Source organism: Phyllobates terribilis, unplaced genomic scaffold (assembly GCF_046119375.1).
Source record: "Phyllobates terribilis strain yellow unplaced genomic scaffold, ASM4611937v1 Scaffold_1__5_contigs__length_1240528914, whole genome shotgun sequence".
In the NCBI taxonomy this organism is placed as follows: domain Eukaryota; kingdom Metazoa; phylum Chordata; class Amphibia; order Anura; family Dendrobatidae; genus Phyllobates; species Phyllobates terribilis.
The window spans coordinates 998,090,142-998,234,320 of record NW_027362761.1 but is presented as its reverse complement, the minus strand read 5'-3'; the positions used below and the strand labels follow the sequence as shown (position 1 = coordinate 998,234,320).

General features: G+C 45.9%; 1 protein-coding gene across 1 annotated transcript; it reads left to right on the top strand.

Moving 5' to 3' along the window:
• The first annotated feature begins 43,840 nt into the window (after positions 1 to 43,840).
• LOC141162921 (uncharacterized) lies at positions 43,841 to 132,403 on the top strand. The gene is made up of 5 exons (XM_073649111.1): positions 43,841 to 43,948; positions 44,065 to 44,279; positions 44,681 to 44,875; positions 132,067 to 132,210; positions 132,312 to 132,403. The coding sequence occupies exons 2-5, from the start codon at positions 44,084 to 44,086 to the stop codon at positions 132,401 to 132,403; spliced, it is 627 nt and encodes a 208-aa protein (XP_073505212.1). The 5' UTR covers positions 43,841 to 43,948; positions 44,065 to 44,083.
• Positions 132,404 to 144,179: the final 11,776 nt, after the last annotated feature.

Genomic DNA, 144,179 nt, shown 5'->3' with positions numbered 1-144,179 from the left:
TAAATCCTAATTTATATCATAAAGAAACTCATCATATTATTCCTATATCACTTTATATCTCATTATAAATTGTAACTACATATAAAGCTACTACTAGAGAAATCATCACAGACGTACGGGAATAGAGAACATCTGTATTGTAAATAATTCTCACCTCCCCCAGATCGTTATCTGAGATAAGAGAGATTTTTTAAAATTCATCCTTTGTTATCCTCTATCCCCTGAAAAAGACTTTATTTATTTCATTAAAGGTGACAGTATAATTAATTGTCTCTCCATCATTCCTAGAATTATCGTAAATACATAGGGAAACCATCCATCTTACGTCATGTCTTATCTCAGTTCTCAATCTCATTTAACCCAACAAAATATGGCAAGTATAATATGCATCCCATTTGTTCCCATGCAGATATTTCAGGAGTTCATCGCATCTGGGATGTCTAAAGAGAGAAATAGGATGCATATATTACTCATTATCCTGGTCACATAATACCACTAACATCATATTCTCGATTCAGGCCATTTGGATATAAAGTTCCCAAAGTATATATCCAGAAGGCTTCTCTACGTAAAAGGATTTTTTTGATACTACCTCCTCTTCTAGGTGTATCTATTTGTTCTAAAACCTGATATTTCAATTGGGCTATTGAATGCCCTTTTTCCTTAAAATGTAATGGATCTAACTAACGATCTCGTTGGTCGCTGGGACGCTGTCACACAGCAGCTATTTCAACGATCCACACTCAACGATCCACACTTTGAGGGACTGTACTGTGTCAGAAAGGCGTGCATAAAATTACCTTTCCGCGCCCACTCATCTCCGATTGGTGGACGCTACTGCGTTCTGATTGGCGGCCGGGTTTTAAAAAAAGGCGACGCTGGGGCAATTCCATTCCTTTGTTCCTATCTGCGCTCTGCTTTCGGATCGTAGCAGTGTTCTCCGGGCAAGTTTCGTCCATCTGGGATTTGTTGAAGCCTTGTCAGCGTCCTGATTTTTGGATCCTAGTTGCGTTATACTGCTGTGATTCCATTCATTTGTGGATTTTCTTCAGCTGTGACTGAACATTGACTTTTGGGTTCTTCAGGCACTGTATTGCTTTGTTTACACGGTAAGTTATTTTAGTGGATTTTTGTCACACCCAACAAGTATACATTTGCTTATACATTTTTAGTCAGCAAATGGTGTGGAGTACTTTTTACTGTGTTTTAAAATGTTTCATGTATGCTCACTGTATTGCTATCCTTTTCAGATGGCTTTCAAAAGTGAAGAGTTTGTGAGGGAAATGATTGACCTCTACCGCTCCCTGCCGTGCCTTTGGCAAATAAAATCTTCAGACTACTGCAATAGAGAGAAAAAGAGGGAGGCCTACCAGCAATTGATTTCCCTCTTTAAAAGGCATGGCCCCAACGAGAAGGTGGATGAAGAGCTGGTGAAGAGAAAGATCCAGGGTCTACGCACCGTATATAAGAAAGAACTCAACCGGGTGGAGAAAACAAAGAAGTCAGGTATCGGCACAGATGAGGTTTATGTGCCGACATTATGGTATTATGACTTGCTTGCCTTCACCCGTGACCAGGAGCTACCTCGGCGAATGGCGTGTACGATGCGGCCGACCCCGGAAGAAGACCCCGACATCCGGACTGACTCCCCTGTTGAAGATGTAAGTACCTTCTTTGCTTCCCTGTAAATAGCATTTATACTTTCAATGTACATGCCATAGTTTAGCCGCCCCTCATATTTGTTTTTTAGTGCACGTGTACCCATGCTGGTCATAACATACCTGCTGGATGTTGTAACCAAATCTTAACTTTAATTTTGTGTTCCCACAGCACCATCGGCAAGATGACGACATCTCAGCTACGGAACGTGGTATGGAGGAGGCGAGTGTGCTGTCAAGGAATGAGGAACCTATGGCATCGGTGAATGAAGACCCTATGGCCTCTACAAGTGAAGACCTTGTGCCTCGGCGACAAAGAAAATCAAGGAAAAGAAAGGCCAGCTTGCCGCCATCGCCAGATCTAGTATCTCTGGCGAACAAGATTCTACTTCTGCAGACCCAGGCCAAGCGGGACAGCTTTGCAACATATGCTGGCGAGAGACTACAGAGGCTGGATGACCGACAGAGGGCGCACGCAGAAAGGGTCATGTTTGAGACTTTAAATAAAGCGGCAGCCGGTGAACTTAATGAAACGTCTACTGTACATACTCTGATTGACCCTGGCCATTTTCAACAACATTCTTGGACCCATATGCCGGACCCACTTCGCAGCACACCAGTGCAGAGGATCCGGCATCCACAAAGCCTTGGCCCCCCCCACAGTATCCCATGTGTTCTGATTCTTTTGTTTCCCCCAGGCACGGATACACAAATACAGGTAATCGATATGAAGAACTGTAGTGATGTTTCATTTCAATTTTTTTTATCATTTTGTAAATATTGTTAATTTAATACTTATTTAAATTGTTAAAATTGTTCACATTTTTGTTTGTTTATAAAAAAAAAGGTTTATTGTCCTCTTTTTTAACTTTACCCCTGCCCTCCGATCTCCCCCTGATTGAAATAAAAATGTTTTTTTGTTGCCTTATTTTCTGCTTTACCTCTTCCCGAGGGTGGGACCCCTCACCCCTGCCCTCCGATCCCTTCCCAATCTCTGTTCCCTCCCCTCCATTCTCTACCCTCTATTCCCATCCCTGCTCTCCTCTGGTGATCACCTCCTCCCCTTCTCCTCTTCCGGCTCCAGGCTTTATCACCTGTCTTCTGTCTTCTCCCTGTGTCCTCTGGTCTTCTTCACAGCTGGTCTTCTTCCCCTCCTCTTCCTACTTCCCTTCTTTTAGTCTTTGGGGTCATAGTCATGGTGCACGGTATGGCAATGATCTGCCATACCATGCACCATGAGTCTGACTCAGATTATAGGTTGTATATACTAGATTCTTGATAGGGCGTTGATCCAGGGAACTAGTCTGATTGTCGAATGTGGAGTCAGGAAGGAATTTTTTTCCCCAAAACGGAGCATGGTTTTTTTTTGCCTTCCTCTGGATCAACATGTTAGGTCTTCCTTATAGTTTTCATACTATGTTCCTATTCTTTCCTCTTCTCTCTTCTTCTTGAATTAGCTGGCATCTGTGAAAGCCGACTTCAGACGGCTTTCCTGCCTCCACACAACTTCAGCTGATAACATCAATAAGTAGGCGGCAATGAAAGCCGACTTCAGACAGCTTTCCTGCCCCTACACTACTTCAGCTGATAACATCAATTAGTAGACGGCTATTAAAGCCGACTTCAGACGGCTTTCCTGCCCCCACACAACTTCAGCTGATAACATCAATAAGTAGGCGGCAATGAAAGCCGACTTCAGACGGCTTTCCTGCCCCTACACTACTTCAGCTGATAACATCAATTAGTAGACGGCTATTAAAGCCGACTTCAGACGGCTTTCCTGCCCCCACACAACTTCAGCTGATAACATCAATAAGTAGGCGGCAATGAAAGCCGACTTCAGACGGCTTTCCTGCCCCTACACTACTTCAGCTGATAACAGCAATTAGTAGACGGCTATTAAAGCCGACTTCAGACGGCTTTCCTGCCCCCACACAACTTCAGCTGATAACATCAATAAGTAGGCTGCAATGAAAGCCGACTTCAGACAGCTTTCCTGCCCCCACACAACTTCAGCTGATAACATCAATTAGCAGGCGGCTATTAAACCCGACTTCAGACGGCTTTCCTGCCCCCACACAACTTCAGCTGATAACATCAATAAGTAGGCGGCAATGAAAGCTGACTTCAGACGGCTTTCCTGCCCCTACACAACTTCAGCTGATAACATCAATAAGCAGGAGGGTGTGAAAGCCGACTTTGGAGTGGGCTTTACTGCCCCTGCACTGCTTGTTAGGCAGTATCACACAGGATAGGATTAGATACACAACCCGTCAGGCAGTATCACACAGGATAAGATTAGATACACAACTCGTCAGGCAGTATCACACAGGATAGGATTAGATACACAACTCTTTAGGCAGTATCACACAGGATAGGATTAGATACACAACTCTTTAGGCAGTATCACACAGGATAGGATTAGATACACAACTCTTTAGGCAGTATCACACAGGATAGGATTAGATACACAACTCTTTAGGAAGTATCACACAGGATAGGATTAGAAACACAATTCTTTAGGCAGTATCACACAGGATAGGATTAGATACACAACCCGTCAGGCAGTATCACACAGGATAGGATTAGATACACAACTCTTTAGGCAGTATCACACAGGATAGGATTAGATACACAACTCTTTAGGCAGTATCACACAGGATAGGATTAGATACACAACCCGTCAGGCAGTATCACACAGGATAGGATTAGATACACAACTCTTTAGGCAGTATCACACAGGATAGGAGTAGATACACAACTCTTTAGGCAGTATCACACAGGATAGGATTAGATACACAACTCTTCAGGCAGTATCACACAGGATAGGATTAGATGTAACAAAGTGTAGACAATAGTGGATATAAACTTTAACTTTTTTTTATAAAAATATAAAAAATATAACCAACCAAATAATATCAACTACATAACAAAAAAGAATTTATTGGCTGCCGTGACGGTCATGGGCTGCCACAAATCTTGCCAGCATCACTCCGTGCTGGTGGATCTCTTCACTCAGTCTCCATTGTGACGCCAGGAGATCTTGCAGTGTTGGGATTTCTACGGAGGTAATAGTTAAACTTAAGTCCAATAATTCTGTACATTCATCAAATTAAGGCTATGTGCCCACGATGCACCACAACCGGGTACCATCCACACATTAGAATGCGCTAATTACGCAAGTACAGATGCAGTATTGCGGAATTGGCGCATTATAATGCAAGTCAATGGCGGCGCAAAAAAACCCCCTTCTGCAAAATAATTGGTAGTGCTGCGTTTTTTTCCGCAATGATAATGTGCAGCGGAAATTTCCACAGCACATGCGGATTATCATTAGGGAACATGGCAGACCTTCTACCATGCGCTTTTAATGCGTTTCCACAGCAGCACAAAATCTGCAGAAACGCCTTAAAAAACGCATCGTGGGCACACAGTCTATCAGGTACATGTTTGGTATTTAACACTTACGGTTTTCGGGTTGCTCGGATGATGACGAGCTTAAGGACCACCCGGATCCCCTGGCACCACCGGCTAGAGAAAGACACAACACTTAATAGTACATGACAGCCCTATACTTTCCAAGTTGTATGGACTGTATTTTATGTGAAAGCATTACCGAAAGATGAAGCTGCACCTATATCACGGAGTGATGCTGGCGAGCTGGTAGAGGAATGCTGCTGGGGCTCCAGGGCTGGAGGTGACTCCCTTGGGGGCTCTGGGGCTGCAAGTGCTGGAAAACAAATAACATTAGATACCTAAGGTAATTGCAGTTGTAACTAATGTGGTGCCATATATTGTGCTAACATATTTTAAAACCACTCACCACGACGGGGCAGGGTCCGTGACCGGATGCTGACGATTCGGTCGGCAGACCTATATTTCAGGTCCGCCAGCTTTTTCCGGATTTGTGTAGCAGAGCGCTGCACCCCAAATCTCTGGACCAGGCCCCGACCGATCCTCTGCAGCACCGCCCGCTTATGGAGCACTGGATGCTCAGAGTGCACATGGCACTCATAATCAAGTGCATCCAGTTGCTCCACAAGGTAGCACACCTCAGTGTCACCCCAAGGAGATGCCCTGACCCTGGATGCCATAATGCTCTTAATAAGCTAGGCCGCAACTACGTCGTTAGACCCGCCCACGACGCATGAACGTCGGTAACCACGCCCACGACACATCAACGTCGCCAATAAACCCGGCGGTTTATTAGAGAACGCTACTGTGACTTGAATTATTAGCGTGTCGGACTAGAGACGCTGTATTGATAATGTGACATCTGTAGAACGCAGCAGTGTCTCTAGTGTGACGGTCACACAGGAATACTGGTGTTTAGGTGGTTTTATGTAGAAATATGTATCTATATTTTTATATAGGTATGCATACTTCTGTGTCTGTGAGTATGTGTGTGTATATCTGGTTATCTGTATATAAGTGTGGATATGGGTGTAGATTTTTATGTATCTGAATATGTATGTGTATATGGATGTGTATGTATACATACGAGTACAACAGTGGCGTACCGCCATTGGTGGCAGGCCACATAACTGCTATGGGGCCCGTGGCCGTAGGGGGCCCGTGAGCCAGCGGACCCCATAGCAGTCTCCCCCATTCTGTACCCCACGCTCCTCTGTTTGATTGCCGCCCACTGCCACTGTGTTCAGACATGGCCAACGCCTTTAATTGTGCTTGAGTCGGCCCTGCTGCGGCATTACTACAAGGCACAGCCGCACAACACACTACACGCAGCCATAACTGAGTACAGTGCCGGTGGGTGGCGGTTAATCAAACAGCGGCAACGCTGCTACGATGCACCACGCTGTGTCAGACAGTGGAGCTGCCAGCTGCTGTCGTGATGAGAGAGACGCGCTGCAGAGACTGAAGCAGCGGGGAATAAGGAGTGGTAAGTATGTATTTATATATTTTTGTAAATCAGTCAGTACTGATAATACTGGAGGACTGGGGCTGCCTTTTACCCTATGGGGGGCTGCATTATACTGTGTGCTCTCCCATCCTGGTATACAGGGCTGCGGAGTCGGTAAGCCAAACCGACTCCTCAATTTCCATGACTCCGACTCCACCTCCCTCATACATGGCTCATGTGATACATTAGGGTCATTACACTGTGCATGTGGAGGCTAAAAAGGAGGAATTCACCATCGGGGTATCATACTGTGTTAAGGGGGACACTTTTGTTGGCATCACATTTTTATGGGGCTATGAAAGAGGAATCTAGGAGTTCAGAAAGGAAGAAAGGCTGGAAGGTTGTGGGATCTGCTCTTCTGTGTCCCCAACAATTATTTCCTTTTTTTTTTTTTTTTGTGGGGGGGTCCCCAATTATAACTTATGCTATGAGCTCCCATGATTCCTATGTTCACCCCTGAAGTAGTACACGTATGTGTATACGGGCCCTTACTATTGAAACAATGATAAACAAATCTTTTGCAAAGTTAAACACAGTTTATTACACAAATCAATACAAAACTGAAAGTAGTGTATAATTGTCAGTAGTTGCCCACTATAAGTTCTGATGTTGCCAAGTAACAGCACCAGGACCGTTAAAATACTGGCAGTAGTTGTCGCGGCTGGTCTTCGCATCCTGGGTGTTTCTGCCATATCCCACTGGTTGAAGGCCTGCAATTGCAGGATCGTTTGAACGCCATTCACCGAGCTCCACTTCCCCATTGGCTAGGTCCACAGAGTCCACGAAGCCAGGCGGACAGTACGTAATTGCATCACGTCGACGAAGAAAGTTGTGAAGCGTGCAACAGGCCAAAACAACAGAGTCTATTGATGTAAGCTTCATGTTAATTGGCGTGTGAAAAACTCTGAAGCGGTTGGCCATGATACCGAAGGCATTTTCAACAACACGACGTGCCCTTGACAAACGATAATTGAAAATTCTTCTTTCCTGGGTAAGACTTTTTTGGGGGAACAGTTTAATAAGATTGGGATGAAGTGGGAAGGCTTCATCGCCGACAAAAACAAAATTAAGGTTACCTGTAGTCACTGAGTTGGGAGGCAAGTGTAGGTCACAGTTGTCCAATCGCTCTCCAAAAAGTGTATGCTCTAAAACACCACCATCAGAAACCCTGCCGTTCATGCCAACATCTACATTTATAAATTCGTAATTGGCATTAACAAGGGCCATCATGATGATGCTGAAATAGCCCTTATAATTATAAAAATAGGATCCGCTATTTGGTGGCTGAGTGATTCGGACATGTTTCCCGTCCAAAGCCCCACCACAGTTAGGCAACTGCCACAGCTGCTCAAAATCAGAGGCAATCTTTTTCCATTCCTCCTCCGTGTTGGGAAACTGTATGTAACTACGTAGACTGTGGCAAATTGCATTACATGTCTCCGGGATTAGAACACTGAGCATGGGCCTTGAAATGGCTGCAGAAAAATGCAAGTCTTGGAGTGAGCGTCCGGTGGCCAGGAATCTCAGTGTGACTGCCAATCTTTCATCTGCCGGAATGGCAGCACGCATCGCTGTATCCTTCCGTTGAATACGTGGCGTAACTCGTTCCAGTAACTCTTTAAAAGATTCCTCTGACATCCTCAGATAGTTGCGGAAATCATGAGGATTCTTCTCCTGAAGCTCTCTTACAAGTTGCATGTGGGACAATTCAGACCTCTTCTGCAGCCACTCTCTGGTCCACATGCGACGCTTTCGTTTGGAACGCCTCTGTAGCTCTCGTGCCTCATCTTGACGCCGAGCTTCCTCAACCAGCAATGCAGCAACCACAATAGCACACTGCCCATCGTCCATGATGTGCAAACTGCAAACATAACATGAAAAGATGAGAACACTTTCAACAAAACAATTAACACAAGTATTGAAACTGTATATAAAAAATATCATGGAAAACCATATTCCATTCTGTTAGTGAGCATGACAGAAAACGTGCTGTGTGGGTGCGTGTGCACGAGACCCCTAAAATATCTGCCCATGCAAAAGCATACATATATATATACAGATAGAAGCCAAGCCCTCCCTCCCTGAAAAGCAAAGATAACAGATAATTAGTAAATGTGTGATAAAAGAATAAAAAATGGAAACGCATTTGAGACCTCAAACAATACCCACCTCACTAAAGATGCCTGATATGTTCAAAGCGGAGTCACAGCTGGAGAACGCTGCAATGATCCGCAAAAATCAGCACTAGTTAATGAATGGATATTAACAGCCCGGAGAACTCTGGTAGGATCTGCAATCAAGCACGAGGTCAGAAACAAAGGACGGAATCGCTATTCTGTTGCCTTCTTTATGCGCGTCCGGAAATGAGAACGCCGTAGCGACCACCAATCGGGGACGAGGGGCGCGGAATAGTCCAATTTATGCACGCCTACATGTCTCAGTTCTGAATCGCTGGACGAGGTCGTTGGCTAGGTGTCAAATACAGCGATGCACACTGCCCAGCGGGAGTGCAACGACCCAGGAATGGTCCAGGGAGCTTTGTAACGATCAACGATCTCGCAGCAGGGGCCTGATCGTTGCTACCTGTCAAACGTAGCGAGATCGCTAGCGATGTCTCTATTGCGTCACAAAACCCGTGACGTATCAACGATCTCGCTAGCGATCTCGTTATGTGTGACAGGGCCTTAAGACGATAGAGATAAAGCCCGCTGACAAAGGGGGATCAATTGTAATAATGGATAGAGAGAGATATATTGGGGAGATAATGAGACAATTATCAGATTCTACAACTTATCAACCATTAAAAGGGAACCCATTGAAGGATATACAAAGGAAAATCGAAATAATGGTAGATAGATATAAATTAAGGGGTAATATTGATTCAAAGTTGGCTGATTTTTTGATTAAAGATGATCCTATCACCCCAGTATTTTATATATTACCGAAAGTGCATAAAACTTTAATTGATCCTCCGGGCAGACCAATTGTGGCGTCCACAGAGTCAGTATTATCCCCTCTGTCTATAACATTGGAACACATCTTGACCCCTCTAGTGAAGAAAAATAAATCTTTTTTATTAGATACAGGAGATTTTTTAGAAAAAATTAAAACCATTCATAATATATCTTTAGATGCCATCATCACTACAATAGATGTGACAAGTTTATATACATCAATAGAACATGAAAAAGGATTAAACGCAGTGAGGTGGCTTCTTGAGATAAATGAATTTCCAGGGATTCAAAGAGTTATGGTGATGGAGTTACTAGAGGTGGTTTTGTATGAGAACTATTTTCTGTTCCAGGATGTATATTATAAACAGAAGAGGGGATCGGCAATGGGTGCGAATGTGGCCCCCCCATACGCAAATGCATATATGTCATTCTTTGAGGAGCATTATGTCTATGTACATCCTCTATTCAAAACGCATGGAAGAGCCTGGTTTAGGTTCATAGATGACATTTTTTGCGCATGGGAGGGGCCACAAGAAACCCTAATGACATTCTATGATGATTTGAATGGTGTATGGAGTGAATTAAAATTTACCATTTCACATAACACTGAGAGGATAAATTTTCTGGATACTATGGTGATTAGGAATGAGAAAGGGGACTTTGAGACAGATTTATATAAAAAAGATACGGACAGGAATAGTATCTTACATTTTAGGAGTGCACACCCACATTCTGTTAAAAAGGCTATCCCCAAATCACTGTTTCAGCGGGTGACTAGGATTGTTAGCAACCCTTCTACTCGTTCAAGAAGAATTAAGGAAATGTGTGAAAATTTTAGATTGAGAGATTATCCCCAACGTATTCTAGATGGGGCATTAAGAGAGGTAGTTACTGATAAGAGAACACACAGAAGGGATGAATCACGTATATGCTTTGTGAGGGAATATCATCCGGTCAATTTAAAAGTAGATCAGATTATAAAGAAACATTGGTATATTCTAGGACAGGCATATCCGAGTGTGATGGAATTTAATGCACCTCCCCTCATCTGTAACAAAAGATTGCCCAATGTGAAGGATAAACTAGTACGGGCTGATGTTGGGAGTGATGCAATAATTCCTAGACAGACTTTTCTTTCAACAAAAAATAAAGGAACGTATCCCTGTTTAAATTGTGCTCAATGTAGTAATGTAATTAAGGGGGAATATTTTAGTCATCCTAGGACAGGTAAAAGATTTGGTATTAAGGGCTTCTATACTTGCAAATCTACAAATGTGGTCTACCAGATAAAATGTCCGTGCGGTTTTTCATATATTGGAGAAACCATGCAGCCAGTGGGAACACGGGTCAATAAACAAAAATCTACTATCAGGTGTGGTGATACTTCGCTTCCCCTTCCATTACATTTTAAGGAAAAAGGGCATTCAATAGCCCAATTGAAATATCAGGTTTTAGAACAAATAGATACACCTAGAAGAGGAGGTAGTATCAAAAAAATCCTTTTACGTAGAGAAGCCTTCTGGATATATACTTTGGGAACTTTATATCCAAATGGCCTGAATCGAGAATATGATGTTAGTGGTATTATGTGACCAGGATAATGAGTAATATATGCATCCTATTTCTCTCTTTAGACATCCCAGATGCGATGAACTCCTGAAATATCTGCATGGGAACAAATGGGATGCATATTATACTTGCCATATTTTGTTGGGTTAAATGAGATTGAGAACTGAGATAAGACATGACGTAAGATGGATGGTTTCCCTATGTATTTACGATAATTCTAGGAATGATGGAGATACAATTAATTATACTGTCACCTTTAATGAAATAAATAAAGTTTTTTTCAGGGGATAGAGGATAACAAAGGATGAATTTTAAAAAATCTCTCTTATCTCAGATAACGATCTGGGGGAGGTGAGAATTATTTACAATACAGATGTTCTCTATTCCCGTACGTCTGTGATGATTTCTCTAGTAGTAGCTTTATATGTAGTTACAATGTATAATGAGATATAAAGTGATATAGGAATAATATGATGAGTTTCTTTATGATATAAATTAGGATTTATGGGAATATGGCAGTATATTGATCTCTTTATAAGGTATTTACTAATATGATTACAAGGGAGAAGAAAATAAAGGATAGATTTAGTCACTTGATGCAGGCTGTTCATGGGGTATCAGTTGTATATATTAATGTAACAAGCAGTATTGTTCTAATAAATATTCAGAAAAAAATCTTAAAATATGAAAGAATTTTTTCCAAAAAATTATATAATGCTGGATATGTTTAACAAAAAGAACATTGAGAAATTTAGATTAGAACATTTATGATATATTTATGAAATGGAATCCATATCTCAGGATTTATATTCTTATATTTGGTTGGAGACTATTTAGATATATGTATTTATTTGTCATTGATATATTGGATTCTATGGGAAATATCAAAAAATCTTAAAATATTAAAGGAATTTTTTCTGGAACAATTATGAAATGTTACATATATCTGGCCAAAAGAATATGGAGGAATATGGATATTGAAATGTGGTACATTCATGCAATAAATTTTACAATCTACGATTTATATGTTCTTACATGTAGTTGGGGATTATTTAAATATATGAATTCACTTGTTCTTTTTTATTGTGGAATTTAAGTGTATTATTGCTTAATTTTTGTATGTTGTTGTAAAGTTTTGTTCTATATTTTTTGTCTTGCTGGTCTACTCTTTTTTTTTTATTTATTTTTTTTTATTTTTATGTTAATGAGAATTATGTCATTTCCGTGCATCTGTATATAAATGTCTTAACTAGAGATGAGCGTTGTTCTACTCGAACTGTTCGCCAATCTCAAATTCGAGCTGTTTTGGGCGGTGTTCGAGCCGGTCGGTGAACACGAACAATTTGAGAAAAATTCGGCTGTTCGAGGTTATGTTCGATAACTGTTCGTGCACCAAAATCATAACTGGATTTTTTCTCAGTAATGATGAAAATTAATGTTAATACGCAGTTTGAGTGTACAGCGGGGCGGGGGGAGGGGCAGGGGATGGATCTCTGCAGGAACAATGAAGATCTCCATTTTTTTTTCTCTTTCCCGCATTTGCAGTGGGGAGGTGCAATCTGTCAGCCTATCAGCAGCGCACACACGGAGCGAAGTGCTTTTTTTCACACAAGCAAGGGCATGTGTGATTGGCAGTGTATGTCACATGTCCTTGCCCTATAAGACCAAGCCATTTTCCCCGTCGCCACCATTTTCTCACTGCTGCAGCTGCGTGTTAGACGGCACCGCTGTTGCTGTGTGCGCTATACCTTGTTAATTTCAAGCCAATTTTCGCACAAATATACAGATAGCTTGGGAGTAGGGAATAGTTGTGATTGCAGTCCTTTTAAGGACTAGGTTACAGCATTTCCTACGACTTTTATCAGGCAGGTCTGTGCTCTTAAATAGATAGATTGTGGGAGTAAAGACTAATTGTAATTGGAGTCCTTTTCAGGACTAGGTTACATCAGTTCCTATCAGTTTTTGCCAGGCAGGTCTGTGCCAGTGCTGTGCAAGTTTTTTTCACAGCATTTGGCTGAATCTAGCAAAGCTAATCCTTTTTGGCCTATTGCAGAGTGTGTTAGTCAGTGGAGTAGCCTATCTGTGTTGCAAGATATACCACCTGTGTATAGAATACCAATTTTTTTACTGCACCTAGTGAAGTAAAATCTTTTGGGCATAGCATCATTCTATTAGTCCATCTATACTGACCTCCATCAGGTTGCAAACTGAATATAATTTTTTTCTGCATCTACCTCTGAAAAAATATTTGGGCTTCTAGCAGTGTGTGGGACTTGGTCTATTAGTCCATCTATACTGACCTCCATCAGGTTGCAAATTAAAAATAATTTTTTTCTTCATTTAGCTCTGAAAAAATATTTGGGCTTCTAGCAGTGTGTGGGACTTGTTCTATTAGTCCTTCTATACTGACCTCCAGCAGGTTGCAAATTGAATATAATTTTTTTCTGCATCTAGCTCTGAAAAAATATTTGGGCTTCTAGCGGTGTGTGGGACTTGGTCTATTAGTCCATCTATACTGACCTCCATCAGGTTGCAAATTAAAAATAATTTTTTTCTGCATCTAGCTCTGAAAAAATATTTGGGCTTCTAGCAGTGTGTGGGACTTGGTCTATTAGTCCATCTATACTGACCTCCATCAGGTTGCAAATTAAAAATAATTTTTTTCTTCATTTATCTCTGAAAAAATATTTGGGCTTCTAGCAGCGTGTGGGACTTGTTCTATTAGTCCATCTATACTGACCTCCATCAGGTTGCAAATTAAAAATAATTTTTTTCTGCATCTAGCTCTGAAAAAATATTTGGGCTTCTAGCAGTGTGTGGGACTTGGTCTATTAGTCCATCTATACTGACCTCCATCAGGTTGCAAATTAAAAATAATTTTTTTCTGCATCTAGCTCTGAAAAAATATTTGGGCTTCTAGCAGTGTGTGGGACTTGGTCTATTAGTCCATCTATACTGACCTCCATCAGGTTGCAAATTGAATAAAAAAAATTTCTGCATCTAGCTCTGAAAAAATATTTGGGCTTCTAGCGGTGTGTGGGACTTGGTCTATTAGTCCATCTATACTGACCTCCATCAGGTTGCAAATTAAAAATAATTTTTTTCTGCATCTAGCTCTGAAAAAATATTTGGGCTTCTAGCAGTGTGTGGGACTTGGTCTATTAGTCCATCTATACTGACCTCCATCAGGTTGCAAATTAAAAATATTTTTTTTCTTCATTTAGCTCTGAAAAAATATTTGGGCTTCTAGCAGTGTGTGGGACTTGTTCTATTAGTCCTTCTATACTGACGTCCAGCAGGTTGCAAATTGAATATAATTTTTTTCTGCATCTAGCTCTGAAAAAATATTTGGGCTTCTAGCGGTGTGTGGGACTTGGTCTATTAGTCCATCTATACTTACCTCCATCAGGTTGCAAATTAAAAATAATTTTTTTCTGCATCTAGCTCTGAAAAAATATTTGGGCTTCTAGCGGTGTGTGGGACTTGGTCTATTAGTCCATCTATACTGACCTCCATCAGGTTGCAAATTAAAAATAATTTTTTTCTGCATCTAACCCAGCCAATAGTTTTGGCCTAATACCACAGTTTGGCCACTCAGCTCTGCTCGGTTACCATCCATTGTTTTTTTGTGCAAACAACTCCAGAGTTGTGAATTAGTTAACCACCAAAATGAGTGGAAAAAGGCCTGCTGCTGGTGGAAAGGGGAATAGGCGTGTTGGGAAGGGGAAAAAAGGTTGTGCAGAAGAAAGACCATCTTCCAGCCAAACTAAAATGTCTACTTCTTTTAGCGGACAATGTGATAAGATCCCTTTCTTACGGCCACGCCAATCGCTACAAATTCCAGATGAGGCACAAAAACAGCAGGTGCTTCAACGGATATCAAGTGCTCCTTTAAGTGGGCTCTCCTCCACATCAACTTCAACATCACAAATACTCCAGTCCTCAAAGGTGTCACCCAAATCGCACTTGCTTCCTCACAGCTCCCAAATCTCCAGCTGCCCGTCTGAGTATGAGGTAGAACAGATGGTTGAGTCTGCAGAGCTGTTTACTCATACTATAGCCTGGGAATCAGAGGTCGACTCCAGCGCTTCTGTGAATCCAGACGAGGAAATGATCTGCACTGATGCCCAGAATCTTTATGAGTCGGATCCAGGACCAGACGCAGAAGGTTCTGACCATAATGTAGACCCTCATTCCCAAACTGTATCTCCTGTTGGTGGAGACAATGAGGAAGACGATGATAAGACTCAAATACCTGATTGGAGCGACAACTTTAGTTTTTTGTCAGGGCAGGAACAGGTTGGCTCTGAGGACGACGGGTGTGATAACGCACAGTGTGATGATGATGAGGTCGGAGATCCCACTTACTGTCAACCCACAGTCAGCCAAGAGATGAGGTCAGCAGAGGAGGTGGAGGAAGATGCTAGTGACGACGAGGTCAGGTTGCGCCTTCCTGGACAGAGACGTAGTACTGGAAGCACGTCAACAACTGCATCCTCAAACACAACTCTGCCTCTCACCACAAGTCGTGGTGGCTCTTCAGGTCGCATGGGTGCTAAGCCTTGCATAGCCTGGGCATTTTTTCAGATCGATAAAGATGACCCAACTCGTGTTATCTGTAACATTTGTCAGCAAAAGCTAAGTAGAGGCCAAAAAATACATAGTTTGAGTACTTCATGCATGAACCGGCACATGGACATGAAGCATAAGTTGCAGTGGGAAGCTCAGTGTGCTACAATGCGGTCTAGCCGGCCGGGCCAACCACCGTCTGCCATATCTTGTGCATCCGCGGCCTCTTCATCCTCTGTGACTGGGGGGACAGCAGTCACACCTGTTTTGGGGCGCAGACCTGCCACCTCTTTACCCGCAACAGCCAGCGTGATTGGCAGGTCATCATTTTCTTTGGAGGTGGTAACACCAGCTGGTCTTGAGCGCTGTCCGACATCGATAGCACCACCTTTGGATGAAGGCAACCTAACATGTCCGCCTGCATCTTCCTCACAGACCGGCAGTTTGCCGGGGACACCCTTATCAACCCCGTCTAAGCACAATAGCCAGCCCTCGGTCCCTCAGATGTGGACAAGTAAAAGACCATTTCCTCCTAGCCATGAGAAAGCTAAGAGGTTGAATTTCACCATCTGCAAGCTCTTGGCTACAGAAATGCTGCCTTTCCGCCTGGTGGACACAGAGGATTTTCGAGACCTTATGTCCGTCGCAGTGCCCCAGTACCAGATGCCCAGTCGGCACTACTTCTCAAAGAAAGGTGTGCCTGCGCTCCACCAGCATGTCGCACACAACATCACCGCTTCTTTGAGAAACTCTGTGTGTGACAGGGTGCATTTCACCACAGACACTTGGACGAGTAGGCATGGACAGGGGCGTTACATGTCGCTGACTGGGCACTGGGTAACTATGGTGACAGCAGGACAAGGGGCTGCTGTCCAAGTCTTGCCGTCCCCACGAGTTGTGCGTCAATCCTCTTTATGTCATTTTTCCTCCACTGCTTCTGCCTCCTCAACCTCCTCTCGGTCTTCCACCTGCACCCAAAGCCTGTCTGGTCATGCCACAAGCTTTCTAACTGCGCAGAAGGAATCCTGCACACCTCCTTACTATGCTGGCAGTAGGGCTCAACGTCATCAGGCGGTTTTTACATTGAAATGTCTGGGAAATGTGAGTCACACAGCTGAGGAGTTGTGGTCAGCTCTGGAGAACCAATTTCATGAATGGTTGTCTCCACTGGACCTGAAACCAGGGAAGGCCGTGTGCAACAATGCTGCAAACCTGGGTGCGGCCCTTCGCCGGGGCAATGTCACACACGTGCCTTGTATGGCTCACGTGTTGAACCTGGTTGTCCAGCAATTTTTAGCCCACTATCCCAGACTAGATGGCCTTCTGCAGAGGGCACGGTCGCTGTGTGCTCACTTCCGCCGTTCGCATCCCGCAGCTCAGCGACTTACATCTCTACAGAAGTCGTTGGGCCTGCCACTTCACCGGCTAAAATGCGATGTGCCTACCCGGTGGAATTCAACTCTGCACATGTTGCAGCGACTGTGGCAGCACCGACAAGCCCTGGTGCAATACGTTCTGACGTATAGCCTGGGCCAACGAGATTCAGAGGTGGGGCAAATCACGCTGGAGGAGTGGTCTCAGATCAGGGACCTATGCACCCTTCTGCACAGTTTTGAAATGGCGACGAAGATGTTTAGTGCTGACGATGCCATTATCAGCATGACTATTCCGGTGATTTACATGCTGGAGCACATGTTAAACAGAATTCGGAGTCAGGTGGTGGCACAAGAGGAGGTGGAGGAAGTAGAGGAGGAGGAGTTGTATGCGGAAGGGCTAACATCTGCAAGGTCCAGACGGTCGGCAGCACCAGGGCGGCAGGCATGTGAGGGTGGGGGAGATGATTTTACCAGGGCGCATGGTAGCAGCCAAACTAGTGAGGAAGGTGCAGGAGCCCAGGAAGAAGTGGAGGACGAACTGATGGAAGACTCATCAGATGAGGGAGACCTTGATCACATTTCTGTTGTGCGAGGTTGGGGGGAGAGGACAGAGGAAGGAAGCATGATTGTTACCTCGCCACCAACACAACAGGGACTTGGTGCTCCTGGATGCGCAACACACATGAGTGCCTTCTTGCTGCACTACCTGCAACATGACCCTCGAATTGTGAGAATTAGAAATAATCCTGACTACTGGGTTGCCACACTGTTAGATCCCCGGTACAAAAGTAAATTTGCAGAAATTATTCCTGCCATAGAAAGGGATGCACGCATGCAGGAGTATCAGCAGAGACTGTTGCAGAATCTTACATGTGCTTTTCCACAAAATACCAGTGGTGCACGTAGTGAATCTCACAGTTCCAACTTGCCAACCGTGGTCTGTATGGAATTGTTCAATAAAGGGCCCAAAATTAAGATAACATAGATGGGAGAGGTCTCTATTAATAGGAATTCCTAAGTATTTGATACCCTGTGAGGGCCAGGCAAAGGGAAAGTTGGACTGGATGGAATCCTATATGGATTTAGGGAGGGAGACATCGAGGGCCTCAGACTTCGCTGCATTGATTTTAAAATTTTACCATGTAACAAAGTGATCTATTTCAGCCATAACAGCAGGGATGGATATATGTGATTGAGTGATATATACTAGGACATCATCAGCAAATAGAGAGCACTTGTACTCGGTGCCTCCCACCTCAATCCACCTAATATTGGGGTTATGGCGAATTGATGAGAGCAGGTGCTCCGTCACTAGGATGTATAAGAGAGGGGACAGAGGACATCCCTGCCTTGTCCCATTGGTGATTGTGAAAGGTGATGAAAATGTTCTGACGCACCCCCTGGGCCTTGGGACACCCGGAGCCGGACCCTTTTTGGTGGATGCTGGTGGTTGTAGTCTTCGTGGCGGCGATCCGGTTCGGTGGCTCAGGGCGGTCAAACCAGTGGCGGAACTATTTATGTGGTTTTGATGTTTAAATGTCCGACTACGCCACCCGTGGATTGCGGTCAGAGTGAACCGCCGCTACAGGGCAGACCGCTAAGGCTGGTGTTGTGGGTGCAGCAGAGCGTAGCATAACTCCCCACGGGAGGAGTATAGCCTCAGGGCAGTGTATGCGGAGGATGGGGGTGATGGTGCAGGGCAGCAGCAGTAACGACACGGAGTCAGTGATGCAGTTCAGGGCCTTTACTCACAGTTCTTATTATCCAGACCACGTCTGCAGGTAACGGCTGCCCACGTCGTACTGTGCTCACCAGGTGAGGGGCTCAGACAACTCCCAGATAACTTTGGAGCGCTTCACAGGACCCCCTTTGTGTGTCCTTTGTCTGGCCTTTCTTACCAACACTTCTGTCCGGCTGCCTCGGGCCTCCTCTTGGTAAACTTGGCGCCAGTTTCCCTGACCCTATGTGGTGCCTTCCTAGCGGGTGGAGCAAGGGGCTGCGCCACATAAAATGTCAGAGCCTCCGGTTTCTAGCTGAGGGTCGTTTCCTGCCTCCACTAGTTCGGGGACCGGTCTCCCCCTTTGGCCTGACCCCTCCACGCAGGTGGATTCGGGCGTGCGGTGGCGACTCGCCCGTCCGCACCCCTGGGATCCCTTCATTCCTCGTTCCTGGAGCCTTCTCCGCTCCTCTTCCTTCCTTCTCCCTCTTGCAGGCCTGGGCCTCTGTTACTAGGCCCGCCTCCGGAGCAGAGCTCATGCAGAGCCCCTGCTCCCTGCCACTTCTGCTCAGACTTCTCTGCACTGAACTAAGATGGTGCCCACCTTTTATACTCCCTTCTCAATGCACCCAGGAACTGCTTCCTCCCTGCTCCTGCACTGCAGGGTTCCCCTTCCTCAGTGTTCCCTCCCCCCACTCCAGCCAGGGACAGGGACTGTCGTGCCCATCTCAGGGGCATATTGGTCGCCCTGCCCCACGGCAATGTGGTGTAATGCATGCAGGTGTCGGGTCCTGATCCACACTCCATCCTTATCTGAGAGTGAGATATCACACCTCTGGGTGAGGTGCAATACGTCTGTAGCAACCGAGCCCTCGGTGCTACAGTTCCATTTATCTTCAGCCTAGGTGACGTATTGTGATACAGGGCCGTGATTTTGGCTATAAAAGGGTCCCCTAGACCCCTACCCCAAGCTTTTTAAGAGAATCATATATGGCGTGCCAGGAGACTCTATGGAATGCTTTCTCAGCATCCAACGAGAGTATCTACTTACAAATTTTTAACTGCATCTAGCCCAGGAAATACTTTGTGCCTAGTAGCAGTGTCTGCTAGTCAGCGGATTATCCCGGCTGTTAAGCAAGCTACACCACCTGTAGTTTGGACACTTAATTTTTTCAAAGGAAATGCTTCGGGACCACGGGATACTTAGTGAAGAGCATCAGGAGGCACCCCAAGGCATAGGGGCTGGGACTGGCACTAGGATGCCTTGCGGTGGACAGCCGAGCTCGATCCTTATAAAAGCTTTTTAACTGCAGCAGCTTTAGTGGACGCTACTGGAGCTGGAATTACGCGGCTGCTGGCATGAGACTTGCCCTCCAATAGATCCTTGTAAATGGATTTAAAGTGTATTCATTCAAATTAGAGGGACAATTTAAATTAAAAAGCTTAGAGCTGCCTCCACCACAGGGGGGCTCTCTCGACCCACCAGCGGACAGGCACCAGTATTGGGAGAGGGGGGCTGGCCGTCAGGGTTCACCGCGGCTCTGACACAAACCCGGCGACACGGAGGTGGCACGGGCAGGAGCGGACTGGCCGTCTCGGCTTCTCACTTTTTGGATTTTAGAAGGGCATGACATGCCTATATCTGTGTCTCCCCCTCCTTTTACTCCTCCACCTCTTTTCTTTTCGCATGACTATATGTACTTGTCACTTTTCCATGTGTTAGTTGTGTCTTCTGAGCAGTTTGTCAGCTTTTGGACACCTTTGAAGGTGTTTTCTATGTGTTTCTATGTGTTTTTGTTTGCCTGCCATTGGTTTTAACGGTGTTCGAAGGTGTTCGACGAACAGTTCGACGAACAGTTCGGCGAACACACGGGTGTTCGACGAACCGAACCGAACTCGAACACTACGGGGGTGGCTCAACACTAGTCTTAACTGAATGTATTTAACCACAATTGAAAAAAGCCTTGGACAGGCTGAAACGTTTTGTATGAGTTGTGGAATAAATCAACTGATTATCAACACGTGAGTGCCGGTATTTTCTTTTCCTACACACTCGGTCCATAAACGGTCCCCAGCCGCCCCTATTTTTCCTTGGAAGTTCCCCCCACACTTTTCTTAGCCCGTCCTGCTTTAGGGCAGCATTGGATGAGCCCAACAGAGAACCAGACTCTTTCGGTGGGCCCTGGCTTCTCCATCAGGGGAGTTGAGAGTGCCAAGGTGAGGAGCATGATGATGATGATAGAAGTTAGCATCTGCTTTGTTTTCTTGGAATGCAAGCGTAAGTGTGCAACCTGCCACCCACCCACCCACCCCCAGGCTGCAATACCATACTGCTAGCTTGCGGGCACTGGTAAGCACGACTGGCATGCAGGCAGGGGGTACTGACAAGCACGGCTGGAGTGCCGACAGGGAGGCACTAGCAGGTTGGAGCACAAACTGGATAAGGTCCAGTACAGACTGGGACTCAGAAACAGAACAGCAGATGCGGTAGACAAGCAGAGCAGAGCGAGGCCGCCGGAGCTGTGAACAAGAGCAGAGCACGGCGAGGCCGCTGGAGCGGTGAGCAAGAGCAGAGCAGGGCGAGACCGCCGGAGCGGTGAGCAAGAGCAGAGCAGGGCGAGAACGCCAGAGCGGTGAGCAAAGCAGGGCAGAGCGAGACCGCTTGGAGTGGTTAGCGAAAGCAGAGCAGAGCGAGGCCGTCTGGAGCAGTGAGCAAAGGCAGGGCAGAGCGAGGACACCTGGAGCGGTGAGCAAAGGCAGAGCAGAGCGAGACCGCCTTGAGCAGTGTGCAAAGGCAGAGCAGAGCGAGACCGCCTGGAGCGGTGAGCAATGGCAGAGCAGAGCAAGACTGCCTGGAGCGGTGAGCAAAGGCAAGGCAGAGCAAGACTGCCTTGAGCGGTGAGCAAAGGCAGAGCAGAGTGAGACCGCCTGGAGCGGTGAACAAGGCAGGGCAGAGCGAGACCGCCTGAAGCGGTGAGCAAAGGCAGAGCAGAGTGAGACCGCCAGGAGCGGTGAGCAAAGGCAGAGCGGAGCGAGATCTCCTGGAGCGATGAGCAAGGCAGAGCGGGCAGAAACCGCCGGACGGGTGAGCAAAGGCAGAGTAGAGGGGACAGGGCTCTGTTCACACAGAACAGACTGGAAGGGAAAGGCAGAACCAGATACACACAAGATACTTGCAATGAAGTAGCGAGTGGACTCTAAACTCACAAACGGAAGTACAGCGGCAACGAGTAGGAGTTAGGTGCAGGTTCAGACTCTGCAGAAAAAGGGAAGGTACGGACATAGAGAAAGACAGGTAACAGGCTAGGAGAGTGTTCAGACAGGAACTGAGTGTTCAGAGAGGAACTGACACTGCAGCGAGATACAGGAGCGAGTCTGGGTATGCAGCCCCAAGAAAAGGCGGAACGAACAGGCTAGGAGCATGATCAGACTGGCCTGGAAAAACAGCCTCCAGGAAGGCGGACAGACAGGCAAGAAAACACAGATAACAGATCTAGGTTTGCGGCCCCTAGAAAGCGGGACGAACAGGCTAGGAGCGTGTTCAGACTGGCCTGGAAATACAGCCTCCAGGAAGGCGGACAGACAGGCAAGAAAACAAAGATAACAGATCTAGGTATGCGGCCCCTAGGAGACGGAACAAACAGGCAAGGGTACATTTCAGACAGGAACTGGTACTGAAAGAGATACAGGAGCCAGTCTGGGAATACAGTCCCCAGAGTGGCGGAAACAGACCAGAGCTGGTTTAAATATCCAATAACTGACAGCAATAGGCTGAGGACGCATTAGGGGTGTGCCCACAGCAGCTACAAGAAACAGGAAGTGACCGGGCCACCACCGTAAGCAGCCAGAACAGAGGCAAGCAGACAGCATGGAAAGAAGCCAGGCTAGCAGACTGGACTGATGATCAAGTTTGCGGTCTTGCATAGTGGGAGATGGTGCCCTATGCAAGAACGCCGCCTGGTATCTTACAGACTCCCGTTAAAACAAAGCTTCAGGTGATGAATGATGGATGAGGTGGTGGCAAAGGAGAAAGAGCAGGAGGAACAGGGATCATTCACATCAATATCAGGCCAGTCAACCACACATGTCTTGTAGGATATGTTTCTGTACCAAAAGGAGCGGTTCAGCTACACAGTTATAGGGCATGCAGTGAGTGCAATGCCTACCAAAAATTTTGAGGCACTCCAATGCCCCTTGGAAGTGACATGGAGGTCAGAGGGCCTTACCTAAACTGTTTTTTCCATTTATAGCAACTGGATCTCCTGTGCACTGTTGGCCTAAGCAGTGAATGGAAGGCTTTCCAAAAATTTTGAGAAACTGCAATGTCCCTTGAAATAGACGTGGATTACAGCATACTAAAAACTTTCTAGCCATTATTGGGGAGTGAGTCTCCCTTTGTGTTTGCCTATGCATTGAAAAGCAAAAGCTGACTAAAATTAGGAGGAAATGCAATGCCCGTTGGAAGAATGGTGAAGGTCGCAGTGGAATAAAAAGACAATATCAATGCCCCTTGAAAAAGTGGTTGAGGTCGTAGTAGCTTAACAAGACAGTTTTAATGCCCCTGGGAAGAGACATGGAGGTCGCAGTAGCTTAACAAGATGGTATTAATGCCCCTTGGAAAAGTGGTGGAGGTCGCAGTAGCTTAACAAGACGGTTTTAATGCCCCTTGGAAGAGACGTGGAGGTCGCAGTGGAATAAAAAGACGATATCAATGGCCCTTGGAAAAGAGGTGGAGGTCGCAGTAGCTTAACAAGATGGTTTTAATGACACATGGAAAAAGTGGTGAAAGTCGCAGTAGCTTTACAAGACGGTTTTAATGCCCCTTGGACGAATGGTGGAGGTCGCAGTGGAATAAAAAGAAAATATCAATGCCCCTTGGAAGAATGGTGGAGGTCGCAGTAGCTTAACAAGATGGTTTTAATGCCCCTTGGAAGAGACATGGAGTAAAAAATAAAAAGACAACATCAATGCCCCTGGGAAAAGTGGTGGAGGTCGCAGTAGCTTAATAAGATGGTTTTACTGACAATTGGCAGAGACGTGGAGGTCGCAGTAGATTAACAAGACTGTTTTAATGCCCCTTGGAAAAGTGGTGGAGGTCGCAGTAGCTTTACAATACGGTTTTAATACCCCTTGGAAGAATGGTGGAGGTCGCAGTGGAATAAAAAGACAATATCGATGCCCCTTGGAAAAGTGGTGGAGGTCGCAGTAGCTTAACAAGATGGTATTATTGCCCCTTGGAAAAGTGGTGGAGGTCGCAGTAGCTTAACAAGATGGTTTTAATGCTCCTTGGAAGAGACGTGGAGGTCGCAGTGGAATAAAAAGACGATATCAATGCCCCTTGGAAAAGTGGTGGAGGTCGCAGTAGCTTAACAAGATGGTTTTAATGACACATGGAAAAAGTGGTGAAGGTCGCAGTAGCTTTACAAGACGGTTTTAATGCCCCTTGGACGAATGGTGGAGGTCGCAGTGGAATAAAAAGAAAATATCAATGCCCCTTGGAAGAATGGTGGAGGTCGCAGTAGCTTAACAAGATGGTTTTAATGCCCCTTGGAAGAGACATGGAGTAAAAAATAAAAAGACAACATCAATGCCCCTGGGAAAAGTGGTGGAGGTCGCAGTAGCTTAATAAGATGGTTTTACTGACACTTGGCAGAGACGTGGAGGTCGCAGTAGATTAACAAGACTGTTTTAATGCCCCTTGGAAAAGTGGTGGAGGTCGCAGTAGCTTTACAATACGGTTTTAATACCCCTTGGAAGAATGGTGGAGGTCGCAGTGGAATAAAAAGACAATATCGATGCCCCTTGGAAAAGTGGTGGAGGTCGCAGTAGCTTAACAAGATGGTATTATTGCCCCTTGGAAAAGTGGTGGAGGTCGCAGTAGCTTAACAAGATGGTTTTAATGCTCCTTGGAAGAGACGTGGAGGTCGCAGTGGAATAAAAAGACGATATCAATGCCCCTTGGAAAAGTGGTGGAGGTCGCAGTAGCTTAACAAGATGGTTTTAATGACACATGGAAAAAGGGTGAAGGTCGCAATAGCTTTACAAGACGGTTTTAATGCCCCTTGGACGAATGGTGGAGGTCGCAGTGGAATAAAAAGAAAATATCAATGCCCCTTGGAAGAATGGTGGAGGTCGCAGTAGCTTAACAAGATGGTTTTAATGCCCCTTGGAAGAGACATGGAGTAAAAAATAAAAAGACAACATCAATGCCCCTGGGAAAAGTGGTGGAGGTCGCAGTAGCTTAATAAGATGGTTTTACTGACACTTGGCAGAGACGTGGAGGTCGCAGTAGATTAACAAGACTGTTTTAATGCCCCTTGGAAAAGTGGTGGAGGTCGCAGTAGCTTTACAATACGGTTTTAATACTCCTTGGAAGAATGGTGGAGGTCGCAGTGGAATAAAAAGACAATATCGATGCCCCTTGGAAAAGTGGTGGAGGTCGCAGTAGCTTAACAAGATGGTATTATTGCCCCTTGGAAAAGTGGTGGAGGTCGCAGTAGCTTAACAAGATGGTTTTAATGCTCCTTGGAAGAGACGTGGAGGTCGCAGTGGAATAAAAAGACGATATCAATGCCCCTTGGAAAAGTGGTGGAGGTCGCAGTAGCTTAACAAGATGGTTTTAATGCCCCATGGAAAAAGTGGTGAAGGTCGCAGTAGCTTTACAAGATGGTTTTAATGCCCCCTGGACGAATGGTGGAGGTCGCAGTGGAATAAAAAGAAAATATCAATGCCCCTTGTAAGAATGGTGGAAGTCGCAGTAGCTTAACAAGATGGTTTTAATGCCCCTTGGAAGAGACATGGAGTAAAAAATAAAAAGACAACATCAATGCCCCTGGTAAAAGTGGTGGAGGTCGCAGTAGCTTAATAAGATGGTTTTACTGACACTTGGCAGAGACGTGGAGGTCGCAGTAGATTAACAAGACTGTTTTAATGCCCCTTGGAAAAGTGGTGGAGGTCGCAGTAGCTTTACAATACGGTTTTAATACCCCTTGGAAGAATGGTGGAGGTCGCAGTGGAATAAAAAGACAATATCGATGCCCCTTGGAAAAGTGGTGGAGGTCGCAGTAGCTTAACAAGATGGTATTATTGCCCCTTGGAAAAGTGGTAGAGGTCGCAGTAGCTTAACAAGATGGTTTTAATGCTCCTTGGAAGAGACGTGGAGGTCGCAGTGGAATAAAAAGACGATATCAATGCCCCTTGGAAAAGTGGTGGAGGTCGCAGTAGCTTAACAAGATGGTTTTAATGCCCCATGGAAAAAGTGGTGAAGGTCGCAGTAGCTTTACAAGATGGTTTTAATGCCCCCTGGACGAATGGTGGAGGTCGCAGTGTAATAAAAAGAAAATATCAATGCCCCTTGGAAGAATGGTGGAGGTCGCAGTAGCTTAACAAGATGGTTTTAATGCCCCTTGGAAGAGACATGGAGTAAAAAATAAAAAGACAACATCAATGCCCCTGGGAAAAGTGGTGGAGGTCGCAGTAGCTTAATAAGATGGTTTTACTGACCCTTGGCAGAGACGTGGAGGTCGCAGTAGATTAACAAGACTGTTTTAATGCCCCTTGGAAAAGTGGTGGAGGTCGCAGTAGCTTTACAAGACGGTTTTAATACCCCTTGGAAGAATGGTGGAGGTCGCAGTGGAATAAAAAGACAATATCGATGCCCCTTGGAAAAGTGGTGGAGGTCGCAGTAGCTTAACAAGACGGTTTTAATGCCCCTTGGAAGAGACGTGGAGGTCGCAGTGGAATAAAAAGACAATATTAATGCCCCTTGGAAAAGTGGTGAGGTCGCAGTAGCTTAACAAGACGGTTTTAATGCCTCTTGGAAAAGTGGTGGAGGTCGCAGTGGCTTAACAAGATGGTTTTAATGCCCCTTGGAAGAATGGTGGAGGTCGCACTGGAATAAAAAGACAATATCAATTCCCTTTGGATAAGTGGTGGAGGTCGCAGTAGCTTAACAAGAATGGTTTTAATGCCCCTTGGAAGGGACGTGGAGGTCGCAGTAGCTTAAATAGACAGTTTCAATGCCGCATGGAAGAGACGTGGAGGTCGCAGTGGAATAAAAAGACAATATCAATGCCCCTGGGAAAAGTGATGGGGGTCGCTGTAGCTTAACAAGACGGTTTTATTGCCCCCGGGAAAAGTGGTGGAGGTCGCAGTAGATTAACAAGACGGTTTTAATGACCCTTGGAAAAATGGTGGAGGTCGCAGTGGAATAAAAAGACAATATCAATGCCCCTGGGAAAAGTGGTGGAGGTCGCCGCAGCTTAATAAGACGGTTTTAAGGCCACTGGGAAAAGTGGTGGAGGTTGCAGTGGAATAAAAAGACAATATCAATGCCCCTGGGAAAAGTGGTGGAGGTCACAGTAGCTTAACAAGATGGTTTTAATGCCCCTTGGAAGAATGGTGCAAGTCACAGTGGAATAAAAAGACAATGTCAATGCCCCTTGGAAAAATGGTGGAGGTCGCAGTAGCTTAACAACACAGTTTTAATTCCCCTTGGGAAAGTGGTGGAGGTCGCAGTAGCTTAACAACATGGTTTTAATGCCCCTTTGAAGAATGTTGGATATCGCAGTGGAATAAAAAAGACAATATCAATGCCATTTGGAAAAATGGTGGAGGTCGCAGTAGCTTAACAAGACAGTTTTAATGCCCCTTGGAAGAGACGTGGAGGTCGCAGTAGCTGAACAAGACGGTTTTAATGCCCCTCGGAAGAGACGTAGAGGTCGCAGTGGCTTAACAAGATGGTTATAATGCTACTTGGAAGCGACGTGGAGGGCGCAGTGGAATAAAAATACAATATCAATGCCCCTTGGAAAAGTGGTGGAGATCGCAGTAGCATAACAAGATGGTTTTAATGACCTGGGAAAAGTGGTGGAGGTAGCAGTAGCTTAACAAGACAGTTTTAATGCCAGTTGGAAGAATGGTGGAGGTTGCAGTGGAATAAAATGCATCAATGCCCCTGGGAAAAGTGGTGGAGGTCGCAGTAGCTTAACAAGACGGTTTTACTGCCCCTTGGCAGAGACGTGGAGGTCGCAGTAGTTTAACAAGACGGTTTTAATGCCCCTTGGATGAAACGTGTAGGTCACAGTAGCTTAACAAGATGGTATTAATGCCCCTTGGAAGAGACATGGAGGTCGGAGTGGAATAAAAACACAATATTAATGCCCCTTGGAAAAGTGGTGAGGTCGCAGTAGCTTAACAAGATGGTTTTAATGCCCCTTGGAAAAGTGATGGAGGTCTCAGTGGCTTAACAAGATGGTTTTAATGCCCCTTGGAAGAATGGTGGAGGTCGCAGTGGGATAAAAAGACAATATCAATGCTCCTTGGAAAAGTGGTGGAGGTCGCAGTAGCTTAACAAGTCGGTTTTAATGCCCCTTGGAAGGGACGTGGAGGTCGCAGTAGCTTAACAAGACGGTTTCAATGCCCCTTGGAAGAGACGTAGCGGTCGCAGTGGAATAAAAAGACAATATCAATGCCCCTGTGAAAAGTGGTGGAGGTCACAGTAGCTTAACATGACGATTTTAATGCCCCTTGGAAGAGTGGTGGAGATCGCAGTAGCTTAACAACACGGTTTTAATACCCCTTGGATGAATGGTCGAGGTTGCAGTGGAATAAAAAGACAATATCAATGCCCCTTGGAAGAGTGGTGGAGGTCGCAGTAGCTTAACAAGACTGTTTTAATGGCCCTTGGAAGAGACGTGGAGGTCGCAGAAGCTGAACAAGACGGTTTTAATGCCCCTTGGAAGAGACGTGGAGGTCGCAATTGTTTCACAAGATGGTTTTATTGCTCCTTGGAAGCGACGTGGAGGGCGCAGTGGAATAAAAAGACAATATTAATGCCCCTTGGAAAAGTGGTGAGGTCGCAGTAGCTTAACAAGACGGTTTTAATGCCCCTTGGAAAAGTAGCGGAGGTCGCAGTGGCTTAACAATATGGTTTTAATGGCCCTTGGAAGAATGGTGGAGGTCACAGTGGAATAAAAAGACAATATCAATGCTCCTTGGAAAAGCGGTGGAGGTCGCAGCAGCTTAACAAGATGGTTTTAATGCCCCTTGGAAGAGACATGGAGGTCGCAGTAGCTTAACAAGATGGTTTCAATGCCCCTTGGAAGAGACGTGGAGGTCGCAGTGGAATAAAAAGACATTATCAATGCCCCTGGGAAAAGTGGCGGAGGTAGCAGTAGCTTAGAAAGATGGTTTTAATGCCCCTGGGAAAAGTGGTTGAGGTCGCAGTAGCGTAACAAGACGGTTTTCATGCCCCTTGGAAGAATGGTTGATGTCGCAGTGTCATAAAAAGACATTATTAATACCCCTGGGAAAAGTGGTGGAGGTCGCAGTGGAATAAAAAGACAATATCAATGCCCCTTGAAAAAGTGGTGGAGGTTGCAGTAGCTTAACAAGACGGTTTTAATGCCCCTTGGAAGAATGGTGGAGGTCGCAGTGGAATAAAAAGACAATATCAATGCCCCTTGGAAAAGTGGTGGAGGTCGCAGTAGCTTAACGAGTCAATTTTAATTCCCCTTGGAAAAGTGGTGGAGGTCTCAGTAGCTTAACAAAACGGTTTTAATGCCCCTTGGAAGAATGTTCGAGGTTGCAGTGAAATAAAAAGACAACATAAATGTCCCTTGAAAAAGTGGTGGAGGTCGCAGTAGCTCAACAAGACGGTTTTAATGCCCCTTGGAAGGGACGTGGAGGTCGCAGTAGCTTAACAAGACAGTTTCAATGCCCCTTGGAAGAAACGAGGCGGTCGCAGTGGAATAAAAATATAATATCAATGCCCCTGGGAAAAGTGGTGGAGGTCACAGTAGCTTAACAAGACGGTTTTAAAGCCCCTTGGAAGAATGGTGGAGGTCGCAGTGGAATAAAAAGACAATATCAATGCCCGTTGAAAAAGAGGTGGAGGTCGCAGTAGCTTAACAAGATGGTTTTAATGCCCCTTGGAAGAGACAGGGAGGTCGCAGTATCTTAACAAGACGGTTTCAATGCCCCTTGGAAGAGACATGGAGGTCGGAGTGGAATAAAAAGACAATATCAATGCCCCTGGGAAAAGTGGTGGAGGTCGCAGTAGCGTAACAAGATGATTTTAACGCCCCATGGAAGAATGGTGGATGTCGCAGTGTCATAAAAAGACATTATCAATGCCCATGGGAAAAGTGGTGGAAGTCGCAGTGGAATAAAAAGACAATATCAATGCCGCTTGAAAAAGTGGTGGAGGTCGCAGTAGCTTAACAAGACGGTTTTAATGCCCCTTGGAAGAATGGTGGAGGTCGCAGTGGAATAAAAAGACAATATCAATGCCCCTTGGAAAAGTGGTGGAGGTCGCAGTAGCTTAACAAGATGGTTTTAATGCCCCTTGAAAGAGACGTGGAGGTCGCAGTGGAATTAAAAGACAATATTAATGCCACTTGGAAAAGTGGTGAGGTCGCAGTAGCTTAACAAGACGGTTTTAATGCCTCTTGGAAAAGTGGTGGAGGTCGCAGTGGCTTAACAAGATGGTTTTAATGCCCCTTGGAAGAATGGTGGAGGTCGCAGTGGAATAAAAAGACAATATCAATTCCCCTTGGATAAGTGGTGGAGGTCACAGTAGCTTAACAAGATGGTTTTAATGCCCCTTGGAAGGGACGTGGAGGTTGCAGTAGCTTAAATAGACGGTTTCAATGCCGCTTGGAAGAGACGTGGAGGACGCAGTGGAATAAAAAGACAATATCAATGCCCCTGGGAAAAGTGGTGGGGGTCGCTGTAGCTTAACAAGACGGTTTTATTGCCCCCGGGAAAAGTGGTGGAGGTCGCAGTAGATTAACAAGACGGTTTTAATGACCCTTGGAAGAATGGTGGAGGTCGCAGTGGAATAAAAAGACAATATCAATGCCCCTGGGAAAAGTGGTGGAGGTCGCCGTAGCTTAACAAGACGGTTTTAAGGCCACTGGGAAAAGTGGTGGAGGTTGCAGTCGAATAAAAAGACAATATCAATGCCCCTGGGAAAAGTGGTGGAGGTCACAGTAGCTTAACAAGACGGTTTTAATGCCCCTTGGAAGAATGGTGCAGGTCACAGTGGAATAAAAAGACAATGTCAATGACCCTTGGAAAAGTGGTGGAGGTCGCAGTAGCTTAACAACACAGTTTTAATTCCCCTTGGGAAAGTGGTAGAGGTCGCAGTAGCTTAACAACACGGTTTTAATGCCCCTTTGAAGAATGTTGGATATCGCAGTGGAATAAAAAAGACAATATCAATGCCATTTGGAAAATTGGTGGAGGTCGCAGTAGCTTAACAAGACAGTTTTAATGCCCCTTGGAAGAGACGTGGAGGTCGCAGTAGCTGAACAAGACGGTTTTAATGCCCCTCGGAAGAGACGTAGAGGTCGCAGTGGCTTAACAAGATGGTTATAATGCTACTTGGAAGCGACGTGGAGGGCGCAGTGGAATAAAAATACAATATCAATGCCCCTTGGAAAAGTGGTGGAGATCGCAGTAGCATAACAAGATGGTTTTAATGACCTGGGAAAAGTGGTGGAGGTAGCAGTAGCTTAACAAGACAGTTTTAATGCCAGTTGGAAGAATGGTGGAGGTTGCAGTGGAATAAAATGCATCAATGCCCCTGGGAAAAGTGGTGGAGGTCGCAGTAGCTTAACAAGACGGTTTTACTGCCCCTTGGCAGAGACGTGGAGGTCGCAGTAGTTTAACAAGACGGTTTTAATGCCCCTTGGATGAAACATGTAGGTCACAGTAGCTTAACAAGATGGTATTAATGCCCCTTGGAAGAGACATGGAGGTTGGAGTGGAATAAAAAGACAATATTAATGCCCCTTGGAAAAGTGGTGAGGTCGCAGTAGCTTAACAAGATGGTTTTAATGCCCCTTGGAAAAGTGATGGAGGTCTCAGTGGCTTAACAAGATGGTTTTAATGCCCCTTGGAAGAATGGTGGAGGTCGCATTGGAATAAAAAGACAATATCAATGCTCCTTGGAAAAGTGGTGGAGGTCGCAGTAGCTTAACAAGACGGTTTTAATGCCCCTTGGAAGGGACGTGGAGGTCGCAGTAGCTTAACAAGACGGTTTCAATGCCCCTTGGAAGAGACGTAGCGGTCGCAGTGGAATAAAAAGACAATATCAATGCCCCTGTGAAAAGTGGTGGAGGTCACAGTAGCTTAACATGACGGTTTTAATGCCCCTTGGAAGAGTGGTGGAGATCGCAGTAGCTTAACAACACGGTTTTAATACCCCTTGGATGAATGGTCGAGGTTGCAGTGGAATAAAAAGACAATATCAATGCCCCTTGGAAGAGTGGTGGAGGTCGCAGTAGCTTAACAAGACTGTTTTAATGGCCCTTAGAAGAGACGTGGAGGTCGCAGAAGCTGAACAAGACGGTTTTAATGCCCCTTGGAAGAGACGTGGAGGTCGCAATTGCTTCACAAGATGGTTTTATTGCTCCTTGGAAGCGACGTGGAGGGCGCAGTGGAATAAAAAGACAATATTAATGCCCCTTGGAAAAGTGGTGAGGTCGCAGTAGCTTAACAAGACGGTTTTAATGCCCCTTGGAAAAGTAGCGGAGGTCGCAGTGGCTTAACAATATGGTTTTAATGGCCCTTGGAAGAATGGTGGAGGTCACAGTGGAATAAAAAGACAATATCAATGCTCCTTGGAAAAGCGGTGGAGGTCGCAGCAGCTTAACAAGATGGTTTTAATGCCCCTTGGAAGAGACATGGAGGTCGCAGTAGCTTAACAAGATGGTTTCAATGCCCCTTGGAAGAGACGTGGAGGTCGCAGTGGAATAAAAAGACATTATCAATGCCCCTGGGAAAAGTGGCGGAGGTAGCAGTAGCTTAGAAAGATGGTTTTAATGCCCCTGGGAAAAGTGGTTGAGGTCGCAGTAGCGTAACAAGACGGTTTTCATGCCCCTTGGAAGAATGGTTGATGTTGCAGTGTCATAAAAAGACATTATTAATACCCCTGGGAAAAGTGGTGGAGGTCGCAGTGGAATAAAAAGACAATATCAATGCCCCTTGAAAAAGTGGTGGAGGTTGCAGTAGCTTAACAAGACGGTTTTAATGCCCCTTGGAAGAATGGTGGAGGTCGCAGTGGAATAAAAAGACAATATCAATGCCCCTTGGAAAAGTGGTGGAGGTCGCAGTAGCTTAACGAGTCAATTTTAATTCCCCTTGGAAAAGTGGTGGAGGTCTCAGTAGCTTAACAAAACGGTTTTAATGCCCCTTGGAAGAATGTTCGAGGTTGCAGTGAAATAAAAAGACAACATAAATGTCCCTTGAAAAAGTGGTGGAGGTCGCAGTAGCTCAACAAGACGGTTTTAATGCCCCTTGGAAGGGACGTGGAGGTCGCAGTAGCTTAACAAGACAGTTTCAATGCCCCTTGGAAGAAACGAGGCGGTCGCAGTGGAATAAAAATATAATATCAATGCCCCTGGGAAAAGTGGTGGAGGTCACAGTAGCTTAACAAGACGGTTTTAAAGCCCCTTGGAAGAATGGTGGAGGTCGCAGTGGAATAAAAAGACAATATCAATGCCCCTTGAAAAAGAGGTGGAGGTCGCAGTAGCTTAACAAGATGGTTTTAATGCCCCTTGGAAGAGACAGGGAGGTCGCAGTATCTTAACAAGATGGTTTCAATGCCCCTTGGAAGAGACATGGAGGTCGGAGTGGAATAAAAAGACAATATCAATGCCCCTGGGAAAAGTGGTGGAGGTCGCAGTAGCGTAACAAGATGATTTTAACGCCCCATGGAAGAATGGTGGATGTCGCAGTGTCATAAAAAGACATTATCAATGCCCATGGGAAAAGTGGTGGAAGTCGCAGTGGAATAAAAAGACAATATCAATGCCGCTTGAAAAAGTGGTGGAGGTCGCAGTAGCTTAACAAGACGGTTTTAATGCCCCTTGGAAGAATGGTGGAGGTCGCAGTGGAATAAAAAGACAATATCAATGCCCCTTGGAAAAGTGGTGGAGGTCGCAGTAGCTTAACAAGACGGTTTTAATGCCCCTTGAAAGAGACGTGGAGGTCGCAGTGGAATTAAAAGACAATATTAATGCCACTTGGAAAAGTGGTGAGGTCGCAGTAGCTTAACAAGACGGTTTTAATGCCTCTTGGAAAAGTGGTGGAGGTCGCAGTGGCTTAACAAGATGGTTTTAATGCCCCTTGGAAGAATGGTGGAGGTCGCAGTGGAATAAAAAGACAATATCAATTCCCCTTGGATAAGTGGTGGAGGTCACAGTAGCTTAACAAGATGGTTTTAATGCCCCTTGGAAGGGACGTGGAGGTTGCAGTAGCTTAAATAGACGGTTTCAATGCCGCTTGGAAGAGACGTGGAGGACGCAGTGGAATAAAAAGACAATATCAATGCCCCTGGGAAAAGTGGTGGGGGTCGCTGTAGCTTAACAAGACGGTTTTATTGCCCCCGGGAAAAGTGGTGGAGGTCGCAGTAGATTAACAAGACGGTTTTAATGACCCTTGGAAGAATGGTGGAGGTCGCAGTGGAATAAAAAGACAATATCAATGCCCCTGGGAAAAGTGGTGGAGGTCGCCGTAGCTTAACAAGACGGTTTTAAGGCCACTGGGAAAAGTGGTGGAGGTTGCAGTCAAATAAAAAGACAATATCAATGCCCCTGGGAAAAGTGGTGGAGGTCACAGTAGCTTAACAAGACGGTTTTAATGCCCCTTGGAAGAATGGTGCAGGTCACAGTGGAATAAAAAGACAATGTCAATGACCCTTGGAAAAGTGGTGGAGGTCGCAGTAGCTTAACAACACAGTTTTAATTCCCCTTGGGAAAGTGGTAGAGGTCGCAGTAGCTTAACAACACGGTTTTAATGCCCCTTTGAAGAATGTTGGATATCGCAGTGGAATAAAAAAGACAATATCAATGCCATTTGGAAAATTGGTGGAGGTCGCAGTAGCTTAACAAGACAGTTTTAATGCCCCTTGGAAGAGACGTGGAGGTCGCAGTAGCTGAACAAGACGGTTTTAATGCCCCTCGGAAGAGACGTAGAGGTCGCAGTGGCTTAACAAGATGGTTATAATGCTACTTGGAAGCGACGTGGAGGGCGCAGTGGAATAAAAATACAATATCAATGCCCCTTGGAAAAGTGGTGGAGATCGCAGTAGCATAACAAGATGGTTTTAATGACCTGTGAAAAGTGGTGGAGGTAGCAGTAGCTTAACAAGACAGTTTTAATGCCAGTTGGAAGAATGGTGGAGGTTGCAGTGGAATAAAATGCATCAATGCCCCTGGGAAAAGTGGTGGAGGTCGCAGTAGCTTAACAAGACGGTTTTACTGCCCCTTGGCAGAGACGTGGAGGTCGCAGTAGTTTAACAAGACGGTTTTAATGCCCCTTGGATGAAACATGTAGGTCACAGTAGCTTAACAAGATGGTATTAATGCCCCTTGGAAGAGACATGGAGGTCGGAGTGGAATAAAAAGACAATATTAATGCCCCTTGGAAAAGTGGTGAGGTCGCAGTAGCTTAACAAGATGGTTTTAATGCCCCTTGGAAAAGTGATGGAGGTCTCAGTGGCTTAACAAGATGGTTTTAATGCCCCTTGGAAGAATGGTGGAGGTCGCATTGGAATAAAAACACAATATCAATGCTCCTTGGAAAAGTGGTGGAGGTCGCAGTAGCTTAACAAGACGGTTTTAATGCCCCTTGGAAGGGACGTGGAGGTCGCAGTAGCTTAACAAGACGGTTTCAATGCCCCTTGGAAGAGACGTAGCGGTCGCAGTGGAATAAAAAGACAATATCAATGCCCCTGTGAAAAGTGGTGGAGGTCACAGTAGCTTAACATGACGGTTTTAATGCCCCTTGGAAGAGTGGTGGAGATCGCAGTAGCTTAACAACACGGTTTTAATACCCCTTGGATGAATGGTCGAGGTTGCAGTGGAATAAAAAGACAATATCAATGCCCCTTGGAAGAGTGGTGGAGGTCGCAGTAGCTTAACAAGACTGTTTTAATGGCCATTGTAAGAGACGTGGAGGTCGCAGAACCTGAACAAGATGGTTTTATTGCCCCTTGGAAGAGACGTGGAGGTCTCAATTGCTTCACAAGATGGTTTTATTGCTCCTTGGAAGCGACGTGGAGGGCGCAGTGGAATAAAAAGACAATATTAATGCCCTTGGAAAAGTGGTGAGGTCGCAGTAGCTTAACAAGACGGTTTTAATGCCCCTTGGAAAAGTGGCGGAGGTCGCAGTGGCTTAACAATATGGTTTTAATGGCCCTTGGAAGAATGGTGGAGGTCACAGTGGAATAAAAAGACAATATCAATGCTCCTTGGAAAAGTGGTGGAGGTCGCAGCAGCTTAACAAGATGGTTTTAATGCCCCTTGGAAGAGACATGGAGGTCGCAGTAGCTTAACAAGATGGTTTCAATGCCCCTTGGAAGAGACGTGGAGGTCGCAGTGGAATAAAAAGACATTATCAATGCCCCTGGGAAAAGTGGTGGAGGTCGCAGTAGCTTAGAAAGATGGTTTTAATGCCCCTGGGAAAAGTGGTGGAGGTCGCAGTAGCGTAACAAGACAGTTTTAATGCCCCTTGGAAAAATGGTTGATGTCGCAGTGTCATAAAAAGACATTATTAATGCCCCTGGGAAAAGTGGTGGAGGTCGCAGTGGAATAATAAGACAATATCAATGCCCCTTGAAAAAGTGGTGGAGGTTGCAGTAGCTTAACAAGACGGTTTTAATGTCCCTTGGAAGAATGGTGGAGGTCGCAGTGGAATAAAAAGACAATATCAATGCCCCTTGGAAAAGTGGTGGAGGTCGCAGTAGCTTAAAGAGTCAATTTTAATTCCCCTTGGAAAAGTGGTGGAGGTCGCAGTAGCTTAACAAAACGGTTTTAATGCCCCTTGGAAGAATGTTCGAGGTTGCAGTGGAATAAAAAGACAACATAAATGCCCCTTGAAAAAGTGGTGAAGGTCGCAGTAGCTCAACAAGACGGTTTTAATGCCCCTTGGAAGGGATGTGGAGGTCGCAGTAGCTTAACAAGACGGTTTCAATGCCCCTTGGAAGAAACGAGGCGGTCGCAGTGGAATAAAAATACAATATCAATGCCCCTGGGAAAAGTGGTGGAGGTCACAGTAGCTTAACAAGACGGTTTTAAAGCCCCTTGGAAGAATGGTGGAGGTCGCAGTGGAATAAAAAGACAATATCAATGCCCCTTGAAAAAGAGGTGGAGGTCGCAGTAGCTTAACAAGATGGTTTTAATGCCCCTTGGAAGAGACAGGGAGGTCGCAGTATCTTAACAAGACGGTTTCAATGCCCCTTGGAAGAGACATGGAGGTCGCAGTGGAATAAAAAGACAATATCAATGCCCCTGGGAAAAGTAGTGGAGATCGCAGTAGCGTAACAAGATGATTTTAACGCCCCATGGAAGAATGGTGAATGTCGCAGTGTCATAAAAAGACATTATCAATGCCCATGGGAAAAGTGGTGGAGGTCGCAGTGGAATAAAAAGACAATATCAATGCCGCTTGAAAAAGTGGTGGAGGTCGCAGTAGCTTAACAAGACGGTTTTAATGCCCCTTGGAAGAATGGTGGAGGTCGCAGTGGAATAAAAAGACAATATCAATGCCCCTTGGAAAAGTGGTGGAGGTCGCAGTAGCTTAACAAGACGGTTTTAATGCCCCTTGGAAGAGACGTGGAGGTCACAGTGGAATTAAAAGACAATATTAATGCCCCTTGGAAAAGTGGTGAGGTCGCAGTAGCTTAACAAGACGGTTTTAATGCCTCTTGGAAAAGTGGTGGAGGTCGCAGTGGCTTAACAAGATGGTTTTAATGCCCCTTGAAAGAATGGTGGAGGTCGCAGTGGAATAAAAAGACAATATCAATTCCCCTTGGATAAGTGGTGGAGGTCGCAGTAGCTTAACAAGATGGTTTTAATGCCCCTTGGAAGGGACGTGGAGGTTGCAGTAGCTTAAATAGACGGTTTCAATGCCGCTTGGAAGAGACGTGGAGGACGCAGTGGAATAAAAAGACAATATCCATGCCCCTGGGAAAAGTGGTGGGGGTCGCTGTAGCTTAACAAGACGGTTTTATTGCCCCCGGGAAAAGTGGTGGAGGTCGCAGTAGATTAAAAAGACGGTTTTAATGACCCTTGGAAGAATGGTGGAGGTCGCAGTGGAATAAAAAGACAATATCAATGCCCCTGGAAAAAGTGGTGGAGGTCGCCGTAGCTTAACAAGACGGTATTAAGGCCACTGGGAAAAGTGGTGGAGGTTGCAGTGGAATAAAAAGACAATATCAATGCCCCTGGGAAAAGTGGTGGAGGTCACAGTAGCTTAACAAGATGGTTTTAATGCCCCTTGGAAGAATGGTGCAGGTCACAGTGGAATAAAAAGACAAAGTCAATGTCCCTTGGAAAAGTGGTGGAGGTCGCAGTAGCTTAACAACACAGTTTTAATTCCCCTTGGGAAAGTGGTGGAGGTCGCAGTAGCTTAACAACACGGTTTTAATGCCCCTTTGAAGAATGTTGGATATCGCAGTGGAATAAAAAAGACAATATCAATGCCATTTGGAAAAGTGGTGGAGGTCGCAGTAGCTTAACAAGACAGTTTTAATGCCCCTTGGAAGAGAGGTGGAGGTCGCAGTAGCTGAACAAGACGGTTTTAATGCCCCTCGGAAGAGACGTAGAGGTCGCAGTGGCTTAACAAGATGGTTATAATGCTACTTGGAAGCGACGTGGAGGGCGCAGTGGAATAAAAATACAATATCAATGCCCCTTGGAAAAGTGGTGGAGATCGCAGTAGCATAACAAGATGGTTTTAATGACCTGGGAAAAGTGGTGGAGGTAGCAGTAGCTTAACAAGACAGTTTTAATGCCAGTTGGAAGAATGGTGGAGGTTGCAGTGGAATAAAATGCATCAATGCCCCTGGGAAAAGTGGTGGAGGTCGCAGTAGCTTAACAAGACGGTTTTACTGCCCCTTGGCAGAGACGTGGAGGTCGCAGTAGTTTAACAAGACGGTTTTAATGCCCCTTGGATGAAACGTGTAGGTCACAGTAGCTTAACAAGATGGTATTAATGCCCCTTGGAAGAGACGTGGAGGTCGGAGTGGAATAAAAAGACAATATTAATGCCCCTTGGAAAAGTGGTGAGGTCGCAGTAGCTTAACAAGATGGTTTTAATGCCCCTTGGAAAAGTGATGGAGGTCTCAGTGGCTTAACAAGATGGTTTTAATGCCCCTTGGAAGAATGGTGGAGGTCGCAGTGAAATAAAAAGACAATATCAATGCTCCTTGGAAAAGTGGTGGAGGTCGCAGTAGCTTAACAAGACGGTTTTAATGCCCCTTGGAAGGGACGTGGAGGTCGCAGTAGCTTAGCAAGACGGTTTCAATGCCCCTTGGAAGAGACGTGGCGGTCGCAGTGGAATAAAAAGACAATATCAATGCCCCTGTGAAAAGTGGTGGAGGTCACAGTAGCTTAACATGACGGTTTTAATGCCCCTTGGAAGAGTGGTGGAGATCGCAGTAGCTTAACAACACGGTTTTAATACCCCATGGATGAATGGTCGAGGTTGCAGTGGAATAAAAAGACAATATCAATGCCCCTTGGAAGAGTGGTGGAGGTCGCAGTAGCTTAACAAGACTGTTTTAATGGCCCTTGGAAGAGACGTGGAGGTCGCAGAAGCTGAACAAGATGGTTTTAATGCCCTTTGGAAGAGACGTGGAGGTCGCAATTGCTTCACAAGATGGTTTTATTGCTCCTTGGAAGCGACGTGGAGGGCGCAGTGGAATAAAAAGACAATATTAATGCCCCTTGGAAAAGTGGTGAGGTCGCAGTAACTTAACAAGACGGTTTTAATGCCCCTTGGAAAAGTAGCGGAGGTCGCAGTGGCTTAACAATATGGTTTAATGGCCCTTGGAAGAATGGTGGAGGTCACAGTGGAATAAAAAGACAATATCAATGCTCCTTGGAAAAGTGGTGGAGGTCGCAGCAGCTTAAAAAGATGGTTTTAATGCCCCTTGGAAGGGACGTGGAGGTTGCAGTAGCTTAAATAGACGGTTTCAATGCCGCTTGGAAGAGACGTGGAGGACGCAGTGGAATAAAAAGACAATATCCATGCCCCTGGGAAAAGTGGTGGAGGTCGCTGTAGCTTAACAAGACGGTTTTATTGCCCCCGGGAAAAGTGGTGGAGGTCGCAGTAGATTAAAAAGATGGTTTTAATGACCCTTGGAAGAATGGTGGAGGTCGCAGTGGAATAAAAAGACAATATCAATGCCCCTGGAAAAAGTGGTGGAGGTCGCCGTAGCTTAACAAGACGGTATTAAGGCCACTGGGAAAAGTGGTGGAGATTGCAGTGGAATAAAAAGACAATATCAATGCCCCTGGGAAAAGTGGTGGAGGTCACAGTAGCTTAACAAGATGGTTTTAATGCCCCTTGGAAGAATGGTGCAGGTCACAGTGGAATAAAAAGACAAAGTCAATGCCCCTTGGAAAAGTGGTGGAGGTCGCAGTAGCTTAACAACACAGTTTTAATTCCCCTTGGGAAAGTGGTGGAGGTCGCAGTAGCTTAACAACACGGTTTTAATGACCCTTTGAAGAATGTTGGATATCGCAGTGGAATAAAAAAGACAATATCAATGCCATTTGGAAAAGTGGTGGAGGTCGCAGTAGCTTAACAAGACAGTTTTAATGCCCCTTGGAAGAGAGGTGGAGGTCGCAGTAGCTGAACAAGACGGTTTTAATGCCCCTCGGAAGAGACGTAGAGGTCGCAGTGGCTTAACAAGATGGTTATAATGCTACTTGGAAGCGACGTGGAGGGCGCAGTGGAATAAAAATACAATATCAATGCCCCTTGGAAAAGTGGTGGAGATCGCAGTACCATAACAAGATGGTTTTAATGACCTGGGAAAAGTGGTGGAGGTAGCAGTAGCTTAACAAGACAGTTTTAATGCCAGTTGGAAGAATGGTGGAGGTTGCAGTGGAATAAAATGCATCAATGCCCCTGGGAAAAGTGGTGGAGGTCGCAGTAGCTTAACAAGACGGTTTTACTGCCCCTTGGCAGAGACGTGGAGGTCGCAGTAGTTTAACAAGACGGTTTTAATGCCCCTTGGATGAAACGTGTAGGTCACAGTAGCTTAACAAGATGGTATTAATGCCCCTTGGAAGAGACGTGGAGGTCGGAGTGGAATAAAAAGACAATATTAATGCCCCTTGGAAAAGTGGTGAGGTCGCAGTAGCTTAACAAGATGGTTTTAATGCCCCTTGGAAAAGTGATGGAGGTCTCAGTGGCTTAACAAGATGGTTTTAATGCCCCTTGGAAGAATGGTGGAGGTCGCAGTGAAATAAAAAGACAATATCAATGCTCCTTGGAAAAGTGGTGGAGGTCGCAGTAGCTTAACAAGACGGTTTTAATGCCCCTTGGAAGGGACGTGGAGGTCGCAGTAGCTTAACAAGACGGTTTCAATGCCCCTTGGAAGAGACGTGGCGGTCGAAGTGGAATAAAAAGACATTATCAATGCCCCTGTGAAAAGTGGTGGAGGTCACAGTAGCTTAACATGACGGTTTTAATGCCCCTTGGAAGAGTGGTGGAGATCGCAGTAGCTTAACAACACGGTTTTAATACCCCATGGATGAATGGTCGAGGTTGCAGTGGAATAAAAAGACAATATCAATGCCCCTTGGAAGAGTGGTGGAGGTCGCAGTAGCTTAACAAGACTCTTTTAATGGCCCTTGGAAGAGACGTGGAGGTCGCAGAAGCTGAACAAGACGGTTTTAATGCCCCTTGGAAAAGACGTGGAGGTCGCAATTGCTTCACAAGATGGTTTTATTGCTCCTTGGAAGCGACGTGGAGGGCGCAGTGGAATAAAAAGACAATATTAATGCCCCTTGGAAAAGTGGTGAGGTCGCAGTAACTTAACAAGACGGTTTTAATGCCCCTTGGAAAAGTGGCGGAGGTCGCAGTGGCTTAACAATATGGTTTTAATGGCCCTTGGAAGAATGGTGGAGGTCACAGTGGAATAAAAAGACAATATCAATGCTCCTTGGAAAAGTGGTGGAGGTCGCAGCAGCTTAAAAAGATGGTTTTAATGCCCCTTGGAAAAGACATGGAGGTCGCAGTAGCTTAACAAGATGGTTTCAATGCCCCTTGGAAGAGACGTGGAGGTCGCAGTGGAATAAAAAGACATTATCAATGCCCCTGGGAAAAGTGGTGGAGGTCGCAGTAGCTTAGAAAGATGGTTTTAATGCCCCTGGGAAAAGTGGTGGAGGTCGCAGTAGCGTAACAAGACGGTTTTAATGCCCCTTGGAAAAATGGTTGATGTCGCAGTGTCATAAAAAGACATTATTAATGCCCCTGGGAAAAGTGGTGGAGGTCGCAGTGGAATAAAAAGACAATATCAATGCCCCTTAAAAAAGTGGTGGAGGTTGCAGTAGCTTAACAAGACGGTTTTAATGTCCCTTGGAAGAATGGTGGAGGTCGCAGTGGAATAAAAAGACAATATCAATGCCCCTTGGAAAAGTGGTGGAGGTCGCAGTAGCTTAACGAGTCAATTTTAATTCCCCTTGGAAAAGTGGTGGAGGTCGCAGTAGCTTAACAAAACGGTTTTAATGCCCCTTGGAAGAATGTTCGAGGTTGCAGTGGAATAAAAAGACAACATAAATGCCCCTTGAAAAAGTGGTGAAGGTCGCAGTAGCTCAACAAGACGGTTTTAATGCCCCTTGGAAGGGATGTGGAGGTCGCAGTAGCTTAACAAGACGGTTTCAATGCCCCTTGGAAGAAACGAGGCGGTCGCAGTGGAATAAAAATACAATATCAATGCCCCTGGGAAAAGTGGTGGAGGTCACAGTAGCTTAACAAGACGGTTTTAAAGCCCCTTGGAAGAATGGTGGAGGTCGCAGTGGAATAAAAAGACAATATTAATGCCCCTTGAAAAAGAGGTTGAGGTCGCAGTAGCTTAACAAGATGGTTTTAATGCCCCTTGGAAGAGACAGGGAGGTCGCAGTATCTTAACAAGACGGTTTCAATGCCCCTTGGAAGAGACATGGAGGTCGCAGTGGAATAAAAAGACAATATCAATGCCCCTGGGAAAAGTGGTGGAGATCGCAGTAGCGTAACAAGATGATTTTAACGCCCAATTGAAGAATAGTGGATGTCGCAGTGTCATAAAAAGACATTATCAATGCCCATGGGAAAAGTGGTGGAGGTCGCAGTGGAATAAAAAAACAATATCAATGCCGCTTGAAAAAGTGGTGGAGGTCACAGTAGCTTAACAAGACGGTTTTAATGCCCCTTGGAAGAATGGTGTAGGTCGCAGTGGAATAAAAAGACAATATCAATGCCCCTTGGAAAAGTGGTGGAGGTTGCAGTAGCTTAACAAGACGGTTTTAATTCCCCTTGGAAAAGTGGTGGAGGTCGCAGTAGCTTAACAACACGGTTTTAATGCCCCTTGAAAGAATGGTCGAGGTTGCAGTGGAATAAAAAGACAATATCAATGCCCCTTGCAAAAATGGTGGAGGTCGCAGTAGCTTAACAAGACTGTTTTAATGCCCCTTGGAAGAGACGTGGAGGTCGCAGTAGCTGAACAAGACGGTTTTAATGCCCCTTGGAAGAGACTTTGAGGTCGCAGTTGCTTAACGAGATGGTTTTAATGCTCCTTGGAAGTGACGTGGAGGGCGCAGTGGAATAAAAAGACAATATCAATGCCCCTTTAACACTAGAACTACTGATGGAGTCATTATGACTCCTTTCGTTTTTTATTTCTCTTCTGTGACTACATTTTTCAGAATTCCGGCTTGAAACTCGGTGACTTTTCCTCAAATATGATGTGAAAAAAGATTTTGTGAGAATAAATAATTTTGGTGAAAAATTTGCGCGTTTTTTTCAAAATTTACCAAGAACTACTGAAGGGAGTCATTTTGACTCCCTACTATATTTTGAGGTCCTTTTGTCACTAAATGTTGCTATAAAGTTTTGTGCATAATTTTTTCACTCTGTCTTATTTACCCTGATGTTCATATAGATGTAGTTCAATTTACATGTCAACTTTTCACATTTTCCTTGTGTTTTACCTGCTTGTATTACTGTGTAATGCTGAACAAAATAGCTTGTTTACTCTAGGCTCTTATCTTATGCTAATGAAGGGTGGTGTTTTTCTAAGGTCCTAGCAGGAGACAATATTCTGGATAGTAACTTTACTTTCAGTTCAGCTGAAGAGACAAAGAGAACAGACGCAGACATACGAGCTCTGAAGACTCATACAGGTATGAATTGTTATGAAATAGTTTAGCTGTCTGTCAACTGATTCAGCCCACCTACTTTTGAAGGTGGCAGAACAGTTATTATTTCTTTTAGTTTTCATTTCATTTCTATTTTTCAGCAGGGAACTATATAGAATTATGGAATTTGTGAGGAATATGGAGAGAAGACGTTTGATAAAGCCTCAGGATATTCTGGCTACTTTGCAATCCATACCGGAGGATGAATCGGAATCCGAATTGCAGGAACATGTATTTGATTCTGACAGTGATGAAGATTTCATTCCTCAGAACATATCAAGTGAATCTGAAGACTCAGAAGGAACAAATCCAGAAGGTAAGTAGTTATGTGTATTTATATGTTCTTCCACACACTGAGTTAGGGCCTGTGCACACTAGCAGAATTCTGGCTGAATAGCCATCTGGATATTCTTGCCGCAATACAGGCCGTACCTGCCCGCTCATGCCTGAAGCTCCGCTCCGAACCCCGGGCTGGAGCCGCTGTCAGGGACAGAGCAGCGCTTGCTTACGCGCGAGCACGGCTCCATCCCAGACAGCGGCTCCAGCCCGGGGTTCGGAGAGGAGCTTCAGGTATGAAACTCCGCTCTGTACCTGAGCGGGCAGGTACGGGCCGGATTGTGGTGAGAATATCCGGTCGGATATTCCGCCGCTAATCCAGCCAGTGTGCACGGACCCTTACAAAACAAAAATTCTAAATATTCATCAACTTTTTTACAGATATTCCAAGCACATCAACTGGGGATCGGGCTCATGCAGTTATGTTGCCTCGTGACCATCCTCCTGGTCGTGGACAGAAAAAATCAGCAAAACGTCCCAGAAATGAAAGAACAACAGATAACGATGGCGGCGAAGGTAATGCAACAACAAACACCAGAGAAGGCGAATCTGAAGGAATACTAGTTTCAGCGGATGGTATTCAATGGAAACCTGTTGAAATTGGAGAACACTTGCCTGGTAGGCGTGACAGCCAAAATATTCTTCGAGAAGCACCTGGCCCTACAGGATACGCCAGAAGAAATATCATTATCGATAGTCCTTTGAGCGCATGGCGTTTATTTTTTGATTCATATATATTGACACATATAAAGAACTGTACGCTTGCAGAAGCATGCAGGAACAATAATTTACAGTTTACTCTATCTGATGAGGAGCTAGATGCATTCATTGCGATATTCTATGCTCGTGGAATATCTGGCACGAACCGTCACTCGATTAGCAGTATTTGGTGTAATGACTGGGGAATACCGTTTTGCAAAGCGACAATGTCTAGGGACCGCTTTGTTGAAATTATGAGGTTTCTCAGATTTGATGAGAAATCTACTCGATCGGAGAGACTGCAAACGGACAAGTTTGCTCTATTTTCTACTGTGTGGGACAGGTTTATTGAAAATTGTATTGCGTGTTACAAACCTGGCCCATACATAATGGTGGATAAGCAACTTTTCCCAAGCAAAACTAGGTGTCCATTCACGCAGTACATGCCTTCCAAACCAGATAAATATGGCCACAAATATTGGCTAGCTGTTGATAAGAGGAGCAAATATCTGGCAAATGGCTTCCCTTATCTAGGCAAAGATGACACACGCCGTGCTGAGGACCGTTTAGCTGACCATGTGGTAATGAAGTTATTGGACCCGTTTTTGAAAAAAGGTCGCAATGTTACAACCGATAATTATTTTACTTCAGTAAAATTAGCTAAACAGCTAAAAAGCAAAGGAACAACCATCGTGGGAACACTGAACAAGATAAGGCGAGAAGTGCCTAAAGAAATAAAATCCATGAAAGAGGAATTGTACAACACTAAAGTGTTTAGAAATGAAGACAATTTTACACTTACAGTATATCAAGGAAAGCCCAACAAAAATGTTGTCATTTTGAGTTCCGTCCATCCAGATGTTGTTGTTGCGTCTGATTCCGCTAAAAAAACTCCAGAAACGGTAAAGTTTTACAATGAAACAAAATATGGAGTAGATGTAGTGGATCAGATGGCACGAAAATATACCACACGAACATGCACAAGGAGATGGCCTGTTCATGCATTTGAAAATGCCTTAGACTTTGCGGGTATAAATGCATGGATAATATTCAAGGAGATTACCCACCAAAAAATGTCACGCAAGGCATTTTTGCAAACGCTTGTGAGAGAGTTGAGTGGTCCTTATGTCACAGATAGGGAAAAGGGTTCCACGTCCCAAGTTTCTAAATGCTCAGAAGTGATGGTTCAAACAAAATTTTGCCAGATCAAAGAAAAGTGCAAGAAAAATAGATCTGTCGGAAATTGTAAGACTTGTGGTAAGTCTTTGTGTGGGCAATGTACTGCCATAAATCAAAGGCAATGCCTAAAATGCGAAACACCAAATGTTTAGAAGGTGAATTCTGCGCCATATTTTCATTTTTATGCTCCTCCACCTACATTTTCTCTGCTTTTTGTTCTTCAGTTGTTGTTTATATGTGTGCACTTGAATAAAAAAAAATGTTTGAAAAACGTCTATTATAATTATTGTTATTTTCTGTAGAAAAATAAGAAAAGCAGAAAAAAAACAATCAAAAGCATTACTGTTGGATCTCACAATAATAATACATTACAAAAAATATAATTATTAATAAATAACCACAAATGAAACTCTAAAAATAAACGAAAACAAGCAAGGAGTCAAAATGACTCCTTTCAGTAGTTCTAGGCGGGGTCACGAGTCCAGTAGTCCTAGTGTTAAAAAGTGGTGGGGATCGCAGTAGCATAACATGACGGTTTTAATGCCCCTTTGAAAAGTGGTGGAGGTCTCAGTAGCTTAACAAGACGGTTTCAATGCCCCTTGGAAGAATGGTGGAGGTCGCAATGGAATAAAAAGACAACATCAATGCCCCTTGGAAAAGTGGTGGAGGTAGCAGTAGCATAACAAGACGGTTTTACTGCCCCTTGGCAGAGACGTGGAGGTCGCAGTGGCTTAACAAGACGGTTTTAATGCCCCTTGGAAAAGTGGTGGAGGTCGCAGTAGCTTTGCAAGATGGTTTTAATACCCCTTGGAAGAATGGTGGAGGTCGCAGTGGAATAAAAAGATAATATCAATGCCCCTTGTAAAAGTGGTGGAGGTCGCAGTAGCTTAACAAGACGGTTTTAAAGCCCCTTGGAAGAATGGTGGAGGTCACAGTGGAATAAAAAGACAATATCAATGCTCCTTGGAAAAGTGGTGGAGGTCGCAGCAGCTTAACAAAATGGTTTTAATGCCCCTTGGAAGAGACATGGAGGTCGCAGTAGCTTAACAAGACGGTTTCAATGCCCCTTGGAAGAGACGTGGAGGTCGAAGTGGAAGAAAAAGACAATATCAATGCCCCTGGGAAAAGTAGTGGAGGTCGCAGTAGCTTAACAAGATGGTTTTAATGCCCCTGGGAAAAGTGGTGGAGGTCGCAGTAGCGTAACAAGACGGTTTTAATGCCCCTTGGAAGAATGGTTGATGTCGCAGTGTCATAAAAAGACATTATTAATGCCCCTGGGAAAAGTGGTGGAGGTCGCAGTGGAATAAAAAGACAATATCAATGCCCCTTGAAAAAGTGGTGGAGGTTGCAGTAGCTTAACAGACGGTTGTAATGCCCCTTGGAAGAATGGTGGAAGTCGCAGTGGAATAAAAAGACAATATCAATGCCCCTTGGAAAAGTGGTGGAGGTCGCAGTAGCTTAACAAGACAATTTTAATTCCCCTTGGAAAAGTGGTGGAGGTCGCAGTAGCTTAACAAAACGGTTTTAATGCCCCTTGGAAGAATGGTCGAGGTTGAGGTGGAATAAAAAGACAACATAAATGCCCCTTGAAAAAGTGGTGGAGGTCGCAGTAGCTCAACAAGACGGTTTTAATGCCCCTTGGAAGGGACGTGGAGGTCACAGTAGCTTAGCAAGACGGTTTCAATGCCCCTTGGAAGAAACGAGGCGGTCGCAGTGGAATAAAAAGACAATATCAATGCCCCTGGGAAAAGTGGTGGAGGTCACAGTAGCTTAACAAGACGGTTTTAAAGCCCCTTGGAAGAATGGTGGAGGTCGCAGTGGAATAAAAAGACAAAATCAATGCCCCTTGAAAAAGAGGTGGAGGTCGCAGTAGCATAACAAGATGGTATTAATGCCCCTTGGAAGAGACAGGGAGGTCGCAGTGGAATAAAAAGACAATATCAATGCCCCTGGGAAAAGTGGTGGAGGTCGCAGTAGCGTAACAAGATGATTTTAATGCCCCATGGAAGAATGGTGGATGTCGCAGTGTCATAAAAAGACATTATCAATGCCCATGGGAAAAGTGGTGGAGGTCGCAGTGGAATAAAAAGACAATATCAATGCCGCTTGAAAAAGTGGTGAAGGTCGCAGTAGCTTAACAAGACGGTTTTAATGCCCCTTGGAAGAATGGTGGAGGTCGCAGTGGAATAAGAAGACAATATCAATGCCCCTTGGAAAAGTGGTGGAGTTCGCAGTAGCTTAACAAGACGGTATTAATTCCCCTTGGAAAAGTGGTGGAGGTCGCAGTAGCTTAACAACACGGTTGTAATGCCCCTTGAAAGAATGGTCGAGGTTGCAGTGGAATAAAAAGACAATATCAATGCCCCTTGGAAAAATGGTGGAGGTCGCAGTAGCTTAACAAGACTGTTTTAATGCCCTTTGGAAGAGACGTGGAGGTCGCAGTAGCTGAACAAGACGGTTTTAATGCCCCTTGAAAGAGACTTTGAGGTCGCAGTTGCTTAACGAGATGGTTTTAATGCTCCTTGGAAGTGACGTGGAGGGCGAAGTGGAATAAAAAGACAATATCAATGCCCCTTTAAAAAGTGGTGGAGATCGCAGTAGCATAACATGACGGTTTTAATGCCCCTTTGAAAAGTGGTGGAGGTCTCAGTAGCTTAACAAGACGGTTTCAATGCCCCTTGGAAGAATGGTGGAGGTCGCAGTGGAATAAAAAGACAACATCAATGCCCCTTGGAAAAGTGGTGGAGGTAGCAGTAGCTTAACAAGACGGTTTTACTGCCCCTTGGCAGAGACGTGGAGGTCGCAGTAGCTTAACAAGACGGTTTTAATGCCCCTTGGAAAAGTGGTGGAGGTCGCAGTAGCTTTGCAAGATGGTTTTAATACCCCTTGGAAGAATGGTGGAGGTTACAGTGGAATAAAAAGATAATATCAATGCCCCTTGTAAAAGTGGTGGAGGTCGCAGTAGCTTAACAAGACGGTTTTAAAGCCCCTTGGAAGAATGGTGGAGGTCACAGTGGAATAAAAAGACAATATCAATGCTCCTTAGAAAAGTGGTTGAGGTCGCAGCAGCTTAACAAGATGGTTTTAATGCCCCTTGGAAGAGACATGGAGGTCGCAGTAGCTTAACAAGACGGTTTCAATGCCCCTTGGAAGAGACGTGGAGGTCGCAGTGGAATAAAAAGACAATATCAATGCCCCTGGGAAAAGTGGTGGAGGTCGCAGTAGCTTAACAAGATGGTTTTAATGCCCCTGGGAAAAATGGTGGAGGTCGCAGTAGCGTAACAAGACGGTTTTAATGCCCCTTGGAAGAATGGTTGATGTCGCAGTGTCATAAAAAGACATTATTAATGCCCCTGGGAAAAGTGGTGGAGGTCTCAGTGGAATAAAAAGACAATATCAATGCCCCTTGAAAAAGTGGTGGAGGTTGCAGTAGCTTAACAAGACGGTTTCAATGCCCCTTGGAAGAATGGTGGAGGTCGCAGTGGAATAAAAAGACAATATCAATGCCCGATGGAAAAGTGGTGGAGGTCGCAGTAGCTTAACAAGACAATTTTAATTCCCCTTGGAAAAGTGGTGGAGGTCGCAGTAGCTTAACAAAACTGTTCTAATGCCCCTTGGAAGAATGGTCGAGGTTGCAGTGGAATAAAAAGACAACATAAATGCCCCTTGAAAAAGTGGTGGAGGTCGCAGTATCTCAACAAGACGGTTTTAATGCCCCTTGGAAGGGACGTGGAAGTCGCAGTAGCTTAACAAGACGGTTTCAATGCCCCTTGGAAGAAACGAGGCGGTCGCAGTGGAATAAAAAGACAATATCAATGCCCCTGGGAAAAGTGGTGGAGGTCACAGTAACTTAACATGACGGTTTTAAAGCCCCTTGGAAGAATGGTGGAGGTCGCAGTGGAATAAAAAGACAATATCAATGCCCCTTGAAAAAGAGGTGGAGGTCGCAGTAGCTTAACAAGATGGTTTTAATGCCCCTTGGAAGAAATAGGGAGGTCGCAGTAGCTTAACAAGACGGTTTCAATGCCCCTTTGAAGAGACATGGAGGTCGCAGTGGAATAAAAAGACAATATCAATTCCCCTGGAAAAAGTGGTGGAGGTCGCAGTAGCGTAACATGATGATTTTAATGCCCCGTGGAAGAATGGTGGATGTCGCAGTGTCATAAAAAGACATAATCAATGCCCATGGGAAAAGTGGTGGAGGTCGCAGTGGAATAAAAAGACAATATCAATGCCGCTTGAAAAAGTGGTGGAGGTCGCAGTAGCTTAACAAAACGGTTTTAAGGTCCCTTGGAAGAATGGTGGAGGTTGCAGTGGAATAAAAAGACAATATCAATGCCCCTTGGAAAAGTGGTGGAGGTCGCAGTAGCTTAACAAGACGGTTTTTATTCCACTTGGAGAAGTGGTGGAGGTCGCAGTAGCTTAACAACACGGTTTTAATGCCCCTTGAAAGAATGGTCGAGGTTGCAGTGGAATAAAAAGACAATATCAATGCCCCTTGCAAAAATGGTGGAGGTCGCAGTAGCTTAACAAGACTGTTTTAATGCCCCTTGGAAGAGACGTAGAGGTCGCAGTAGCTGAACAAGACGGTTTTAATGCCCCTTGGAAGAGACGTTTAGGTCGCAGTTGCTTAACGAGATGGTTTTAATGCTCCTTGGAAGTGACGTGGAGGGCGCAGTGGAATAAAAAGACAATATCAATGCCCATTTAAAAAGTGGTGGAGATCGCAGTAGCATAACATGACGGTTTTAATGCCCCTTCGAAAAGTGGTGGAGGTCTCAGTAGCTTAACTAGACGGTTTCAATGCCCCTTGGAAGAATGGTGGAGGTCGCAGTGGAATAAAAAGACAACATCAATGCCCCGTGGAAAAGTGGTGGAGGTAGCAGTAGCTTAACAAGACGGTTTTACTGCCCCTTGGCAGAGACATGGAGGTCGCAGTAGCTTAACAAGATGGTTTTAATGCCCCTTGGAAAAGTGGTGGAGGTCGCAGTAGCTTTGCAAGATGGTTTTAATACCCCTTGGAAGAATGGTGGAGGTCGCAGTGGAATAAAAAGATAATATCAATGCCCCTTGTAAAAGTGGTGGAGGTCGCAGTAGCTTAACAAGACGGTTTTAATGCCCCTTGGAAGAGACGTGGAGGTCGCAGTGGACTAAAAAGACAATATTAATGCCCCTTGGAAAAGTGGTGAGGTCGCAGTAGCTTAACAAGACGGTGTTAATGCCCCTTCGAAAAGTGGTGGAGGTCGCAGTGGCTTAACAAGACTGTTTAATGCCCCTTGGAAGAATGGTGGAGGTCGCAGTGGAATAAAAAGAGAATATCAGTGCCCCTTGGAAAAGTGGTGGAGGTTGTATTATCTTAACAAGATTGTTTTAATGCCCCTTGGAAGGGACATGGAGGTCGCAGTTGCTTAGCAAGACGGTTTCAATGCCCCTTGGAAAAGATGTGGCGGTCGCAGTGGAATAAAAAGACAATATCAATGCCCCTGGGAAAAGTGGTGGAGGTCACAGTAGCTTAACAAGACGGTTTTAATGCCCCTTGGAAGAATGGTGGAGGTCACAGTGGAATAAAAAGACAATATCAATGCCCCTTGAAAAAGTGGTGGAGGTCGCAGTAGCTTAACAAGGCAGTTTTAATGCCCCTTGGAAGAGACATGGAGGTCGCAGTAGCTTAACAAGATGGTTTTAATGCCCCATTGAAGAGACGTGGAGGTCGCAGTGGAATAAAAAGACATTATCAGTGCCCCTGGGAAAAGTGGTGGAGGTTGCAGTAGCTTAACAAGACGGTTTTAATGCCCCTGGGAATAGTGGTGGAAGTCGCAGTAGCGTAACAATATAGTTTTAATGCCCCTTGGAAAAATGGTGGATGTCGCATTGGAATAAAGAGACAATATCAATGCCCCTGGGAAAAGTGGTGGAGGTCGCTGTAGCTTAACAAGATGGTTTTAATGCCCCTGGGAAAAGTGGTGGAGGTCGCAGTGGAATAAAAAGACAATATAAATGCCCCTTGAAAAAGTGGTGGAGGTCGCAGTAGCTTAACAAGACGGTTTTAATGCTCCTTGGAAGAATGATGGAGGTCGCAGTGGAATAAAATGACAATATCAATGCCCCTTGGAAAAGTGGTGGAGGTCGCAGTAGCTTAACAAGATGGTTTTAATGCCCTTGGATGGGACGTGGAGGTCGCAGTAGCTTAACAAGATGGTTTCAATGCCCCTTGGAAGAAACGTGGCGGTCGCAGTGGAATAAAAAGCCAATATCAATGCCCATGGGAAAAGTAACATACATAGTAACATAGTAACATAGTTTGTAAAGCCGAATAAAGACTTGCGTCCATCAAGTTCGACCTGTTAGTTCTGTAATTGCTAAAGTTGATCCAGAGGAGGGCAAAAACCCCAAATGATTTAGCCAATCTTCACCTGAGGAAAAATTCCCTCCCGACTCTGAAACCAGCAGTCAGAATAAATCCCTGTATCAACCTACTATTTTATTTTGTTTTTCAGTATATGCTGAAATCTGCCTGGTATCTAGAAATGCATCCAGTCCCCGCTTGAACTGGTGTAGTGAATCCGACAATACCGTCTCCTCACTCAGTGAATTCCATATTCTCACTGCTCTTACCGTAAAGAACCCCTTCCTATGCTGGTGCTGAAACCTTTTCTCTTCCAGTCTTAGTGAATGCCCTCTTGTTACCGTAATATCCCTCCTTTTGAACAAATCCCGGGCAAGATCTCTATACTGTCCCCTAACATATTTGTACACATTTATTATGTCCCCCCTCAACCTTCTCTTTTCCAGGCTGAATAGTCCTAGTTTTGCCAACCTCTCTGGGCATTGCAGTCCCTCCATTCCCTTTATTAATTTTGTTGCCCTCCTTTGTACCTTTTCAAGCTCATTTATATCCTTTCTATATATTGGGGCCCATAACTGAGCACAGTATTCCAAGTGTGGTCTGACCAGTGCTTTGTACAGTGGAAGAACAATGTTCTCATCCTTTGCAGCTATACCTCTTCTGATACATCCCATTACCCTGTTTGCCCTTACAGCAGCGGCCTGACTTTGGGCACTCCAATTTAGTTTGCTATCAATCAAGATGCCCAAGTCCTTCTCCATCTCTGAATTCCCCAATGATTTCCCATTCAGTGAGTACTGGTGACTTCCATTCTTCCTTCCCATATGTATGACCTTACATTTCTCCTCATTAAACCTCATTTGCCATTTAATGCTCCAACTACCCAGCTTATCCAAATCCCTCTGTAGGTCTGCACTGTCCTCTTTTGTATTAATTGTTTTACATAACTTTGTGTCATCTGCAAATATTGACATTTTACTATTTATCCCGTTGACTATGTCGTTAATAAAGATATTAAATAACATTGGGCCTAGTACAGATCCCTGTGGTATCCCACTAGTGACGCTTACCCAATCTGAGTATATTCCATTTATAACCACCCTCTGCCTTCTATCCTTTAGCCAGTTAGCTACCCACTTGCAGACATTTTCCCCCAGCCCCATCATTCTCATTTTGTATACCAACCTATTATGTGGCACGATATCGAACGCTTTTGAGAAGTCGAGATACACGACATCCACTGGTTCCCCCTGATTTACTCGAGAGCTAACCTCCTCGTAGAAGTCAATCAGGTTTGTTTGGCAGGAGCGATTCCTCATGAATCCATGTTGGTTCGGGATTAAAAGATTATTAGCATCAAGATGCTCCGTAATTGCCTCTTTAATGAAGCTTTCAAAAATTTTGCCCACAACGGACGTCAGACTCACCGGCCGATAGTTTCCGGCGTCACTTTTCGCTCCCTTTTTGAATATTGGCACTACATTCGCCTGTCGCCAATCAAGTGACACAGACCCAGTCTCAACAGAGTCCTTAAATATAAGATATAACGGTCTGTCTATCACATTACTTAGTTCCCTTAGTACCCGTGGGTGTATGCCATCAGGTCCTGGTGATTTGTTTATTTTAATGTTACTGAGGCGTTTCTGTACCCCAGCTTGGGTTAGATTTGTCATACTTAGTGGAGGATTAAGCTTGTCACTTCTCATTTCTCCTGTTATTTCGATTTCCTTTGTGAAAGTTGTCGAAAAAAAATTATTTAATAGATTAGCTTTATCCTCATCTTTCTCTATGATTTTGCCTTCCTCACTTTTTATCGGTCCAATATTATCCAATTTAATCCTTTTACTATTTATATACGTAAAGAACAGTTTGGGATTTGATCTACTTTCCCTAGCAATACGTCTCTCTGTTTCCTCCTTCGCTATTTTTATTTGTTTTTTACAGGTTCTCGTTTTTTCCTTGTAACACTTTAGTGCCTCCTTACTGTTTTCCTGTTTTAATCTCTTGAATGCCTCTTTTTTGCTATTTAACGCCCCTTTTACGTTCTTGTTCAACCATATTGGTTTCCTCTTATTTCTGGCCCTTTTATTCCCATACGGTATATACCTCTCGCACTGAGTATTCAGAATTCTTTTGAAGGTTTCCCATTTACTATTCGTATTCCATTGATTAAGTACTTTGTCCCAGTCAATAAGTTGAAGGTTTTCTATCAGCTGATCAAACTTCGCCCTCCTAAAGTTTAATGTTTTTATTGTTACCTTATTGATAACCCTACTGAAGGGCATTTTGAAGTCGATAATATTATGATCGCTATTACCTAGGTGCCCCCCTATCTGTACCTCAGTTATTCTATCAGGCCTATTAGTCAATATTAAGTCCAACATGGCCTTCCCTCTCATTGGTTCCTGCACTAGTTGGGAGAGATAATTATCCTTAATATTTGTCAAGAACCTTTTTCCTTTCTGAGATCTACAGGTTTCTGTTTCCCAGTCAATATCCGGGTAGTTGAAATCCCCCATTACAATCACTTCATTATGTTTTGCTACTTTGTCTATTTGTCCTAATAGCAGATTCTCATTCTCCTCTGTTATATTTGGTGGCTTATAGCAGACCCCCAGTAATATTTTATTATTATTTTTTGGTGGAGGTCACAGGAGCTTAACAAGACGGTTTTAATGCCCCTGGGAAAAGTGGTGGAGGTCGCACTAGCGTAACAAGACAGTTTTAATGCCCCTTGGAAGAATGGTTGATGTCGCAGGGTCATAAAAAGACATTATTAAAGACCCTGGGAAAAGTGGTGGAGGTCGCAGTGGAATAAAAAGACAATATCAATGCCCCTTGAAAAACTGGTGGAGGTTGCAGTAGCTTAACAAGACGGTTTTAATGCCCCTTGGAAGAATGGTGGAGGTCGCAGTGGAATAAAAAGACAATATCAATGCCCCTTGAAAAAGTGGTGGAGGTCGCAGTAGCTTAACAAGACGGTTTTAATGCCCCTTGGAAGAGACTTGGAGGTCGCAGTAGCTTAACAAGATGGTTTCAATGCCCCTTGGAAGAGACGTGGAGGTTGCAGTGGAATAGAAAGACAATAACAATGCCCCTGGGAAAAGTGGTGGAGGTCGCAGTAGCTTAACAAGATGGTTTTAATGCCCCTGGGAAAAGTGGTGGAGGTCGCAGTAGCGTAACAAGACAGTTTAAATGCCCCTTGGAAGAATGGTTGATGTCGCAGTGTCATAAAAAGGCATTATTAATGCCCCTGGGAAAAGTGGTGGAGGTCCCAGTGGAATAAAAAGACAATATCAATGCCCCTTGAAAAAGTGGTGGAGGTCGCAGTAGCTTAACAACACAGTTTTAATTCCCCTTGGGAAAGTGGTGGAGGTCGCAGTAGCTTATCAACACGGTTTTAATGCCCCTTTGAAGAATGTTGGAGGTCGCAGTGGAATAAAAAAGACAATATCAATGCCCCTTGGAAAAGTGGTGGAGGTCCAAGTAGCTTAACAAGACAGTTTTAATGCCCCTTGGAAGAGACGTGGAGGTCGCAGTAGCTGAACAAGACGGTTTTAGTGCCCCTTGGAAGAGACGTAGAGGTCGCAGTGGCTTAATAAGATGGTTTTAATGCTACTTGGAAGCAACGTGGAGGGCGCAGTGGAATAAAAAGACAATATCAATGCCCCTTGGAAAAGTGGTGGAGATCGCAGTAGCATAACAAACTGGTTTAAATGCCCTGGGAAAAGTGGTGGAGGTAGCAGTAGCTTAACAAGACAGTTTTAATGCCCTTTGGAGGAATGGTGGAGGTTGCAGTGGAATAAAAAGCATCAATGCCCCTGGGAAAAGTGGTGGAGGTCGCAGTAGCTTAACAAGACGGTTTTACTGCCCCTTGGCAGAGACGTGGAGGTCGCAGTAGCTTAACAAGATGGTTTTAATGCCCCTTGGAAGAGACGTGGATGTCACAGTGGAATAAAAAGACAATATTAATGCCCCTTGGAAAAGTGGTGAGGTCGCAGTAGCTTAACAAGATGGTTTTAATGCCACTTGGAAAAGTGGTGGAGGTCGCAGTGGCTTAACAAGATGGTTTTAATGCCCCTTGGAAGAATGGTGGAGGTCGCAGTGGAATAAAAAGACAATATCAATGCTCCTTGGAAGAGTGGTGGAGGTCGCAGTAGCTTATCAAGACGGTTTCAATGCCCCTTGGAAGAGACGTGGTGGTCGCAGTGGAATAAAAAGACAATATCAATGCCCCTGTGAAAAGTGGTGGAGGTCACAGTAGCTTAACAAGACGGTTTTAATGGCCCTTGGAAGAGTGGTGGAGATCGCAGTAGCTTAACAACATGGTTTTAATACCCCTTGGAAGAATGGACGAGGTTGCAGTGGAATAAAAAGACAATATCAATGCCCCTTGGAAAAGTGGTGGAGGTCGCAGTAGCTTAACAAGACTGTTTTAATGCCCCTTGAAAGAGACGTGGAGGTCGCAGAAGCTGAACAAGACGGTTTTATTGCCCCTTAGAAAAGTGGTGGAGGTCGCAGTGGCTTAACAAGATGGTTTTAATGCCCCTTGGAAGAATGGTGGAGGTCACAGTGGAATAAAAAGACAATATCAATGCTCCTTGGAAAAGTGGTGGAGGTCGCAGTAGCTTAACAAGATGGTTTTAATGCCCCTTGGAAGAGACATAGAGGTCGCAGTAGCTTAACAAGACGGTTTCAATGCCCCTTGGAAGAGACGTGGAGGTCGCAGTGGAATAAAAACACAATATCAATGCCCCTGGGAAAAGTGGTGGAGGACGCAGTAGCTTAACAAGACGGTTTTAATGCCCCTGGGAAAAGTGGTGGAGGTCGCAGTAGCGTAACAAGACGGTTTTAATGCCCCTTGGAAGAATGGTGGATGTCGCAGTGTCATAAAAAGACATTATCAATGCCCCTGGGAATAGTGGTGGAGGTCGCAGTGGAATAAAAAGACAATATCAATGCCGCTTGAAAAAGTGGTGGAGTTCGCAGTAGCTTAACAAGACGGATTTAATGCCCTTTGGAAGAATGGTGGAGGTCGCAGTGGAATAAAAAGACAATATCATTGCCCCTTGGAAAAGTGGTGGAGGTCGCAGTAGCTTAACAAGACGATTTTAATTCCCCTTGGAAAAGTGGTGGAGGTCGCAGTAGCTTAACAAAACTGTTTTAATGCCCCTTGGAAGAATGGTCGAGGTTGCAGTGGAATAAAAAGACAATATAAATGCCCCTTGAAAAAGTGGTGGAGATTGCAGTAGCTTAACAAGATGGTTTTAATGCCCTTTGGAAGAGACATGGAGGTCGCAGTAGCTTAACAAGACGGTTTCAATGCCCCTTGGAAGAGACATGGAGGTCGCAGTGGAATAAAAAGACAATATCAATGCCCCTGGGAAAAGTGGTGGAGGTCGCAGTAGCTTAACAAGACAGTTTTAATGCCCCTGGGAAAAGTGGTGGAGGTCGCAGTAGCATAACAAGATGATTTTAATGCCCCTTGGAAGAATGGTGGATGTCGCAGTGTCATAAAAAGACATTATCAATGCCCATGGGAAAAGTGGTGGAGGTCGCAGTGGAATAAAAAGACAATATCAATGCCGCTTGAAAAAGTGGTGGAAGTCGCTGTAGCTTAACAAGACGGTTTTAATGCCCCTTGGAAGAATGGTGGAGGTCGCAGTGGAATAAAGAGACAATATCAATGCCCCTTGGAAAAGTGGTGGAGGTCGCAGTAGCTTAACAAGACGGTTTTAATTCCCCTTGGAAAAGTGGTGGAGGTCGCAGTAGCTTACCAAAACGGTTTTAAAGCCCCTTGGAAGAATGGTCGAGGTTGCAGTGGAATAAAAAGACAATATCAATGCCCCTTGGAAAAATGGTGGAGGTCGCAGTAGCTTAACAAGACTGTTTTAATGCCCCTTGGAAGAGACGTGGAGGTCGCAGTAGCTGAACAAGATGGTTTTCATGCCACTTGGAAGAGACGTGGAGGTCGCAGTTGCTTAACAAGATGGTTTTAATGCTCCTTGGAAGTGACGTGGAGGGCGCAGTGGTATACAAAGACAATATCAATGCCCCTTTAAAAAGTGGTGGAGATCGCAATAGCATAACAAGATGGTTTTAATGCCCCTTTGAAAAGTGGTGGAGGTCTCAGTAGCTTAACAAGACGGTTTCAATGCCCCTTGGAAGAATGGTGGAGGTCGCAGTGGAATAAAAAGACAACATCAATGCCCCTTGGAAAAGTGGTGGAGGTAGCAGTAGCTTAACAAGACGGTTTTACTGCCCCTTGGCAGAGATGTGGAGGTCGCAGTAGCTTAACAAGACGGTTTAATGCCTCTTGGAAAACTAGTGGAGGTCGCAGTAGCTTTACAAGATGGTTTTAATACCCCTTGGAAGAATGGTGGAGGTCGCAGTGGAATAAAAAGATAATATCAATAACCCTTGTAAAAGTGGTGGAGGTCGCAGTAGCTTAACAAGACGGTTTTAATGCCCCTTGTAAGAGACGTGGAGGTCGGAGTGGAATAAAAAGACAATATTAATGCCCCTTGGAAAACTGGTGAGGTAGCAGTAGCTTAACAAGACGGTGTTAATGCCCCTTCGAAAAGTGGTGGAGGTCGCAGTGGCTTAACAAGACTATTTAATGCCCCTTGGAAGAATGGTGGAGGTCGCAGTTGCTTAGCAAGACGGTTACAATGCCCCATGGAAAAGATGTGGCGGTCGCAGTGGAATAAAAAGACAATATCAATGCCCCTGGGAAAAGTGGTGGAGGTCACAGTAGCTTAACAAGACGGTTTTAATGCCCCTTGGAAGAATGGTGGAGGTCGCAGTGGAATAAAAAGACAATATCAATGCCCCTTGAAAAAGTGGTGGAGGTCACAGTAGCTTAACAAGGTGGTTTTAATGCCCCTTGGAAGAGACATGGAGGTCGCAGTAGCTTAACAAGATGGTTTTAATGCCCCGTTGAAGAGACATGGAGGTCGCAGTGGAATAAAAAGACATTATCAATGCCCCTGGGAAAAGTGGTGGAGGTTGCAGTAGCTTAACAAGACGGTTTTAATGCCCCTGGGAATAGTGGTGGAGGTCGCGGTAGCGTAACAATATAGTTTTAATGCCCCTTGGAAAAATGGTGGATGTCGCAGTGGAATAAAGAGACAATATCAATGCCCCTGGAAAAAGTGGTGGAGGTCGCAGTAGCTTAACAGGACGGTTTTTATGTCCCTTGGAAGAGACATGGAGGTCGCAGTAGCTTAACAAGATGGTTTCAATGCCCCTTGGAAGAGACGTGGAGGTTGCAGTGGAATAAAAAGACAATATCAATGCCCCTGGGAAAAGTGGTGGAGGTCGCAGTAGCTTAACAAGACTGTTTTAATGCCCCTGGGAAAAGTGGTGGAGGTCGCAGTAGCGTAACAAGATGGTTTTAATGCCCCTTGGAAGAATGGTTGATGTCGCAGTGTCATAAAAAGACATTATTAATGCCCCTGGGAAAAGTGGTGTAGATCGCAGTGGAATAAAAAGACAATATCAATGCCCCTTGAAAAAGTGGTGGAGGTTGCAGTTGCTTAACAAGACGGTTTTAATGCCCCTTGGAAGAATGGTGGAGGTTGCAGTGGAATAAAAAGACAATATCAATGCCCCTTGGAAAAGTGGTGGAGGTCGCAGTAGCTTAACCAGACGGTTTTAATTCCCCATGGAAAAGTGGTGGAGGTCGCAGTAGCTTAACAACACGGTTTTAATGCCCCTTGGAAGAATGGTCGAGGTTGCAGTGGAATAAAAAGACAATATCAATGCCCCTTGGAAAAGAGGTGGAGGTCGCAGTAGCTTAACAAGACTGTTTTAATGCCCCTTGGAAGAGACGTGGAGTTCGCAGTAGCTGAACAAGATTTTTTTAATGCCCCTTGGAAGAATGGTGGAGGTCGCAGTGGAATAAAAAAACAACATCAATGCCCCTTGGAAAAGTGGTGGAGGTAGCAGTAGCTTAACAAGACGGTTTTACTGCCCCTTTGCTGAGACGTGGAGGTCGAGTAGCTTACCAAGACTGTTTTAATGCCCCTTGGAAAAGTGGTGGAGGTCGCAGTAGCTTTACAAGACGGTTTTAATACCCCTTGGAAGAATGGTAGAGGTCGCAGTGGAATAAAAAGATAATATCAATGCCCCTTGTAAAAGTGGTGGAGGTCGCAGTAGCTTAACAAGACGGTTTTAATGCCCCTTGGAAGAGATGTGGAGGTCGCAGTGGAATTAAAAGACAATATTAATGCCCCTTGGAAAAGTGATGAGGTCGCAGTAGCTTAACAAGACGGTGTTAATGCCCCTTCGAAAAGTGGTGGAGGTCGCAGTGGCTTAACAAGACTGTTTAATGCCCCTTGGAAGAATGGTGGAGGTCGCAGTGGAATAAAAAGACAATATCAATGCCCCTTGGAAAAGTGGTGGAGGTCGCAGTAGCTTAACAAGATGGTTGTAATGCCCCTTGGAAGGGATGTGGAGGTCGCATTTGCTTAGCAAGACGGTTTTAATGCCCCTTGGAAGAATGGTGGAGGTCACAGTGGAATAAAAAGACAATATCAATGCCCCTTGAAAAAGTGGTGGAGGTCGCAGTAGCTTAACAAGGCGGTTTTAATGCCCCTTGGAAGAGACACGGAGGACGCAATAGCTTAACAAGATGGTTTTAATGCCCCTTTGAAGAGACGTGGAGGTCGCAGTGGAATAAAAAGGCAATATCAATGCCCCTGGGAAAAGTGGTGGAGGTTGCAGTAGCTTAACAAGACGGTTTTAATGCCCCTGGGAAAAGTGGTGGAGGTCGCAGTAGCGTAACAAGACGGTTTTAATGCCCCTTGGAAGAATGGTGGATGTCGCAGTGGAATAAAGAGACAATATCAATGCCCCTGGGAAAAGTGGTGGAGGTCGCTGTAGCTTAACAAGATGGTTTTAATGCCCCTGGGAAAAGTGGTGGAGGTCGCAGTGGAATAAAAAGTCAATATAAATGCTCCTTGAAAAAGTGGTGGAGGTCGCAGTAGCTTAACAAGAAGGTTTTAATGCTCCTTGGAAGAATGGTGGAGGTCGCAGTGGAATAAAAAGACAATATCAATGCCCTTTGGAAAAGTGGTAGAGGTCATAGTAGCTTAACAAGACGGTTTTCATTCCCCTGGGAAAAGTGGTGGAGGTCGCAGTAGCTTAACAAGATGGTTTTAATGCCCATGGGAAAAGTGGTGGAGGTCGCAGTAGCTAAACAAGAAGGTTTTAATGCCCCTGGGAAAAGTGGTGGAGGTCGCAGTAGCTTAACAAGACGTTTTTAATGCCCTTTGGAAGAGACGTTGAGGTCGCAGTAGCTGAACAAGACGGTTTTAATGCCCCTTGAAAGAGACGTGGATGTCTCAGTGGCTTAACAAGACCGTTTTAATGCTCCTTGGAAGAGACGTGGAGGGCGCAGTGGAATAGAAAGACAATATCAATGCCCCTGGGAAAAGTGGTGGAGGTCGCAGTAGCTTAATAAGACGGTTTTAATGCCCCTGGGAAAAGTGGTGGAGGTCGCAGTAGCTAAACAAGACGGTTTTAATGCCCCTGGGAAAAGTGGTGGAGGTCGCAGTAGCTTAACAAGACATTTTTAATGCCCTTTGGAAGAGACGTGGAGGTCGCAGTAACTGAAAAAGACGGTTTTAATGCCCCTTGGAAGAGACTTGGAGGTCTCAGTGGCTTAACAAGACGGTTTTAATGCCCCTTGGAAGAGACGTGGAGGTCGCAGTGGAATTCAAAGACAATATCAATACCCCTGGGAAAAGTGGTGGAGGTCGCAGTCGCTTAACAAGACGGTTTTAATGCCCCTGGGATAAGTGGTGGTGGTCGCAGTAGCTTAACAAGACGGTTTTAATGCCCCTTGGAAGAGACTTGGGTTCGTTGTGGAATAAAAAGACAATATCAATGCCCCTGGGAAAAGTGTTGGAGGTCGTAGTAGCTTAACAAGACAGTTTTAATGCCACTGGGAAAAATGGTGGCGGTAGCAGTAGCTTAACAAGACGGTTTTAATTCCCCTGGGAAAAGTGGTGGAGGTCTCAGATGCTTAACTAGACAGTTTTAATGCCCCTTGGAAGAGATTTGGGTTCAAAGTGGAATAAAAAGACAATATCAATGCCTCTGGCAAAATTGGTGGAGGTCGCAGTAGCTTAACAAGACAGTTTTAATGCCCCTGGGAAAAGTGGTGGAGGTCGCAGTAGCTAAACAAGACGGTTTTAATGCCCCTGGGAAAAGTGGTGGAGGTTGCAGTAGCTTAAATAGATGGTTTTCATGCCCCTTACAAGAGCCATGCAGTACAGAATATTAAAAACATTATTCCATTATTGGGCAGTGGGTCTCCCATAGTCTTTGCCTATGCCTTCCAAGAAAAAGCTGACAAAAATTAGGACGGAGGAACTTGCAATGCTGGCAACATGGACGACGGTCACCCTGGTGGTATAGTGGTGGTGGAGTATGAGGATAAGGAGAAGAGCAAAATACAGCCGAAATGAGGAAGTGTATACCCATTTGTGGGTGTGAAGCGGTGCATGGGAATACACCTCCTGAAATAACACAGTGGATTTGACTTTATGTAACTCTGCTGTCATTTTGTGGTGATGAGAAGTCTGGCCCAATCCAGCCCTTGTTCATTTTGATAAGAGTCAGCTTGTCAGCATTGTCAGTCTACAGGCGAGTGCGCTTATCAGTTATAATTCCCCAGCAGCACTAAAAACACGCTCCAATAACACGCTAGCGGCAGGGCAGGCCAGGACCTCCATGCATACAGAGCGAGTTCATTCCAAGTGTCCAGCTTGGATACCCAATAATTAAAAGGCACAGAGGAATCACGGAGGACGCAGGTACGGTCGGCAAGGTACTCCCTCACCATCTTTTGAAACTTTCCACTCCTTGTGAGAGTACCCCACGCCTCAGGGCCTGTAAGCTGGGCAGGTCTCAGAAAACTGTCCCAGAACGTTGACAGTGTTCCCCTGCCTCTGCTGGATTGGAGTTGCGTCTCTCTCGCCTGTACCCCTTGGTTGGTCAACGAACTGTGACCTCGGCTGCTAGCGTGTTCAGATGGGAATTTTTTTAACAGTTCTGCAGCAAGGGCCTCCTGGTACTGCCCCATTTTTGTAGACCTCTCCACCTCAGGAATAAGAGAGTGAAAGTTCTCCTTGTAGCGGGGGTCTAAAAGTGTCACCAACCAGTAATGACTGTCACCCAAAATTTTGACAATGCGAGGGTCACGGTTAAGGCAGCGTAACATAAAGTCAGCCTTGCGTGCCAGACTGGTAACGGGCAAGACTTCCGTGTCCTCACCAAATGGCAAGATGACGACTGACCATGCTCTCCTTCTCCTCCTCCCCCCTGTCCTCATGCCACCCTTGCTGAACCTACTCTATGACAGTTGTACATGTACTACCGTCTACAGCGCATTACAACAGTTACTGTTCTTCCTCCTCCTCCTCCTCCTCTCCCTCATTGTCCCCCAATGCACGTTGGGATGAGATGAGGCTGGGCTGTGGGTAATCGCCCGTTATGGGTTCTTGATCCATCTCATCATATTCTGGCTGCAATGCCTCCTCTTTATTTCCCTGCAGAGAGCGTTGCAAATGACAGACAAGTGGGATGCTGACGCTAATGATGCCGTCATCGCCACTCACCATCTTGGTGGACTCCTCAAAGTTTGTCAGGATGGTACATATGTCAGACATCCAGGTCCACTCCTGAGGTCTTATGTGTGGAGTCTGACCTGAATATTGACTGCCTTGTAGCAGCTGGTACTCCACAACTGCTCTCTTCTGCTCACAAATCCTTTGCAACATGTGGAGGGTAGAGTTCCAACGTGTGGGGACATCACACACCAGTCGGTGTGCCGGAAGCTGCAAACACTGCTGCAACACAGCAAGGGCGGCGGAAACTGTAGCCGACTTGCGAAAATGAGCTGACAGGTGGCGTACTTTGACGAGCAGATCTGGCAACTCGGGGTACGATTTAAGAAACCTCTGAACCACGAGGTTAAGCACATGAGCCAGGCATGGTACGTGTGTGATCTCACCTCGCCTCAGAGCCGCCACCAGGTTATGGCCATTGTCACACACGACCATGCCTGGATGTAGGTTCAGTGGTCTCAGCCACAGATCTGCCTGCTCTTTCACAGCTGTCCACAACTCACAAGCAGTGTGAGGTTTATCACCTAAGCTTATGAGTTTCAGCACAGCTTGTTGCCGCTTGGCTGAGGCAGTACTACAGTGCTTCCAGCTTGTAACTGATGTGGTGATGTCTGAGATGGAGGATGAACATGAGAAGGAGGAGGAGGTTGTTGCGCTGGAGCTGTACACTGTGGGGGCAACTCTGACTGACAAAGGGCCCGCAATCCTCGGTGTGGGGAGGATGTGTTCCGTCCCAAGGTCCGACTGGGTCCCGGCTTCCACTATGTTTACCCAGTGTGCTGTCAGGGAGATGTACTGTCCCTGGACACAAGCACTTGTCCACGTGTCCGTTGTCAGGTGGACTCTCCCAGTAACAGAGTTGTTGAGGGCACGGCAGATGTTTTGGGGTACGTGCTTGTGTAGTGCGGGGATGGCACACCGGGCAAAGTATTGTCGGCTGGGGACCGAGTACTGAGGGACGGCCACCGCTATAAGGTTGCGGAAGGATTCCGTCTCCACCAGCCTAAAAGGCAGCATTTCCAACGCAAGCAGTCGTGAAATGTACGAATTTAGGACTGTGGCCTGTGGGCTGTTGGCTGCGAATTTGCGCTTTCGTTCAATGCTCTGGGATATGGACAATTGAACTCTGTAGTGAGACGTGGACGTGGACGTTGATGCTGTTTCTTGACAAACTGCCATAACTTGGAGACTGAGAGGAGGGGGCATCTTTGCATGCAGTATGGACAGTGGATTGCCTTGCACGCACAACAGGGGGTTCTATTACACGCACAACAGCGGAAGTAGCAGTGGTGACACCCGCTGACCCTGGTCGTGGACCCTGGGGTACGCCCCACTAAGTCGGGTGCTTTGCTGACATGTGCCTGTGACTCGCCCCCTGGGCCGTGGGGTACCCGGAACCGGGCTTCTGTGCAATGCTGGGGGTAGTAGTGGCAACCCGATCCCGTGGCTCAGGGTAGTCAGACCAAATTGTGGCAGTCTATCAATCAGTGCTTTAAATGTCCGACTACGCCACCCGTGGATTGCGGTCAGGGATAACCGCCGCTGCAGGGTAGGCCACTGGGGCTGGTGTTGGTGTGCAGCGCAGAGGTAGGATAACTCCCCATGGGAGGAGTGTAGCCCCAGGGTAGTGTAGGTGGATGTTGGGGGTGATAGTGCAGGCCGCAATAGTAAGAGTTCAGAGTCCTCTTCAAACAGTTCAGGGTCTTTATTGTAGATATTATTAATGACCCAACAGTAGTACTGGTTAGCAATGGGCCTGGGTGTCTGAGAGCATTCGGGGAACCCCACTGGTCAGGGTGAGTGTGTAGGTCTACCGTTCTCTCTATGCTCTTTCTGACTATCCCCCTCTTCGTCGTGTAATAGCCCACGTCCCTGAGCTGGCTGTGTACTTCTCGCCGGTATGGCTTGCGACTCGGGCCTTGGGTACCTTTTGCTTTCTCCTCACTGTACTGGTCCCTCTGTGTGGCGGAGCCTCCAGGCTTCTTAGGCCAAGGGACCTGAAATCCCTAGTGGGTTGGTTCTCTGCTGCTGGGCTTATAACCCTGACAGCCTCAGACCCCAATGTCCGGTTGTGTGATTCTCTCAGCCAGGACCGGCTCTCGTCACCTCTGTCCCTGGCTCGCAGTCTCTCCTCTGCCTCACGGACTCCTCAGCTGCTGCTGACCTGTCCCTCTTCTCTGAGAACCCTTCTGGTCACTTCAGAAGTGGGTTCTGGTCTCTCTAACCCTGCCCCAGTTCCAGCTTTTTTAGGGCAGCCAGCTCCCCCTACTGGCCTGGGACAGGAGGTGCTGCATGCTAATGGTCCCTAACCAGGGAACCTCCCTCCTGCTCGCAGACACAGATTATTGTTTGTGGCATCCAGACCTGGGGTGACACATTCCCCCCTAGTAAAATTTAGTACTCCGGACTAAACAAGAAACACAAATACAGGGTATAAATGATAACATAACATATATACAAGTACATTTTATCCTTAAGGTCACTGCGCTTCCGCGACCGGGTGTCCATGTCACCCAATAAGGTGAAGTTTTGAACGGTGCGGGGACCTATCTCCATAAACCCCAAGTTCCTGGCCTTGGGCAAGGCGACAAGGCTGAGCTACCTACTTTGGACCACAAGAGGGCCACGCCGGACAGGTATTTCTTCTGTGTCCATCTTCGCAAGAGGGCACCAAGTGCAACTATCTACAAGACAGTACCGGCCATTCAGTGTCCATGACCTGTCAGTCCATTGTACTAGGAAAAACTGGAAAAACATTATTAATAACCAGGTAACAAACATAAAACATTTGCAATATACAGGTAAATATATACTTTGCATTTAGATCCTCCAGCGACCTGGTATTTGACCCCTATTGCTCTGGGTTGACCTGCATAACCCACTGTCTGTTGGTGGTCTAACCTGGCTTTCCTTACTAGCATTTTGGGTACCGCTATTAGCTGGGTTTACAAGCAGTGCAGGCAGCTGTCTGCGGGTCCTTTGGTTTACCGCAGGCATGGCAGGCTCACTGTCAGCAGAGGGTTGACTCTCCTGGGCTGCTGGCATGGGTTCTTCTGCCTCCGGGGCTGCTTGTTCCTCTTGTTCTTCCTGCTCTCCTGTAGGCTCCTGCTGGGTTGGTTGAAGGAAGTGTAGGACGGGTACCACTATTGCGTCGTTTATCCGAGTCCAGGACCGGGGGAACTCTCCGAGAACGGTGCTGACCATTTCTTCCTTGTCCACTGCATGATCAAGGTCATCTTGATCTTCATTTGGACTCCGCAGTTGCTCGGGGCACCGTTTTAGGTGGTCTCTGGAGACGGTGCTAGTGGTTTCTCCTCCATCCTTGGTAATTATACATACCTTCGGGTTGTTGTGGTCGGACTGCAGTACTGTGTACGGGTCACTCTCCTACTGGTCATCTAGCTTGTGAAGCCTTCTCTTCCGCTTCAGGACCTGCTCACCAGGTTCGAGGGGACCAGCAGGGGCGTGTTGGTTGAAGAGCCTCTCTTGCTTTTCTCTCGCTTGAGCCAGACTCCTCTCCACACTCTCCTGTACCTTCTTGTACTGTAGCCGCCGTTCCGTATCCCAGTCCGCATCTGGGGAGGTGTCCTCGGGTGTCAGGACTCACATCTCCAGGTCTACCGGCAGCTTACCTGGTCTTGCTCGCATCTGGTAAGCCGGGGTGCAATTTGTAGCATTCACCGGGATATGGTTGTATAAGTCTATCAGGTCTGGCAGCTTCTTTGGCCACAGGCTGCGTTCTTCCAGGGGCAACGTCTTGAGGAGATCAATGACGATATTATTCTTTTTCTCACACAGCCCGTTGGTTTGTGGTTGGTAAGGCATTGTCCAAATCTTCTTACAGCTGTAGAGGTTGCAGAACTCCTGGAAGATTTCAGCCTCAAACGCTGGACCTTGATCTGTCAAGACCTGTTCCGGATACCCGTGTGGACGGCAGAAGTGCTGTTGGAAGGCTCTGGCTGCTGTTTGGGCTGTCAAGTCTTTAACAGGAACCACCACCAGGAACCGGGAGTAATGGTTCACAATCGTGAGGGCATAGATGTAGCCGGACCGGCTTGGAGCCAACTTCACATGATCTAGCGCTACCAGCTCCAGAGGCTGCCTGGTAATGATGGGCCTCAATGGAGTCTTCTGGCACCTTCCTTCTGAGGTTACATGGGCCGCAATCTCTGCACCATCTTTCTATGGCCCCTCTCATTCCTATCCAGAAGAACCGCTCCCGTAACAGGAACTCCAGTTTCTTCCACCCAAAGTGTCCTGCTCCGTCATGGTAGGCCTCCAGGACCATAGCCGCATCTCGCCTGGGAACTACTACCTGTCAGGTTAACTCGTGTGTCCGGTGGTTGACAAGCCTTCTGCACAGTTTACCTTCGTAGAGAAATAGTCTGCTCTTTTCCTTCCACAGCTGCTTAGCCTCCTCAGGGGCATCCGGATCGGGATAGGCATCTGCCTGAGTCAGCATTTCCTTCACCAAGCGAACTGCAGGGTCACTATCCTGAATTTCAGCCCAGCCGTGGTGAGGTAAGGGATTGAACATGACGGTGGTCGAGTCTTTGTCTCTTACACGGTGGGAATACTGAGTGGCCCCATACCGGTGGAATGCAGGGAGCTCTATTTCCTCCAGCTCGTCTGGATCTTCTCCCTCATCGGGAAAGTGGGGCATTCTCGATAGGGCATCTGCATTGGCATTGGCTCGGCCTGCCCGGTACTTGATGGTGAAGTCATAGTTTGCAAGCCGGGCCATCCACTGTTGCGCTAGGGCACCAAGTCTCGCAGTGTCCAGGTGCATCAACGGATTATTGTCTGTGTACACAGTGAACTTCGCAGAGGCCAGGTAATGCTTGAAACGTTCCGTTACGACCCACACCACTGCCAAGAACTCCAGCTTAAAGGAGCTGTAATTCTCCGGGTCTCTCTCGGTGGGCCTCAGCTTCTGGCTGGCGTACGCGATCACCCTTTCTCTGCCCTGTTATTTCTGTGACAGTGACAGTATGGCTCCCAGCCCCACATTACTGTCGTCCGTGTGGAGGATAAAAGGCTGGCCATAATCGGGGTAGGCCAGGATCTCATCCCCCGTGAGGGTCATCTTCAGCTGGCGGAAGGACTCCTCTTCCGGCTTGTCCCACTTGAAGGGTGGCTTTTGGCTTCTGGTCTTAGATTGTCCTATAAGGAGGTCCTGCATAGGGGCTGCCATCTTGGTGAACCCGGGGATGAACCTTCGGTAGTAGCCTACCAACCCGAGGAACTGCCTCACTTCTTTTATGTTAGAGGGGCTTGGCCAGTTCTTTATTGCCGTGATTTTGTCAGGGTCGGGGGCTACTCCTTCTGCACTCACCACGTGTCCCAGGTACTGTACCTTCGGCTTTAACCGATGGCACTTGGAGGGTTTCACTTTCATGCCAAAGCCTGCCAGGGCCTCGAACACCTCGGCCAGGTGCTTTAGATGGTCCTCATAAGTCTTCGAATAGACAATCACGTTGTCCAGGTAAAGTAGGACCGTCTCAAAGTTTCGGTGCCCTAGACAGCATTCCATCAGCCTCTGGAAGGTCCTGGGTGTGTTGCAGAGCCCAAATGGCATACAGTTGAATTCACTTAATCCCATCGGGGTGGTGAAGGCGGTCTTCTCCTTGTCAGCCTCTGCCACAGGAACCTGCCAGTACCCGCTAGTAAGATCCAAAGTAGAGAAGAAGTTAGCTGATTTTAGTGCGGCTAAAGACTCCTCTATCCTAGGTAACGGGTACGCGTCTTTATGGGTGATACGATTGACCTTTCTATAGTCCATGCACATTCTCATGGTACCGTCTTTCTTTTTTACCAAAACTAAGGGAGCTGCCCAGGGGCTACAGCTATCTCTAATGACCCCAGCTTCTTTCATTTCTCTCAGCATGCCCTTTGCGTTCTGATAATGTGCAGGGGGTACAGGTCTGTGTCTCTCTTTTATTGGTGGGTGGCTCCCCGTGGGGATGTGGTGTTCCACTCCCTTTACTCGGGCGAATGTCAAGCGGGTGCTTACTAAAGATTCTCTCGTACTCCTGAACCACCCGGTAGTATCCTTGTTTTTGGTGCAGGGGAGTAGAGTCAGCACCCACATGGAGCTTCTGGTACCAGTCCTCCTTGTGTTTCTGGGAGCCATTATCCTCCACCGGGAGAGATGGAGGCAAGGGCTCCACGACCCTGAGAGCATTGTGTTCGACAGCAAACAATTTGGCTAATGTAGCGTACCGGGGAAAATGTACTTCCCTTTCCCCAATGTTTAAGATCCGGACGGGCACCCTTCCATGGCAGACATCAACCACCCCCTGGGCTGTCAAAATGGTGGGCCTGCTGTCTGAGTCTCTCCCTCTTAACCCGATTGCAGTCCGACACCAGATCATCATTTCACTTTTGGGAGGCATGGCAATGGGGAACGGGTCCCTCATCCTCACGCTACCGATCTCACCACCAGACAGTTCTACCTGTTTCCATCTCATCAGGGCTCTTATCTCTTTCTGGAGGACCCTCTGTTGGCTGGAGCTAGCATTCATCGCCACCTACTGCAAAATTACAATTACTTCTGAAAGACAATTTTCAATCACGTTAGTACCCAAGGTTATTTTAGGGTGACTTTCTCGACTGTCAATGTCCACAATAATCACTCCCTGTGCCGGCAGTTCAACCTTAGCAATCTTGATGGTCATCTCTCTGAACCCCACCTGCAGCATGGGTTGACCATTGCTGGCGATGATTCTCAAGTCATCGTCTGGATAACGGGTTATATCAGTGTCACTCCAGTACTGCTTGAAAAGTACATAGGGGATGGTAGTCACTTGGGACCCGATGTCCAGCAGTGCACTCATGGGGATACCGTCCAGCACTACGGGTAAAACCGGGCATCCCCCTACGTACTTATCATGCCTATTAGACGGGCCTGGTGACCTTATGCCTGGGGGTTGGCCCTCTGCCCCAGGTCGGACCCGTTTAAAGTACAGTACCTTGCTATGTGTCCCGGCTGGCTGCAACGGCGGCAAATTGGCTGTCCATCCTCAGTGTAACGATCGGCGGGCCTCCCTCTGAACGACGGGATCCTCCTCCGTCGACACCACGGGACATCCTCAGGACTGGAAGCCAGCTTGATTGGTCCTGACGGGTCCATCTGTAATGACTGTACGGTCCTGGTCAATGCAGCAACACTCTTTGTTAGTTCTTGGACCTGATGGTGCAGGTTTGCAGGCGGGGATGGGTTTAGGGCCTGCACATCAGCCCCCACAAGGTCTGCAGGGTAGGGTGCTGCCTCCTGGTGGTAAGTGATGGCAGGGCACCGGGAAACTACTGCACCACCTGGTGCGGGTTCTTGGAGCACTCGGATGGCCCTATCTTTGAACTGTGCAAAAGTCAAATCGGGGTTCTGTAGGGCCATGGGGCGCAGCTGGGTTCTGTGGGCGCTGGACAGCAGACCTTCTATGAACTGGTCAGTCAATAGTTTATCTGTACCCTGCACGCTGCCAGGGTCAGCTTGCTTGATTGCTCCCAAGGCTTCCTGTAAATTTAGGGCATAATCTCTGATGCTGTCCTGTGTTCGCTGCTTACATCTGTAGAACCGCATTTTAATTTCAGCGGAGGTACGGGTATCAAAGGTGTCCCGTAGACGGGTCAGAACCCCCCTTACAGTCCTTTTCTCTTCAGCTGTCCAAGACTTTACCTCCCGCTGGGCCGCACCAGTTAACTGCCCTATCAGTATGCTTACTTTCTGTTTTTCTGTCAGAGGATAAACTTTGAACAAGCTATACAGCCTATCTTTAAAGTCGCCCAAGGTATGCGACTCGCGATGCTCTGGGCGAGAACCTTGCGTCGCTCGGTGATGACGTCGGCGTCCGCTGGATCTCTTTCCAGGACCTTGGGCAGTGTCTCAGCGTAGGGCGGAGCTTCAGGTCTCGCGCGTTTTTGACGTCCACGCCCCTCTTCTTCCCACGCGGCGTCACGAAGATGGCGCCCGATGGCGGGAAACGGCTCCGATTGGCGGGAAATGGCCCCGAATGGTGGGAAACTTCACCCAGGTATGTATAAAGTCTTTTTCAGGCACGCAATACCCGTTTGTGGCGGGTTGGTCACAATCCTGCCGACTACGCCAAAGCTGACTCGCCCCCTGGGCCGTGGGGTACCCAGAACCGGGCTTCTGTACGATGCTGGGGGTAGTAGTGGCAACCCGATACCGTGGCTCAGGGTGGTCAGACCAAATTGTGGCAGTCTATCAATCAGTGCTTTAAATGTCCGACTACTCCACCCGTGGATTGCGGTCAGGGATAACCGCCGCTGCAGGGCAGGCCACTGGGGATGGTGTTGGTGTGCAGCACAGAGGTAGGATAACTCCCCATGGGAGGAGTGTAGCCCCAGGGTAGTGTAGGTGGATGTTGGGGGTGATAGTGCAGGCCGCAATAGTAAGAGTTCAGAGTCCTCTTCAAACAGTTCAGGGTCTTTATTGTAGATATTATTAATGACCCAACAGTAGTACCGGTTAGGAATGGGCCTGGGTGTCTGAGAGCATTCGGGGAACCCCACTGGTCAGGGTGAGTGTGTAGGTCTACCGTACCCCAGAGTACTGAAGGAGATCGTAGAAGAAATTTTAGAACCACTCTCCATAATCTTTGAAAATTCTTGGAGAACAGGAGAAGTCCCAGAAGACTGGAGAAGAGCAAATGTTGTTCCTATCTTCAAAAAGGGGAAGAAGGTGGACCCAGGGAACTATAGGCCGGTGAGTCTGACTTCTATACCAGGAAAGATCTTTGAACAAATTATTAAACAACATGTATGTAAGTACATGGATAAGAATGAAGTGATTAACCAGAGTCAGCATGGGTTTGTAACTAACAAGTCATGTCAGACTAACTTAATTTCCTTCTATGACAGAATCACTGACTGGGTGGATCAGGGAAATGCTGTAGATATAGTATATCTTGACTTCAGCAAAGCATTTGACAAAGTATCTCACACCATCCTTATTGAAAAAATGACCAAGTATGCAATGGACCAGGCAACTGTTAGGTGGATTCATAACTGGCTTAGTGATCGGACTCAAAGGGTGGTTGTAAATGGCTTCACATCCAGCTGGATGAATGTCTCAAGTGGGGTACCACAGGGCTCCGTCCTGGGACCTGTATTGTTCAACATCTTTATCAATGATTTAGATGAAGGAATTGAGGGTAAACTGATTAAATTTGCTGATGACACAAAGCTAGGAGGGATAGCTAATACTAGAGAAGAGAGAGAGAGGATTCAAAAAGACCTAAATAAACTGGAGCAGTGGGCAGCAACCAACAGAATGGTTTTTAACAGGGAAAAATGCATAGTACTACATCTGGGCAATAAAAATGAAAAAAGCATATACAGAATGGGAGGAATAGAGCTAAGCAACAGTACATGTGAAAAAGACTTAGGTATACTAATAGATCATAGACTGAACATGAGTCAACAGTGTGATGCAGCAGCAAAAAAGGCAAATACAATTCTGGGATGTATTAACAGAAGCATACAGTCTAGATCACGTGAAGTCATTATCGGTCTTTACTCCTCTTTGGTCAGACCTCATCTGGAATACTGTGTACAGTTTTGGGCACCACATTTTAAAAAAGACATAGACAAACTGGAGCAAGTTCAGAGAAGAGCGACCAGAATGGTGACTGGTCTGCAAACCATGTCCTATGAGGAACGGTTGCAGGATTTGGGAATGTTTAGCTTGCAAAAAAGAAGACTGAGAGGAGACTTAATAGCTGTCTACAAATATGTCAAGGGCTGTCACATTGTAGAAGGATCATCTTTATTCTCATTTGCACAAGGAAAGACTAGAAGCAATGGGATGAAACTAAATGGGAGGAGACACAGATTAGATATTAGAAAAAACTTTTTGACAGTTAGGGTGATTAATGAGTGGAACAGGCTGCCACGAGAGGTGGTGAGTTCCCCTTCAATGGACATCTTCAAACAGAGGCTGGACAGACATCTGTCTGAGATGATCTAGTGAATCCTGCTTTGAGCAGGGGGTTGGACCAGATGACCCAGGAGGTCCCTTCCAACTCTACCATTCTATGATTCTATGATTCTATGATTCTCTCTATGCGCTTTCTGACTATCCCCCTCTTCGTGGTGTAATAGCCCACATCCCTGAGCTGGCCGTGTACTTCTCGCCTGTATGGCTTGCGACTCGGGCCTTGGGTACCTTTTGCTTTCTCCTCGCTGTACTGGTCCCTCTGTGTGGCGGAGCCTCCAGGCTTCTTAGGCCAAGGGACCTGAAATCCCTCGCGGGTTGGTTCTCTGCTGCTGGGCTTATAACCCTGACAGCCTCGGACCCCAATGTCCGGTTGTGTGATTCTCTCAGCCAGGACCGGCTCTCGTCGCCTCTGTCCCTGGCTCGCAGTCTCTCCTCTGCCTCACGGACTCCTCAGCTGCTGCTGACCTGTTCCTCTTCTCTGAGAACCCTTCTGGTCACTTCAGAAGTGGGTTCTGGTCTCTCTAACCCTGCCCCAGTTCCAGCTATTATAGGGCAGCCAGCTCCCCCTACTGGCCTGGGACATGAGGTGCTGCATGCTAATGGTCCCTAATCAGGTAACCTCCCTCCTGCTCTCAGACACAGATTATTGTTTGTGGCATCCAGGCCTGGGGTGACACACCTGATCATGCTGGTGGTGGTCAGGCTGGTAGTTTTGTCACCCCTGCTGATGCTGGCATGGTAGGTGGTACAAATGGCCTTTTTGGGGTTATCAGCAGAGTCTTTAAAAAAATTCCAGACTCTGGAAGACCTACCGGTTGTACTGGCAATGTCCCTCATGTTGGTGTTACGGGGAACTGTTGCCCGCCTTCTGTGTGCGGCCACAACACTGCTTCTTCCTGCCTGTTGGGGTACTATGCCTCCCTCCCCCTGTGTGCTGCTGGCCTTGCTCTGCGTGTCCTCCTGCCATGTTGGGTCAGTTACTAGATCATCCACCACCTCCTCCTCTTCCACTTGCGCTCCACGATCCTCCTCCTCACTTCGTGGCAATTGTGTCTCGTCATCATCCACCTCTTGTGACAAATTGCCAGCGTTGACATCCTCTGGCCGTGGCTGTTCAAATATTTGGGCATCGCTACATGCGATCTCCTCTTCCACCTCTTCAAGCGGAGCAGGCGAGGGGCACAAATATGGAAATGGACCAGTGAACAGCACTTCAGAGTGTCCAAGTGTGGGATCAGTTGCTGTCTGATGACACTCGGCATGGTGGGAGGAAGGAGAATCAGGGTGAGGAGGAGTATGCGGTTGAGACTCACAGCTACTAAAACTTGACCGTATGGAAGACAGACCGGAGGTGGTGGTGCCCAGCTAACTGGAAGTATTATCTGCTATCCAATTAATAACCTGCTCACACTGATTAGTTTGCAATACTGGTGTTGTAGTGTGCTTCCCTAGTAATTCGGTCAAGAACTGAGAGCGAGAAGTTGTGGCTGTTTTCACCATTTTCACCTTGGCCACAGCCCCGTCCTCTACACGCACCATCATCAGAACGTCCAGTACCACGTCTCTTGCCACGCGCCTTGCCCATTGTAAATGAAGTAAAAAAGCTTACACTCGCACTATCAATGGAAAAAGGGTAATTAAAAGGAGATTAGAACCGTGGAAGAGGAAAACCACAGTTCTAATTCTCTGGCCTACTCCAGACTCTTTTAAACAGATATATTGGTGTCTGACCAGTCAGGGAGACACTATTATTGCTTTTTTTTTTACGGCAAAAAATGCCAAAAGCAGGATAATACAGAGATTTGACCAGTGAAACTGCAAAACCACAGTTCTATTTCTCTGGCCTACACCAGACTCTTTAAAACAGATATATTGGTGTCTGACCAGTCAGGGAGACACTATTAATTTTTTTTTTTTACGGCAAAAAAAAGCCAAAAGCTGAATAATACAGAGATTTGACCCGTGGAACTGCAAAACCACAGTTATATTTCTCTGGCCTACACCAGACTCTTTAAAAAACAGATACAGTAAAGACCAAAAGTTTGGACACACCTTCTCATTTAAAGATTTTACTGTATTTTCATGACTATGAAAATTGTACATTCACACTGAAGGCATCAAAACTATGAATTAACACATGTGGAATTATATTCTTAACAAAAAAGTGTGAAACAACTGAAAATATGTCTTATATTCTAGGTTCTTCAAAGTAGCCACCTTTTGCTTTGATGACTGCTTTGCACACTCTTGGCATTCTCTTGATGAGTTTCAAGTGGTAGTCACCGGAAATGGTCTTCCAACAATCTTGAAGGAGTTCCCAGAGATGCTTAGCACTTGTTGGCCCTTTTGCCTTCACTCTGCGGTCCAGCTCACCCCAAACCATCTCGATTGGGTTCAGGTCTGGTGACTGTGGAGGCCAGGTCATCTGGCGTAGCACCCCATCACTCTCCTTCTTGCTCAAATAGCCCTTACACCGCCTGGAGGTGTGTTTGGGGTCATTGTCCTGTTGAAAAATAAATGATGGTCCAAATAAACGCAAACCGCATGGAATAGCATGTCACTGCAAGATGCTGTGGTAGCCATGCTGGTTCAGTATGCCTTCAATTTTGAATAAATCCCCAACAGTGTCACCAGCAAAGCACCCCCACACCATCACACCTCCTCCTCCATACTTCACGGTGGGAACCAGGCATGTAGAGTCCATCCGTTAACCTTTTCTGCGTCACACAAAGACTCGTTGGTTGGAACCAAAGATCTCAAATTTGGACTCATCAAACCAAAGCACAGATTTCCACTGGGATAATGTCCATTCCTTGTGTTCTTTAGCCCAAACAAGTCTCTTCTGCTTGTTGCCTGTACTTAGCAGTGGTTTCCTAGCAGCTATTTTACCATGAAGGCCTGCTGCACAAAGTCTCCTCTTAACAGTTGTTGAAGAGATGTGTCTGCTGCTAGAACTCTGTGTGGCATTGACCTGGTCTCTAATCTCAGCTGCTGTTAACCTGTGATTTCTGAGGCTGGTGACTCGGATAAACTTATCCTCAGAAGCAGAGGTGACTCGTGGTCTTCCTTTCCTGGGGCGGTCCTCATGTGAGCCAGTTTCTTTGTAGCGCTTGATGGTTTTTGCAACTGCACTTGGGGACACTTTCAAAGTTTTCCCAATTTTTTGGACTGATTGACCTTCATTTCTTAAAGTAATTATGGCCACTCGTTTTTCTTTACTTAGCTGCTTTTTTCTTGCCATAATACAAATTCTAACAGTCTATTCAGTAGGACTATCAGCTGTGTATCCACCAGACCTCTGCACAACACAACTGATTTATAATTTATAAGGCAAGAAATGCCACATATTAAACCTGACAGGGCACACCTGTGAAGTAAAAACCATTTTCGTTGACTACCACTTGAAGCTCATCAAGAGAATGCCAAGAGTGTGCAAAGCAGTCATCAAAGCAAAAGGTGGCTACTTTGAAGAACCTAGAATGTAAGACATATCTTCAGTTGTTTCATACTTTTTTGTTAAGTATATAATTCCACATGTGTTAATTCATAGTTTTGATGCCTTCAGTGTGAATGTACAATTTTCATAGCAATGAAAATACAGAAAAATCTTTAAATGAGAAGGTGTGTCCAAACTTTTGGTCTGTACTGTATATTGGTGTCTGACAAGTCAGGGAGACACTATTACAGTATTTTTTGACGGCAAAAAATGCCAAAAGCAGGATAATACAGGGATTTGACCCGTGGAACTGCAAAACCACAGTTCTATTTCTCTGGCCTACATCAGACTATTTTAAACAGATATATTGGTGTCTGACCAGTCAGGGAGACACTATTACATTTTTTTTTACAGCAAAAAATGCCAAAATCAGGATAATACAGAGATTTGACCCGTGGAACGGCAAAACCACAGTTATAGTTATGTGGCGTACACCAGAATCTTTTAAACAGATATATTTGTGTCTGACCAGTCAGGGAGACACTATTACAGTTTTTTTTACGGCAAAAATGCCAAAAGCAGGATAATACAGAGATTTGACCTGTGGAACTGCAAAACCACAGTTCTATTTTTCTGGCCTACACCAGACTCTTTTAAACAGATATATTGGTGTCTGAACAGTCACAAACACACTCAATTTTTTTTTTTGGGGGGGGGAAATACCAAAAGGTTAATAAGACGCGTATTTGTACAGTCTGACTGAGGGAAAAAAAAAAAAAAGGATTTAGATGAAAAAAAAAGGATTTTTCCTGGTGCCTGAGACCGGGGGGATAAGTCTAGCAATTTGACCAACAGGAGCACACAGGACTGTAATGCAGCGTTTGCTGGTATAACCACTGCGTCTCCTATACATCCTGCCTGCCTGCCTGATATCTGGGATGGATATTAGTCCTGAGAAGGACTGTTTGTTTGATTTGGCAGGCTTTAGAGACCCTACACTATCTATTTTGCAGGATAAATCTCTCCCTAGTTTCAGCAGCACTGACCCTACACTGTCTGATCCGGAGCGACTGTGTCCAAGATGGCGGCGCCCGGTTTTAAATACTCGAGGTGATGCTGTGCGGCCAGCCAATCACTGTAATGCCCACAAACAACATGGATGTGGCATTACAGTGACTGGCTGGCAATCCCTGCATGTTCATTGGCTCTGTAAAGAGCGCCAAACGTGCAGGGCGGAGACCCAAGCTCCCGCCCGAGTAACCCAGAAAAGCTCGGTGCTCGCCGAACATCCCGAGTAGTGAGATGCTGGGGCGAGTAACGACACTTGTAAAGAAACATGCCTTTAAATTAAATGTTACATTTTTTCTGTACAGTTTATTAGTGATGAGCGAGCACTAAAATGCTCGGGTACTCGTTGCTCGGGTCGAGCAAATTGGAATACTCGGTGCTCGACCTGAGCAACGAGCCCAATGTAAGTCTATGGGAAAGTCAAGCATTTTTCAGGCGGCTCCACCCGGCGGTCTGCAGAGGGCCTAAAAATTACCCAAATCGATGAGAACAGTGCTCAAATGACATGGGAACAGCATGGGGAAGACCGCTGGAAGCATTTCTGACTCCGAGGTCACTGCTGTCAACAACGTTGTCAAAGTATTACGCCACTTTTACGGATTCACAATAAAACATACAAAAACAAAACCAAAATGGATTTTCCTGGGAAATATATTAAGGAACATCCTTTCCAGGGTAATGACTTGTATATACGGCAAAATAAATAACCAAAACCAAAAATACTCCTCCACACCTTGGGTTATGTTGACACGTAGCGTTTTTGATGCGTTTTTGCACTTTTGCATTGTTTTCAACAAAGACAAATGCATTCACTGGGAAATGGCATTTTAACATTTTACAACCTTATCTGGCCATGTGGTGTGTGACTCAATATCAGACACATGCATACAGTGCTGAAAAGACATGGGAACAGCATGGGGAAGACCTCTGGAAGCATTTCTGACTCCCAGGTCACTTCCTAAAAGTGTGCGCATCATAAGTGATCCTTGGCGCATGCGAAGAAGCTTCCCGCCATGCACCTGTTGTTGCAGACTTGCAACAATCACCATCCACGTTCTTGTCCCAGTGCTGCGTTCAGTTGTCCCTACCCCATTCTTTGGAATGCAAGCGCAAGTATGCAACCAGCCACCCACCCACAGGGTGCAATACTATACTGCCAAATTTTTGACAGCTGCTTGCACTTGAAATGTGGCCTTTTAGGCTCCTGGAGGCGGAAGCTTTTCATAACCTCATGCCGGCCGCGGCCGGGAGTCCATACTTGGTCCCCAGCCGCCACTATTTCTCCCGGTATCGTCTACGCCTTCCACAAGCACAGGTCCCACAACATTACCTGTGCCCTCCCCAGTGCACTTACTGGGAAGGACCACCAACCCACAAACACGTGGACAGTAGTGTTGAGCGAGCATGCTCGACACTGCTCGGTACTCGCCCGAGCATCTCTCTACTCGGGATGTTCGGCGAGCACCGAGCATTTCCGGGTTACTCGGGCGGGAGCTCGGGTCTCCGCCCTGCACGTTTGGCACTCTTTACAGAGCAAATGAACATGCAGGGATTGCCAGCCAGTCACTGTAGTGCCGCAGCCTTGTTGTTTGTGGGCATTACAGTGATTGGCTGGCCGCACAGCGTCACCTAGAGTTTTTAAAACCGGGCGCCGCCATCTTGTGCACAGTCGCTCCGGATCAGACAGTGTAGGGTCAGTACTGCTGAGCTAGGGAGAGATTTATACTCCGAAATAGTTAGTGTAGGGTCTCTAAAGCCTGCCAAATCAAACAAACAGTCCTCAGGACTAATATCTATCCCAGATATCAGGCAGGCAGGCAGGCTGTATAGGAGATGCAGTGGTTATACCAGCAAACGCTGCATTACATTCCTGTGTGCTCCTGTTGGTCAAATTGCTAGACTTATCACCCCGGTCTCAGTGGCCAGGAACATTTTTTTTTTTCATCTAAATCCTGTATTTTTTTTTTCCTCAGTCAGACTGTCCAAATACGTGTCATATTAACCTTTTGGTTTTCCACCCCCCAAAAAAAAATTGAGTGTGTCTGTGACTGTTCAGACACCAATATATCTGTTTAAAAGAGTCTGGTGTAGGCCAGAAAAATATAACTGTGGTTTTGCAGTTCCGGACGTGAGATCTCTGTATTATCCTGTTTTGGGCATTTTTTGCCCTAGAAAAAAAAATGTAATAGTGTCTCCCTGACTGGTCAGACACCTATATATCTGTTTAAAAGAGTCTGGTGTACGCCACATAGCTATAAATGTGGTTTTGCAGTTCCACGGGTCAAATCTCTGTATTATCCAGCTTTTGGTATTTTTTCCGTAAAGAAAAACAGTAATAGTGTCACCCTGATTGTTCAGACACAAATATATCTGTTTGAAAGATTCTGGTGTAGGCCAGAAAAATATAACTGTGGTTTTGCAGTTCCACGGTTCAAATCTCTGTATTATCCAGCTTTTGTTATTTTTTCCGTAAAGAAAAACAGTAATAGTGTCTCCCTGATTGTTCAGACACAAATATATCTGTTTGAAAGATTCTAGTGTAGGCCAGAAAAATATAACTGTGGTTTTGCAGTACAACGGGTCAAATCTCTGTATTATCCTGCTTTTGGCATTTTTTGCCCTAGAAAAAAAAAATGTAATAGTGTCTCCCTGACTGGTCAGACACCAATATATCTGTTTAAAAGAGTCTGGTGTACGCCACATAGCTATAAATATGGTTTTGCAGTTCCACGGGTCAAATCTCTGTATTATCCATCTTTTGGTATTTTTTCCGTAAAGAAAAACAGTAATAGTGTCTCCCTGATTGTTCAGACTCAAATATATCTGTTTGAAAGATTCTGGTGTGCGCCAGAAAAATATAACTGTGGTTATGCAGTTCCACATTTCAAATCTCTGTATTATCCAGCTTTTGGTATTTTTTCCGTAAAGAAAAACAGTAACAGTGTCTCCCTGATTGTTCAGACACAAATATATCTGTTTGAAAGATTCTGGTGTAGGCCAGAAAAATATAACTATGGTTTTGCAGTTCCACGGGTCAAATCTCTGAATTATCCACTTTTGGGCCTTTTTTACATTAAAAAAACAGTTTGCGTGTGTCGCTGACTGTTCAACCCCAAATATATCTATTAAAAAAAGTGTGGTATACGCCAGTAAATTAGAACTGTGTTTTTGCAGTTCCACGGTTCAAATCTCTGTATTATCAAGCTTTTTGCCTGTTTTACGTAAAAAAATCTCATTTTTGTTACCTTTTTTCCATTGATAGTGCGAGTGTATGCTATTTTACTTCATTTACAATGGGCAAGGCGCGTGGCAAGGGACGTAGAACCGGAGGTTCTGGTGATGGTGCATGTAGAGGACGGGGCCAAGGCCAAGGTGAAAATGTGCCACAACCAACAGCCACATCTTCTTGCTCTCACTTCTTGACCTAATTACTAGGGAAGCACACTACAACACCAGTATTGCGAACTGATCAGTGTGAACAGGTTATTAATTGGATAGAAGATAATACTTCCAGTTACCTGGGCACCACCACCTCCGGTGTGTCTTCCACACGGTCAAGTTTTAGCAGCTGTGAGTCTCGACCGCATACTCCTCCTCACCCTAATGCTCCTTCCTTCCAACATGCAGAGTGTCGTCAGACAGCAACTGATCCCACACTTGGACACTCTGAAGAGCTGTTCACTGGTCCATTTCCATATTTGTGCCCCTCGCCTGCTCCGCTTGAAGTGGTGGAAGAGGAGATCCCTGTAACATCCCTGGCGGCGTGCTTGCATAGTGCACCACCTCCCACTATGCAAGACCGCAATCTTACCTGTCAGTCCAGCCTACAAACCTTGCTCCACTTCATGCTGTGTGCATGTCTCTTGACTGACTGCTTAGGGCGGCGGCCCGGTTACTTCCTGATTCTTACAGCTGCTGTGGGCGCACCCCTAATGCGTCTCCAGACTCTTGCTGTGAGTCACTAGATATTTAAACCCCCTCCACCCAGAAGGAGGTGCCTTAGCAACACCTTCACTCAGTTAGTCTTTGCTACTGAATTGCCAGGTCCTGTCCTATTTCTAGTTTGTTTCCGCCACTCTGGGGGCTGCATACCCAGACCTGTTATCTCTGACTTCTAGTCTGTATCCTCCACTCTGGGACTGCATACCCAGACCTGTTATCTTTGACTTCTAGTCTGTTTTCGCCACTCTGGGGGCTGCATACCCAGACCTGTTATCTCTGACTTCTAGTCTGTTTCTGCCACTCTGGGGGAGGTATACCCAGGCCTGTTACCTGTGACTTCTAGTCTGTTTCCTCCACTCTGGGGGCTGTATACCCAGGCTCGTTCTTGTATCTCATTGCAGTAGCAGTTCCTGTCTGAACTGCATCCTAGCCTGTTATCTGTTTTTCTCTATGTCCGTACCTTCCCTTTTTCTGCAGTATCTGAACCTGCACCTACCTCCAGCTCGCAGTCTCTGTACTTCTGTTTGTGAGTTTTGTGTCCACTCGCTACTTCATAGGAAGTACCTTGTGTGTATCTGGTTCTGCTTGTCCCTTTTCCCTTCCTCCGTATCTTCTTCCTGTGTTCTAGACATCCTCCTGGATTTTCCAGTCTGTTCCATGTGAACAGAGCCCTGTCCTCTCTGCCTGCACCTTCAGCCCTGTTCGGCTCTGCTTACTCACCGCACCAGAGGTTTCTCTCTGCTCTGACTTGCCCACCGCTCCGGCGGCTTCCTTTTGCTCTGCCTTACCCACCGCTCCGGCGGCTTCTCTCTGCTCTGACTTGCTCACCACGCCAGCAGTTTCTCTCTGCTCTGACTTGCCCACCACTCTGGCGGCTTCCCTCTGCTCTGCCTTACCCACCGATCCGGCGGCTTCTCTCTGCTCTGACTTGCTCACCGCGCCAGCAGTTTCTCTGTGCTCTGACTTACCCACCACTCCGGCGGCTTCCCTCTGCTCTGCCTTACCCACCGCTCCGGCGGCTTCTCTCTATTCTGCCTTACCCACCGCTCTGGCGGCTTCTCTCTGCTCTGCCTTGCCCACCGCTCCGGAGGTTTCGCTCTGCTCTGCGTTGTCCACTAAAACTGCGGTTTCGCTCTGCTCTGCCTTGTCCACCGCACCTGCGGTTTCGCTCTGCTCTGCCTTGTCCACCGCACCTGCGGTTTCGCTCTGCTCTGCCTCGTCCACCGCACCTGCGGTTGCTCTCTGCTCTGCCTTGTTCACTGCTCCGGCGGTTCCGCTCTGCTCTGCCTTGCCCACCTCACCTGCGGTGTTCGCTCCGCTCTGCTTGCTCACTGCACCAACAGTTCCTCTCTGCTCTGCCTTATCCTCCGCTCCGGCGGTTTTACTTTACTCTGCTTGACTACCGCATCTGTGGCTCTTAACCTGTCTCCCAGTCTGTACTGGACCCTATCCAGTTTGCACTCCAACCTGCTAGTATCTCCCTGTCTGCATACCAGCCGTGATTGCCAGTGCCCACCTGTCTGCATAACCAGCCGTGCTTGCCAGTGCCCACCTGTCTACTTACCAGCTGTACTTGCCAGTACCCACCTTTCTGCATACCAGCCGCACTTGCCAATACCCACCTGCCTGTATGCCAGTCTAACTTGCATGTTCCTGCATTCCCCGGTGTGGGTCAACAACTGTGACCGGGGTGTGACCTGGAGTCGCACCTGGTCCCTCTGCTCGGTTCCTCCTTGGTCCACGGAGTCGACTAAGCCGCCGTGCGACCTTGGTCGGATCGGGTTGATACTTAGTTACGCCCCTCCAGGCACTCCTCGGTTCATGCTACAGTGGGATCACTAATCATGCTCACGCCAGTCAGTCTGGGAGTGAGCGTAACAGTTTGCTCAGGCCAAGGAGCGCGTTGAGCCCCACGGCCTTTCGCTCTCAGAGACATTTTGAATCCTTGTCTGTCGAATACGTGCACCAAGAAAAATATTTTTCTCAAGCTATGGCCCAGTCGATTTACGCACCAGCCCAAATGGATCTATCAGCACTCGTTCCTGCGGATCCACCACGGAACTATGGGGATTCAAAATGAAGTCGTGCATTTGTGGAGCAATGCATGCTGCATTTCAAGTTCTATGCTCACTATTTTCCTACCGATCGGGTTAAAGTAGCATTTATGATGTCCTACCTAGCGGGTGACGCCTTGAAATGGATCTCCCCCCTATGGGAAGCATGGGATCCTATCATCTTTGACCTGCGGGCCTTCCTGGTGGTCTTTCTAATGGTCTTCGATGACCCTAATCCTGAAGCTTCTGCTAAAGCTTCCCTTCCCAATATCCCGGAGCAGCCCCGATGGGAAATGTGTGTAGGTAGCCTACCAGTCCTCCAGCCCGAAGAGACTGCTACCCACCCAGAATCCACACAGGATGACTATGCTCCACAGAATACTTCTCTTCCCATCCTCAAGAGGCAGTCCAGACGTGCAAGGCGTAGAGGTAAACCGTCACACCAAGATCTGTCCTCCCAAAGACCTCCTGTTCCCCAACCTGTAGAGGCAGCTTTCCGCACAGAATCCATGAAGGATGACTATGTTCGTCAGGCAAAGCAGAAGGCAGAACTCAGTCACAAAATCTGATTGCGATCCCTCTTTCGGTGGTCTAGGACCCCCTGACGGTCTTTGTCCAGCGAAGGTTGGAGAATCCCAAGACATTAGGCCTGTAGGAGAGGCTGCCCTTGGCGTTAGTGTTTACTCTCCACAGATGACCATGACTGTCTCCATTGCAAGTGAAGGCCTCGGATTAACCGGAAGTTTCATGCTTAAAGCCTTGAAAAGTCGGTGTCTGATTCCCGTCCGACAACTCCAGAAGCTGGTTTGGGCATTGTCAGCAGAAGGACGAGCCCTACTCAGAAACAGTCAAAATATGTCTGTACAAATTAAGCTCCAGATTGGAGCATTACACATGAAGAAGTTCACATTCCAGGTGCTGACTGGCTTACCCACAGGTCATCCAGAACCGAGAGATCTAGTGCCCGCTCAGGTCTGGAGATCCTGCATGGTGTATCCTGAGGGACTGCTAAGGTATAAGGGTTGTCCAGTTCCCACATCTTCAGGACAGTCAGCAGTTTCTTCTTCTTCTTCACCAGATCTGCTAGTCGCTGACTCGCTGTTCGCTGAAGTCTCTGAAGGAAGAGAAGCGGATGCGATGTCCCCACACAGTCTCGACGATAGTACCAATGATCTGACTTCAGGTACCGTCCCACCTTACAGACATGTCATCTCTAAAACCAGTCTGAAGATGGCCCTAAAGCAAGGACCCTCCGTCTCTAATAAATCTGGTCTTACGTCCATCAAGGCGGTGTTTACACCCCTCCAACCAGGCGGAGGACCTCCAGTTGTCTCCTGAATCCTCTGGGGTGCTACCTGATAACAAAGGTAGAGAGACTTTCCTACACCCTGTACCTAGTACTTCACACACTACATCCAGTAAGCTTGGCAAAGTGTACTTCGAAGCAGTAATCACCCCCGAGTCTCGGCACCCCTCCAACCAGGCGGAGGACCTCCTGTTGTCTCCTGAATCCACCAGGGTGCTACCTGATAACAAATGGAGAGAGACTTTTCTGTCGATGCTGTTCCTGGTACTTCACCCACTTCATGTGTTGCTGAGGATGGCTTGATAGGAGGAAGCATCCTAGTCACCAAGATGATGAGACCAGTTTTGTTTCCTCTAATGGACAGAAGAGGTAATCCTCTTGAAGAGAAGGATGGGCCTCCAAATTCTCTGCAGAAGACCCTTGCAGGCTTGAAGAAGAGGGGGCGTAAAGGGGGGGTACTGTAACATCCCTGGCGGCGTGCTTGCATAGTGCACCACCTCCCACTATGCAAGACCGCAATCTTACCTGTCAGTCCAGCCTACAAACCTTGCTTCAGTTCATGCTGTGTGCATGTCTCTTGACTGACTGCTTAGGGCGGCAGCGCGGTTACTTCCTGATTCTTACAGCTGCTGTGGGCACACCCCTATTGCTTCTCCAGCCTATTGCTGTGAGTCACTGGATATTTAAACCCCCTCCACCCTGAAGGAGGTGCCTGAGCAACACCTTCACTCAGTTAGTCTTTGCTACTGAATTGCCAGGTCCTGTCCTGTTTCTAGTCTGTTTCCGCCACTCTGGGGGCTGCATACCCAGACCTGTTATCTCTGACTTCTAGTCTGTTTCCGCCAATCTGGGGGCTGCATACCCAGACCTGTTATCTCTGACTTCTAGTCTGGTTCCGCCACTCTGGGGGCTGCATACCCAGACCTGTTATCTCTGACTTCTAGTCTGTTTCCGCCACTCTGGGGGCTGCATACCCAAACCTGTTATCTCTGACTTCTAGTCCTCCGCTCCGATGGTTTCGCTTTACTCTGCTTGACTACCGCATCCACGGCTCTGAATCTGTCTCCCAGTCTGTACTGGACCCTATCCAGACTGCGTTCCAACCTGATAATATCTCCCTGTCTGCTTGCCAGCCGTGCTTGCCAGTGCCCACCTGTCTGCATACCAGCCGTGCTTGCCAGTGCCCACCTGTCTGCATACCAGCCATGCTTGCCAGTGCCCACCTGACTGCATACCAGCCGTGCTTGCCAGTGCCCACCTGTCTGCATACCAGCCATACTTGCCAGTACCCACCTGCCTGTATGCCAGTCTAACCTGCCTGTTCCTGCATTCCCCGGTGTGGGTCAACAACTGTGACCGGGGTCTGACCTGGAGTCGCACCTGGTCCCTCTGCTCGGTTCCTCCTTGGTCCACAGAGTCGACTAAGCCGCTGTGCGACCTTGGTCGTATCGGGTTGATACTTAGTTACGCCCCTCCAGGCACTCCTCGGTTCATGGTACATTGGGATCACTAATCACGCTCACGCCAATCAGTCCGGGCACGAGAGTAACAATCCCATGTAGCGATGCCCAAATATTTGAACAGCCACGGCAAGAGGAAGTCGACGCTGGCAATTTGTCACAAGAGGTGGATGATGACGAGACACAATTGCCATGAAGTGAGGAGGAGGATCGTGGTGCGCAAGTGGAAGAGGAGTAGGTGGTGGATGATCTTGTAACTGACCCAACGTGGCAGGAGGACACGCAGAGCGAGGCCAGCAGCACACAGGGGGAGGGAGGCAGAGTACCCCAACAGGCAGAAAGAAGCTGTGTGGTGGCCACACACAGAAGGCGGGCAACAGTTCCCCATAACACCAAAACGAGAGACATTGCCAGTACAACCGGTAAGTCCTCCAGAGTCTGGAATTTTTTTAAAGACTCTGCTGATAACCCCAAAAAGGCCATTTGTACCACCTGCCATGCCAGCATTAGCAGGGGTGACAAAACTAACAGCCTGACCACCACCAGCATGATCAGTCACATGGCAGCAAAGCACTCGACTTTGTGGGGCGAACCCCAGTGTCCACGACCAGTGTCAGCGGGTGTCACCACTGCTTCTTCCACTGTTCCAATGGAACCCCCTGTTGTGCGTGCAAGGCAATCCCCTGTCCATACTGCATACAAAGATGCCCCCTCCTCTCAGTCTTCACTTGTTATGGCAGTTTCACAAGAAACAGCATCAACGGCCACGTCCACGTCCCACCGCACCGTTCAATTGTCCATATCCCAGACCCTTGAATGAAAGCGCAAATTCGCAGCCAACGGCCCACAGACCACAGTCCTAAATTCGCACATTTCACGACTTCTTGGGTTGGAAATGCTGCCTTTTAGGCTGGTGGAGACGGAATCCTTCCGCAACCTTATGGCGGTGGCCATCCCTCGGTGCTCGGTCCCCAGCCCACACTACTTTGCCCTGTGTGCAATCCCCGCACTACACAAGCACGTGTCCCAAAACATCTGCCGTACCCTCAACAACGCAGTTACTGGGAGAGTCCACCTGACAACGGACACGTGGACAAGTGCTTGTGGCCAGGGACGGTACATCTTCCTGACGGCACACTGGGTAAACATAGTGGAAGCCGGGAACCAGTCGGACCTTGGAACACATCCCCCCCACACCGAGGATTGCGGGCCCTATGTCAGTCAGAGTTGCCCCCACAGTGTACAGCTCCTGCACCTCCTCCTCCTTCTCCTCCTCCTCATGTTCAGCCTCCATCCTAGATATCATCACATCAGTTACAACTGAAAGCATTGCAGTACTGCATCAGCCAAGCGGCAATAGGCTGTGCTGAAACTCATAAGCTTAGGTGATAAACCTCACACTGCTTGTGAGTTGTGGACAGCTGTGAAAGAGCAGGCAGATCTGTGGCTGAGACCGCTGAACCTACATCCAGGCATGGTCGTGTGTGACAATGGCCGTAACCTGGTGCGGCTCTGAGGCGAGGCGAGATCACACACGTACCATGCCTGGCTCATGTGCTTAACCTCGTGGTTCAGCGGTTTCTTAAATTGTACCCCGAGTTGCCAGATCTGCTCGTCAAATTACACCGCCTGTCAGCTCATTTTCGCAAGTTGGCTACAGCTTCTGCCGCCCTTGCTGTGTTGCAGCAGCGTTTTTAGCTTCCGGCACACCAACTGGTGTGTGATGTCCCCACACGTTGGAACTCTACCCTCCACATGTTGCAAAGGATTTGTGAGCAGAAGAGAACAGTTGTGGAGTTCCAGCTGCAACAAGGCCGTCGATATTCAGGTCAGACTCCACACATAAGACCTCAGGAGTGGACCTGGATTTCTGACATATGTACCATCCTGACAAACTTTAAGGAGTCCACCAGGATGGTGAGTGGCGACGATGCCATCATTAGCGTCAGCATCCCACTAGTCTATCTTTTGCAACGTTCTCTGCAGAGAAATAAAGAGAAGGCATTGCAGCCAGAGTATGATGAGATGGATCAAGAAGCCGTAGCGGGCGATTACCCACAGCCCAGCCTCATCACATCCCAACGTGCATTCGGGGACAATGAGGGAGAGGAGGAGGAGGAGGAATAACAGGAGCTGGTATCATGCACTGTAGACGGTAGTACATGTACAACTGTCATACCATCGGTTCAGCGTGGGTGGCCTGAGGACAGGGTGGAGGAGGAGGAGAGCATGGTCAGTCGTCATCTTGGTGAGGACACGGAAGTCTTGCCCGTTACCAGTCTGGCACGCATGGATGACTTTATGTTACGCTGCCTTAATCGTGACCCTCACGCTGTCAAAATGTTGGGTGACAGTCATTACTGGTTGGTGACACTTTTAGACCCCCGCTACAAGGAGAACTTTCACTCTCTTATTCCTGAGGTCTACAAAAATGGGGCAGTACCAGAAGGCCCTTGCTGCAGAACTGTTAAAAAAATTCCCATCTGAACACGCTAGCGGCAGAGGTCACAGTTCGTTGACCAACCAAGGCGTACAGGCGAGAGAGACGCAACTCCAATCCAGCAGAGGCAGGGGAACACTGTCAACATTCTGGAACTGTTTTATGAGACCCGCCCAGCTTACAGGCCCTGAGGCATGGGGCACTCTCACAAGGAGTGGAAAGTTTCAAAAGATGGTGAGGGAGTACCTTATCGACCGTACCAGTGTTCTCCGTGATTCCTCTGTGCCTTTTAATCATTGGGTATCCAAGCTGGACACTTAGAATGAACTCGCTCTGTACGCCATGGAGGTCCTGGCCTGCCCTGCCGCTAACGTGTTATCGGAGCGTGTTTTTAGTGCCGCTGGGGGAATTATAACTGAAAAGCGCACTCGCCTGTCAACTGACAATGCTGACAAGCTGACCCTTATCAAAATGAACAAGGGCTGGATTGGGCCAGACTTCTCATCACCACCAAATGACAGCAGAGTAACATAAAGTCAAATCCACTGTGTTATTTCAGGAGGTGTATTCCCATGCACCGCTTTACACCCACACATGGGTATATGCTTACTCATTTCAGCTGTATTTTGCTCTTCTCCTTATCCTCAGCCTCCACCACCACTATAGCACCAGGGTGACTTTGGTCCGTGTTGCCAGCATTGCAAGTTCCTCCCTCCTATTTTTTGGCAGCTTTTGGTTGGAAGGCATAGGCAAAGATTATGGGAGACCCACTCCCCAATAATGGGAATAATGTTTTTAAGATGCTATACTGCATGGCTCTTCCAAGGGGCATTAAAATCGTCTTGTTAAGCTACTGCGACCTCCACCATTATTACAAGGGGCAGTAAAAACATCTTGATAAGCTACTGCGACCTCCACGTCTCTTCCAAGGGGCATTAAAAGCATCTTGTTAGCTACTGCATCCTCCACGTCTCTTCCAAGGGGCATTAAAACCATCTTGTTAGGCTACTGCGACCTCCACGTCTCTTCCAAGGGGCATTAAAACAATCTTGTTAAGCTACTGCGACCTCCACGTCTCTTCCAAGGGGCATGAAAACCGTCTTGTTAAGCTACTGCGACCTCCACATCTCTTCCAAGGGGCATTAAAACCATCTCGTTAAGCTACTGCGACCTCCACGTCACTTCCAAGGGGCATTAAAACCATCTTGTTAAGCTACTGTGACCTCCACGTCTCTTCCAAGGGGCATTAAAACCATCTTGTTAAGCTAGTGCGTCCTCCACGTCTCTTCCAAGGGGCATTAAAACCATCTTGTTAAGCTACTGCAAACCTCCACGTCTCTTCCAAGGGGCATTAAAACCATCTTGTTAAGCTACTGCGACCTCCACGTCTCTTCCAAGGGGCATTAAAAGCATCTTGTTAAGCTACTGCGACCTCCACGTCTCTTCCAAGGGGCATTATAACCATCTTGTTAAGCTACTGCGACCTCCACGTCTCTTCCAAGGGGCATTAAAACCATCTTGTTAAGCTATTGCGACCTCCACGTCTCTTCCCAGGGGCATTAAAACCATCTTGCTAAGCTTCTGCGACCTCCACGTTTCTTCCAAGGGGCATTAAAACCGTCTTGTTAAGCTACTGCGACCTCAATGTCTCTTCCAAGGGGCATTAAAACCATCTTGTTAAGCTACTGTGACCTCCACATCTCTTCCAAGGGGCATTAAAACCGTCTTGTTAAGTTAGTGCGACCTCCACGTCTCTTCCAAGGGGCATTAAAACCGTCTTGTTAAGCTACTGTGACCTCCACGTCTCTTCCAAGGGGCATTAAAACCGTCTTGTTAAGCTACTGCAAACCTCCACGTCTCTTCCAAGGGGCATTAAAACCATCTTGTTAAGCTACTGCGACCTCCACGTCTCTTCCAAGGGGCATTAAAAGTGTCTTGTTAAGCTACTGCGACCTCCACGTCTCTTCCCAGGGGCATTAAAACCATCTTGCTAAGCTTCTGCGACCTCCAAGTTTCTTCCAAGGGGCATTAAAACCGTCTTGTTAAGCTACTGCGACCTCCACGTCTCTTCCAAGGGGCATTAAAACTGTCTTTTTAAGCTACTGCGACCTCAACGTCTCTTCCAAGGGACATTAAAACCGTCTTGTTAAGCTAGTGCGACCTCCACGTCTCTTCCAAGGGGGATTATAACCGTCTTGTTAAGCTACTGCGACCTCCACGTCTCTTCCAAGGGGCATTAAAACTATCTTGTTAAGCTACTGTTAGCTCCACATCTCTTCCAAGGGGCATTAAAACCGTCTTGTTAAACCATTCTGAACTCCACAGCTCTTCCAAGGGATATTGAAATGTTGTTTTTAATTAACTCTAACCTCCATGACTCTTCTAACGGGCATTGCATTTCCTCCTAATTTTAGTCAGCTTTTGCTTTTCAATGCATAGGCGAACACTAAGGGAGACCCATTCCCCAATAATGGGTAGAAGTTTTTTTTGTTTGCAGTAATCCTCGTCTATTTCAAGGGCCATTTCAGTTGCTCATAATTTTTGGAAAGCCTTCCATCCACTGCTTAGGCCAACAGCGCACAGGAGACCCGTTTGCTATAAATGGAAAAAACGGTTTAGTTAAGGCTCTCTGACCTCCATGTCACTTCCAAGGGGCATTGGAGTGCCTCGAATTTTTTGGTAGGCATTGCACTCACTGTATGCCCTATAACTGTGTAGCCGAACCCCTACTTTTGGTACAGAAACATATCCTACAAGACCTGTGTGGTTGACTGGCCTGATATTGATGTGAATGGTCCCTGTTCCTCCTGCTCTTTCTCCTTTGCCACCACGTCATCCATCATTCATCACCTGAAGCTTTGTTTTAACGGGAGTCGCAGAACTGGGATAGTAGCAGGAAAACATCCAGCATTCCTCGAAGGAGGTAGGATATGCGCCAAAACGCTGACCACCTCAGGCCTAGCCGCTACTACATACATGCACTTGCATTCCAAGGAACAGAAAGCTAAGGAGATGGATGGCCTCATGATCATGAATAATTTACTCGTTGTGTAGAAGGCCAACCACTGCTGCTGTCTACCTTTTGAAGATTGTGTTGAAGCCTGATTGACCCAGGACCCGCAATCCTCTATGTCTGGAGGACGTGTTGCATCCCAGTGTCCAACTGTGTCCCGGCTTCCACAATATTAACCCAGTGTGAAGGCGTGAGATGAACCATCCCTGGCCACATTCACTTGTCCACGTGTTTGTGGTTAGGCTGTCCTTCAAATAGGGGCAGCTGGGGACGGTTTATGGACACCCGGCCGCCCCCAGGTGGCTGGGGACCGTGTGTGGACACCCGGCCGTGGTGCGGCTGGGGACCGAGTATGGACACCCGGCCGCCCCCTGGGGACCCAATTTCAAATGCAAGCAAGCTAGCAGTATGGCATTGCAGCCTGGGGGTGGGTGGGTGGCAGGCTGCACACTTGCGTTTGCATTCCAAGAAAACAAAGCAGATGCTAACTTCTATCATCATGCTCCTCACCTTGGCACTCTCAACTCCCCTGATGGAGAAGCCAGCGCCCACAGGAGGAGTGTGGTTCTCTGGTGGGCTTGTCCAATGCTGCCCTAAAGCAGGCCGGGCTAAGAAAAGTGTATGGGAGGAAGTAGACAGGAGAAATAGGGGTGGCTGGGGACCGTTCATGGACACCCTTGTCCACTGCACCTGCGGTTTCTTTCTGCTCTGCCTTGTCCACCGCTCCGGCGGTTCCGCTCTGCTCTGCCTTGCCCACTGCACCTGCAGTTTTCTCTCCGCTCTGCTTGCTCACCACACCAGCAGTTCCTCTCTGCTCTGCCTTGTCCTCCACTCCGGCGGTTTCGCTTTACTCTGCTTGTCTACCGCATTTGCGGCTCTGTACCTGTCTCCCAGTCTGTACTGGACCCTATCCAGCCTGCGTTCCACCCTGCTAGTACCTCCCTGTCTGCACTCCAGCCGTGCTTGCCAGTATCTCCCTGTCTGCATAACAGCCGTGCTTGCCAGTGCCCACCTCTGTGCATACCAGCCATGCTTGCCAGTGCCCACCTGTCTGCATACCAGCCGTACTTGTCAGTACCCACCTGTCTGCATACCAGCCATACTTGCCAGTACCCACCTGCCTGTATGCCAGTCTAACCTGCCTGTTCCTGCATTCCCCGGTGTGGGTCAACAACTGTGACCGGGGTCTGACCTGGAGTCGCACCTGGTCCCTCTGCTCGGTTCCTCCTTGGCCCACGGAGTCGACTAAGCCGTCGTGCGACCTTGGTCGGATTGGGTTGATACTTAGTTACGCCCCTCCAGGCATTCCTCGGTTCATGGTACAGTGGGATCACTAATCACGCTCACGCCAGTCAGTCCGGGCGCGAGCGTAACAGTTTGCTCAGGCCATGGTTCCCGTTGAGCCCCACGGCTTTTCGCTCTCAGAGACATTTTGAATCCTTGTCTGGCGAATACGTGCACCAAGAAAAAATTTTTTTTCAAGCTATGGCCCAGGCCATTTACGCACCAGCCCAAATGGATCTATCAGCACTCATTCCTGCGGATCTACCACGGTATTATGGTGATCCAAAACGAAGCCGTGCATTTGTGGAGCAATGCATGCTGAATTTCAAGTTCTATGCTCACTATTTTCCTACCGATCGGGTTAAAGTGGCATTTATGATGTCCTACCTAGCAGGTGACGCCTTGAAATGGATTACCCCCCTATGGGAAGCATGGGATCCTATCATCTTTGACCTGCTGGCCTTCCTGGTGGCCTTTCTAATGGTCTTCGATGACCCTAATCCTGAAGCCTCTGCTAAAGCTTCCCTTCCCAATATCCTGGAGCAGCCCCGATGGGTAATGTGTGTAGGTAGCCTACCAGTCCTCCAGCCTGAAGAGACTGCTGCCCACCCAGAATCCACACAGGATGACTATGCTCCACAGAATACTTCTCTTCCCAACCTCAAGAGGCTGTCCAGACGTGCAAGGCGTAGAAGTAAACCATCACGCTAGGTTCTGTCCTCCCAAAGACCTCCTGTTCCTCAGCCTGTAGAGGCAGCTTTCTGCACAGAATCCATGAAGGATGACTATGTTCGTCAGGCAAGGCAGAAGCCAGAACTCAGTTACAAAATCGGATTGCGGTCCCGCTGTGGTGGTTTGGGACCCCCTGACGGTCTTTGTCCAGCAAAGGTTGGAGAATCCCAAGACATTAGGCCTGTAGGAGCGGCTGCCCTTGGTGTTAGTGTTTCCTCTCCACAGATGTCATGACTGTCTCCGTGGCAAGTGAAGGTCTTGGATTAACTGGAAGTTTCGGGCTTAAAGCCTTGAAGAGTCGTTGTCTGATTCCCGTCCGACAACTCAAGAAGCCGGTTTGGGCATTGTCAGCAGGAGGACGAGCCCTACTCAGAAACAGTCAAAATATGTCTGTACAAATTAAGTTCCAGATTGGAGCATTACACATGAAGAAGTTCACATTCCAGGTGCTGACTGGCTTACCCACAGGTCGTCCAGAGCCGAGAGATCTAGTGCCCGCTCAGGTCTGGAGATCCTGAATGGTGTATCCTGGGGGACTGCTAAGGTACAAGGGGTGTCCAGTCCCCATATCTTCAGGACAGTCAGCAGTTTCTTCTTCTTCTTCACCAGATCTGCTAGTCGCTGACTCGCTGTGCGCTGAAGTCTCCGAAGGAAGAGAAGCGGAGGCGATGTCCCCACACAGTCTCGACGATTGTACCAATGATCTGGCTTCAGGTACCATCCCGCCTTACAGACATGTCATCTCTGAAACCAGTCTGAAGATGGTCCTAAAGCAAGGACCCTCCGTCTCTAATAAATCTGTTCTTACTTCCATCAAGGCGGTGTTTACCCCCGAGTCTCTGCACCCCTCCAACCAGGCGGAGGACCTCCTGTTGTCTCCAGAATCCTCCGGGGTGCTACCTGATAACAAATGGAGAGAGACTTTCCTACACCCTGTACCTGGTACTTTGCCCACTTCATCCAGTAAGCCTGGCAAAGTGTACTTCGAAGCAGTGATTACTCCCGAGTCTCTGCACCCCTCCAACCAGGCGGAGGACCTCCAGTTGTCTCCTGAATTCCCCGGGGTGCTACCTGCTAAACGGAGAGAGACTTTCCTACACCCGGTACCTGGTACGCCGCCCACTTCATCCAGTAAGCTTGGCAAAGTGTACTTCAAGGCGGTGGTTACCCCCGAGTCTCTGCACCCCTCCAACCATGCAGAGGACCTCCAGTTGTCACCTGAATCCACCAGGGTGCTACCTGATAACAAATGGAGAGAGACTTTTCTGGGTGCTGTTCCTGGTACTTCACCCACTTCATCTGTTGCTGAGGATGGCTTGATAGGAGGAAGCATCCTAGTCACCAAGATGATGAGACCAGTTTTGTTTCCTCTAATGGACAGAAGAGGAAATCCTCTTGAAGAGAAGGATTGGCCTCCAAATTCTCTGCAGAAGACCCTTGCAGGCTTGAAGAAGAGGGGGTGTAATAATTATAATGGATACCACAGGAGTCGTTTTGCGTGTAAAAAGATACAACAGAACACAGCTTATAGGTGTCAAAGTGTATATTATAAACACACAGTGTTTCAAACAAGTGCAGACGAAAACTCAAAGTCCATAAACACTCAGGGGAAAATGCAATCAGCAGAGAAGTCTGTAAAGCGCAGTTCACACTAGAGGATGTTAGAAAACAAGGAAGTCTTTATCAAGTCCATACACAAGTATATACAGTATATAGATGCAAGGAAGTCCAAACAATATATATTAGATAATCCAGGGAGGCCTGGGTAGGAAGTCCCAGATAATGCAGCACAGTCCCGTGCTCTAAATGCAATCAGCAAAGCAATCTGTAAAGCACAGTTCACACTAGAGGATGCTAGAAAACAAGGAAGTCTTTATCAAGTCCATGCAAGGAAGTCCATACAATATATATATTAGATAATCCAGGGAGGCCTGGGTAGGAAGTCCTTGATAGCGCAGCACAGTCCCGTGCTCTGCAGCTATCTAATGCACGTGAGTCAGAACAGAAACCAGCTTAGTTGTTAGCAGAATGCAGGTGAAGACTGAGGCTCAGAGGTAGCAGCAGGAGCAGCCAGGAGAAGGAGGACTGCAGGTAACAACTGAATGCAGCAGAATCTCTGAGAGCAGGTAACAGAAGATCCACGCAAGTCTGCAGGGCAGAGCAGAAACTAGGAAACCACCAGGAACAGGTCACAGGCAGAATACTCCAGCACTGATTAGAGGCTGGGGTGGAGTTATAAAGCAGGAAGACAAGGGGCACATGAGACAAAAGACACCATCTTGAAAGAGGGCAAAAATGGCCAAAATGTAATTAAAAATATTCGCAGTCCTGACAGGGGGCGTAAAGGGGGGGTACTGTAACATCCCTGGTGGCGTGTTGCATAGTGCACCACCTCCCACTATGCAAGACTGCAATCTTACCTGTCAGTCCAGCCTACAAACCTTGCTCCAGTTCATGCTGTGTGCATGTCTCTTGACTGACTGCTTAGGGCGGCGGCCCGGTTACTTCCTGATTCTTATAGCTGCTGTGGGCACACCCCTAATGCGTCTCCAGCCTATTGCTGTGAGTCACTGGATATTTAAACCCCCTCCACCCAGAAGGAGGGGCCTGAGCCACACCTTCACTCAGTTAGTCTTTGCTACTGAATTGGCAGGTCCTGTCCTGTTTCTAGTCTGTTTCCGCCACTCTAGGGGCTTGATACCCAGACCTGTTATCTCTGACTTCTAGTCTGTTTCCGACACTCTATGGGCTGCATAGCCAGACCTGTTATCTCTGACTTCTAGTCTGTTTCCGCCACTCTGGGGGCTGTATACCCAGGCCTGTTATCTGTGACTTCTAGTCTATTTCCGCCACTCTGGGGGCTGTATACCCAGGCTTGTTCTTGTATCTCATTACAGTAGCAGTTTCTGTCTGAACTGTATCCTAGCCTGTTAACTGTTTGTCTCTATGTCCGTACCTTCCCTTTTCCTGCAGTATCTGAACCTGCATCTAACTCCAACACATTGTCACTGTACTTCTGTTTGTGAGTTTTGTGTCCACTCGCTACTTCATAGGAAGTACCTTGTGTGTATCTGGTTCTGCTAGTCCCTTTTCCCTTCCTCTGTATCTTCCTCCTGTGTTCTAGCCATCTTCCTGTATTTTCCTGTCTGTTCCATGTGAACAGAGCCCTGTCCTCTCTGCCTTGTCCACCGCACCTGCGGTTTTGCTCCGCTCTGTCTTGCCCACCGCTCCCGCGGTTTCTCTCTGCTCTGACTTGCCCACAGCTCCGGCGGCATCCCTCTGCTCTGCCTTACCCACCGCTCCAGCGGCTTCTCTCTGCTCTGACTTGCCCACCACTCCGGCGGCTTCACTCTGCTCTGCCTTACCCACCGCTCCGGCGGCTTCTCTCTGCTCTGACTTGCCCACCGCTCCGGCGGCTTCCCTTTGCTCTGCCTTACCCACCGCTCCGGCGGTTTCTCTCTGCTCTGACTTGCCAACTGCTCCGGCGGCTTCCCTCTGCTCTGCCTTACCCACCGCTCCAGCGGCTTCTCTCTGCTTTGACTTGCCCACCGCTCCGGCGGTTTCTCTCTGCTCTGCCTTGCCCACCGCTCCAGCGGTTCCGCTCTGCTCTGCCTTGTCCACTGCACCTGCGGTTTCTCTCTGCTCTGCCTTGTCCACTGCTCCGGCGGTTCCGCTCTGCTCTGCTTTGCCCACCGCACCTGCGGTTTTCGCTCCGCTCTGCTTGCTCACCACACCAGCAGTTCCTCTCTGCTCTGCCTTGTCCTCTGCTCCAGCGGTTTAGATTTACTCTGCTTGTCTACCGCATCTGTGGCTCTGTACCTGTCTCCCAGTCTGTACTGGACCCTATCCAGCCTGCGCTCCAACCTGCTAGTACCTCCCTGTCTGCACTCAAGCAGTGCTTGCCAGTATCTCCCTGTCTGCATACCAGGCGTGCTTGCCAGATCCCACCTGTCTGCATACCAGCCATGCTTGCCAGTGCCCACCTGTCTGCATACCAGTCGTACTTGCCAGTACCCACCTGTCTGCATTCCAGTCATACTTGCCAATACCCACCTGCCTGTATGCCAGTCTAACCTGCCTGTTCCTGCATTCCCCGGTGTGGTTCAACAACTGTGACCGGGGTCTGACCTGGAGTCGCACCTGGTCCCTCTGCTCGGTCCTCCTTGGTCCACGGAGTCGACTAAGCCACCGTGCGACCTTGGTCGGATCGGGTTGATACTTAGTTACGCCCCTCCAGGCACTCCTCAGTTCATGGTACAGTGGGATCACTAATCACGCTCACGCCAGTCAGTCTGGGCGCGAGCGTAACACATTTCATATTCAATTTGCTTAACTGTTTCCAATAACAGTACTTTTTACAAGGGTTGCCCAAATTTTCATGATTCTTCTGATACGGTCAAGGCCTTCAGTACAATACTTAGCAAAGCAACCCCACAGCATTATAAATCCTCCATTATGCTTAATGTTGGTAAAGTTTTCTTTTCCTTATAAGCTTCATTGCACTGCCTGTAAATAAACTGTTGCTTTGCATTGCCAAAAAGTAGTGATGAGCCAGCATGCTCGTCAGTTGAGATTTACGAGCATGATCAGATGTTTTCCGAGTATCTTCAGCGTGCTCGGGTGTTATACTTGAGTCACTCTGTGCACTTGATTTGCAACTGTTTGACAGCTTTAATACATGTAAGGAATGCTTGTTTCTTAGGCATTCCTCACATGTATTAACCCCCGTTTTCATTTTTTGTTCCCTTTCTTCCCAGAGGCAGAGGAACTTTTTTATTTTTCTTTCAATATGGCCATATGAGGGCTTATTTTTTTCGGGACGAGTTCTATTTTTGAAAGACATCACTGGTTTACCATATCGTGTGTGAAAAATGGGGATGAGCAGATCGCCTGTATGCAGTAGAAATGCTCACTTGCTATGAGCGCCGACCACTGGGTGGCACTCATAGCAATTGAGACATGACAACCACAGGAGTCTGCTGCAGACCCTGGGTTGTCATGCCCACCCATCGGTGACCCACGATTAAATGACAAGCTCACCGATGGGTGGGGCTAATGCCGCACTTCTGGCGCAGCGATGTTAAATGCCGCTGTCAGAGATTGACAGCGGCATTTAACTGGTTAACAGCCACGGGTGGATCGCGATTCCACATGCGGCTGTTGCGGGCGCATGTCACCTGTAAGAATCAGCTGACATGTGCCCGGTTCAGTGCGGGCTCACCACCGGAGCCCCCGCTGAATTTGCCTTTCCGACCTGGTGCGTACTATTACTAACCAGGTCGAAAAGGGGTTAAAGCTGTCAAACAGTCGCAAATCATGTGCACGGAGTGACTAAAACATAACACTTGAGCACGCAGAAGATACTTGGCGAGCACCCGAGCATGCTCGCCGAAAGGGTTAACTCGCTCATCACTACCTAAAAGCTCTATTTTTGTTTCATGTGTCCACAGAACATTTTCCCAGAAGGTTGTGGTTTGTCAAGGTACTCTGTGACAAAGATCAGTCGTTCCTTTTTATGTCTTTTCTTCAGCAATGGTTTCTTCCTTGGCTTTTTCCCATAAAGCTCTGCTTGATTTAGTGTGCGGCTTATGGTACTTGTTGAAACCATGACCCCAGACTGTTCCAGGTTGGCCTTCAAGTCTTTGGATGTTTGACATGGTGTTTTTTCCTCCATTTGCACCAACCTTCGAAGACATCTCTTGTCAATTTTCCTCTTTTCCCCTCGTCCAGGGAAGTTCTTGACGGTTCCATGCTTGGCAAACTTCTTAGTAACGTTGCGCACTGTTGAAACTGTGATACGAAGGTCTTTGGAGATGGCCTTATAGCCTTTGGAAGTCTTGTATTTGCTAATAATAGCAGTTTTGAGTTCCTCAGACAGCACCTTTGTCTTCACCATTGTGACAAAGGAACAGGGCCTACCATGTGGCTTTTTAAAGCACTGAAGTCATCATTCATTGGCTAATTCATGTCACATGGGCACCTAAAAAACTAATCACAGGTGAATCTCTTTTGTAATTTACCACAGGCGAGTCAAAATGTATTTCTATACTAAATTAATGTAAAGGGTGCCAATATCAGTGGCACAGCAAGCTTTAGGTTTTTCTATTTTTCCCTCCCATTGTTTTTTGTTTTAAATTATTGTTTATCATTTGTTATTTTGTATTTAACACAAGTGCTCTATACAAAAAAACTTTCACTTGATTCATTTTTTTCAGGAGATATTCCACATTATGTACTTAAACTTCGTGGGTGGGAATAACAATGAGCAGGAGCAGGACGATAGATAGATAGATAGATAGATAGATAGATAGATAGATAGATAGATAGATAGATAGATAGATAGATAGATAGATATCCTGTACGTGAGTGTGTATTTTTACCATAAACCTACTGTGAATGTTGTAAAATCTACTTGATTACTTTAAAAGACGTGATTACCACTTCAGTTTCAGCCTGTGTCACTGTGACATCTGAGTCACTGTATCACATAAAGACCAAATGTATTTGCAAATTATTCGGTAATGAATTGTGAACTTGTAAAGCTTGTACTGTAGGTGGATAAAAGCTCAGGACATTCTGTTATCTTAAGAAATTTTAGTTTTTTTGCAGTCTTAAGCAAATTTATTTTAGAAAGTCATGTATATCCCCTTTAACGCCTTTATTGACAGCCAATCAGTGGAGAATTCAAGGCATGCAATCGAGCATTGTCCTCCATGAAAATCATGGTTTCTTGTAAGATGCAGACTTTTCCTGTACCACTGTTTGAAGAAAGTGTCCTATAAAAACTGGCAGTGGGTTTAGGAGTTGATTTTGAGTCCATCTTCAACACGAAAAGGTCCAATCGCCTCATCTAAAATAATACCAGCCCATAGCAGTACTCCACCGCCAACTTGCTAGCATCTCACTTGAAGTGGTCGCCTGTGCCTTTTAATGATTCAGCCACGGGCCATCCATGATGTCCGTTACTAGTCACTCTCATCTCATCAGTCCATTAAACCTTTTTCAAAAATCTGTCGTTAAATATTTCTTGGCCCAGTCTTGACATTTCAGCTTATGTGTCTTGTTCCATGGTGATTCGATTTCATCCTTCCTTACCTTGGCCATATCTCTGAGCACTGAACATCTTGTACTTCTGGGAACTCCAGGGAGGTTGCTGTTCTGGAATATGATAGCATTGGCGGATTATGGGTTTCTGGTCACTAAATGTTTGTTTCTTCTCAAATCTTTTGCAGTTATTGTGCGTATTTTTTCGCAACACATTTTTTACGACTCTGTTGACTATTTTCAACAAGATGTTTAATGGTTCTATGATCACACGCCAATATCTTTTCAATTTCAAGAGTGCTGCATCCCTGTATAAGACTTAAAGAGATTGTCCACTAGTTTAACATTGATGATCTATCCTTAGGATAGGTGATCAATGCCTGATCAGTGGGAGTGTGATAGATAGTAAAGCTGAATTATGTCAGGAAAATTTTTTCTAATAAAGTAGCTGAATGTCCCTGGGATCAAGGCGCTTCCGGTCTCTCTGTCTTCGCATGCGCATTAGAAGCATGCATATGCAGAAGGATCATTGATCATTGCACTTCCACTGAAAAATAGGTACATAAAACAAAGGTTTTTAGATAGATACTGACTGGTTTGAAAGTCAGTATCTATCTAAAATAAGTAAACATATAAATATTATAAATATAAGTACATTTTTTAATTATCTTAAAAAAACATTTCTGGTGATAGATTCTCCTTAAGTTTAGATAAACAGGATGTAATGATAATTATCCTATATGTTTATATGGACTAATAAAAATGAGGGTAGCTTAAAATGGTTTTGATACTCCTTAAATATTTTTTTTTTAGGGTAATGTTAAAAAATTGAACATATAAGAATCTGCCTAAAAGAAAACCTATTCTGCTCTTCAAAAATGGAAGCTGCACTATCATTGATTGAAATCAGCTACAAAGGCAGTTTTTCTTTTGGACAATTTCATAAATGTGGAACATGTTTACCTTTTCAGTAAACTCCCATACCAGGCTTCCCTTCACTTCTTATCGTCTTTACACATTAAATTGCGACCAATGGTGACATCACCACAGTGGTCAGTGAATGGCTGGGATGGCCAAGTGACATGACACAAAGTTGGACAACATGTTATTGCTCGACAATTAATAAGTGGGCAATCACTATGACCGGTGGCACAAATGTCCCCAAATGTTAGTAGTAGTTTTAATGAAACCTGAAAAAACAACACACTGCAGTGAGTAGTGCAGAGAAGGAATATAGAATTATGTTGTAAAGGCTTAATTGTAGTGAACAACTTAGCAAGCCAAAAATTCACAGGATATAGCTCAGACAAAGAAGAGCTTTTGATTCTTTTCCAAGTAGGGCATGGCTTGATAGGAAACATTAGTAAACGTGAATCAATATAAATAAAACAGGAGATGAGGCTTAGCACACAAGCAAAAATGTGTTTCTTATGCTCTCAAGTTTTGGCATGCTTAAGCCAGAATTATAACCTTTAGGTTGGTAATAAATATATAAGACAGCGGTTTTCTTAAAGGGGTCAGAAACTTTCTAATAAAATTTAAAAAATTTCAGCTAAAATACCATAATGGATTGTGTCTTATGACAGGAAACTTTGAATCATTAATTTCTTTCCCCAGCTCTGCATTTCAAGGCCTACATGGATAGCAAGTGTAGAAAATGGACTTGACTGTCTTCATGCCCCTAGGAATCCACATGTGTGTTATTACATTACTGCTATAATTATTTTGTGGTAAACCATCCTACACTGTGATGAGGGTCATAGATTGCAGTGAGACACTGGATAATAGTAAGACATCCATGGCCTGGTGCAGGAAAATTTGTTTGATTTTATCTCTTTCTCTGATTATCCTTTTTTATTATAGAATCTATGGACAAGGAGTCTTTGCACATGTTCTCACAAATTTTTAATAATATGGATGCTCCCCTACATCCATTGGGTACATGAGTTCTGTAAGATCTATGTGTGGAGGCAAAGATACACACCTTGGATGATTTGGTTGGCCTGATGTCACAGAGTATCCCTATCTTCTTTACATTATATACTGGTCTGAGAAACCACAGTGGATCCAAAGGCCTTACGTATGACTTGGTGTAAGCGAAATGTATTTGCATGGAGTTGAGTCTGCCATAAGCAAACTGCTCCAACACCAAATAGACAAATTGAATTTATCAGTATTGCAAGAACTCAGAACTAAGGTGTCTTCTTGCTTTGAGTGCAGAAGTGTCAATCCCGACACCCACCCTGGTCACTCTTAACTTCAAAGGGTTAGCAAATGGTCATAATAACCAAGCTAGATATTTCCTATGTACTATATGGAGGGAGTAGCTTGAGATACAGGATATTTGAAATGAAAGGCCTTGGCCAATATATTAGTCCACTGTCCAGTCACAAACAGCAATTTTTAAATAGTCCAATCTAGCATATAAAAGCATATAAAAGCTAGGTTGCCCAAGAGAAAGTTGTTCACATGTGGTTGTCCTCCTATGCTGGTTGTGATCCATAATTCATTTCTCCTCCCCTCAAGGAAACAGAAGATAACTGTAGATGGAAACATTTAGGCACTTCTGTTATTTCTCCCTTTTTAATTCATAACTGTGTTGCACATTTGTGTGTAGTTTTATTATTACCTTTTTATATCTTTTCTTGCAAGCACAATATTTTAAAAACTTTAAGTCTGGTCCTTGTATGTTCTAAAGAATCCATAGCCTTTTTTAGAGAATGTGTGGCCTTTTTTGATTGTCTAACAGTAAGATATTCCGGGGACCCTGTGCGTTTGAGTGGTAGCAGGGTGTTGCGTATCACTGTTGTGTAGTCTGTGTTGGGGTTGTGATTTATGCTTACTTTAAAGCCTGTAACAGAGGTTGAGTGCTGGATTGAGTGAGAGGAGATAAATTAACCCTTGCAGACACACCCATGTAACATGCTGGGAAGTGTGTACATGACACTTGGGCAAAGCGGACAGGGGATCAAGACATTTCAGAATAAGTAATGAATGGTTGGGCAGAGTTAGAAAATGCACAATTAATGAGTGATGGAGGGAACCCCATTTTAAACTGTTGCATTCCACCGTGTATGGTTTTAATAACTGGCCATCCCCCAATTTCTCAGGTCACATTACAGAATTCCTGAAGTGTCAAACTCCCCTCACATATTTATGGCAATGAGTATGGGAGTATATGTTCACACAATACAAAATAGTACTGGAAGTAGGTGCCAGAATGTATACATATGTGACACCCCAGGGGTCTGGTTGTCACAGTGATAGAGATATTACGTCTGAGAGCAGGTGGGAGGTCCTTTGGTCAGGGATCCTGTGCATGCCACACCTCCTGCCCAGCCTTGGGAGGGGAAGAACTTCCCCTGTATAAACCCGGGGCTGAGGCAGGGTTAGTGAGTCCAGGAAGAGGAGAGACAAGAGCAGCATAGGAAGCAGCAGAGTCACAAGGAGTCAGGGGCTGGCAGCTAAAGAGCTCGCCCTGACTAAGAAGATTCTTTACCGGACCCGGAGTCCGAGGCTGTGGGGACTAACTTCTACCCAGCAGCAGAATCCGTCAGGCAGGGGATTTCAGGTCCCCTGGCCCAGAAGCCCGAAGGCCCGGTCACACGCGTGGGACCAGCACCGCCATCGTGGAGCGGAAGCCATTAGAAGGCCCCGAGTCACCGGCCATACGGGTGAGCACCACACGGTACACTCAGGGACGTGGGCTACTTACATCAGCTTCTAGCAAGGTAGCCAGAAGAGTACAGTCAGCTTGGGAGGCCTACAACTACGCCTGGCCAGGGGAGATCCCATCTGCTCAAGGACTGACCAGGCCCCGTTCGCTAGCAAGTACTCCGGGAGGGTCTATCGTTGTTACCAGTAAAGACCCTGAACGCTACCATACCGTCTCTGAGTGGTTCCTGCTACCCCCATCATCCACGTCGGCTGCCCTGAGGCCATACCCCTCCCGTTGGGGGTTATACTATCACGCTGCACCATCCTTCCACCGGCCTCAGCGGTCTGCCCTGCAGCAGCAGCCCCCTGGCTGCATTCAACGGGTGGCGTAGTCATCAACCATTTTCTACCGCTAACAGACTGCCGTCCAGTTTGACTCCCTGGGCACGGACCGGGTCACCGCCACGAGACTACAACCCTAAACAGATCCGGCTCCGGGTAAGCTCCCGCGTGCGCAACGCAGCGCGACACAGGCCCAGGGGCGCGTCAACTTTGGCGTAGTCGGCAGGATCACGTGCCCGCAACCACCGGGTACTGCGTGCCTGAAAAGCAAAGACTGTTCAAACTTACCAGTGGTGAAGATTCCCACCATCGGTGAAGATTCCCGCCATCCGGCGCCATCTTCAGCCTTCTTCCCGCCATCGGTGAAGTTTCCCGCCATCCGGCGCCATCTTCAGCCTTCTTCCCGCCATCCGTGGAGTTTTCCCGCCATTGGACGCCATCTTGAGGACGCCGCGCGGGAAGAAGAGGGGCGTGGACTCCGAAAGCGCGCGAGAACTGAAGCCCCGCCTCACGTCCGGACGTTGCGTAAGGTCCTGGAAGGAGCCCAGCAGACGCCGACGTCACAGGAGCGCGACGGAAGGTCCTCAACCCTGACGATCCACTGCGGAGCCGCGGCCTACGGAACAGGATCATCGCAAGGTAGGCCACGGTCCACTAGGGGGGAGGAAGATGTCGGATACGGAGGAGAGCTCCACTGCCTCAACCACCGCCAGCGCTACCGCTGTTGCAGTTATGCCCTTCACCATGCCCTATATCCCGGGAGCAGCTTGGCTACCCCAGTACTCAGGGGAGTCACATACCCTGCATGACTTTAGAGAAAAGCTGGATAGCCTCTTCCAGGTGTACCCCCTCACAGAAGAGCAAAAAGTGAGCATCCTGGTGGCCCAACTAACCGGGGCAGCCAAAAGGGAAGTAAAATCCTGGCCACCTGGGAGGAAGACTGTCGCAGGGATACTAACCCGGCTGAAGGACACCTTTGATACCCGCACCTCAGCCGAGATTAAACTTAGATTCTACGGGTGCAAGCAGCGAGCGCATGAGAGTATAAGGGACTATGCACTCAACCTACAAGAGGCCCTGAGGGCCATTAAGCAGACCGACCCTAATGGAGTGGGAAACGAGGACAGGCTGTTGACCGAACAATTTATAGAGGGTTTATATTGCAATGCCCACCGCACCCAGTTGCGGGCAATGGCCTTACAGGACCCTCATCTAGAATTTGCACAGTTCAAGGACAGAGCCATCCGGGTGCTCCGAGAACCGGCACCAGGTGGCGTTGTGACCCACAGACGCCCCACTACCACTTACTACCAGGAGGCGGCGCCCTTGTCAGCAGGGCCTGTGGGAGCTGATGCGCAGGCTTTGGACAATGGCCCGGCTCCAGACCTACACCATCAGGTCCAAGAGCTAGCTAAAAGCGTTGCTGCGCTAACCCGAACTGTGCAGTCTTTACAGGTTTCCACTCCAGGGAAGATCCAGCTGGCATCCGGACCGGAGGACATCCCGTGGCGTCGACCAAGGAGGACCCCACCGGCCAGAGGAAGACCCAGTGACCGATACAGCGAGGACGGACGACCCATCTGCCGCCGCTGCAATCAACCCGGACATATGGAAAGGTACTGTTCTTTAAACGGGCACAACCTGGGGTAGAGGGCCAACCCCCAGGAAAAAGATCACCAGGCCCATCGAACTGGCGCGACAGATATGTGGGAGGACGTCCAGTCTTGCCTGTGGTACTGGATGGCATTCCCATGAGTGCCCTACTGGACACCGGGTCACAGGTCACCACCATCCCGTACGTGCTCTTCAAGCAGTACTGGAATGACTCGGATATTACCCGCTACCCTGACGACGACTTGAGTATCATCGCCAGCAATGGTCAGCCCGTGCCACAGATCGGATTTAAAGAGGTGACCATCAAAATTGGTAGAGTTGAACTGGCCGCACAGGGACTGATCATTGTAGATATTGACAAACATGAGAGTCACCCAAAAATAACTCTAGGAACTAATGTAATTGAAAATTGTCTTGCAGAGGTGATTTTCCTTTTACAGCAGGTTGCCAAGAATGCCAGCTCCGGCGAGCAGCGGGTGCTCCAGAAAGAGATCCGGGCACTGATGCAACGGCAACAAGTGGAACTCTCCGGCGGTGAGATTGGTAGCGTAAGAATGTGTGACCCTTTTCCTATTGCCATGCCCCCAAAAAGTGAAATGATGATTTGGTGCCGGGCAGCTATTGGTCTGAGAGGTAGAGATTACCAGGCAATGGTAGAACCAGTTTACTCAGACAGTAGGCCCACCATTTTGACAGCACGGGGGGTGGTCAATGTACGCCATGGGAGGGTGCCCGTTCGCATAATAAATATCGGGGAGAGGGAAGTGTACCTGCCCCGGTATGCCACGCTAGCCAAATTATATACCACTAATCAAAATTCTATACAATCTGTGGAACCCTTGCCTCCATCTCACCCGGAGGAAGGTAACGGCTCTAAGAAAGACATGGAGGACTGGTGTCAGCAACTACATCTGGGTACTGACTCCACTCCCTCACACCAGAAACAAGGAGTCTATCGGGTGGTTCAAGAGTATGAGAGAGTGTTTAGTAAACACCCGTTAGACTTCGGGCGAGTCAAGGGGGTAGAACACCGCATCCCCACGGGAGATCATCCTCCCATAAAAGAGAGGTATCGACCCGTACCCCCTGCACATTACCAACACGCCAAGGGGATGCTTAGAGACATGAAGGAGGCTGGGGTAATCCGGGATAGCTGTAGCCCCTGGGCAGCCCCACTAGTTTTAGTCAAAAAGAAAGACAACACCATGAGGATGTGTGTAGATTACCGGAAAATCAACCGTATCACACACAAGGATGCGTACCCCTTACCAAGGATAGAGGAGTCATTGGCTGCTTTAAGATCTGCTAACTTCTTCTCTACCTTGGATCTCACTAGTGGGTACTGGCAGGTTCCTGTAGCAGAGGCGGACCGGGAGAAGACCGCATTCACCACCCCGATGGGACTTAGCGAGTTCACCTGCATGCCGTTCGGACTCTGCAACGCCCCAGGAACCTTCCAACGATTAATGGAGTGCTGTCTGGGCCACAGAAACTTCGAGACGGTCCTGTTGTACCTGGACGATGTCATCGTATACTCCAAAACTTATGAGGACCACCTGAAACACCTGGCGGAGGTGTTCGAAGCTCTGGCGAGTTACGGCCTAAAGGTGAAACCCTCCAAGTGTCACCTCCTGAAACCAAAGGTGCAATACCTGGGACACGTGGTGAGCGCTGACGGAGTGGCTCCCGACCCCGATAAGATCACCGCAATTAAGGGATGGCCAAGCCCCTCCAGCGTAAAAGAAGTGCGGCAGTTCCTAGGGTTGGTAGGCTACTACCGAAGGTTTATTCCCGGTTTCACCAAAAAGGCAGCACCTATGCAGGACCTCCTGATAGGCCAGTCCCGGAAGGCCAAGAACCAGAAGCCACCCTTCAAATGGGAAAAGCTAGAAGAAGAGTCCTTCCGCCAGCTGAAGATGGCCCTCACGGGGGATGAAATCTTGGCGTACCCGGACTATAGCCAGCCCTTCATCCTCTACACCGACGCCAGTAACATCGGGCTAGGAGCCGTACTGTCCCAGATTCAGCAGGGGAGAGAACGAGTAATCTCCTATGCCAGCCGAAAACTGCGACCCACCGAAAGGAACCCCGAAAATTACAGCTCATTTAAGCTAGAGTTCCTGGCCGTGGTATGGGCAGTCACCGAGCGCTTTAGGCATTACCTCGCTTCTTCCCGGTTCACCGTATACACGGATAACAACCCGCTGACACACCTGGACACGGCAAGACTCGGTGCCCTGGAGCAGAGGTGGATGGCCCGTCTGTCCAACTACGAGTTCACAATTAAATACCGGGCAGGGCGCTCCAATACCAACGCGGACGCCCTGTCCAGGATGCCCAACCTGCCGGACGGAGGAGAAGATCCGGAGGGACTGGAAGAAGTTGAACTCCCTGCGTTCCACCGTCATGGGACTATCCAGTATTCCCACCGGGTAAGGAGTAAGCAGGCTGCTACGTTGAACCCCTTACCTCACTACAACTGGGCGGAAACGCAAGACAGCGACCCTGCCGTCCGACTGGTGAAGGAGATGCTGACTCGCCCGGAGGCTAGCCTGGAATCAGACGCTCCAGAGGAAGCCAAACAACTATGGGCAGAGAAGAGTCGACTGTTCCTTTACAAGGGGAAGTTGTGCCGCAGAATGGTTAACTCCAGGACGCATGAACTACTCTGGCAAGTAGTGGTGCCACGAAGAGACGCAGCCATGGTGATGGAGGCATACCACGACGGAGCTGGACACTTCGGGTGGAAAAAGCTGGAGTTCCTGCTGCGCGAGCGGTTCCACTGGGTAGGCATGAGGGGAACCATCGAGAAGTGGTGCAGAGACTGTGGCCCGTGCAATCTGAGAAGGAAGGACCGGGCCAGCCAGAAGACTCCCCTGCAGTCCATCGTCACCCGGCAACCGTTGGAACTGGTAGCCTTGGATCATGTAAAACTGACCCCCAGCAGAAGTGGCTACGTCTACGCGTTAACCATCGTGGATCATTACTCCCGGTTTCTGGTTGTCGTCCCCGTCAAGGACTTAACGGCTCGAACAGCAGCTAGAGCCTTCCAGCAGCACTTTTGCCGTCCACACGGGTACCCGGACCAAGTGCTGACGGACCAGGGACCTGCCTTTGAAGCGGAGGTCTTCCAGGAATTCTGCAATCTGTATGGCTGCCGGAAGATAAGGACGACACCCTACCATCCGCAAACTAATGGACTTTGTGAGAAAATGAACCAGGTGGTAATGGATCTTCTAAAAACGTTGCCCCTGGAAGAACGCAGTCTGTGGCCTGAGAAGTTGCCCGATCTGGTGGACCTATACAACCACATCCCGGTAGGTTCCACCAACTGTACCCCGGCTTACCTAATGAGGGCAAGACCTGGTAAGTTACCTGTTGACCTGGAAATGGGAGTCCTGACGCCCGAGGACACTTCACCAGAAACGGACTGGGACACAGAGAGGCAGCAGCAGTACCGGAAAGTACAGGAGAGCGTGGAGCGAAGTCTCTGTCAGGCTAGGGAAAGACAAGAGAAGACTTACAACCAGTATGCTCCCGCTGTTCCCCTGGTACCCGGAGAGCAGGTCTTGAAGAGGAAGAGACGGCTCCACAAGTTGGACGACCAGTGGGAGAAGGACCCGTACACCGTACTGCCCTCAAGCCACGAGAACCCGAAGGTCTGTACCATCAGTAAAGACGGAGGGGAAACCACAGCCATTGTATCCCGGGACCACCTGAAGAAGTGCCCCGAACAACTGAGGAACCCTGAGGAGGAACAGGAAGACCATCGACCCGTGGAAGAAAGGGAAGATATGGTTAGTACCGTGCTCGGGGACTTCCCTCGGTCTTGGACTCAAGTCAATGGTGCAGTTGTGGTACCCGTACTCACCTTCCTCCAACCATCATCCCAAGAACCTACGGAGCAACGGGTAGAGCTGGAAGAGCAGCCGGTCCAGGAGGCAGAAGACTCCACCCAAGCGGAACAGGAGAATCCACCCTCTGCTTATAGTGAGCCTGCCGTACCCCTAGTGAGACAAAGAGCCGGTAGACAGCTGCCCAGTTTACCCTTGACAGCTCCTACACCCTGTAGTTCAGGGCCAGACAGTCAGCTCCGTAGGTCCACTAGGGCCACTAGAGGCCAGTTACCCGCACGTTGGAGGATCTAAATGTTTAAGTTGTTTTACAATGTTTACCTGTTTATTGTTGCTTGTGTGTAATTTTGTGTTTCTAGTTGTTTTTAGGAGTCTTCGGTGGATTTACCGGGAATCCTTTGTATATAGTTGGAGCGTAACCCAGGATGGACTAGAGACTGTTAAGGACTCGGGGTAGGACAGACCCCTACCTGGTTACGTCTCCCTGTGTTGGTGAAATGGACACCTTTGCTTTTCTTCAAAGACTGCACCCGGTTGCGGACATCCGTGACCATCTTATTGTGTTTCCTTATTGTATTTTATTGTTCTTTGATATACCTTGTTATATTTTTCTAAAAAGTGTTTAGTCCCGGAGTACTAAATTTCACTAGGGGGGAGTGTGACACCCCAGGGGTCTGGTTGTCACAGTGATAGAGATATTACGTCTGAGAGCAGGTGGGAGGTCCTTTGGTCAGGGATCCTGTGCATGCCACACCTCCTGCCCAGCCTTGGGAGGGGAAGAACTTCCCCTGTATAAACCCGGGGCTGAGGCAGGGTTAGTGAGTCCAGGAAGAGGAGAGACAAGAGCAGCATAGGAAGCAGCAGAGTCACAAGGAGTCAGGGGCTGGCAGCTAAAGAGCTCGCCCTGACTAAGAAGATTCTTTACCGGACCCGGAGTCCGAGGCTGTGGGGACTAACTTCTACCCAGCAGCAGAATCCGTCAGGCAGGGGATTTCAGGTCCCCTGGCCCAGAAGCCCGAAGGCCCGGTCACACGCGTGGGACCAGCACCGCCATCGTGGAGCGGAAGCCATTAGAAGGCCCCGAGTCACCGGCCATACGGGTGAGCACCACACGGTACACTCAGGGACGTGGGCTACTTACATCAGCTTCTAGCAAGGTAGCCAGAAGAGTACAGTCAGCTTGGGAGGCCTACAACTACGCCTGGCCAGGGGAGATCCCATCTGCTCAAGGACTGACCAGGCCCCGTTCGCTAGCAAGTACTCCGGGAGGGTCTATCGTTGTTACCAGTAAAGACCCTGAACGCTACCATACCGTCTCTGAGTGGTTCCTGCTACCCCCATCATCCACGTCGGCTGCCCTGAGGCCATACCCCTCCCGTTGGGGGTTATACTATCACGCTGCACCATCCTTCCACCGGCCTCAGCGGTCTGCCCTGCAGCAGCAGCCCCCTGGCTGCATTCAACGGGTGGCGTAGTCATCAACCATTTTCTACCGCTAACAGACTGCCGTCCAGTTTGACTCCCTGGGCACGGACCGGGTCACCGCCACGAGACTACAACCCTAAACAGATCCGGCTCCGGGTAAGCTCCCGCGTGCGCAACGCAGCGCGACACAGGCCCAGGGGCGCGTCACATAGACATTAGAAATTAATGACATTGGTTGTGAAATGTTTCTCCTACTCCATATGTAATTTTATTTCACCAGATTAGACTTCTGGAGGATAATACAACAGGCAGTGCCTCTGTGCCCAAAATGGTACATATAAACTTAGTGGTGGCCGTACGGTGTATTTTCCATCAATGGTTGGGGCCAAAGTCTCTGGATATGCCAGCAGATGACATAATACAAATGAAACTATTGTTTGGTATAGATTGGCCTGATATAGAGAGAAATAATGAAAAACATGCAATTAATTTATTTAAAATGTTGAAAAATGTTGTAGAGATACAAGATGTAGTCTGTCCATTTCAGTATATTGAGACTTTGGTTATAGTGAGGCTGGAGACCTGGAATTAAAATAGAATTCCGACAAAGGAATTTCATTAAAGGTTTATTATAGAAGGCACTAGAAAATGTGTTTGATGATTTTCCGACGGTGTTATCATGTGGGGGTCTAGCACTTCTAATGTACTTAATCTCCTAGGTAATATATTCCAGCATTCCTCATGTATTTAACATGACATAGTTAAACGGATTGTCAACCTCAAAGGAAATTTTCAGCACACCTAGATGCTTGCCAAATCCTCGCATTGTATAAAGAACACACCGCTAGCTTATGGCTCCGCTTGCAGGTACCAGTGGTTGTCAGATGACTGTATGTGATTTGCAATGTGGCAGTCATTTGCCGCTTCTCAATAGAATGTATTGAACAAAGCACCTGAGCCTCTAGCCAGCACGTGACCATAATTATTCAAATCCCATACTTGATGTGATGCAATCTGGAACCTGGCAAGCAGAGCAGAATCCTAGCGGTGTGTAAATTACACACCATTAGGATTAGAAAGCTGCAGGGCTCAACGAAAACTTTCCGCAGGGGTTGACAACCTCTTTAAATGGCTATACTTCTATCTTTTGTCATTTGTGCCATTTTCTGTGATATTCCTACATTTTGAAAACTGTACTATGAAATATTTTCTAATTTGTTTGTATGTTATCTTAAAACTATTAAAAACCAAACAAAAAGTAAAAAAAAAGAATATACAGGATGCAGCCGATCAAATCTACATTACTTCTGCCCGGGAAGCCCATTGCAGTCTCATAATTTGCGTTTATGGCATTTTTGCCTTGGTTGAGGATATGTTACATTTTGTCAAACATTCCCTTTTTCAAAACACCTTGCTGTCTGATGCTTTACTAAATGTTACTAGCTAGAGATACATTTCACATCTTTTATGCATCTCTCAGTATATGCCATGAGCACAGTCATTCTGCTCTAAAAACATGTCATTTTAAAAGGAAAAAGGAAACTGAGATAAGACTACACAACTGGAAGCTCACATTTGATAACTAAATTTGCAAATGTGGCAAAATATCTGGATACGTTTAGTGACACGTTGGTTGTAATCAAACTATTTTGTGCCTAAATCAGCAATATTCTTAGGCCTTACCATTCTTACCATCATTTTCTAGAAATAACATACACACATGGTCAAAATTGTTTGTGCCCTTGTTTAATGAAAGAAAAACCCACAATGGTGACAGAAATAACTTGAATCACACAAAAGTAATAATAAATTAAAAATCTATGAAAAGGAACAAATGAAAGTCAGATGTTGCTTTTCAACCCTGCTTCCATAGTATTTTTTAAAAAATTCAACTCATGAAATAGGCCTGGACAGAAATGATGGAACTCTTAACTTAATATTTTGTTGAACAACCTTTTGAGGCAATCACTGCAATCAAACTGTTCTGTAACTGTCAATGAGACTTCTGCACCTCTCGACAGGTATTTTGGCCCACTCCTCATGAGCAAACAGCTCCAATTATCTCGTGTTTGAAGGTTGCCTTTTCCAGACGGCATGTTTCAGCTCTTTCCAAAGATGCTCAATAGGATTGAGGTCAGGGTTCATAGAAGGCCACTTCAGAATAGTCCAATGTTTTCCTTTTAGCCATTCTTGGGTGTTTTTAGCTGTGTGTTTTGGGTCATTATCCTGTTGCAAGACCCATGACCTGCAACTGAGACCAAGCTTTCTGACACTGGGCAGCACATTTCTCTCTAGAATCCCTTGATAGTCTTGAGATTTCATTGTACCCTGCACAGATTCAAGCCACCTTGTGCCAGGTGCAGCAAAGAAGCCCCAGAACAGAACAGAGCCTCTACCATGTTTCACAGTAGGGACAGTGTTCTTTTCTTGATAAGCCTGATATTTCCTTCTGTGAACATACAGCTGATCTGCCTTGCCAAAAACTTCCATTTTTGTCTCATCTGTGCATAGGACATTCTCCCAGAAGCTTTGTGGCTTGTCAACATGTAGTTTGGCAAATTCCAGTCTGGCTTTTTTAGGATTTTTTTCAAGAATGGTGTTCTCCTTGGTCGTCTCCCATGAAGTCCACTTTGGATCAAACAACGACGAATGGTGCGATCTGACACTGATGTTCCTTGAGCTTGAAGTTCACATTTAATCTCTTTAGAAGTTATCCTGGGCTCTTTTGTTACCATTCGTATTATCCGTCTCTTTGATTTGTCATCAATTTTCCTCCTGCGGCCACGTCCAGGAAGGTTGGCTACAGTCCCATGGATCTTGAATTTCTGAATAATATGTGCAACTGTAGTCACAGGAACATCAAGCTGCTTGGAGATGGTCTCATAACCCTTACCTTTAACATGCTTGTCTATAATTTTCTTTCTAATCTCCTGAGACAACTCTTTCCTTTGCTTCCTCTGGTCCATGTTGAGTGTGGTACACACTATGTCACCCAACAACACAGTGAGCATCTGTAGGCCTATATACAGGCCCACTGACTGATTACAAGATTGTAGATACCTGTGATGCTAATTAGTGGACACAACTTGATTTAACATGTCCCTTTTGTCACATTATTTTCAGGGGTACCATCTTTTCTGTCCAGGCCTATTTCATGAGTTTAATTTTTTTTTAAATTCTGTGGAAGCAGGGTTGAAAAGCAATGACAGACTTTCATTTGTTCCTTTTCTCTTCTTCATAGATTTTTCATTTATTATTACTTTTGTCAGATTCAAGTTATTTCTGTGACCATTGTGGGTTTTTCTTTGATTAAACAAGGGGTACCAACAATTTTGATCAAGTGTGTATTACTGAGTTTGTATGATAACTATGAATCGGCATAACCTTAATTGTTACACTAAGTCACTGTTTTCATCACAATTATGAGCAGTCTCAAAATTCATAAGTCAATTAGTAATATGTAATTCATTATTATAGTAGGTTATGAAGATAGCAACAAACACAGCAGTTTTCTTCACTGCTTATTATAAGCCACTAATAAGGGATGCGACTCATTTAAGTATAGGAACTAATGTGCTGAGGTTACTTGTTTATCAGAGCTAATTGTAAAAAATATGTCACAACTAGTGTTGAGCCACCCCCGTAGTGTTCGAGTTCGGTTCGGTTCATCGAACACCCGTGTGTTCGTCGAACTGTTCGTCGAACACCTTCGAACACCGTTAAAACCAATGGCAGGCAAACAAAAACACATAGAAACACATAGAAAACACCTTCAAAGGTGTCCAAAAGCTGACAAACTGCTCAGAAGACACAACTAACACATGGAAAAGTGACAAGTACATATAGTCATGCGAAAAGAAAAGAGGTGGAGGAGTAAAAGGAGGGGGAGACACAGATATAGGCATGTCATGCCCTTCTAAAATCCAAAAAGTGAGAAGCCGACACGGCCAGTCCGCTCCTGCCCGTGCGACCTCCGTGTCGCCGGGTTTGTGCCAGAGCCGCGGTGAACCCTGACAGCCAGCCCCCCTCTCCCAATACTGGTGCCTGTCCACTGGTGGGTCGAGCGAGCCCCCCTGTGGTAGAGGCAGCTCTAAGCTTTTTAATTTAAATTGTCTCTCTAATTTGAATGAATACACTTTAAATCCATTTACAAGGATCTATTGGAGGGCAAGTCTCATGCCAGCAGCCGCGTAATTCCAGCTCCAGTAGCGTCCACTAAAGCTGCTGCAGTTAAAAAGCTTTTATAAGGATCGAGCTCGGCTGTCCACCGCAAGGCATCCTACTGCCAGTCCCAGCCCCTATGCCTTGGGGTCCCTCCTGGTGCTCTTCACTGAGTATCCCGTGGTCCCGAAGCATTTCCTTTGAAAAAATTAAGTGTCCAAACTACAGGTGGTGTAGCTTGCTTAACAGCCGGGATAATCCGCTGACTAGCAGACACTGCTACTAGGCACAAAGTATTTCCTGGGCTAGATGCAGTTAAAAATTTTGTAATTAGATACTCTCGTTGGATGCTGAGAAAGCATTCCATAGAGTCTCCTGGCACGCCATATATGATTCTCTTAAAACGCTTGGGGTAGGGGTCTAGGGGACCCTTTTATAGCCAAAATCATGGCCCTGTATCGCAATACGTCACCTAGGCTGAAGATAAATGGAACTGTAGCACCCTGAGGGCTCGGTTGCTATAGAGGTAATGCACCTCACCCAGAGGTGTGATATCTCACTCTCAGGTAAGGATGGAGTGTGGATCAGGACCCGACACCTGCATGCATTACTCCACATTGCCGTGGGGCAGGGCGACCAATATGCCCCTGAGATGGGCACGACAGTCCCTGTCCCTGGCTGGAGTGGGGGGAGGGAACACTGAGGAAGGGGAACCCTGTAGTGCAGGAGCAGGGAGGAAGCAGTTCCTGGGTGCATTGAGAAGGGAGTATAAAAGGTGGGCACCATCTTAATTCAGTGCAGAGAAGTCTGAGCAGAATTGACAGGGAGCAGGGGCTCTGCATGAGCTCTGCTCCAGAGGCGGGCCTAGTAACAGAGGCCCAGGCCTGGCAGAGGGAGAAGGATGGAAGAGGAGCGGAGAAGGCTCGAGGAACGAGGAACGAAGGGATCCCAGGGGTGCGGACGGGCGAGTCGCCACCCCACGCCCGAATCCACCTGCGTGGAGGGGTTAGGCCAAAGGGGGAGACCGGTCCCCGAAACTAGTGGAAGCAGGAAACGACCCTCAGCTAGAAACCGGAGGCTGTGACATTTTATGTGGCGCAGCCCCTTGCTACACCCGCTAGGAAGGCACCACATAGGGTCAGGGAAACTGGCGCCAAGTTTACCAAGAGGAGGCCTGAGGCAGCTGGACAGAAGGGTTGGTAAGAAAGGCTAGACAAAGGACACACAAAGGGGGTCCTGTGAAGCGCTCCAAAGTTATCTGGGAGTTGTCTGAGCCCCTCACCTGGTGAGCACAGTACGACGTGGGCAGCCGTTACCTGCAGACGTGGTCTGGATAATAAGAACTGTGAGTAAAGGCCCTGGACTGCATCACTGACTCCGTGTCGTTACTGCTGCTGCCCTGCACCATCACCCCCATCCTCCACATACACTGCCCTGAGGCTATACTCCTCCTGTGGGGAGTTATGCTATGCTCTGCTGCACCCACAACACCAGCCTCAGCGGTCTGCCCTGCAGCGGCGGTTCACTCTGACCGCAATCCACGGGTGGCGTAGTCGGACATTTAAACATCAAAACCACATAAATAGTTCCGCCACTGGTTTGACCGCCCTGAGCCACGAAACCGGGTCGCCGCCACGGAGACTACAACCACCAGCATCCACCAAAAAGGGTCCGGCTCCGGGTGTCCCAAGGCCCAGGGGGTACATCAGAACATTTTCAGCACCTTTCACAATCACCAATGGGACAAGGCAGGGATGTCATCTGTCCCCTCTCTTATACATCCTAGTGACGGAGCACCTGCTCTCATCAATTCACCATAACCCCAATATTAGGTGGATTGAGGTGGGAGGCACAGAGTTCAAGTGCTCTCTATTTGCTGATGATGTTCTAGTATATATCACTCAATCACATATATCCATCCATGCTGTTATGGCTGAAATAGATCACTTTGTTACATGGTCAAATTTTAAAATCAATGCAGCGAAGTCTGAGGCCCTCGATGTCTCCCTCCCTAAATCCATACAGGATTCCATCCAGTCCAACTTTCCCTTTGCCTGGCCCTCACAAGGTATCAAATACTTAGGAATTCCTATTCATAGAGACCTCTCCCATCTATGTTATCTTAATTTTGGGCCCTTTATTGAACAACTCCATACAGACCACTGTTGGCACGTTAGAACTGTAAGATTCACTACGTGAACCACTGGTGTTTTGTGGAAAAGCACATGTACACTGTGTTCCAAATTATTATGCAAAAAGTGTTTAGGAGTGATAAGGGAAGAATTTGTTTGTTTGTCAGTTAAACTCATTGATGGTGATGTGTGTCAGGACTCTTTATATCACTGTAAGCAATTGCAGACACCTGTGCTAATTAGTTTGGCAGGTGTGTCCAATGAAAAGCAAAACTACTTAAGAAGGCTGTCCCACATTATTAAGCAGCCTACATTTTCTGCCAAAATGGGAAAGAAAAAGGATGTGTCGGCTGCTGAGAAGCAACAAATTGTGGAGTGTTTAGGTCAAGGCATGACTACAATCAACATTGTGCGATGATCAGGATGAAGTGTCTTGGCAATCAAGAAGTGTGTAGCTGATTCACAGTACACACGCATGCGTGCTGATAAGGGCAAATTGATGACTCTTTCCTACAGGCAATTACATCAGGTTAAAAGAGCAGCGGCAAAAAAGCCTTGTCATAGCAGCAGACAAGTTTTTGAAGCTGCTGGTGCCTCCAACGTCCCCCGAACAACAAGATACAGGGTCCTTCAGAGGTTTGCAGCTGTGCATACGCCATCCTGTCGACCTCCTCTATCCACTTCACACAGGCAGAAACGGCTCCAGTGGGCCAAACATTACATGAAGACTGATTTCAAAACTGTTTTGTTCACGGATGAGTGCCGTGCAACGCTCGATGGTCCAGATGGATGGAGTGGAGGATGGCTGGTTGATGGACACCCCACGCAAACACGGCTACAGCGCCAACAAGGAGGAGGTGGAGTAATGTTTTGGGCTGGAATCATGGGGAGAGAGATTGTGGGCCCCTTTAGGATCCCTGAAGGGGTAAAGATGAACTCCATAATGTATGTGGAGTTTCTCAAACAGCACTTCCTGCCATAGTTCAAGAAGAAGAACCGTGTATTCCACAGCAAGATCATTTTTATGCATGATAATGCACCATCTCATGCTGCACATAAAACATCTGCATCTCTGGCTGATATGGGCATAAAAGAGGACAAACTTATGGTGTGACCCCCATGCTCCCCTGACCTCAACCCCATTCAGAACCTCTGGAGCATCATCAAAAGGAGTGTCTATGATGGCGAGAGGCAGTTCACATCTAAGCAACAGCTCTGGGAGGGTATTCTGTCCTCATGCAAAACAATTGAAGCAGAAACCATCCAAAACCTGACAAATTCAATGGACGAGAGAGTTCAGAAGCTCCTTTCAAACAAGGGGTCCTATGTGAAAATGTAACATCACCTAGAATAAAGTTTTGAGTTGAAAACTGTTTGATTTCAGTTTCTAATAACCTGCTAATGCTTATAATTTCAAAAATGACCATTTTTTTGGTCTTTATTAAAATGAAAAGGTTGATGGAAAAGTTTGGGGGATCTAAGAGTGTGGCAACCCAGTAGTCAGGATTACTTCGAATTCTGACAATCTGAGGGTCATGTTGCAGGTAGTGCAGCAAGAAGGCACTTATGTGTCTTGCGCATCTCGGAGCCCCAAAATTATTTTCCGGGCTAGATGCAGCTAAAAATTATTATTAATTTTAAATCTGGTGGAGCTTAGTATAGATGGCCTAATAGAATCAGTGCTGCACACTGCTACAAAGCCCAAATTATTTTCCAGCCAAGGTACAGATAAACATGATTAGTAATTTTAAATCTGGTGGAGCTTATTATAGATGGCCTAATAGAATCAGTGCTGCACACTGCTACAAAGCCCAAATTATTTTCCAGCCAAGATACAGATAAACATGATTAGTAATTTGAAAGCTTAAAATGGTTGGTGAGGTGATTTTAACCAATCATCAAGCTTTTACTCTCCCCAGGATGACACAGGGGTAGAAAAGTCGTTTCGGATCCATGATTTGTTCATCTTTATGAACGTGAGTCTGTCTACATTATCAGTGGAGAGCCGCGTGCGCTTATCTGTCAGCACACCACCAGCAGCGCTGAACACACGTTCAGACAGAACGCTGGCTGCGGGGCATGACAAGATCTCCAAGGCGTAAGTGGATAGCTTCGGCCATTTATCCAGATTGGAAGCCCAAAAAGAGCAAGGGTCCAGTGACACAGTCATGGCTTTAATGTTTACTTGGAGATACTCCTGTACCATCGTCTCTAGGCGTTGACTATGTGTCAGACTTCTTGTCTCCTGTGGCCTTGCAAAGGATGGGCTAAAAAAGTGGTGAAATGATTCCGCAAAATTGATGTTACCAGCAGATACTGTGGTTCTGTTACGGTTTGAGTGCTGAACACTTGACGGTCCCACGGTTGGCAAGTTGGAACTGTGAGATTCACTACGTGTACCACTGGGGTTTTGTGGAAAAGCACATGTAAGATTCTGCAACAGTCTCTGCTGATACTCCAGCATGCGTGCATCCCTTTCTATGGCAGGAATAATTTCTGCAAATTTACTTTTGTACCGGGGATCTAACAGTGTGGCAACCCAGTAGTCAGGATTATTTCTAATTCTCACAATTCGTGGGTCATGTTGCAGGTAGTGCAGCAAGAAGGCACTCATGTGTGTTGCGCATCCAGGAGCACCAAGTCCCTGTTGTGTTGGTGGCGAGGTAACAATCATGCTTCCTTCCTCTGTCCTCTCCCCCCAACCTCGCACAACAGAAATGTGATCAAGGTCTCCCTCATCTGATGAGTCTTCCATCAGTTCGTCCTCCAATTCTTCCTGGGCTCCTGCACCTTCCTCACTAGTTTGGATGCTACCATGCGCCCTGGTAAAACCATCTCCCCCACCCTCACATGCCTGCCGCCTTGGTGCTGCCGACCGTCTGGACCTTGCAGATGTTAGCCCTTCCGCATACAACTCCTCCTCCTCTACTTCCTCCACCTCCTCTTGTGCCACCATCTGACTCCGAATTCTGTTTAACATGTGCTCCAGCATGTAAATCACCGGAATAGTCATGCTGATAATGGCATCGTCAGCACTAAACATCTACGTCGCCATTTCAAAACTGTGCAGAAGGGTGCATAGGTCCCTGATCTGAAACCACTCCTCCAGCGTGATTTGCCCCACCTCTGGATCTCGTTGGCCCAGGCTATACGTCAGAACGTATTGCACCAGGGCTTGTCGGTGCTGCCACAGTCGCTGCAACATGTGCAGAGTTGAATTCCACCGGGTAAGCACATCGCATTTTAGACGGTGAAGTGGCAGGCCCAACGACTTCTGTAGAGATGTAAGTCACTGAGCTGCGGGATGCGAACGGCGGAAGTGAGCACACAGCGACCGTGCCCTCTGCAGAAGGCCATCTAGTCCGGGATAGTGGGCTAAAAATTGCTGGACAACCAGGTTCAACACGTGAGCCATACAAGGCACGTGTGTGACATAGCCCCGGCGAAGGGCCGCACCCAGGTTTGCAGCATTGTCGCACACGGCCTTCCCTGGTTTCAGGTCCAGTGGAGACAACCATTCATGAAATTGGTTCTCCAGAGCTGACCACATCTCCTCAGCTGTGTGACTCACATTTCCCAGACATTTCAAAGTAAAAACCGCCTGATGACGCTGAGTCCTACTGCCAGCATAGTAAGGAGGTGTGCAGGATCCCTTCTGCGCACTTAGAAAGCTTGTGGCATGACCAGACAGGCTTTGGGTGCAGGTGGAGGACTGAGAGGAGGTTGAGGAGGCAGAAGCAGTGGAGGAACTTTGAGATAAAGAGGATTGACGCACAACTCGTGGGGACGGCAAGACTTGGACAGCAGCCCCTTGTCCTGCTGTCACCATAGTTACCCAGTGCCCAGTCAGCGACATGTAACACCCCTGTCCATGCCTACTCGTCCAAGTATCTGTGGTGAAATGCACCCTGTCACACACAGAGTTTCTCAAAGAAGCGGCGATGTTGTGTGCGACATGCTGGTGGAGCGCAGGCACACCTTTCTTAGAGAAGTAGTGCCGACTGGGCATCTGGTACTGGGGCACTGCGACGGACATAAGGTCTCGAAAATCCTCTGTGTCCACCAGGCGGAAAGGCAGCATTTCTGTAGCCAAGAGCTTGCAGATGGTGAAATTCAACCTCTTAGCTTTCTCATGGCTAGGAGGAAATGGTCTTTTACTTGTCCACATCTGAGGGACTGAGGGCTGGCTATTGTGCTTAGACGGGGTTGATAAGGATGTCCCCGGCAAACTGCCGGTCTGTGAGGAAGATGCAGGCGGACATGTTAGGTTGCCTTGATCCAAAGGTGGTGCTATCGATGTCGGACAGCGCTCAACACCAACTGGTGTTACCATCTCCAAAGAAAATGATGACCTGCCAATCACGCTGGCTGTTGCGGGTAAAGAGGTGGCAGGTCTGCGCCCCAAAACAGGTGTGACTGCTGTCCCCCCAGTCACAGAGGATGAAGAGGCCGCGGATGCACAAGATATGGCAGACGGTGGTTGGCCCAGCCGGCTAGGCCGCATTGTAGCACAGTGAGCTTCCCACTGCAACTTATGCTTCATGTCCATGTGCCGGTTCATGCATGAAGTACTCAAACTATGTATTTTTTGGCCTCTACTTAGCTTTTGCTGACAAATGTTACAGACAACACGAGTTGGGTCATCTTTATCGATCTGAAAAAATGCCCAGGCTATGCAAGGATTAGCACCCATGCGACCTGAAGAGCCACCACGACTTGTGGTGAGAGGCAGAGTTGTGTTTGAGGATGCAGTTGTTGACGTGCTTCCAGTACTACGTCTCTGTCCAGGAAGGCGCAACCTGACCTCATCGTCACTAGCATCCTCCTCCACCTCCTGTGCTGACCTCATCTCTTGGCTGACTGTGGGTTGACAGTAAGTGGGATCTCCAACCTCATCATCATCACCCTGTGCGTTATCACACCCGTCGTCCTCAGAGCCAACCTGTTCCTGCCCTGACAAAAAACTAAAGTTGTTGCTCCAATCAGGTATTTGAGTCTCATCATCGTCTTCCTCATTGTCTCCACCAACAGGAGTTACAGTTTGGGAATGAGGGTCTACATTATGGTCAGAACCTTCTGCGTCTGGTCCTGGATCCGACTCATAAAGATTCTGGGCATCAGTGCAGATCATTTCCTCGTCTGGATTCACAGAAGCGCTGGAGTCGACCTCTGATTCCCAGGCTATAGTATAAGTAAACAGCTCTGCAGACTCAACCATCTGTTCTACCTCATACTCAGACGGGCAGCTGGAGATTTGGGAGCTGTGAGGAAGCAAGTGCGATTGGGGTGACACCTTTGAGGACTGGAGTATTTGTGATGTTGAAGTTGATGTGGAGGAGAGCCCACTTAAAGGAACACTTGATATCCATTGAAGCACCTGCTGTTTTTGTGCCTCATCTGCAATTTGTAGCGATTGGCTTGGCCGTAAGAAAGCGATCTTATCACATTGTCCGCTAAAAGAAGTAGACATTTTAGTTTGGCTGGAAGATGGTCTTTCTTCTGCAGATGTTACTGTTGCTTTAACACCTACCCCACGGACACATCCTTTTTTCCCCTTTCCACCAGCAGCAGGCCTTTTTCCACTCATTTTGGTGGTTAACTAATTCACAACTCTGGAGTTGTTTGCACAAAAAAACAATGGATGGGAACCGAGCAGAGCTGAGTGGCCAAACTGTGGTATTAGGCCAAAACTATTGGCTGGGTTAGATGCAGAAAAAAATTATATTCAATTTGCAACCTGATGGAGGTCAGTATAGATGGACTAATAGAACAAGTCCCACACACAGCTAGAAGCCCAAATATTTTTTCAGAGGTAGATGCAGAAAAAAATTGTATTCAGTTTGCAACCTGATGGAGGTCAGTATAGATGGACTAATAGAGAAAGTCCCACACACTGCTAGAAGGCCAAATATTTTTTCAGAGCTAGATGCAGAAAAAAATGATATTCAGTTTGCAACCTGATGGAGGTCAGTATAGATGGACTAATAGAAAAAGTCCCACACACAGCTAGAAGCCCAAATATTTTTTCAAAGGTAGATGCAGATAAAAATTATTTTTAATTTGCAACCTGATTAAGGTCAGTATAGATGGACTAATAGAGAAAGTCCCACACACTGCTAGAAGGCCAAATATTTTTTCAGAGCTAGATGCAGACAAAAAATTATTTTTAATTTGCAACCTGATGGAGGTCAGTATAGATGGACTAATAGAGAAAGTCCCACACACTGCTAGAAGGCCAAATATTTTTTCAGAGCTAGATGCAGATAAAAATTATTTTTAATTTGCAACCTGATGGAGGTCAGTATAGATGGACTAATATAGAAAGTCCCACACACTGCTAGAAGGCCAAATATTTTTTCAGAGCTAGATGCAGATAAAAATTATTTTTAATTTGCAACCTGATGGAGGTCAGTATAGATGGACTAATAGAGAAAGTCCCACACACTGCTAGAAGGCCAAATATTTTTTCAGAGCTAGATGCAGAAAAAAATTATATTCAGTTTGCAACCTGATGGAGGTCAGTATAGATGGACTAATAGAACAAGTCCCACACACAGCTAGAAGCCCAAATATTTTTTCAGAGGTAGATGCAGATAAAAATTATTTTTCATTTGCAACCTGATGGAGGTCAGAATAGATGGACTAATGGAGAAAGTCACACACACTGCTAGAAGGCCAAATATTTTTTCAGAGCTAGATGCAGACAAAAAATTATTTTGAATTTGCAACGTGATGGAGGTCAGTATAGATGGACTAATAGAACAAGTCCCACACACTGCTAGAAGGCCAAATATTTTTTCAGAGCTAGATGCAGATAAAAGTTATTTTTAATTTGCAACCTGATGGAGGTCAGTATAGATGGACTAATAGAACAAGTCCCACACACTGCTAGAAGCCCAAATATTTTTTCAGAGCTAGATGCAGAAAAAAATTATATTCAATTTGCAACCTGATGGAGATCAGTATAGATGGAAAAATAGAGAAAGTCCCACACACTGCTAGAAGGCCAAATATTTTTTCAGAGCTAGATGCAGACAAAAATTATTTTTAATTTGCAACCTGATGGAGGTCAGTATAGATGGACTAATAGAACAAGTCCCACACACTGCTAGAAGCCCAAATATTTTTTCAGAGCTAGATGCAGATAAAAATTATTTTTAATTTGCAACCTGATTAAGGTCAGTATAGATGGACTAACAGAGAAAGTCCCACACACTGCTAGAAGGCCAAATATTTTTTCAGAGCTAGATGCAGATAAAAATTATTTTTAATTTGCAACCTGATGGAGGTCAGTATAGATGGACTAATATAGAAAGTCCCACACACTGCTAGAAGGCCAAATATTTTTTCAGAGCTAGATGCAGATAAAAATTATTTTTAATTTGCAACCTGATGGAGGTCAGTATAGATGGACTAATAGAGAAAGTCCCACACACTGCTAGAAGGCCAAATATTTTTTCAGAGCTAGATGCAGAAAAAAATTATATTCAGTTTGCAACCTGATGGAGGTCAGTATAGATGGACTAATAGAACAAGTCTCACACACAGCTAGAAGCCCAAATATTTTTTCAGAGGTAGATGCAGATAAAAATTATTTTTCATTTGCAACCTGATGGAGGTCAGAATAGATGGACTAATGGAGAAAGTCACACACACTGCTAGAAGGCCAAATATTTTTTCAGAGCTAGATGCAGACAAAAAATTATTTTTAATTTGCAACGTGATGGAGGTCAGTATAGATGGACTAATAGAACAAGTCCCACACACTGCTAGAAGGCCAAATATTTTTTCAGAGCTGGATGCAGATAAAAGTTATTTTTAATTTGCAACCTGATGGAGGTCAGTATAGATGGACTAATAGAACAAGTCCCACACACTGCTAGAAGCCCAAATATTTTTTCAGAGCTAGATGCAGAAAAAAATTATATTCAATTTGCAACCTGATGGAGATCAGTATAGATGGACTAATAGAGAAAGTACCACACACTGCTAGAAGGCCAAATATTTTTTCAGAGCTAGATGCAGACAAAAATTATTTTTAATTTGCAACCTGATGGAGGTCAGTATAGATGGACTAATAGAACAAGTCCCACACACTGCTAGAAGCCCAAATATTTTTTCAGAGCTAGATGCAGAAAAAAATTATATTCAGTTTGCAACCTGATGGAGGTCAGTATAGATGGACTAATAGAACAAGTCCCACACACAGCTAGAAGCCCAAATATTTTTTCAGAGGTAGATGCAGATAAAAATTAATTTTAATTTGCAACCTGATGGAGGTCGGTATAGATTGACTAATAGAGAATGTCCCACACACTGCTAGAAGGCCAAATATTTTTTCAGAGCTAGATGCAGACAAAAAATTATTTTGAATTTGCAACGTGATGGAGGTCAGTATAGATGGACTAATAGAACAAGTCCCACACACTGCTAGAAGGCCAAATATTTTTTCAGAGCTAGATGCAGAAAAAAATTATATTCAGTTTGCAACCTGATGGAGGTCAATATGGATGGACTAATAGAACAAGTCCCACACACTGCTAGAAGCCCAAATATTTTTTCAGAGCTAGATGCAGAAAAAAATTATATTCAATTTGCAACCTGATGGAGGTCAGTATAGATGGACTAATAGAGAAAGTCCCACACACTGCTAGAAGGCCAAATATTTTTTCAGAGCTAGATGCAGACAAAAAATTATTTTGAATTTGCAACCTGATGGAGGTCAGTATAGGTGGACTAATAGAACAAGTCCCACACACTGCTAGAAGGCCAAATATTTTTTCAGAGCTAGATGCAGAAAAAAATTATATTCATTTTGCAACCTGATGGAGGTCAGTATAGATGGACTAATAGAACAAGTACCACACACTGCTAGAAGCCGAAATATTTTTTCAGAGGTAGATGCAGAAAAAAATTATATTCAGTTTGCAACCTGATGGAGGTCAGTATAGATGGACTAATAGAGAAAGTCCCACACACTGCTAGAAGGCCAAATATTTTTTCAGAGCTAGATGCAGACAAAAAATTATTTTGAATTTGCAACCTGATGGAGGTCAGTATAGGTGGACTAATAGAACAAGTCCCACACACTGCTAGAAGGCCAAATATTTTTTCAGAGCTAGATGCAGAAAAAAATTATATTCAGTTTGCAACCTGATGGAGGTCAGTATAGATGGACTAATAGAACAAGTACCACACACTGCTAGAAGCCGAAATATTTTTTCAGAGGTAGATGCAGAAAAAAATTATATTCAGTTTGCAACCTGATGGAGGTCAGTATAGATGGACTAATAGAACAAGTCCCACACACAGCTAGAAGCCCAAATATTTTTTCAGACGTAGATGCAGAAAAAAAATATATTCAGTTTGCAACCTGATGGAGGTCAGTATACATGGACTAATAGAGAAAGTCCCACACACTGCTAGAAGCCCAAATATTTTTTCAGAGCTAGATGCAGACAAAAAATTATTTTTAATTTGCAACCTGATGGAGGTCAGTATAGATGGACTAATAGAGAAAGTCCCACACACTGCTAGAAGGCCAAATATTTTTTCAGACCTAGATGCGGACAAAAAATTATTTTGAATTTGCAACGTGATGGAGGTCAGCATAGATGGACTAATAGAACAAGTCCCACACACTGCTAGAAGGCCAAATATTTTTTCAGAGCTAGATGCAGAAAAAAAATTATATTCAGTTTGCAACCTGATGGAGGTCAGTATAGATGGACTAATAGAACAAGTCCCACACTCTGCTAGAAGCCCAAATATTTTTTCAGAGCTAGATGCAGAAAAAAATGATATTCAATTTGCAACCTGATGGAGGTCAGTATAGATGGACTAATAGAACAGGTCCCACACACAGCTAGAAGCCCAAATATTTTTTCAGACGTAGATGCAGAAAAAAAATATATTCAGTTTGCAACCTGATGGAGGTCAGTATAGATGGACTAATAGAGAAAGTCGCACACACTGCTAGAAGCCCAAATATTTTTTCAGAGCTAGATGCAGACAAAAAATTATTTTTAATTTGCAACCTGATGGAGGTCAGTATAGATGGACTAATAGAGAAAGTCCCACACACTGCTAGAAGGCCAAATATTTTTTCAGACCTAGATGCGGACAAAAAATTATTTTGAATTTGCAACGTGATGGAGGTCAGCATAGATGGACTAATAGAACAAGTCCCACACACTGCTAGAAGGCCAAATATTTTTTCAGAGCTAGATGCAGAAAAAAAATTATATTCAGTTTGCAACCTGATGGAGGTCAGTATAGATGGACTAATAGAACAAGTCCCACACTCTGCTAGAAGCCCAAATATTTTTTCAGAGCTAGATGCAGAAAAAAATGATATTCAATTTGCAACCTGATGGAGGTCAGTATAGATGGACTAATAGAACAAGTCCCACACACAGCTAGAAGCCCAAATATTTTTTCAGACGTAGATGCAGAAAAAAAATATATTCAGTTTGCAACCTGATGGAGGTCAGTATAGATGGACTAATAGAGAAAGTCGCACACACTGCTAGAAGCCCAAATATTTTTTCAGAGCTAGATGGCGACAAAAAATTATTTTTAATTTGCAACCTGATGGAGGTCAGTATAGATGGACTAATAGAGAAAGTCCCACACACTGCTAGAAGGCCAAATATTTTTTCAGAGCTAGATGCAGAAAAAAAATTATATTCAGTTTGCAACCTGATGGAGGTCAGTATAGATGGACTAATAGAACAAGTCCCACACTCTGCTAGAAGCCCAAATATTTTTTCAGAGCTAGATGCAGAAAAAAATGATATTCAATTTGCAACCTGATGGAGGTCAGTATAGATGGACTAATAGAATGATGCTATGCCCAAAAGATTTTACTTCACTAGGTGCAGTAAAAAAATTGGTATTCTATACACAGGTGGTATATCTTGCAACACAGATAGGCTACTCCACTGACTAACACACTCTGCAATAGGCCAAAAAGGATTAGCTTTGCTAGATTCAGCCAAATGCTGTGAAAAAAACTTGCACAGCACTGGCACAGACCTGCCTGGCAAAAACTGATAGGAACTGATGTAACCTAGTCCTGAAAAGGACTGCAATTACAATTAGTCTTTACTCCCACAACCTATCTATTTAAGAGCACAGACCTGCCTGATAAAAGTCGTAGGAAATGCTGTAACATAGTCCTTAAAAGGACTGCAATCACAACTATTCCCTACTCCCAAGCTATCTGTAGATTTCTGCGAAAATTGGCTTGAAATTAACAAGGTATAGCGCAGACAGCAACAGCGGTGCCGTCTAACACGCAGCTGCAGCAGTGAGAAAATGGTGGCGACGGGAAAAATGGCTTGGTCTTATAGGGCAAGGACATGTGACATACACTGCCAATGACACATGCCCTTGCTTGTGTGAAAAAAAGCACTTCGCTCCGTGTGTGCGCTGCTGATAGGCTGACAGATTGCACCTCCCCACTGTAAATGCGGGAAAGAGAAAAAAAAATGGAGATCTTCATTATTCCTGCAGAGATTCATCCCCTGCCCCTCCCCCCGCCCCGCTGTACACTCAAACTGCATATTAACATTAATTTTCATCATTACTGAGAAAAAATCCAGTTATGATTTTGGTGCACGAACAGTTATCGAACATAACCTCGAACAGCCGAATTTTTCTCAAATCGTTCGTGTTCGCTGAACGGCTCGAACACCGCCCAAAACAGCTCGAATTTGAGATTGGCGAACAGTTCGAGTCGAACAACTCTCATCTCTAGTCACTACTCATTGATTTATTAAAAGAAAGAAAAGTTAGTGAGCGTATGAATTATTTCCAGTGTTCTAAAATAATGCATACCATATGACTGACAAATACTGGTGAACATTTCTACCCTACTTCCCAACCAAAAATCTTCATCTGCTACTTCATGACTCCCTCAACTTTGGATTCTGAGATGAGACAGAGTGATCTTAGAAATATTCTCTTAGTGAGCATTTTGTTACATAAACAGCCAAAGCTTGTTAGGTATTCAAACATGGGTGTACATATCATAGCATATAAAATGTAATAAACATAGATGATCAATAAAATACACATATATAGACAAGATACAGAAAACACAAAGTAGTTCTGTATTTCAATTCATAATGGCATATTACATTTGGCTAGATAGCTTATTATGAGGCAAAGAGTTGGGTAACAATAAAGCATGCCAAAAACCAAATGAATTGTACAGAAAACAAATACAAAAAATGCAAGTTGTGCTAGAATAGCATTTAGACAAGTATATCTTTCCTATTACCTATAGTAGCCTATCAAACATGAATATTAATCAAGTGTGCTACAATAAACACATCTAGAAGTCAAAAATTATTACCTGTGGCCATAATAGGAAAGGAAAAGAGCAAGACTGCTGTGCACCGTGACGCATTTCACAGCTACCTGCGGTTTCGTCAGAAGGTGTCGGAGCACAATGTAATCGCCATTCTATATTGTAACCCATTAAGAGAGAATGACCGCTCCTATACTGTAGCGCATTGCTGCCATGATGCCTCATCACCGAGGGGCCGGCGCTCAATGCAGACATCACGATAGCACATGACCGGGTCAGCCGACCCGGCCAAATGCAGAGGCGATGCCTCGCATCAAATGAGCTTCGTCCCACGGCACATGAGGTAGTGCATGCGTGGTATTCTCTTGCAGGCAGCCGCCAGGAGTGTATCTGATAGTGTCACCGAGAGGCAGTACAAGGAGAGCATTATATCAAGTTTATATTATAGACTAATGGTATATCGGAAACATATACTAGTAATTGTGGGAATTCCATTCATTATATATCCCCTAAAAGAAATTCTTTATCCTGTGCAACCGGTCATATTATAACATTAGAATCTCTACAGCCCAACTCATTTTCCAACATATTTGTATGGCCACTTGCTACATTTCCCCCCTTCAAGGGTTTGTCCTAATGTTGACTTCTTTTACAAACTTGTAAAAGAAGAACTATCTAATATCCCATGGCATACGGCTAATTTTAACCTAACATTTGGGGAAAACAGAGCCATTAGGGAGCTTAAAAATATGAAAGAGTTTGTTATTAAACCAACTGATAAGGGGGGAAATGTTGTAGTGTGGCCCACAGGTATGTATGAGCGAGAAGCCTGTAGACCAATTGTTAGAAGCGGTGGGATAAAAATCCTCTTCAATGTTTCAAAGTGAAACTAGATTCCATTCTTCTTGCAGGCTTTCGTAAAGATATAATTACTAACAACATGTTGGAGGGGTTAACTACCAAGTTCCTGGTTGTTCCCACCTTTTACTTAATGCCAAAATAAGCAAGAATACCACTAATCCGCCTGGGCGACCAATCGTAGTAGGCATCGGGGGTTATGTGAGAGTGTATGCTGGTTTATTGACTACTATTTGCAGCAATGAGTTGAAATCTTCCTATCTTTTGTCAGGGACACTATGGACACTCTTAAACATCTGAATGAAGTACAACTGGGACACGACATGTTCTTAGTTACCTGCGATGTCCAATTGTTGTATACATCAATTCGGCATTATCAAGGGATTGCAGCGTCGAGGTCCTTTCTCAATACTGCAAATGTGGGTTTTGATTTGATTCTATTTATTTTTGTAGTATTACAATTTTCGTTAACACATAATTTTTGTGTTTTTAAGGACCGAGTTTTCCTACAGCTTCAGGGAACAGCGATGGGGGAGACTTGTGTGACCTCATGCGCCAACCTTTTCTTGGGGTTGTGGGAGAGAGAAGTGGTCTACAATATGGAGGACTTTGGCGCTGTGATCTCACGGTCTTGCTATATTGATGATATTCTGTTTATTTGGCAGGGGTCAAAAACATCTTTGAAAACTTTAGTGACTAGACTCAATGGCAACCAACAGAGTATCCGTTTGACATGAAAATACAGCAAAAACAAAGTGGAGTTTCTTGATGTTCTTGTTGAGAGAGGGTTTCATCACTACTAATGTATTCCGTAAGTCCACTGCTACCAATACATAACTCCATGCAGCCTCCTCGCATAACCCCCAGATCAATAGAGCAATACCCATAAGCCAGGTTTTTCGAATGAGAAGGATTTGCTCAGATGACTCTAAATTTGAAAAAGAATCTAGCATCCTTACTCAAAATTTGAAACAATGGGTCAAGAACCAAAAAATGATAAGAACAGGATATTGGAGAGCAAAATTTGCCTCCAGGAATCATCTCCTGACTACCACCAAAAAATGGGGACCATCATTGACTCACAGGTTAGATTCATCCCCTCCTTCAATTCTAGATGGACAGACCTTGGTACAGTCATAAAAAAGTACTGGTCAGTGGTTTTGACGGATGATGATCTCAAGAAACATCTCTCAAGTCACCCATCTGTGACATGGAGGAGATCTAAAAATTTAAAAGACTTGATCACTCGTAGTTATTATTTTGCTCCCACCAAATCATTCTTTACTGATATGGCTGGACCACGTTGGGGGTCATTCCAATGTGGCAATTGTTCAGCTTGTAATTACATGGAGAGATCAAATACCTTCACTAATAGTGACGGTGCAAAAATTTTCACGATTACACATCACATTACGTGTAAATCGGAGATGGTTGTGAAGTATGCACACTGTCTATGTAATCTAATTTACATTGGAATGACGACAGTCAACTCCGTGTCAGGACATTAGAACATGTGAGATACATTAGGAATGAATTTAAAAACTTTTCCCTGATATTTTAGTATCCCTAAATTTCTAAAAATTAAAAGAATTGATCTTGTCCACCTAGGAGTTAGAGGAGGGAATTACAAAAAAGAGTTGCTAAAAAGAGAATCCAAATGGATCTTTTCCCTTAATACAATGTCACCAAAGGCTTTAATGAAAGTTTGAGCTTCAAACCCTTTGTCTAGAATGCGATTTTTATTGTATTTGGTTAATATTTTTTTATTATTGTTGTCTACTTGATGTTTGATGCTATCTGTCGCCAATATTGTAACCTGTATCTCTTCTTAACTTCTTTTATACTTACCAGTATGTTGTTTTTGTAGTGACTCGCTGTTGATAGATACTCCAATGGTCACATATATTTGGCACCCACTGTAGTGATGAGCGAGCACTAAAATGCTTGGGTGCTCGCTGCTTGGGTCGAGCAAATTGGAATGCTTGGGTGCTCTACCCTAGCAATGAGCCCAATCTAAGTCAATGGGAACACAAGCATTTTTCCAGCAGCCCCCCTGGAGTCCAGCAGGGGGCCTAAAAATTGCCCAAATCGATGGGAACAGTGCTGAAATGACATGGGAACAGCATGGGGAAGACCCCTGGAAGCATCTCTGACTCCCAGGTCACTTCTGTGAACAATGTTGTCAGAGTATTACACCACTTTTATGGACTCACAATAAAACATAAAAACTAAGCCAAAATGGATTTTCCTGGAAAAAATGTTAATGAACATTCTTTGAAGGATAATGACTTGTATATAAGGCAAAAAAAGCACAAAAAAAATGCTCCTCCACACCTTGGGCTATGTTCACACGTAGCATTTTTGATGCATTTTTGCACTTTTGCATTACTTTCAACCGTGAAAAATGCATTCACCAGTAAATGTCATTTTAACATTTTACTACCTTACATGCCCATGTGGTGTATAAGACATGATCAGACACATCCTGTTTAATTTATGAAGGAGGGACTCTGAAAGTTACAAAGCCTATTTTTACAGGGCAATAAGGTGGCCCTTACTATTGTTAAAAGGCCAGCAGTCGGCCCTCACTATTGTTAGAGGGCCATCAGCAGGCTATGCTTTGTTGTTCCCATTATTAAAGAGTAGGTCTCCTATACTGTTATTGTGTATGCAGTGAATGCAAGGGCTGCCAAAAATTTGGATGCACCCCAATACCCCTTTAAAAAGACATAGAGGAGGGCCTCAGTAAAAAAAAAATGTTCCCATTATAAAAGAGTGGGTCTCCTATACTGTTATTGCACATACAGTGACTGCAAGGGCTGCCAAAAATTTGGGCACACTCCAATACCCCTTTGAAGAGACGTAGAGGAGGGCCTCATTAAAAAATTGTTACCATTGGTAAGGAGTGGGTCTCCTATACTGGTAATGCCAATTTACCCCTGAGGGTATACATGAACATTTTGTATAACATACAGAATGTTAGAGGTAGGCCTGTAAAAAAAATTCTTATGGGCATCATAAACACCCTTAAAAAAAATTATGTGGGTGTGGTGTTACATCTTGGTCACCCTGATGATATGGTGGTGGAGGATGAGGAGAAGGAGGAGGACAACAGAAAATAGACAAAATCAGGACGCGTATACCCATGTCTGGTTGTGAAGAGGTGCATGGGAATAGACCCCCCCCCCAAAAAAAGCTACTGGATTTGACTTTATGTTCTGCTGCTATCATCCGGTGGTGTTCAGAAGTCTGGCCCAATCCAGCCCTTGTTCATTTTTATTAGAGTCAGCCTGTCAGCATTTTCAGTTGACAGGCGGATGTAACAGAAGAAAGTATTTTTTTTAATTTGGATGAGGCCTGTATACAATAGAATATATGCTCCAAGAAATTTCAAACTGATCTCCCCTGCTGAATCACATTAGTCACAGAAAAAAATAGATTTTTTAACTCTGCATGAGCTTTGCGTACAATTTCACCGCCACAAAATGACAAACTGAGATATGGCGTGCTGCATCATATTTGTAACAGGCAAAATTAGATTTTTAAAGGTGTACTCATGCATGGAGTACAATAAAAGCAGTGCACAACAGAGTTCTATGAAATGTGCCCTGCTGTCTTTGTCTGGACTTCACTAATGGCACAAGAAAAAAAATCTGCTGTACGGTTGATTTTACACAGGACACTAGCTACCTAAACTATCTGACTTAGAAGCAACCGCCTAGCTAACTAGCTAAAATCTCTTAGTATCCAGGAGCAGACCAGGAGTATCCTCTCTGATTTGTTGTAGTCACAAAATGGCTCTAAAAGACCAGGTCTGCTCTTTATATAGAGAGGGACATGTAATTTCGGCAGCCAATGGCACAAGCCTTTGTATCTGTACATTGTGGTTGGTTCCTGCACCCTGACTGGCTAGCCGCAATTTGCACACATAAAGTTAGGGAAAAAAAATTAGATTACAAGTACGCCGCTCCTCTGACCTCTCCCTTCCCCTTCCCTTTCCCCTCATCAAACATGCCCCCCCTCTCATCATACAGAACCACTATCCTAGCCAAAGTGATAAAAAATACTGTAGTGGAAACGTGATCATTTCCCACACTTTTACTGAATTTTGCCGATTTTAAGTAAAAATGCTCATGTGTCCTATGACGAATCCGAATGTGCAACGTTCGTGGCAAATTTGAAATTGGCGATCGTTTTTTGAACATATTCGGTCATCTCTAGTGAGGACCGGACGGGTGATGGTGAGGAACAGAGGGGCCAGAGAGTTGCGCGTTAAGATGAGCATAAGCATTTTTTTACATTTTATTTTTATTATGCTTATTATAGCATAGAGCATAATATAAGACATTAAATTTGCGAAAAATAACATCTCCGCAAATTGAATTTCCGAGGATAAATCTTGCCAACAGGCAAATTTGAATTTTGCTTGTCCTGCTCATCTCTACTAACTAGAATTATTCATGCTGTACTGTATACCATATGATGCCTATGATTGTTTTGTACATTTTGTATTTCTTGAATTGCTTGCTTTTATGGATGTTGGAGTAAGTTCAGTTATAATTATCACATAAAACATAGTGAATGTAAAAGGGTATGATATGTTGCTCATCATAATCTGGGCCACAATGCATTCACAAAATTTAATGTTGCTTCTCTTTGAGAATAAAGGAATTACCAATTAAAGTGGCAGCTCTATTAAAATAGTTTCACTTTTAAATGTGGCCAATTCTACATGATCCTAATAGGTAGCAATTAGCCAGATGCTGAGGAATATAATAAAGTATAATTAGGTTTGATTGCTCTATATCTTCCAGGCAAATTTCAAAGTTCAGGAATCTAAGATTTCTAGGTGAAGTGGTACATTAGAAATTAGTTTTTTGTCTTTTTATTTATTTTTTAAAATTTCCACTATTTAAAACTAATTAAAGCTACCCAATAATTCCTAAGGCAATGACATTTTAACATATATTTATCAAACAGCATTAAAGGGAATCTGTCAGCACAAAGTGCACCCCATATGCTGGAGTTAGCCAAATGTGCAATATTATATGTTTGTGATGGCAGCTTGTATTATACTGGGCATATAACTGGCCATCTCTGACTTGCACTGCTGCACTTTATTGTTCATGTTTATGATCTGCAGTTTAGATGGCTGACCTCTTATGCAAATATCACTGGTGTGTTCCTTGTATTTATTATTATATATATTATTTTGACTTATTGTATTCATTAGGTCTTAATACCTGTAGGCTTGTAGTCCTTTTTTGGACTTCTGTATTTTATGTCATTTCCTGGACATTTCTAATTGTTTTTAATTGTTGCTTCAATTGTTGCTTGCGGTGCCCTCTTTTCTATTTACTGTTTATTATAACTGACACATCACAGGCAGACAGGGTTGCAATACAGCAGTGCTGTGAGAACTGCAGTGGCTAATGTGGATCAGTGTCCAGGCCCATAGCCTGGAACAACCTAGGAATAACATGGATATCTCTGAAGACATCGGATCGCAGATATCAAGGTAGCATTTTATTCAGCTTTCTTTGACCTGTGTGCTCGTATGGATGGTTTAGGAGGGTTGATCCTACTGACAGAGTCCCTTTAAATAGGATTCGATAAAATAATTTTGAAGACATGTGGTAATGACCAATGTCCTTAGAGGGGTTGTCCTGGTTAACTTTTTCGTAATCACAGGGTTGTAAAAGTCCAAAATAATAAACACCTATTAATCCCCCTCCCCAGATATAGCAATGCCTCACCACAGCTGCTCTGAGTTTTGTTTACAGGCTGCAGTGATGACATTGTAACAGAGGTCTGCAGTCACTGGGATCAGCAGCTTGTGCCATCAACATCAGCAAAGAGATTGGTTGCAGCGGTGAGGTGTGCTGTATTTGTGATGTCATCATTGCAACTAGTAAACAATCACCAAAAGCAGCAGCAGAGAGGCATCTCTGCACCTGAAGAGGGTGAGCTGGGTTTGTTATTTTATATGTCTGCAAGCCTATGGTGGAATAAAAATTCATCCTGGACATCTTCCTCAACTGTCTGGAGACCCAGATGGCTGTCAGTCTATTCCATCTAACATTTCATATCTATGGTAAAGTAAACAATAGCAAAGTCTCAGCTGGAGCCCTTTAATAGATTTGTTACTTTACCTTGGAACTTTGTAATATTTTTTCAGCTCACAAATATGTAGCAATAAAAATGTTATTTTCCCAGTATAATACAGTTCATCCAATTTTTCTGCTCTGCTAGCAAGTGTGCTGCATGTATGTTGTGGCAATGAAACAAATGAACAAGTTTTCTCTGAATTATTCATCTAGCGCAGTTTCATTAATATGGATTCAGTATTAGTCATATTATTTACATAGCAGCTAGTCTCTATGGTAATTAATGTACTTATGGTGACTGTTTTCTCACTACTCACACTACATTCTTTCCCTAATGAATGACTTTAGGCATAAGCAGAACTGAAACAACAATTCATATACCATATTTTTTGGACTATAAGATGCACCGGACCATAAGACGTACCCCAAATTTTGGGGTGGAAAATAGGAAAAAAAAATATTTTTTTATAAGATGGGGTCCATCTTATAGTCTGATTAGGTATCTTACCTGGGGGGTTTGTGAGTGGGGGTCACAGGAGGCAGGGTCCTTCAGGAAACCGGCCTGGCAGAAGTAGAGTTATGCTGCGGACCCTGGATACATGAAGCCGGTGCTCCAGCAGCTGTGAGTTGCGGTGGTGGTGGAGCAGAATTGTAGGTTCCTCCGTTCCCTGTCTCAGGAACCCAACGGCAGCAGAAGGTGAGATGCCTGTGTCTGTCTGGGGCCTGTGGACCTGCTGGGGCCTGTGGACCGGCTGGGGCCTGTAGACCGGCTGGGGTCTGGACCTGTGAGCAGTGTCCAGCGATGAAGCAGAGGAGCCGGGGCCTGTGCCGGGCTGTAAGTGGCGTCCGGTGATGTGGCAGAGCAGCATGTGCGGCTTCCAGTGGCCGCGGCCATCTTCCTGAGTCCTTGATCTACCGGAAAATGGCCGCCAGAGCTCCAGATGCGCCGGCACAGATGCCCGTTTTCCTGTAGATCACAGCCTCAGGTAGAAGGCCGCGGCTACCTGAAGCCGCACACACTGCTCTGCCGCACTGCCAGACGCCGCTCACAGGCCGGCATAGGCCCCGGCTCCTCTGCTTCACCGCCCGACCCCAGCCACTCCAGCACAGGTTCAGGCCCCGGCTCCAGCCACATCTCACCTCTGCCGCCGCCGGAGGTTCCTGTGATCCCTGCTCCACCACCACCGTTAAAGTAACGTTCGGACCATAAGATGCACCCCCCATTTTCATTCCAAATTTTGGGGGGAAAAAAGTGAGTTTTATGGTCTGAAAAATATGGTATATAGTGCATGATTCTTCATGGAATAAATATAAAAAGTTCAAAATGTAAAAAAATAAGCAAAATGAAAGGGAAAACACAACCACAAGGAGTATCCCTGTAATATATTTTCCTTTGTGACATTCCTTCAACGAACCAGATCGTCTGAAGTTTGTACTTTGCTCTTCTTAGCACTGGTGGCAGTGATACTGAGCAGTACAGATGCAGACCATGAGTCCATCCAACCATTCCAGATGCCGATTCCCAGTCAATGAATGATAAAGCTGACTGGCTATAGCACTAGCCCCCCTAAGGTAATCTCTAAAAACGTTGATATCTTAGTATGACTAGACACATGAAAAAAACACTCTTGGATGCAATTATCTGCTTCCTGTCTTTCATGTGATTACTTTAAACTGTGCAAATGATTAAATCATGATCTCTGAAGTTATTTGGGGAGAAATCCAAAATAAAGCAAAGGTAAGTGAGGAAAGGCATAGATCAGCTCGTTGTCATCTGGTATTAAATCTAATAACCATGACCACCTTTCCATCAGACCATGATTTATAGAAAAATTGTGCAGGCATTTACTAGCATGGGTGGTAATGGTTTGCTAATGTGTACTGTCTGGTTTCACCCTTATAATTCCAAAATTGATTGTGGAAATCTAAGCTAAATTGAGTAATATTATGTCCATTCTGATGTGGTATCTAATGTTCTTATTTATTCACAGAATTTGGCTTTAATTTAATTAAATTAATTATTTATAATGTGATGTGTCTGTGACTATCAGCTGCTGATGTCTGATCCACAATCCTCCATATTGATAGACTAGATGGTGGCCCGATTCTAACGCATCGGGTATTCTAGAATATGTATGCGGCCGACCGGGCGCGACTAATCAGCGAAGCAGTGTTTAAATGGGTTGTGCACTACTTTAAATTAACCCCCCAATGTATCCCCCTGGGCCCCTAATGAATTTTGCAATTACGTCATGTTGTCAATACTGCTTGAGACAACATCGCTGACCACGCTGACCATGCGGCAAGTGTGAAGGGAGAACCGGGAGCGAGGCCGCCGGTCGGGGTACTTCTGCTGCGAGCAGCCGGGAGATGACCGGCTAGCACCGGTCATCTCCCGGCTACATCGCCGCTGACCTCCATGTGGCTACCATCGGGAGATCAGCGGCTAGGGCCGCTGATCTCCCGACGGCAATTGTGAAGGGCGGACCAGGGAGTGGCACCGCCTAGGCCGCTTGTCGGGGTACTTCTGCTGCATCGCCGCTGACCTCCGTGAGGCAGATGAGCCGCTAACGGCCGCCATCTTGTTCTGAAATCCCGCATTGCTGCTTGGCCGTGGCCGGACCAATCAGCGATGCGGGACTTCCTGAACGGACAGAGAGATGGAATAAGCCGATTATATAGTAGATGCTCATTAGAGATGAGTGAATAAATTTTAGTAGAATTGAATTATACTCAAATTTTGACAAAAATCTGCATTCGCTAAAATGTGGATCTTTTGTAATTCATTTCCGCATGGATTCACCAAAATGGCAGCCACTGACCACCATTTTTCTCAACCATAAAAGACCATCAAAATGTTAAGAAAAAAAAATCTTTCCACTTACCCTGACAGTCCTTGCTGCGTCTTCCGCTCTCCACAGCTCATGCTGAAATCCCCGGGCCTTTGACATTGCGACAGGACTTCTGGCTTTGATGAGAGAGGATTTTGCCCAAGTGTGAAAAAGTTCACAGCATCATGTCACAGTGTACGCTGAGATCTTGTGCGCACATCCAGAGAACCCTCCAAAGCCTCCTCAAAGCAGGAAGTTCCAGCGCAGGGTGAGAGGCCCAGGGTTTTCAAGGCAAGCACTGGCAATTTGAAGATTCGGCAAAAACCGAACAGTTAACGGTGAGGAACAGAGTGGCTGGAGAGGTGAGTGGGAAGATGAGTATAAGTGTTTTCTTTTTCCATTTTATGTTTATTATGCTCAAGGGTCTGGTGAGATTTCAGAGCATAATAAGGGGCATTACATTTTCAGAGAGTAACTTTTCCGCGAAACGACTTTCCCAGGAAAATCCGTTCAAACAGGCGAATTCTAATTTTGCCTGATTCACTCATCTCTAGCCCTGACAGGTCTTCATAATGAATGGAGCTCACAAGGTTGATTTTATGGGTCAGTAATAAGATGCTACTATAAAAGTATTATCTTTTTGCCCAGCCTTTATAGATTTTCATTAATAGCTACTAAAATCAGTAGACTGCAGTTTTATATTAGTTTTTTTTCCCTAGTCTGCATCTTTTAATTTTTATAACTGTGTTCCAAAACCAGTTTAATAATGTAAGAATGTGAGAAGCATTCTGTGATAAATGATGAATGCACACAAAGAGAGCATCGCTCTTTATATATTCTGTTATTTATGTAACCCTCCCTGGTGGAAAACTCAGCAAAGCAACTGCATTAGCTGTATTAAAGGAAAATCCCTATTGAGACAGTGTGATTGAAAAAAGAGAGTTGTTTGTGAGTTTTCTGTTCCTTGACATCTGCTGTCAGAAATTACATAGGAGTGGTGAACAATATAGTATATAAATGTATTAAGCCAGGGATTGGTAATGAATGGTTGTAAAGATGCATGGCAGGAATACCAAGGTGGTAATAAGACTCAGCAAAATTGAAATGTCTAGAAATAAAATGGACACAAACATCGCTACAAAAATAATTATATTTTTCTTAACCTTCAAATGACTTTATTTCACTGTACTTACTCTTAGTGATGTTTTAATGTTTCCCCTGTCATTCACAGCCATGCCTTTAGGCAATTGAAGATGACATGCATTTTATTCCCCGTAGAAGGCTACCAGGATCTTCTAAAGAAACAAGGCTATACAGTATGAACACAATGAACACAAAAATAGATCTATTCAAATATATTTTAAACCTAAATGCCTATCTAATTTCATAATCTAATTTATTTTCTAATATACTTTAATTAAATATTCCTTATCGTTCCCTCATCTAATTGCTTTATCAATTTATTCTTTTACTACTTCCTCTTTGATTATGCTTCATTTGAGAATCCCAGTGCATCCTGGGGTAGTCAAATGAATCATCATAAGGGGGCAGAGGCTATGGTCACTGCTGCAGCTCCTTACCCCTCCCTGAAACAAAGCATCATCATTGATGCCCATTTCAGAAGCTTGGCTAGTCCCCACTCTGCTGAGCATGGATCGGTTGTCAATTCCGATATATGCTCAGTAGATTCTTGTGACTGTGCAATATTCACATTGAAAGTATGCTTGCTGACTGGCTCTGATCAGAAGTAAGGATCCAGCAAGAGAGCGCACTGTCAGTACAGTGTTGTAAGAAGAATACCCGGTGTGTAGGAAAAGCAGAGACCAGCGCCACCCCCACAAGTGATGTCTGTTAAATATTAATTAGGCTTATTAATTTTTACTCTCAACTGTGTACTGGGTATTTTTGCTAACATGACATTTAAGTTATTCTTGTACTCTTAGCATGGGTGTATCTTATCACCACATAGACTTCCATGAATAGACACAACAGGTGTTATGTGAGACATATATATTGCTACAGGACACTCAGGGAGCATCTCCCTCTATCTCTCTCTCTCTCCACTTAGAGGTTCTCTACGTTCAGGAGCTGGCATGTGCTTCTGGGGCCTACTATATCCTGGACCTTGACATTAAAGGATAAGCAGCAGACGCTTACTTTTATGGCCTACTGTAACTTGGATGGACACTTATGGACAAGCAGCGGATAAACTTCTACAAAGGATCCAGAGAAAGATGGATAAATAAACTGCAACCAATTTATTGAACTAACCATGGGACTAATTCACATATTTTATATTTTGCTGCAATGATTCTTTTTGGTGGACAATCCAATAAACCACTACATTTTTAAAAGAATTATTGTGACATTTTCTTTGGAATATCGCATCTGGTAAGAAGTCATGAATAAATGAATACAGTGGCATGTAAAAGTTTGGGCACCCCAAGTCATACTTACTGTTATTGTGAACAGTTAAGCAAGTTGAAAATGAAATGATCTCTAAAAGGGCTAAATTAAAGCTAATGACACACTTTCTTTGTATTTTATGAAAAAAAAAATAGTAATTTTTTACATTTTAAAAATCACAAAAATTAAAATGGGCTGATGCAAAAGTTTGTGCACTCTTGGCGATTTTATGTGTTCAGATAACTTCGATCGAGGTTTCAGACCTTAATTAGCCTGTTAGGGTTATGACATTTTCACCCTCATCGTTGGGAAAGGCAAGGTGATGCAAATTTCCCAGCTTTATAAAAACCCAGCCTCCAGTAACCTTGTGCCAGCAGCCATGGGTTCTTTTAAGCAGAACATCTCGCTAACCACTAAGCATGGGGGTGGATAAAACATGCTTTGGGGTTGTGTTGTTGCCAATGGCAAGGGGGCATTTCACAGGTAGAGGGAAAATGGATTCAATGAAATTTCAAAAATTTTTTGATGCAAACGTAACACATCTGTAAAAAAGCTGAAGTTGAAAAGAGGATGTCTT

Excerpts from the sequence above, each read along its gene's own strand:
- LOC141162921 (XM_073649111.1), top strand. The coding sequence starts at position 44,084 with ATGGAATTTGTGAGGAATATGGAGAGAAGACGTTTGATAAAGCCTCAG. Across the intron at positions 44,876-132,066 it reads AATACTAGTTTCAGCGGATG|AAGAACTATCTAATATCCCA; the intron begins GTATTCAATGGA and ends AACTTGTAAAAG. Across the intron at positions 132,211-132,311 it reads TGTTGTAGTGTGGCCCACAG|GCTTTCGTAAAGATATAATT; the intron begins GTATGTATGAGC and ends TTCTTCTTGCAG.